Raw genomic sequence first — 106124 nt, forward strand, 5'->3', positions numbered from 1 at the left:
TGACTCGCGAGGTTCATCTTAATATAAAGCTAGGTATCGGGCTCAAGTTTCTTTTGAATTTTTTAACTTAATATTAGTTGCTCTTCTTTTGTTTGCTTAAGATGTGGGTTTCTCTGCTCCTCAATAAATATTTTGAGCTAGTTGATGAGCACCGCTATAACCTTGAGCCCTGGAGTTTCCCTCCGTAAATTTGTGTGTTTATAAGGTTTGATTACGGAAGGGGGGTGGACCCTCCCCCCTTCCGTAATTAAACAGGGGTCCGTTAGGAAACATGACCTAAAATTGTGTTTTCGGTACTTTAATTTTAAAACTTTTTCGGGGGTGCACCTCGACTCTCACTTCCTATAAAATACCATTACAGATCGACTAAAAGTTCGTTTATTCGACTTCAATTTCTTAAAATTCTTTGGGGGTGAGCACCCAAATCCTTCTCTCCATGAAATTACCGAAGATCATCTAAAATTGCGTTTTCAGAGCTACAATTTCGAAAAATTTCTGTGGGAGAACCCCCGGACCCCTCTAATTTCTACAAGCACAACTAAATTCCTGTTGTTAAGTTTCTTTCTCTGCATAAAATTCTGTTGAGCACGCATTTATAATGATTTTACATCATAGTCAGACTTTTCGTCAATTCCTGATTCTCAGACAGTTCTAGTTTATTGATCTCGCGGTGACCCTGCTCACAAAAGCCTAGTTTCATATTTTTCATTTTAAATTTGATTTTTTTCCCTACATATTTCATTTTATCTATTTTAAATTTTTTATTTTTTGCCTTTAATTTTTATAGGGAATTCGTGTTCTTAGAAGCAAAGAATGATTAGTTTCTTTATCACTTGAATTGGAGGGGGGCAGAGCCTGATTAAAGCAGGGGCATGTGGGGCATAGGCCCTTCCTCTTAGATTTCAGGGGGGGGGGGCTAAAATCCCCTTAATTTATCATGTTAATTAAAAATAAATAATGATTTCACTCAGAATCTAGAGTACAATGATATCATTGATAGTTTTGCAAATGCCAAAACAAGGAAAAAATCTATTTGTCGTTAAAAATTCGCCTTAAAAGTGTGATCTCTTTGCAAATTAGAAAACCACTCCAAATTCAGTCTGTATTTACTATTAAAAGTTATATGATAGATCATTTTGGTATTTACAGTTTACTGCAAAGTTTAACCACATTTATATGTTTATCGTATATTACTATATCTCTTCTACTTTTTAAATGTATATATTACATTGTGATATGAGGTACCACTAAATTTAGTACGGTTGTGTAAAAACGCAAGTATCGAAATATTTTATTGCTTCAACATATAAAAAAAAACTGAAATGGGAGGGGGGCACAATATGAATTTCCTGAAATAGAAATGCGCCCCATGTCCAATGTCAGGATGATCAGGCTCTGGGGGGGGGGGGAATCTTGCAAAGTGAAATTTGGCTATGCCCCCCTGTCGGGCAAGTTTGCCACCCTGTCGGGGATTTCCTAGCGCCACCACTGTCAATGACAATCAAGCAGCTCAGAAGCTTGCATCAAATCCAATCATAGGTTCAAGATCAAAGCACATTTCTGTCAAAGAACATTTCATCCGAGATATTGTTGCCAAAAATGAAATTCAGATAGCTTATAAAAAATCTGAAGACATGCTGGCAGATCTATTAACTAAAGCTCTTAATGGTCATAGAATTAAAATATTGTGCCAAGGACTTGGACTTATAAGCTTATGTTCGTGAGGGGGAGTGTTGTTTATTGCACTTAACATAAGCCTTGACTAAATTTAGTTTTATTGTTTTTGTGCCACAGCGGCAACAATACTTGAATATATTGGTAGAATAGCTTATTACAAAATTATGAATGTATCTTGTAGTCTTGTCTATTAAATGTTACTTTATGTTGTTAGTCATCCTCTGTAATGCATCAAGTTTACAATTTGCAGCTTTGGCTTAACCAGAAAATAATTTTAGAGGGGGTACGCTTAAAAATTTTCTTCATGCAATGCTGAGACAAGATATTTTGCTTACTGGCCCAAGTAACACTGAAACGTTACGTCATCGTTACATCACGTTGCAATTAGTTGAAACATCGTTACCGTTTCCCACGCAACGTGATATGCTTTATCGATTCGTTACAAAAAGTGTAATTTTGAAACGTTACATCACGTTGCAAATTTCTTAAATTTGTAACGTTGACAAACTGTTGCAAAAGAAACGTTACTTATCGTTACTTTTCGTTGCACCTTCCCAAGTAACACTGAAACGTTACGTCATCGTTACATCACGTTGATTAGTTGAAACATCGTTACCGTTTCCCACACAACGTGATATCACGTTGCTTAATCGATTCGTTACAAAAAGCGTAATTTTGAAACGTTACATCACGTCGCAAATTTCTTAAATTTGTAACGTTGACAATCAGTTGCAAAAGAAACGTTACTCATCGTTACTTTTCGTTGCACCTTGCCTTGTCTTCGGCAACCTCCGAATCCTAGTGCTCATTTTCAGTAAACAACTTCTGGCTTGCTATGCCGCCATTGTTTACAGCTTCGCAATCGCGATCTCTCATCACTTTTAGCGGTAAATACTTTGTGTTATTGTTAGTGTATTATTGTTGATATACTTATTTAATTTAAAAAAAAGTGTTATTACATATTTTTATGATGTTAATGAACTGCCGTTGGTCGGAGTTTGAGTATTTTCCCCACCGTACTTTTATTTATAATATTGTTTGAAAGAATAATGTTAGATGTTTTTATTTGAGTATTTATTCATTGATTTCTTAAAAAGATGCTGAAGCTTGGGGATATGTTCCATTAATATGTTTTTTTGGGGGGTGGGAGTTAAGCTACGGGTAGAGTCCCTAAAAGTTCCAGAAATTCTCAGAACACCATCTCATTCCCTTAACCGGTAACTCTATTCGAACACGAACATCATATGAAAAAAAAAGAGACAACTGTGACTGTAACAAAAATTCTTAATGGGACGAAATTCGACTGCTTTTTGAAATGATAAGATAATAATTAATATGAACTCTCTCGATGAATTTATGATTTTTTTCAAAATACCTTTCTGAATTAACAATAGTAAACATGTCTCGGTTTCACAGTCTGTTTCATTCTGTGAAATGTGCTGTTATTGGTATGGTTCATACCAAAGCCCTACCAGGTAAACATCGGCTGATATATGAGTTGGATTCTGTTAATTGATTTTAATGTAAATATGTACAGGAGATGGATGAACTTTAGGGGTAGAAAGTATTGGCGCCCCTATAGGAACACTGAAATTTTACCAGAATGTGTCAGCACTTGTTTCTTTAGTGTTCATTTAAAATACAGCGATTTTAAAAGCATGAAATTTCAGAACCAAAACAATAATGTTACTTTTGTGAATGTAAGCTAAAATGTGAAATTGAGGCAATGAGCAGCAAAGGGATGTGAGTGGACTTTATAAAAAGCTAAGTAAAATGCATTTAAAGTTCAGATTCTTGGTAGGCTTTCACTTAAAATGTTTTCTCACGCCTACCGAATGCAGCACCTACTAGAATTACTAGTACCATCTTTTGCCCCAAAACAGAGGCGAACTTCTTTTACCATGTATACTGGTTATCTCCATTTTTTAAAAAAAATTGGCCACTTATATCCCTTTGCTTCTCACTGCCTCAATTATTAAACCCAATTTCAGGTTATGAACCTATCAGTAAATTAGTAAACTAATGTAGTTTATTTTATTCATGAAAGGTATCAATGCTTTTATTATGGAATTGCAAAAAAATTTGTTCCTTAACACTCATATTTATTGCATTCACTTTTGCAGTTTTAGTGAATAAATTTTTCATTTTGTTTGTAATTGTTCTCAAAATTTATTTCAGGAACTCCCAATTCAGTGCATTCTGTTCAGGAAATTGTAGACTTAGCTTGTAAAGAAGCTAAAATATATAAAGAATCTGGCGTGGTAATAAAAACTCTTTTCTCATGTTCTTATGCAAAAAAGTGTTTTGTTTTTGTATGTTAAACACTAAATTCTTAAGTGACCTGTTTGATTTTTGATGTTCTGCTAAAAGCAATCTAACTTTCTCATACAGTTAGACACTGATTTAATAAATTCATCGGAACCGAAACTTTAACCCTTTAAATCAGGGCTATTCCTAATATTGGGCTGAGAAAAAAATGCACTTACCGTATTTAAAAGCACTAATAAGCAACTGTACAAAAGTATCCTTGATTAGAAAGTGTACACTTTTTATTCAGTATTCCGCAACTTATTACACACTAGTTAATTTGAAAGTATGTACTGTGTAGTAGACATTTGATAATTTCCTTGATACTTGACTTGGAATAGTTCTCTTTCCACTTTATGGAGAGAAGAAAATACTGCGTCATTTACAGCCTGCTGCATGAGCATGAGCAGTCTTGCATTATATAGACGAACGTGCTAACAGAGTTTGCAGAAAATTCTTGGCTCTGCAGAATTTTTTTTTTCAAACTGCTAACGTTTTTTCTTTTTTAAAAGGGAATTAAAAAAAAAAATCCCAGTTTATTTCTGTTAAAGTCTTTCTCCAAAAGCCTTTTAAAGCACATGTGTGAAAAAAATAATGGTTTTGGCAGTTTTCTTCAGTTGGTGAAAAATAAGCACAAACTATATGTGATTGTAAAAAAAAATATATCTCTTTCACATTTGAATACAAATTTAATTCTTTATTCAAGTGTGAGTTAGGCAGAATAATTATTTGCAGAAAATTTTCTAGTTAGGATTTGTGTTTGCAAAAAGCTTTTCATTTTATCTAAGTCTAGCATGAGATATTTTTTTTACAGTTTCCAGGCCATGTAAGGCATTTGAAAAAGGGAATTTTAATGTGAGTTTCATTATTGCCTTCTGCATCAGAATCGCTATTCATTGCTTGCCCCCTCGGCCATTAAAAATGTCCAATTCCAAGAAAAGTCTTTTTCTGCATACAAAAGGACATAGTAACTGGGAGCCAAGTCGGGGCTGTAGGGGGTGATTTCAGAGCTCCCACTTGAATCTTTGTAGTAATTCCTGAGTTTGCAAGCTGTATGGGGCCAGTCATTGTCATGCAGAAGAATGATGCCTTTCATCGGTAATCCAGGCTGTTTGCGTCAGATGGCTTCGCACAATTTCGTTAAGGTGGCACAATAGCGATCGGCGTTAATGGTATGGCCATACTCCAAATATTCAATTAGGAACCAGTCGTATCCCAGAAAACGGTTGCTATCACTTTATCGGCAGAAAGTGTAACCTTAAACTTCTTCCTTGTCGGTGATCCAGCGTGTTTTCACTTCATCGTGGCTGTTTTGGGTGTGGGGGTGAAATGATGAAATGATGATTCAGAAAATGAAGAAGATGATTCAGAAAAGGGAATCGGAGCAACGGCTAGCAGGATGACATTGCTGGGAACCCGAAAAAGTTTTTTGCTTGCGCTAATTCTGGGAATGCTTGAAACTCAAATAGGGCCATTGGTTGAAGAGTATGGAAATTTAATCCAAAATGATAGATATATTGCAAATGTTCTAAATAAATTTTTCCCCAGTGTGTTTAACGATAACTGTATCTCAACAGTTGACGCTAACAAGATACAAGCTATTATACAGCTTGAGGATTTTGTATTTTCGAGGTAGGAGGTTCTATTTCATTTGAAAAAGATTAAAGCAACTAAAGCCCCTGGACCAGATAATATTTCTCCAAAAATTTTAATTGAATGTGTAGAGGAATTAATGGATGTTATTTTAAATATTTTCAATGCTTCTTATAACTCGGGGACAGTGCCAGGGGACTGGAAGCTGGCTAACGTAATGCCACTCTTCAAGAAGGGGTCTAATGGTAATGCGGGGAATTATATACCTGTAAGTTTGACTTCAGTGATTTGTAAGGTTTTCGAAGCTTTGATCAAAATTAAGATCATGAATTTCTTAGAGACTAATAGTCTGTCGACTAGTTTGCAGTATGGTTTCAGGAAAAGTAAATCCTGTGCTACTAATTTATTGCATTTCTACGACAAGGTTACCTCAGCTTTAGATAACAAAAAATGTGTGGATGTTGTTTATATTGATTTTGAAAAAGCTTTTGACAAGGTACTGCATGTTGCTCTTCTCAGCAAACTAGCTAACATAAGAATAGGAGGAAAAACTTTACTTTGGGCTAGAAATTGACTCAGTGGTAGGAAGCAAAGAGTAGTTGTGAGAGGAATTCTAAATGGAGTGATGTTTTAAGCAGGGTTCCTCAGGGATCAGTTTTCGGGCCTCTTTTGTTTATTATCTTTATGAGTGACATCAATGATATTTCTGGAAGCATGAATAGTTTTGCTGATGATGTAAAAGTTATGGGGATTGTCAAAAATGAAGAACAAGTAGAACAGCTTCAAGAGCATTTAGACCATATTACTAAGTGGATGGATAAATGGGGTATGGCAGTAAATGTAGGGAAATGTCAAGTGCTACACTTAGGTCATGGAAATAAGCATATGAGTTATCGTTTACAGGGTTCAGTCATTAGTCAGGCAGAAAAGGTTATGGATCTGAGTATCTTAATAAATCAGAACTTCAAGTTTAGTGAACAGTGCAGCATTGCGAGTAACAAAGCCAACAAAATGCTTGGGTTTGTCAATAGATCTATTTCAAACAAGTCTAAGAAGGTTCTTCTGTCTTTTTATAGGAGTTTAGTAAGACCTCATTTGGAGTATGCTGTTCAGTTTTGGTTGCCTTATCTGAAGAAAGATATTTCTGTATTGGAAAGGGTTCAAAGAAGGGTAACTAGACTAGTAAGGGGACTTTCAGATTTAGATTATGATACCAGACTTAATAGGCTTAATATGTATAGCCTGGAGCAAAGGAGAGTCGGAGGGGACATAATTCAGTTATTTAAATTTATCAAAATGGAAGATGTTAATAGGATTAAATTTTTGCACGGAAAGCAGGACGAGGGGTCATTGTTTTAAGCTATTTAAATCTCAGGCTAACTTGGAAATCAGGAAAAAGTACTACTTTAGTAGGGTCGCGTGGGCACTTGGAACAGCTTACCGGAAGAGGTAGTAATGAGCAAGGTGGTGGATAGCTTTAAGAGGGCCATTGATCTTCATTGGGGACTAATTAATTCACTAGGACTAGCCTAGCTGGGCCCAGAACCTGTTGCTGGTCGTCACATTTGTATTTGTATAATGCACACCTAATGAACTTGACACTTTTTTAATCTGCGAATTATGTGCAGGAAAATATGGTATAAAAAAGGAGAAATGTATTCTGTATCTGCACATGTATCTGAATTTTATTCATTTGTATATAGGCTATCTTTATTATTATTGTTTTGGCATGTTAGATTACATCTCTACAAATTATTTGCGTAAATTTTTAGGCGGGATTAATTGTTGAAAACATGTTTGATGTGCCTTATGTTTCCGGTGATCAAGTTGGACCAGAAATTACTGCTGTGATGACTCGCATATGTACAGAAGTAAAAAAGACTGTTGGAAGTTTGCCTTGTGGTGTTCAAATACTGTCAGGAAATAATCTCGCTGCCACTGCAGTTGCACTTGCAGCAGGTTTTTGTCTTAATGTCATATCTAATGCATTCATCATATGTTGCAGTGTGATATCTTTATCATGGTTCTTTTCACCTTTTGTTTTTAATCATATGTGTTTTTTCCCCCTTTAGATTATCATCACAAAATGCTTATTGGAAGCTTGTGTGATCTATGAATGGCATTTTTAAATTGCATTAGTGCTGCAAATCCAGTTTTTTTATGATCCTTTCAACTTCATTGAAAATGTTTAATTGAACTGAGATCTAAGATTGAGTACATAAAATAATGTTCATATCGCTTAAAACTAGCTCTCAAAGGTTTGAACACTAGTTTTAGCAATTATTTTATTAAACATAAACTAACTTCAGGGCCAGCACTAGTAGTTCTGCTGCACTAGCTGATGTTCATAAGTTTGCCATCCCACCCCTTAGTGACAATAATAATAAAGATAACATAATCTGCAAAACTAGAGTTTAAAAGAAAAATAAAGCTTTGACACAAATAAGATTTGGTTTGTTTCCCTATATACATGAAATTTAAAAGAAAAAATCTAACACTTTTAAAACCTTTGGTGGAACGTATAAAATCTAAATGAGCAGCAACTGTCTTTAGGACCATAGTTTGCTAATCCTCTAGAATTTGAGGTTGAGATCACAAAACATAATGGCACTTGGCTTGACATTGAGGCTTAAAACACAATTTTAAGCTATCTTTGGAGACATCAAAGAAAAGGGTGGGAGATTTGACCGCTTTCCCTCCTAAAAATGCATTTTAAGGCTATCGTAAAAATGTATTTTTAGGAAGGAAAGGAGGGAGTTGTTTCATACAAAAAATTATTTGAAATTTAAATTTAAAAATGTTATTATTATAGGCTATATTTGGCCACTTCGGGGGAGTTCGAGTGGGTAAGCAACTTTTCCTCTGAAGGTTTTCAGAAGTAAAATCCTAAAAAAAATTCTGGCTATGGCCATGGCGAAAAACATTGTGCAATAGTCAATTTTGTCAGCAATCAAAATATTTTCAAGTATAGTAATAGAACTCGGATGTAGGTTTTGTCACATATTAAACTGGGAAAATGAAATCAATTCATAAAAAATTTACAAAGTGTCAAGACAGTCAAATTTGTCTTGCAAAACTATGCAAATTATGTAAAGGCTGTGTATTGTCTTAGATTATTATTATTATTATTAATTTTGAAGAGTATATACTGGGGCGCAGAAGCTCTGTGCAGTTTTAGCTTGTATATTTTTATTTTTTGGCAATGTCAAATTTTCCACCCCTAAACTCTACTGACCCAGGTGGTGGCACAGATTGCCTACCTCACAAACCAGACCTGCTATCTTTATCAAAAATGAGCCAAACCAACACAGTGAAATTAGTGAATCATGACAAGTATGAATCCAGGGTTTTCATTTGAAGGGGGTGAACCAGTGAGCTCTATATACTATTCTGGAGTGAAGCTACAATAGTGGAAACTTGAGCTCGCTTGGCGGGCGAACGGGGTAGAGCGGAAGACTAGATTTGTAAGATTATCGCTGTTTCGCTGGCATTACGATTTTTGCTGATGCACTGAAGGGCGTGTTAACGAGGATGCGATCGCTGATCTCATTGGATGCAACCAGTTATGTAATAGCTGCGCTTTTTGGGAAGACTGGCAGTTTTGCTTTTCTCTTAAAAGAAAATAATTGATGCAAATGAAACTTAAATGAAGTATTGTTGTGTTGTGTACCGTATCCTGTTGTAAAACCATAAAGGGTGGACTTGACACTTATATTTTACGTGAAATATATTACAGTAGTTAGTAGTACAGGAACTTATATTAAATTAAAAAATTAAAATAATCGCGACCTCGATTGCCTTAGCTCATTTTCAGATGAATCTCGCGGGAAAAAGCGCGCATTAAATTCAAATTTTTTTTTATAAGAAATGAAAAAACAAGCAAAAAAGAAAGATAATCACAACTACTGAGTTTTGCTAGTCGTAAAAGCAGAATCATGAGAGAAAATTGAAAATCCCTTACTAAAACCAATTACAAGTGTTTTGTTTGTTAACTCAAAAGAATTGACAGTAGATAAGAATTTTAAATGATTAAGCTTTCTACTATTGTGTGCCAATAATGAAATCGTTACCAATTGCGTAAATAAAGGTTTAGAATTGTTCTTGAAACTTACTTGAGAAAGGTTTTTTATAACTTCAGTTCAATATGAATCTAAAGTCCCAAACGAATGCTTTCATAAGCAGGAAAAATGTGTTCTTTCGATTGCTATCAACGGGTCAGTCCAAACACATAAAATAAAATACTTTTTTTTTTGAGCAATCACGAATTGCGTACTATTCTCACTTTCCCAAGTTTGATGTTGCTCTGATTTTTCAGATTTCCATGACAATGGTTGTTTTTAGTACTTATTTAGGTGGGAAAATTTCTTCTTCATAGTTACAAACCATGTGCGGTTTGATTTTATTTATATTTTTTTCAGGGCTGTTTTTTTTAGCAATAACGAATTATATACTATCCTCGCTTCACCAAAAAGGATGTTACTCTCCTTTAACAAACTACCATGACGATGGTTGTTTTTAGTATTTATTTAGAGAGCGAAATTTTCGTCATCATAGTTGCAAATCGTCGGCGGATTGGTTTTATTATTATAATTATTATTTTTTTTTCAGGGCCTAACTCAAGCAGACTTAACATTTAAAAAAGAAGGTTTTTTGGGTAAAAATTGCGTTTTTTCAGGCGAAAACACCTGTATGGATGAATTTAAACAATAAAGCTATCTAAATTCAAAATTTCCCGATTACTCATTCCCATCAGTTAACACTGATAAGAAATAAAAATACATAACGTAATACACTGTAAATAATCTTTATGATAAATGTACTGGTGAATATCGGCCATAAAATCACAATCTTAATTACTGCATCCATATCACTATTTTATTTTACATGGATATGCCTCGTATTATCTATTCTGGAAAATCATGAGTCATAATAGGACGGGTGCAGATTTCTTTACCATTTCCATTCCATCTGTAGAAACATACAACTTCAACGAGTAGGGTCCAATCGCAATTCGTGTTTGCGGAAAAGTCAATATGTCAAAATTTAAATGATTTTTTTTCTCTAAATAACACAGGACAGCACGGAAAAGGAAACGTAACTAAACTTTCAAGTGTTGCTACCCCCAAAAGTAGGATCAAGGGAAAATTTTAAATCTTTTTCAAAGCTTTTCTTGCTGAAATAAGAAGTATTTTGTTTATTTAACAGAAACTGGCAACCGATAAAATTTTTAAATCAGTGATCTTTCCCTCGTCACTAATCGCATGCTTGAATAAAAGCTTAGGATTAAAATGGATGATAAGGCTTATGGATGAAAAGACATCCGACAAAAGCTTTTGTCGGATGTCTTTTTATCCACAAGCTCATTTTTTTTGCATTGATGAAGGCTTTCTTTGTAACGCTGAAACACGTGCCTGCAGTAATCTGCAATTTGTGCTTTCTGACGTTGTTACTTCTTACTTTACCTTTCAGCACAAAGACATTCATTTATCTTATGTCATGGTTTTGAAAAACTGTTAGATTGATCAATGTGGTATATTTTCGTGCTATAATAAGTCACCTTTTACTATGTTTTAAAAAAATGGTTTCAAAGGTACTTTTAGATAATGTTTTGACTCACATAAATGATATTGGCACGTTTTCTTTCTAAAAAAAATGTAAGAAAATTTTAACACAACGATTATCAGGCCGAGGGGACATTTTGGAGGGGACAAACGATTGATTGCGTATGAAAGTTCAATTTTGCTTTCCAAAGATGTAACAGGAATGTTATTAAAGTGCACATTTGAAAAGAAAGAAAAAAAATTGTACACCCCTGTTTTGGAGCTACAAGACTCGCGGTGACCAGTGCATCAAGATGTGAGGTTATGTAGCAATTTAATACAAGATAGATATATACACATACATACATGGGCGTATCTATAGAGTAGGCAAGGGAGAGCAGCTGCACCCTTCCAAAATAGAAAATATTTAAAATTAAGCCAAAAAATTAAAGGCTGAAACTTTAAAAAAATTGGAATTAACTTATCAATGATTTCGGCTCTAGTAACAGTGTCATTGATTTTGAAAATGTATATTTTTTCTTTGGAACAGTAAACTACTCCAATAAACATTGCAAAACATTATTGGTGACAATATAAATAATTATAAAATCAGGAATACAAAATAAATATAAAAACATGAATTCCAGCAAGCTGTAAATAACTGTTGAAAAAAATAGTTAATTTAATCCACTAGTGTCAACAATACATATATTCAGGGGTCAAAAAATACTAGTTGCCAGATCGTTTTAAATTTTAGAATTGGTCTAATCTAAACAGTAAAGTTATTTAAAATGTAATGTAATTAAATAACCTTGACAATGAGCGCATAAACATCCTATTTTTGGGTCATTCTCACAGAAATGCCCTCTTTATGTTTACGAATGTTTTATGATTTACACATATTTTTAGAAGTTTAAATGCTTTTCAGGCTACAGTTTAACAAGATAATAAAAGTAAAAATAATTTCACACAAATATTTTTTGCTTACTATAATAAGCTTGCGTCTCCAGTGAGCTGCTTCATTCCATCACAATAGTAAATTAGCCCTCTGAATAGCATTAAAATAATAAAATGTTGAGGTGGTGAATTCAAGCGGTAACGGAAGAATGGTTTTTGGAAAAAAAAATCGATGTATTTCTGTCTGTGAGCTTATCAAACTACATATTTTTTTCAAAAACTGATGCGTAGACATTTTTATACATCATAGTAAGTTGCTTAAAATGCCAAAGCCAAGAATTTTTCGTTTGTTGCTTTTTTTTTAAATCAAATTTAAAAAACAGTAACAGAAGGACATTTTTGCGACATGATTTTCACTCTATCATGTTCTCCCCAAAAGTTCAGCTAAATTATAAAATGGAAAATTCTATAAAAATTAGAGAACATACGGGAGTGTTCAATCATTTAATTTCACCTCTAGTTTTAAAAAATAATTATTTTAAGAATATAAACTATGCGTTTGTTAAGGGAAACGGAAGGACAGTAACAGAAGAACAAGGAGTCCAAAGCAATTAAACTTGGTCAATTTCAACTTAAAAACATTTATTCAGCTGATACAGCAGTCTGAAACAATGATATTTAATGCCTAAGCCTGAGCCATCTGTCACAATTCTGAATTCTTTAAATACTCAATAATTTTATCAGAATCCATAGAACATTTATATTCTTTCTCAGGAAACACAAAGATCATTCCCATACTATTATCCATTCTCAAACAAGCTATTTGTATTACTTTATCTTCTATATGAAGTACCTGTCAAAAATATTGCTCTTTGTTAATTTCTTTCCTTTCCATCCAGCTAACAAAACTTGTCCAAACATTAATGAATCATTTGGCATATTCTTTTATGATTTGGTGTTTTTGATTCAGCTGTATCTTCATCAGAGCCCATTCATTCTAATATTGGACATGGGGAACATTTCTGTTTCAGCCCCCCTTCCCCCCCGCGGAGGGGCCCAAAATGTTTGAAGACACTGGCACACAAAATTAATTCTGTGGCCCCCCTCCCAATATATTCCCCCTTATGCTATTAAAGAAGCAATAAAATGTTTCAATACTTGCGTATTAACACAGTTGTGCTAAATTTGGAGGTACCTCATATCACAATATAGTATAAAGGTACGTTTAAAAAGTAGAAGAGATAATACATTATAATTATATAAGATGTGGTTAAAATTTGCCCTTAACCGTAAACCGTAAACATAAAAATTATCTATGATATAACTATTAATAGTAAATACAGAATAAACTGGGAGTGGGTTTCAGGATTTGCAAAAGATATCAAATTTTTAAGGGGATATTTTATTAACAAATAAGAGGTTTTCTTTTTCCTTGTCTTAGCATTTGCAAAAATATCAATGATATCATTGTGCTCTAGTTTCTGAGTGAAATTATCATTTATTTTTAATTACTATGATAAATTAGGGGGATTTTGGGCCCCCTGAAATCAAAGAGGAGGGGTCTGTGCCTCTGTGGTAATCAGGATCTGATCTTCATTTTTAACATTATTTATAACTATCCTCAGTCTGTTGACTTTGAAGTGAAATCTCCTTCGATTTCTTGAAGTACTTACTATATTCAATAACATAACTTGTTACAGGGTTCAAATAGTGCGTTTTTTGTGATGAGAATGGATATTACTCCATCTTTTTGAAAGTTGATCTTTGAATTTACTGATCCTTTCATAGTACGTTTAACAGTTAAATCAATGCTCTCAGCAGTCCTCTCTTGTGACTTGTGGCAACAAATCTGAATGCAATTTCAATATTGTATCGTTAAAATATAAATTTCAAGTTTGCAAGCAAATGTTTCTGCTGGAATTGGCTCGTCATATCACAAACATGTCATACCAAAATGATTTTCACATGCTTAGGAATTTTTAAGTGTAGTTTTCATGATTTTCATTTCATGCAATAGAAGAAATAAAATCACGAAACATTAAAAAATTTTAATAAAAGTTTATTCCTTAAATAAAAGCACTTATAATTTTTGCACAAATATCACTTATATAGGTTTTTAATGTGCTTACTTACTTTAAAAAATAGTTTGTTTTCTACTAACATTCTTAAATATTACCCTGCATCAGCTTATAGATAAATGCCCTTCCGTTACCGTATTTTTTTGTCCTTCTGTTACCATTAAAAACCATATAAATTAAATATTTATTAAAATTTTAACTATGCCTCCTTGACAAGGGACAAAATTCTGCTTTGCATAAAAAAACATTAGCTTCTATATCCCATAGGCTCTTCGTGAACTAATTGAGATGTAGTATTTCGGTAACGGAAGGACATCAAATTGTCACTCAAGTTATGGACCTATATCATGGTTGAAATAAAGAAATTTGAATAAAATTACCAAAAAGTTTAACTAGACTTCAAAAGATAAAAGTTACCCTAAATATTATATGCTGATAATAAGTTTATTTAAATTACAGTATGTAACAAAGCAGAGATTTTTTGCTGCGTAAAAACCTAAACAGAAAACTTGATTTTGCACTTGATTTTCTGAAAGTCATCAAACTATTTGGGGAAAACAGGTTAAGATTCAAGATTTTCAATTATTTCTGAAGAGAATGGTATATGGCAAATGGCAGATTATTAATTTTTAAAACTCAAGTGTCATGTTTCCTTTTTCTTGGAATTCACATTTAGTATAGTTAACAGCGGAAAAAAGTCGAGATCCGAGCTTACCAAATCAGGTAACGTTTTTTCAACATTTGTCATTCCCCACGCTGTTTTCATAAGAAAAGTTTAATAAAACAATGCATGAAAAGTGAATAATCATTGTTACTTCCTTGTTTAAGATTATTTGTGTGCTTAAAGTCAGAAATTTATTACACCTGGGTCCTGGCTATTGAAATCAAATTGCAGCAAGTCCCTCATTGTCATACCTTCATTAATGTATACAATGAGGGAATGATTCTGAAATATTAATTCTGAAACATCACTCTGAATTTCAAATACATTTCTTTTATCACGTATTTTCTAATTCTAAGCGAATTCTTTTCATGTTTTGTTTCGTTTTCATAATTATTTTACGATTGCCACAACTTTGCTGATTTGCAGTAACTATTTTTTTGTGGAAAAATGCGCCCCTGAATCCAAATATGACCACTGTCCCCCCTCCCCTCACTTAAAACTTTTTCGAAGTAGCATCCCCCCCCCCTAATTAGTTTCCAGTATTTAGACAGTTGAATATTTATTATTTTTATTTGGAGGGGAAGAGAACATTCATCTGAGGTGCAGGAGAGATAAAACGTTCAAAAGCATGAACATTTGTGGCAAGGACCCCCTCTTTACCCCTCCCCCATGGGGGAGTACCCCCCTTCCCCTATTCCGTACTCACTCATGGGGGGTACTACAGCAAAATTTGATAAACTATGAGGGCGATGCATTACCCCAGAAATATAACTATACATTAATTATAATACAGGAAGGTTCCTTACTGAGGATCTCACTACTGATATTTATTTTTTACTTCTTAGTTCATACAGCTAAAAAAGTGCATTTTTTATTTCATTTTATATTTTTCATTTTATGTTTGCATACACATTTTCATTAACTTATTCCTTCAACTTTATATAATAAAATAAAGGATTGGGATATAGGCTCAAAAATGTGCCTTTAATTTTAACCATTTTCGTACTTTTCCCACGGAAATGGGCGGAAAAAATTCGTCAACGCAAGGAGGAAGAGGACAGTTTTATTACGGTTTTAGGGGAAAAGAGGACCTTTTAAGTGTTTGCCTCATTTGTCTTCTTTGTACTACTATCTTCAAGCGGGGGAGGGGGGGTTTCATTCGAAGAACACACACCCTCAGCAAAGTGATGCTTTTGATAAAAAGCAGAAGAAAAACAAGCATTGGTCACCGCAGAAAAATACTTTCTCACGATTGATTCAAAGCGTCCACTTTCTCAACATATCTATATCCAGACCATTCCAAGGATCCATTCTCTATTGACGTTAAACTCATGCTTAGTTTCATACAGATCATTCTCTTTCAGCTCGTTTTATTGCTGTTATTTTTCGTATGTCACTAGTAATTTTTTCTTAAGTTTTCAGTAAGGAAAAAAAAAAGTATGTATGCATAACTTGTACTTTAATGTCCGTATAATACACACACCGACTCTTGAATTTACATCATGCCTTGCTGTTGCGCTGTTAATTGCTCTTACAAACATGTGAACAAGAAAAGTGGAAAAACTGTTCACAGGTATGTTAAATCTATTTTTCAAAAAATTAGAGCAATTGCATGCATATAAGCATTGTAACTTGATTCTGCATAATTTATTGTTATTTGCTCACTTTTAATGTTGTCATAATGTCAATGTTTTGAACGTTTCGCCCAAAAAATACAAATTTTATAATGGGATTATTTGTACGTTTAAATTTAATGTGTCATGCATATCCATAAACGATGTTTCGAGTTTTAGCATGTTATATAGTATTCATCTCATTTCTTTATAGTAACTATTTGATTATTATGGCTCAGGTACCATCAACAAACCATTTTTTATTTATAATATTAATTATTAGCTATTACCTCTTTCAGATAATTTATCAGAAGTAAACAAATGCAATGAAAATACTTTTAAATTAGAGAGAGGACGAAGTGGCCAAGCCGAATCTTAATTCTGGCCGAATCATTAAGTGCGATTACGCTTTTTTTGCCTATAATAATTTGTGTTGTTACTATTCATTTTTCAATTATAATTACATAAAATATTTTCCTTTAAGCTATGCACAATTGCACCATGTAAGCATTGTGGAAAATTAAATTTAATTGAAAAGTTTGTGTGTAATTAACATTTGAACCAGAAACTGTCAAATAATTAACTGTATATTCTTTTTAACTTAAAAGCTTTGCTATAGTTTAAATACCTATTAAATGGCCGTTTAAACTTCAAAATGAAAATTTAAAAGTAACTGAAATCGCTCTGTTTCCTACTTACAGTGGCTCCCAAACACGTTGAAATTTTTTAGTAAAACCAAAATAACACGAAACTGAATTCGAATATGAAGTCTAATATTTTTTCACATCATTCTCATGTCATTCTAAATAAAACCCTGCAGTTTTTTTAAAAATATTGACGGATCTTCTTTTTGAAATGAATCAAAAAAACGAAGAGACAGAGAAATAACACGCCACAAAAGTCATCGTACACTAAGATATTTTCGAATAAATTCATGATTAAAATTATCATATGTCATTTTTTTATTATTTTTGCATTGTGTTGACCCTCAAAAATCATTTAGCTGATATTTTTTTATTATTTTTTTCCATAATATTGTGCTTATTACTTTGAAATGGCTGGTGTTCGTAAAAAAACAGAAACATCATTTAAAATTTGAATATTTACCTCATAGTAGCAGTAAATTGGTTTGAAATGTCTCTAAGTTAGTAAATTTAATTCTATTCTATAGTAAAGTGCTTCATAAAATGCTTTAAAGAAAATAATTGGAACGAAAACAAGGTAAGGAAAAGTCAACCGGCTAAGTTGACCAAGCGTGATCGGAGATTTACAGTTAAAAAAATTTGTGAAAAATATACATTTGAGTGCTGTAAAAGTTTCTGCAGAGTTAAATGAAAATTTTTACATTTAATTTTCACCTAAAATTGTTCGCCAAGTTCTCTGATTAGCTGGATCAAAAGGGACCTCTTTCTGCAGAAATTTTCTTGATCGTGCTAAAAACAGAAAACTTACACTATTCGTCGCAAAATCAATGATAAATAAACTCAAAACGTTTTGGAGTTACGTCTTACTTACAGATAAAAATGAATTTAGCATTTTTGGTTATATTGTTGTATAATTATAAATAGAAGAAAAAATTAGGAACTTAATCTTAAGAACTTAGTTGGACTAGTTAATCAGGACGGTGAAGGTGTTCTTGGGTGAGGGTGCATATCAGCATCAGGACTTTGTAGTTTGGAATTTTTTGATGAAGTAAAGAATCATGCTATTTAAATATTTAAAAAGCAAATTTTAAACTCTTAACCAAAAATTTATCCTTTATCAAAATTCATCTTTCTTAACCCTGCATGATATTCTACTAAATAATAACTTAGTAAAAAGTTAGATTATTCAATAATATATACACATTTTTTTAAAGTGAACGAAACGACGAAGACTTACGAAGACTTTTGTGAGATAAAATTTCCGGCACTTTTTGGTTTTTGATTTAAAAAAAATTTAAGTTTTAATATGTTTTTAAAAATTTTGATGTAGTTTTCTTGAAAATGGATCATAGATCTTATAATTAAATACCTATTCCGAAATATTAATTTTTAACCAAGGGATAAGGCCCTATTTCATTGAAAGTCGTAGGTGTACGAACTTTTGGGAGCCACTGTATGTATGTTGAATAAATTTCTAGGAGTATCGTTATCGTTAAAATTAATACCTGCTAAGGTATTTAGCAAGCAGTGTGATACAGTTATTTAGCATTTGACATAAAATGATTTGTGGTTGACCTTTCTGAATGAGTTTATTTTCTTGTCGTTTCATAGGTTTCCTTTCAGTAGATCAGATATATATTGGCAAAATGGATCAACAATGTCAGAAGAGAAGCATGGTATCCCTCTTAAAGTAGTGTTATCTGCAGTGATCATTTCGAAAGAAGCCGCTATGAAGATGGCTCAACGTTATCTGGTTTAAAGAAAGATGCTGTTCCGACATTGTTCAACTTTCCACCTCATTTAAACAAGGTAATTTTTACGAACTCTAATGGCCTACTCCAATGGCGTATATATGTTTTTATTTAGCAGGGGGCCAATATAACCAGGCTTAGCCGAACCCCCCCCCCCCTCTTCTCCATCCCACTTTTTTGTTTTGTAGTTTGAAATTTGGGAGGGGGAAGCAACAGTGCCAGACCTTCAATTTTTCCGAGATGGAGCAAAGAGTCTCCCCGTTAACATCCCTTCAAGATTTTTTATTTAGTTGTTTATTTATTCTTTTTTAAACTCAGAGAAAGAGATAACTTATAAAAGCTAAGATAAGTTTAAGACTTAGAATTTTTTATGTGCAACTCAATATTTTTAAGTAAATTTGATAATAAAAATTACAAATCTTAAAACACCAATTTTAAAATATCTCTGGTTACGTCAGAGGAAGGACGGAGGTAGGGGTGGTATTATATTGGAACTAGGGATGTGTCGATTAATCGGAAGTGATGATAAATCTGCCATAATTGACTATTTAGCTGATCATTTTATTATTGGCCAAATTTTGCACATTAATCGGTGGAGAAATTATTTTCAAAAACAATTTTTGTGTTAAGCATATATTCAACAAAAAACTTTGATGAATGCTAACATAAATAAATATAATTTTCTGCAAACATTACTAGAACATATAATATGATAGTGTACAGAAAACAAGAAAGTGCATAAAACTGAAATTTTAAAGAATAATACTCACAGCTAATATTAACATGACACTATTTTGAATTAAATTCTAGGACTCTTTTTCTTTTCACATCACCCGCTTTGCAGATTCTTTTGGCTTTTATGTTATTTCTCTTTATCTTTTGAAGGATACAAATGTAACAAATAAACAAATGTGTTTATGATCTCATTGCAACTCCCCCGCCCCTCCTCCTTAATAACCCTCTCTCTCTCTCTAACGAAAAAGAAAAGTTTCCTAACGCTTTTGTTTTATTCATTAAAACAAGGGTCCTCAAATGGTGAATCATGGACCCCCCTCCCCACGGGAGGGTCGCGAGATGTGGAAAAAAACGTTTAAAAAAATTAATTTATTGGTGTGATTCAAAAAAAACGTACACATAAAGCTTTTAATACACATACTAAGTTGGTTTTTGTGTTCTATTAGTTACTGGGATACATGAGCTTGTTTTGGAACTATCCAATTTTTTAATATCTGGAATAAGCTTTGTAACATAACAAACAATGTCATTTTCCATAAGATTTTTTTAATGCTGTTGTTGACAGTCATCTTTGTTTCTTTTTCGTAATGCGTGCAACGATAGAACTTAAAGAAGCGTAAGGTCAAGAGCTGTCATAAAACTACTGCAACATTACAAAATCAGTTAGGTCTACTTCTGTCTCTTATTATAAAATAATTCAAGAAACGAAAAATTATATTTATTTTCCTAGTTACTTGTGTTTTTAAGGATAAAGCTTAACCATTTGTGTAGCTTTTAGTTATTGTTTTAGGGTTTAGACCGAGTGAAAACACATTTTTCGTTATTTGTAATTTTTGTCTTTTTTTCCCTCAGTTATTTTGTTCCTTCTAACTATGCATATGTTTATTGATTATTTACAACTTACTCTTTGAGTTTTTTTATTTTTGATTCAACAAATTATCAATTGCTATTTTATTATAATTTCATTTTTTTTTTTTAAATTATCTACACACTTTTTATTTTATTTTTTTAACTTTTAGTTGAAGTAATGTTGATCTTTTGTTTTTTTTTTCTGTTTTGAATTACACATGTATACAATATTGGAACATTTTTCATGTGCCGTTACTTTTCTCCTTCAGCGCAGCGCTTTTAGATAACTTTTTAATTTTTACCACCAAGATGTTAAATGGTCCCTTAAAATAGAGGTGCCTCTTGTTCGGAGATATCTGGAATAATGCAAGCAGAGTAATTAATAATTTCGTAGTAAACTATACTAATAAGCTTTCAGGTGAATTATTGAAAGTGTTTCGTATATATACCAAATAAAATTCAAAATTATTCAAACTGGAAAAAATTAATGGTGAAAAGGTGAAACTGTAGCAAAAATTTTGTAGTATCAAAGTTTTGTAACTGATTGTCATTAATTACAATTTTGAATTAATGTGTTACATGGATTTGTTTGATATCCTGTAATTTACAATACGGAAAACAGTGATCACATTTCAAGTTTTCTATACAAAGTTTGTCATGGGCGGCACACTATCTGTTGAGGCTTAACCCATTCGAAAAAAAAATTGACTGTGAGGGGGAAAGCATGAATGTAGGCAATCAACGAGAATTCAAGAATATTTATTTCTTTGTTTGCCTGTCAATGTCAAGGCAAACTTTTACCAGTTAATTTTTGGACAAAAAGGGGAGGGAACCTTTAATTCCTATTAAATTCGATATTTCTAAGGACATTTATACGTTTTTTTTTCTTTTTTTTAATTGTAATTTTTCTTTGTTACTATCCCTTAAATTGAGTGTCCCACTAATCACAGGCTGATGCACAAATGTCCCCATTCAAAGGGACTTTGACCAGAAAATGTGTCCTTTAAATAGAGGTGTCCCCTATTCAGAGATGTCCCTTAAAGGAGGTACTACTGTAGTTTGAAGGTTTTCTGCAAGTATGTCAAGGGCTTTTTAACTTCAAATTCTTCATATTTGTCCGTATGGTCGCAGTCGCTTTAATTTTTTTTCTTTTTCTCTCGACTTTCACTACAATATCCTCGGAAGAATATCTCGGAAATGATAACACTCTCTTTAACAATTATATATAATTTTTAAATACTCCTCTACTTCACGAATTCAAAAAAAAAAAGTGCCGCTTCATCACTTGTTTTCATGATTTATGTCATATCTCTAACTTTCGGTTTAATTCAAAATGCCAATTTTGAAAAAATAGAATAACCAAAAATAGAATAATCTTTCTGAGGAGGAAATCAACAGACATTTTATGAATTACAAAAAAAATGCTCGCTTTAAACGGGGTTTGCTCGTTAAAAGCGAGTTTTGTTCCCATAGACTTAGCGTACCAACCAAATCTTTTTGATTTTCTTACTAAATTCGAGTTTTCGTTAAAACAGGGCTAGCTATAAGCAAGTTCGACTGTATTATAAAAGCATACTTAAGATCATTTTAATCTTAATTATATATTGTGAATTAAGTTGAACAATAGTAAGTTTTGTTCGAATAAGTTAATTTAAAGCTAAGACATGCACTAATGTTGCTTTAATAATCGCTAGGCGCTTTTTTTTTTTTTTTTTTTTTCAACACTGTAAAAAAATTCTGAAACGTTCCTGAGTATTTCCGCATAACATTTCGGGATTTCAATGGTTTTTATCCACTTCCTGGAAATATCAAGTATCCTTGTCAAAAAGTTTCCTGAATTTCTACAAGTTGTCTGAATGCAGACTTCTCTCTGTTGTAAAAAATATTTTTAGCTCCCAGTTTAAAGATTAACTGAGAGTATTTATAAGGTGTATCGACTTCCGTTCGACTACGGCTCGTCCATGCTGATTAAATTCCCAATGGGAGCAAATAAGTATGGACTACGTAGCTTTGGGAGAATTGCATTCAAGCGAGATACTTAATACTTGCAATTCTGGCTTAGCTTTGACCATTTTTGCAATACTGCTTTTACAACTGTCTTGATTAATCAGAAAGGTACCAAGCTGTTATATTCTCCCTGCTTAAGATTCCTCTGAAGTTCCGGAGACACGACTGGCTTTAAATGGGAAGATTTCTGGATTTTTCAGGAAGGTTACTGAGTTTTTAGCGGAAAACGTTCCTCGTTTTTGCAAGATATGTTACTGGCCGAAATTGGGCACTTCAGCTGCTTATTATTTTCCAGGAACGTTTCCGAATCGTTTTTACAGTGAAAATTAATGACATACATACACAACTGAACAAATTAAAAAACTCAAAAATATGCTTAATTCAAATAACCTTTAATAAATTTTTGTCTTTACAAGCTTCTCTTGTAATAATACTTTCATTATTTAATTCTGTTGTTTTCTTTCAGAGACCAACTCAAAGGCAAACGAGAACATCAAATGCCACTGATGCAAGCCCAGACAAAAAAACTAAGACTTGTTGAACAGGAGTTGGCAGAAGTGAAGGCAGAAAATGAAATGATGAAGAAATGCTTGAAAGCCAACCAGCAGCAAGTGCAAAGATTAAAAAAGAAAATTCATTCCCTGAATGAAATAGTAGATTGCATGAAGAAGGACCAGATGATTACTGGAAATGCAGCACTTGTGCTGAAGAAAAGTTTTACGGGGGTGCAATTGAACTTTATGCAGAGAGTCTTAAAAAACAACAATGGCAAAATAACAAGGGAGACATATCCACCAGCATTGCGCTCCTTTGCCATGACTCTGCAATTTTACTCAACTCGAGCATATGACTATGTGAGGTCAATATTTAACTACGCACTGCCTCATCCCGCCGTTTTGCGACAGTGGTATGCTTCTGTTGACAGAGAACCTGGTTTTTCAGAAGAAGCATTCCGTATACTTAAGACATCGTTGGAGGCTTCAGAGCAAAAAATTGTTTGCTCTTCAATGTTGGATGAGATGTCTATAAGGCACCACATTCAATATGATGGAGTAAAAATGCGGGGTTATGTAGACATGGGCTCTAACATTGAAGATGATGGCGCCCTTCCAGCTTCAAATGCACTCATCTTCATGGCGGTTTGCTTGAAAAGCAACTGGAAGCTACCTGTGGGGTATTTTTTAATTCATGGATTAACTGGGGACGAAAGAGGCAACTTAGTGAATGAATGTTTACGGCGCCTCCACGATGCAAACATCGAAACTCCATCGATTACTTTTGATGGGCCAAGTTACCATTTCACTATGGCTGCCTGTCTTGGGGCTAATTTAGAAATCCCTGACCCGCAGCCTTTTTTCCCTCATCCCTCCGATGAAAGAAAGAAGGTGTTTGTAGTGCTAGATGTTTGTCATATGCTCAAATTATTGAGGAATAACTGGGCAACACTAAAAGTGTTCAAAGATAAAGATGGGAATGAGATCGATTGGCGCTTTATCCAGAAACTGAATGATGTGCAAGAAAAGGAAGGACTAAGGGCTGGAAATCGCCTGGAAACTTATCATATAAACTGGTATGCTCAAAAAATGAAGGTCAATTTGGTTGCCCAGACATTAAGCGCAAGTGTAGCAGATTCAATTGAGTTTTGTGACAAGGACTTGCAGCTGCCACAATTTCGGGGTTCCGAAGTAACTGTGAAGTTTATTCGTATAGTGGATAGACTTTTTGACTTATTAAACTCGAGAAATCCCCTTGCAAAAGGTTACAAAGCGCCTTTGCGGCAACAGAATGAGAAGTTTTGGAAGCCTTTCCTGGAAGAAGCTTGTGCCTACCTAGCCAGTTTAACTGATCCAGGTGGAATTTTGCTGTACAAGACTCCAAAGAAAATGCCCATAATTGGATTTTACATCAGTTCATTGAGCATCATGCTGATGTTTGATGAGCTGGTGAATAAAAATCTAATTAAGTACCTATTAACGTATAAACTTAGTCAGGATTACTTAGAACTTTTTATCAGTGCGATCCGGTGTAGAGGTGGTTGGAATAACAACCCAACTGTTTTGCAGTTCATCTCTGCCTACAAAAGATTGTTAATGCATCATGAAATCACCACCAAGAATGGCAATGTTGATGCATTGCTCATTATGCCAATCCTTACTTCAACGAAAAAATTGCCAAGGGCTCATGCAGAAAATTACGTCTATGATGACATATTAGCTAAAAAATATGACATTGAGCGACGACAATCATCTGCAGTTGATCACGACTACTGCGACACATCCAATATTATTCAGTAAGTTACATAGTCAGACCGAACCATTGTTTCGGTCACTCGTCTGGTCAGTGCTAATTCTGTGTTTGCTACCAGTTTGTTTGGGACTCTTGGCTTCCTTAAGAGGTTTTCCACCTCCAGCTCAGTTAGTCCTATGCCGGGCTGATGAGTGCTAATAAGCATGAAACTGCAGTCCTCGGCTGGAATTGACTGAGCTGGCGGTGTATTTCATGTACATCCAATATTGTTCCACTAAGTAAGTATGCTGAAAACGTTATAGCATACGCAGCTGGCTATGTGGTGATAATGACTCTTAAACTGCTTCACTGCGATGAATGTTCATCCGCTCTGCAACAAAGTTCTCCAGAAGAGGGACCTTTGGACTTGTTAAAAAGAAAAAAACAGAGGAGGGCTTATTATTCCCTCTAAAGATGTCATTTTGGTATGTCTGCATACAGAAAAATGTTTAAAAAGAGCTATTAATTCGAACAATGGGAGCATGCCACAAGTGAAAAATTTTAAGGAGAGACTCGCTGTCATTGTGATGAAACAGATGTTCAATGAACCTAAGGAATTATTTTCGTGCTTGCAAAACCACACGTTCGACATCTTATGATAATCATCTTTTCAAACTTGTTAAATTAATTTCTATCTGTTATTTAAAAGTTCGATTTCTCCACTTTAGCAAATGCATTAATGAACTTTTAAGTAAAGAGAAGGTAAGACAAAGATTCAACAAATTAGTTTTATTTAAACATCAATAGATGATCCTGTTTAAGACAAACATTTTCATTTGTTGGGTTAAATAGTAAGTTTAAACTCGGATTTTAATTCATTCCTTTTGGATTTTTTTTATTTTAATTTGATCATATCGACTATTGTAAATTATCGGCAATTTAATAGCATAGTTACAAAAAAAAATACAGAAAATCTTTCGTTGTAATACAATGTTTTGTGTTTTATCGCCAGTCAATGTGCTATCGTTTTACGTTATCTTCAGGAATGAAATGTTTTCCATTTCAACATGCATTTTAATGAAGTAGTTGAAATTTAATTTTTTTTCCATGAGGTATTTAGTCAAAAAATATATAAAATATATCGGGATTTTTCCACTGTCATAAAATTATGGCTCGATGAGTGAAAATCGGATTTTAAACAATTGGTTAAAAGTCAAATTGTTAAAACAATGTGAATGGTTGGTATGTCACTTAAACTTTGCGTGTGTGTTCTGTGGGTCACAGGTTTTTCACCCTTGTATTTACCTAGAATTTTGTTAATCAAGTAAATAAATATTATATGTAAATATCAGGTGATGATTGTGTATTATGAATATTGCTTTTCTTATGGTCTCTTTATTCAGGCAAAAGTTGTATTAAAGGGCTTTTGTCATTACTTAAAATGTATAAAAATTAAATTCACTCCATTAATTTTTAGAAAAAACGAAATTCAGATTAAAATTAATTATATAAATTTGTGAGATTTTTATTTTTTAATTTTATGACTTAAAAATATGCAAAATGACCATTTGTAATATATTTTCAACATCTCACGACGTTTATTTAAGTGTGTGTGTGAGGGAAACACATAATTGATCCTCTTTTTTTGCCAAATAACACACACTTCAAACTTACCAAATAAGTGTGAATCCATTTCTTTGAAGCTTAGGTTCAATTTAATCTAAGAAATAATGACTATTTATTAAACCGTGTAATCTTTACTTCAGAAAAATCTTTTTATGTATGGGTGAGATAGGTTGAAACAGGATATTTATTAAAATTTGCTTCAAAACTATTCAAAAGTAATTATTTTAATGTATACATTTAATGTACATACAGTATTTGTTTAAAATATTTCGCTCAATCAAATGTCATTTTGTAATTTAGTTTGTGTATTTCTCACCTGTAAAACGTTCTATAATTGCACATAATCTTAAGGATTTTTGTTTTTCAATGTACTCATTACACATTTTTATATGCTGAATGAAATTTAATGATACTTTTTTTGTTAAGTGTTTAATTATAAAATATAGAAAAGATTGCATGACTTTTCAAGTATCACAAAATCATGATTAAATTAGAAAAATTAAATTTCAAGTTGTTGAGAGTAAATCTTGTATTATTTCTTCAAGCAACTCGAAATTGTACGTCAATATCAAATCAAGTATTATATATTTTTAATATTAAGTTTGTATAAATATGAAGTATGTCTTATAATTGTGTCACTGTTTGGGACTGAGATCGAACGATTTAGAAGATTTTAGATTGGGGAATCGTTTGAGCTATAATAGCCATAATACCATTCATACATCTATATTTTATTAGTGCAAGGCTTTCAAAACTCTTTTGTTATTGATTGCATCAAATGGCTAGTTGTAACTCAATTGAATTTATATGTATAATTTCTCTACTTTTAATACAGAAGTACCATTCAGCAGTAAGGCAATTATTTGTAGTATCTCACTCTTCCTGTCTCACTGTTCTCTCATTGTAATATATAAACTCAATTAACGCCATTTTCAGACCCCCCCCCCCCCCAAAAAAAACGTTAGATAAAAGGCTAAAGCATCAGTCTGTAAAGTTAATGTAACAGTTTTAGAAACAATGCAGATATTTTAGTTCGATGGGGTCAAATTATGATGACATAGTCATTTCCCTTGCATCAGGTTTGAAAGCAACCTTTTATTTAAATATTGTTCACAGACAGTAGCGTAACTAGGGGTTGGCAGGAGTGGCTCGCGCCAGGGGCGCAGCAGCCAGAGGGGCGGCATGTCGGCTGATTAAACAAAAAAATTTTAAGAGTTTTTTTTTTTTTTTTTTAATCATATAAATTGAAAAATGCTTTAAAAAATTGTAAAAAAAATTCTCAAGAAAAAGAGCTAGAGGGAGTTCATATATATTTACACACATACATAACATCTACTGAGAAGGAACATTGAGCATCGTTGAAAACAATTCTAAAAAAGAAAATAAGAAAAAAAAAATTTTTTTTTGGAGGACACAATGAGTTGCAATGTGGGCGACTGGGGTGGGGTGGGGGCGCAATTTCTTTAGTTCGCCAGGGGCGCTAGACCCCATAGTTACGCTACTGTTCACAGAATGTCGAATTGACTTTTCAAAACTTTTACCAGGCTGGAATTAGCTAAACATAAAAGAAGTTTTTGTTGTCTCACTTTGCCTAATTTTCTCTTATACTTTCTACGTCTCATGTTCTTTTTTTCCCCCCTTTTTGCAGGGCAAATGTATAGCTGCTTTTTTTTTTCTTCCCTTCACTCCTAAATTTAGCATTTCTCACTCCAAAATAATTTTTTGTTACTCCAATGCGGATATTTTACTACTCAAACATTATTTTCTGCCCTACAAAATACATTTCTTTGCTTTAAAATCATATCTTCTTTGTTTCATTTTCCGCATTTTTTAAGAATTCAAAAACTTATCTTTCTACATATTTTTGCTCATGCAATCAAAGTTAACAAAAAGTGTATATTTGACTTACTATAGAAAAATTGTATCATTTCATTATTATCATTTGTATTGTTTTGTGTATACAAGAAATTGTTTCATGAATTTTATATTTCGATTTTTGAATTCGTTGATTTATTACACTTGTTTTATTTATGGTACGAACAGGAACTGAAATACATAATTTTTTTTTACAAATGTATTGAGTTGAAATTTTATTCTTTCTTTCATCTTCATTTTTAGGAACAATTGGAAGTAATTGTACTATTATATATAGCATACAAGAGCATGGACTTGATTGAAATAATGAGTTTCAATTCAGTCACAAACCTATTTTAGAAATATAAAAAAATATTTCACAAACAAAAATCCCTCATACGTGCAAGGGCGGATACAGAAATAATTTTTGGGAGGGGCACCAAGAGGTAAAAAAAGCCCCCCCCCCCATACAATTAAAAAATAAAATAAACAATATCATGGGTTTTTTAATAATGTTTTCAAAAAGCCCTTAAGCCAATAAATCTTCTTTAAAGAGCAGAAATATTGTACAGTGAATTATTTCTAACCTGGACACTTATGGAATGGAACAAAAATGTTCTGATTGGGGGGGGGGGGTGCACTATAAAGGGGGATTGGATAAAACATTGTCGCCGCAAAACAACAGCAGGATATCTTACTATATGGATTCGCCATCAAAATGTGTTCAGAACATCGGGGGTGTTCACATTACGGAGTGTTCAAAGAGAAAGTCAATATTAATTTCTTCCAATGTGGTCGCAAAATCTTTTTTTTTTTTTTTTTTTTGAAATTTTATACCAATAAACTGTTTAACCTTATATAATTTCACCATAATTGTATAAAAATACACAGTATTACTTAGAAACATTTTCATAATGATTAAACCAAGAGGTTATTAATACATAATTTGTACTTTTTTCTATCAAAGAAGAATGAATGAATAAACGATTTAAAATAATTAATAATAAAGTTGGGAATTTAGACATTTTTTTTTCCAACTATTTCTTTACATTGCAAAAGAAATAGTTCTCAAAAAGATGAAAATATAATGCGATATGTTGCAAATCTGTAAAAAAAACTGGGAACCATGTAAAAGGAAAATTGATAAGTTTTTCTTCAATAAATTCTTTTCTAACGATCAAAAAAAAAAAAAAAACTGTGATTCAAAAATTAGTATGTACCTCATAATTATAGCTAAAAGCCAAATTAAGAGGTTTTTTTTTTTTTTTTTAAATGTTTTTGAAAAGGTTTTTTTTTTTTTTTTAAATAAATATTATGAAGACAACACAATACTTACAAAATATCTGCTGAATATTTGAGAAAGAAAACCTAAAACTTCCTTGTAGAAAGAGATAAAGAGAGAACATACAAAAACAATATTGTGAATGTGAAAACACTTGTTTTCGTTTTACTTTAATTTTCGCTAGCTCATCATTATCGCGAAGATTTAAGCCACGCGAAATATTTAAACTTTCTGTTCTATTCACATACTATTCACTAAATTTTTTATCTCGCAAAGTCACCGATACGTTCATTTTCGCAAAAATTACGACTCGTGTAACTGTTTTTACAGAAGGTAAATGGTTAATAAATTGAAATAAATCTGCATTTGTTTAAAAAGTACTGTGTTAAATAATCCTATGTTCTCGATGAAAAATACTAAAATTTTTAGTTATATAATTAAAATTTTAATTAACAAATTATCTGTTAATTCTTACTCTTATTAAGCGAAACAAACAAAAAACAAAGGGAAAGAAAAACATATCTCTGAGCGATGGAAGTTCCCTCTCCTTCTACGTCATCTCACATCACCCCGAGTCTTGGCAATAATGGTTGCCGAAAAGTAGCCAAATTTTTATTCTTATACTAAATAAAAGTAAAGAATTGTTTTGTTTAATGATGTATATATTCAGCAGACCGACAACATGATGTGGTTAAAAACCGGTCATTTGATAACAAAAAGCAAATGGGTTATTTTTAAATACACTACTGGCCATTAAAATTGCTACACCAGGAAGAAATGCAGATAACAAAATGATATTTATTGGACACATATATTATGTTGGAAATAACAAATGATTAAATTTTCAAGAAATTTGGGTGAGTAGATTCTGAGAACTTAGTACCTAGAACTACCACCTCTGGCAGCAATAACAGCGCTTATACGAAAGGGCATTGAGTCATAAAGAGATTGGAGGACATGTACGGGGACAGACATCCATGCAGCTTCAACACGATGCCACAGTTCATCGACCGTAAAGGCTGGGGTTTGCTTACGAGCCAGTTATTCAGCAACCATTGACCAGACGCTTTCTATTGGTAAGAAATCTGGGTAACGTGCTGGCCAGGGCATCAGTTGAACATTTTCTGTATCAAGGAAAGTCTGCACAATACCAGCCACATGCGGTCGTGCATTATCCTGCTGAAACGCAGAGTTTCACAGGGCTCGAATAAAGGGTAGTTCCACGGGTAGTAACACATCAGAAATGTAACGCCAACTGTCCATAGTGCCGTCTATGCAAACAAGAGGTGACTGAGATGTGTATCCAATGGCACCCCATACCATCACGCCAGGCGATGGGTCAGTATGACGATGGTGAATGCACGCTGCCAGTGTGCGTTCTCCACGATGCCGCCAAACACGAATGCGACAATCATGATGTTGTAAGCAGAACCTGAATTCATCAGAAAAACGACGTCTCACCATTGGTACACCCAGGTTCGTCGCTGATCACACCATTGAAGGCGCTCCTGTCTGTGATACAGCGTCAATGGTAGCCGCAGCCATGGTCTCCGAGCTGAGAGTCTATGCTGCTGTAAACGTCACCGAACTGTTCGTGCAGACACTTGTTGTCTTACAAATGACCCCATTTCTTGACTCAGAGTTCACGATGTGGTTGTACGATCCATTAAAGCCATGCGGATAACATGCCTATCCTCTTGGCTGCTAGTGATTACTGGCCGTTGAGCACCAGCACAGCGATCTGTATTACCATCCTGAATCCCTCGAATCCATGTTCTGCTAACTGTCATTGGATTTCGACCGACGCGAGCAGCAATACTGCGATAGGATAAACAGCAATCCCGTTGGGCTACAATGCGACCTCTATCAAAGGCAGAAACGTGCTGGTACGCATTTGTACTTCTTACACGAGGCATCAAAATAATTTTCCACCACGCAGCAGCGTTAAAATTGAATTTGCACGTGATAAATTGGCCGTATAATATCTTCATTTAAACACATTGTAGGTGTCGCTGCGGGCGCCTGCGTTGTCTGAATGCTCTGAAAAACTAATCATTTGCATATCACATCATCTTCTTCCTGTCGTTTAAATTTCATGTTCTTATCATGTCGCTTTCTTGGTGTAGCATTTTTAATGGCCAGTAGTGTATTTTTTAAAGCTTGCGAGCATCCTCGTAGACTCCAATGCTAAGACCATCTCCTAAGCCTAACCAGGGGAACATTGGCGAGATTCAAAGGTTACACTCTACCCCAATCCGATTCGACCCCATCCGCACTCCAGGGTTACTATACAGCTCACTGGGGTGAACCTATCAGGATTGAGAGGTTTAGAAGACCATCATCTGAAGTAAACTTTGAAGAGCTTTATGTACAAAATCAATTTATAACTCCCCCCTGAAATCATAAATTAAATAAATTTATTGCATTACTATCAATTTCATGCTTGTAACATAATTGGTCTTTATAGTTACTATTGCAAAGATGAAGACAAACTACATCATAATCATACAATCTGCTAATATAATTTTTTAAATGCATTATTTATCTATGAGTTTTCTTTTCACAGCACCCAGCAGTAGCCTTAACTAAATAGTCTTATCTTTAAAATTATTATGTCATTTATCAACAACCTATTAAAATAATTTTGGGAACTTAAAAACCTGTCAATAGACAATCGAAATTAGCAATAAAAGTTTAAAAAGATTAAAGTACGTACTTTTTTATGTGAACTTCTTGAAACAAATTTTCATCTTCCTTTTAAGTATTAGTAATGAGCTATAACATAAATACTTTGGAATAAAATATTTGCTCAGATTTATTTTTTACGTCTAAAGTATCTTTCCCTCATTTTATACATTTCTGTGTTATAAAATTTTTTATGATAAATTTTGATCAAAAGGCCAAAGTATAAAATGCATTCTCCTAAATCACAAAATTGTTTCCAGCAGCTTGTGATAAGTTTGGCTACACATTTGGGAGCTCATACTTTTATATGGTGTTGCCCGAATTCTATTTTCTCTATTCACTTGATTTAACTGAAAACATAATCTGTTGAATCACATAATTTGTTTTCAGTTACAAGTTTTAACTATTTTATTGTTATGGAAGTTTTCTATTATTTTTTAATGTGCAGTTTTAATGGTTTTTAACTAAAAAAAGGCAGCTGGTTGCTTTGTCAATGTATGGACCTTTTAATACAGTATTTAAACTTATACTGCAAAAAATTGGTAAATTATTGCAAATAATGTACAACTTTTCTTCTTCTTTTGGTGGTGTTTTTATCTATTAATTAAAGTAAAATTGAATAATTTCAGCAGGAGAGCTTTCAAATGATGCCCAAGAATTAAGCTGTACATTGGTTTTTATTTTGTTCTGAATTTTTTAATATTTTTAAATATTAACTTTTCATAGGATTGCAGTTTGTGCGTGTTGAAGGATTTGTTTTTGCTCATGTAGCTGATGAAGGTTTCATGCAAGCATGTGCTGGACCTCTTTTACGTTATGCCAAAAATGTTAATGCAAGAGAGATTTTGTTCTTCACTGATATAAAAAAGAAACATTGGCAAGTGTATTTTTTACTTTTAGAAGAAAAAACCTACAATATAACTGCAATATATTATTTTGGCATTTTTTTGTACACATGTATATTTAATATTTAATTAAGTTCAAATTATTAAAGAAGTAATTTTCCAAGTCAGATTTGCTTAATAGAAAAATAATTTTCTTCATGCACCCCTAGGATTGTGTGATGAAATACTCAAGTATACAGAACTAGCACAATACTTCAACTCTCTCGAGAAAAGAAAAAAAAAATGATAGAGTTTTTCAGTTATCAAAGTTTGAAAAAAACGGCACAAGTAATTCTCACATTTTATATGTATATACAGTGGTCAATGCTTTATATGATCACAGGTAATGTTATCAGCTGTTTAATGTAATCAGATTCGTTAAGTCCCAGACAAAATACAAAAAAGGAAGAAACCTTCTCTCTTTTTTGTTTAAAAATATTTTCTGAAACCAAGTGATAAAAAGTATCCCCCTCTCCCGCCCATATGATCAAGGAATTTATCAACATCATGAAGGCATATTACAGAAAGGAAATGCGTTCAGGAATCCTAGAAAATATAGAGGACTCTCAAAATCTTATGTAAATGCCTTAGTCAACAATATTCAGAAGACATTCATTTGTTAACAATGTCATAGAACAGTGTGTCAGAAAAAAATCTAGGAATTACTTTACTCATGGAGGATTTGCAAAACCAGGTAACAACAGTAATGTAGTTGTGCTGACAGGAGTGGAAGAAATTTCACTGAGAAACAAATTTTAACGAATTTTCTGTTCCTCAATGTACTTTGGGTGTTTCTTATAGATTTCAATGTGCTGAAAAAGAATGTGTTTGCAAAACTTTTCTATCACCCTCCAATTTTAAGAAATGTCATTTATAAGTTTTGTATTATATATGCTATCTTATATAAGCTAAAAGTTTACTATATTTTACTTTTAGATACATTTGATCCATAGACATACACACGATAGAACATGTAACGAGAGTAGAAATCGAAATCACTTTGATAAGTTTTATATATGAGATGTTGTGCTGATGCGCTAGGCGTTCTGTATCGTTTCAGTTTCGTGCTAGGTAGTTGAGGTTGTCTTTCGGCGAATGGACATGCTCTGCCATTGGTTCCCATAACTTATTCTTGCATATTGAAAGAATCCTTCAAAAATATGAAGATATTGGTTGATGAAATTACTATCATCAACCAGCCATCATAATTGGAGCATATGGGAAGTTTTTTTTAAGTAATTACCATTCTCATTGGTATGCAACTTGATTATACAATACACTGATATTTTCTGTGTGAATAAAACAGCAGGACTGCATGAACATTATTCAAAAAAGGTATTCCAGAGTGCAAACAATATATTGCAGTTGAAAAAAAGTATATGCAAACATGTTCCTCTAATCAATTAAAAAATATTCCCCCACCTTTTCACATAAAGTTGGGATTGATGAAGAATTTCGTTAAATCAATGGATAAAAAGGGTGCTGATTTCAATATTTGTAGGAACAGTTCCCATCACTCACTTATGCAAAAATTAAGGAGGGTATTTTCACTGAACCACAGATAAGAAAGCTTGTGAAGGACCAAAATTTTGAAGCTAGTTTAAGTGATTTAGGAAAAACAGCATGAATTGATTTTAAAAATGTTGTGACACAGTTCTTAGGAAATAATGAAAGCCCTAATTATGAAAAAGTAATTTAAGATATGTTAAAAAGTTTAAAAAAAATTAGGATGTTCAATGTCACTGAATTGTTTTCCCCTGAAAGTATGGGAGCTGTGAGCGACGATCATGGGAAGCACTTCCGCTGAAATATTTCTGCAATTTAAGTGGCATATCAGGGACAGTCTGCACCTAATATGCTCAGGATTACTGTTGGAATCTTATTAGAATATTATATCTTATTTAAATTTGTGTTAGTACCAATAATAAAGCATACGCAGTTAAGGCATTTAAAGCTACATAAAGTATGAAATTAGGAAGTTTTTTTACAAGTATCATTATTTTTTCGTCAAAAATCTCTTCCATTCTTCTACAACTTTTTGAACAATACATATTTTTTGTGTTTTATATAAGTTTTAAGCTTTGTAATTGTTTATAAAATGGTAAATGACAAAAATATTGTACATGTGTTGAGAAAATGTCATTAAATTGAGATTTTAAAGATTTTGAATTTTTCAAAAATCTGTGGGTGATGGAATATTTTATTGTCACATACTTTTTCAGCACTCCTTAAAATATAAAAGTCACCACTTACTTAATGAGGAACAGAAATCTTGCTGACCAGTGTTTTCAGTCCTCCACTCATTATGAATGCTGACATTTTCTAATTTTTTTCCGGGAAGAGCCTTCCTTACCCATAGCTGCCAACTTCTATAATTTAGCTGTACATTGTAAAATTTTCGGACATTTTGTACAATTGTACAGTTATATGGCAGATGCGTACGATTTTGTGCAATTTGTAAGAAAACTGCGCACTACTCAGATAACAGCATGGAGAACATTTTAATCTGCAAGAACTTACAGAAAAACTATTGTTTTGAACAAGTTTTTGATAGACAACTTTTGAAAGCTGCTAAATTAGCAACTTTTCGAAGTTTAAGTTCAAAGAAACAAAAGTTTATTTATTTACTTATTTTTAAATTTATTTATTTATTTTTTGCTTATAAAGATACAGATCAAGTAAAGGTCAGGTTTTGCAAAATACTATAATTCTTGAAATTTAAAAATTTTCCTTTATAATGGTAAGAAAAAGTGCAGAAATATAGCCATCGCATACACTGTAAGATTTTTTAAGTTGGCATGTTGACAGCTATGCTTACCCTTACATTATCAAAGACCGTACGAACTTCTTCATTTTCATTATTATTACTAGTGTTACCCACATGGCTTTGCCCGTAGTAGAAAATTAAAAGGTCATTTGGTTTGCCTGTATATTCACAAATAATGGATGATGAATTTCCCAACATGCTATGTTTATTTGCTTGCCCATGTTATGATAATTTTCTTGTCTAAGTTATGGTAATAATTAACTTGTCCACGTTATGGGAATTTACTGGTCCATGTTATGGTGGTTCTCTCGGTGCAGAGGAATTAAATCCACCAATGGTGGTAAAAATAAAATCATAGAAAAAGAACAAAATCGAATTTTTAAAAATCGCTTTGAGGTGCTCACCCCCATGCTATGAACTAATTTTGTGCCAAATTTGAAATGAAAAATGAAATGTGCCGAATGAAAATAGGCCAAACGATCTAGATGCTATGTGGGTAACAGACATTTAGGCAGAGATCCAGTCTTTCAGCTTTATTATTAACTAGAAAGTCGCCCATCAAGGTATAATGGGTGAAAATTGCTCCTACTCTTCTACATTTGAACGAAGCAATTGTTTGTTTGGTGATATTTTGATATTTGAAATTTTAACCCTAACTTCAGTGGATTAACCCTAAACTCCAGTGGATAGCGTTAATTTTCAACGACTTTTTTGATTCTTTATTCCCCTAAAATGAGTCTTACCAATAAAACAGTTAAGTGACCGGATTGAGTTCAGCCTTGTCATAATAAAGCATTTCCCTGCATGTTAAACCAAAACATATTATCAAACTATCATGCCGTGGCGCGAGTTTCATTGTTGAAACACACAGGTTACTCGATCATCGGCTATTATTTATATGAGAATAAAGAAAAATTATTAATTAGACTTTATTTATAAAAAAACATTACGAGGACAACCCTGGCAATTCCTTTTCTTTCTCCAAATGTTGACAAAACTCTACTGAAACGGCATTTTAAAAACTACAATTCCCAAACATTTACGCGAGAGAACATTAGAAGTCGCTCCCCCCCTCCCTTAGTCACTCAAGATAGCCTAAAATAGTCTTCAACTTCCAAAAATTATTTTTCCCCGCACTTATAAACCCTACTCGCCGCCTCTGCTAAAAATAAAGAACTTTTGCACATTTTGAAGAGAAAAAGGGAATTTTGTCCATTACTCATGATTTCCTCATCCTATCTGTTACTGGGTATCATCAGATTTTTTGCTGTCTATTACTGGGGGGTCAGACCTTTTCTCAAAATTGAGCAATTAAAAATATAATTAACTACAATCGGACCTCCATGCATTGAAGTAACAAATTGCCAGAAAAAATTTGATATATAGAAACCGTAAGACTTCGAAAACCATAAGACTATCTTCAGTAATGTTACAAGAAAGAGGGATCTGCCTTGGAATTTTTTCAAAATTGTAGTCTTGAAAAAGCAATTGTAGCACATCTTTTAATGCCATAGTGATAGGGACTAGAACTTTGTTGAGGAAGTTTTTCGAAGTTCCAAATATTCGATTTTTGATGATCTTAGATGGGTTTTTTGGGCTCTCCCCTGGAAGGTTTTTTCAATTGAATCTTAAAAAAAAGAAAAGCAATTATAGGACACCATTGAGGACATTAAGCACGGTTTCAGTATATCTCTCCAGAATTTTCTAGAAATGAAGATCCAAAAAAAATAAAAGAAGCCTTAATTTAAGATAATCTTCAAGGAAGGGCGCAGAGGTTTGGGAATTCGTAAAAGGGTTAAGTATCTGAAGTCAATCGCCCCCTCCTTGAATATTTTCTGGATCCGTCCTTGTCCCCTTTAGATATTGCAATTTTGTTGGGCAAATCTAAGTAGAACGATCGAGGTTCTTCTGTATTGAATTTATATAGTTTAGGCTCCTTTTAGAAAGAAGGGATTTCTGTGACTATTTTTTCCATCTAGCTGAATCTACTAAATGTATTTTCATCACTAACTTGCCCAAAAAAGGAAGGTTTTGTCTTTTTTTTTTAAATTCTCTAACCAACCCTGGGCAATGACAAACATCACTATATGTGCTCAAGATTTTATTCAAAAGATCATGAATTAGCTCATGAACACAAGAAAAATTCAAGTCAAATTGCAATTATAATTGAATATCTTTTCCATATTTTTCCTATACTCCTTTATTGTTGTCATTTTTATTTATTTATTTATTCATTTATTTTGAAGTTCACATGCCATTACATCAGATGTGGATATTTGTCACACTGCAAAGGCTGCTGAATTCTTTCAAAGTGATGGTATAATTTTGACTGGACAAGAAACTGGTGAATCTCCACATGCTAATGACTTAACAGGTAAGCTATTTCTCTGTAGTTTAGAAATTTTTTTTTTTCATTTCGGGTATACCAACCAATGATGCATGAACAGCTTATAATAAAAAAAGAGGTTTAAAAAGTTTTTTTTCCCTCAAGATGAATTTCCAGTAGTAATTTCCTTTGAGACCTTTACCAAATAGAAAACTACTATAGCATGTTGTGTTTGTCCATTGGTTGGGTGTGTTCATTCACTGGGTTGTTGCACTTTTTTTGGTTCACCCTGCTCCCCCCCCCCCCCCCCCCCCCACCCCTGAAAAAAACCCCTGAAGTTTCATCCTAAGAGTTCTTTCAGTTTTTTGTTAATACAGTAGAAGACCGTAAAACGCACAGTTTGGGACCAGAGCTTTTGCATTATGCAGGTTTTGTCATTATATAGATCATTTCACAAATTTTGAAACTAATATTCAAAACATATCTATATTAGCACTCCAGAATCAATTTTATATGCCATGAGTTTTAAAGCACTAATTATGCAATTAATCATTCACAAATAAATGTTTCACAATCAAAAGAAAGTGAATTATGCTGCACTTCTGCTAGCTTCATGATTTGCATTATAGTTGCATTTTCAAGAACCATCTGGTATTTTCTTTTTACTGTGAATACTAATTTTCATTTAAAAGCTTTAAATTAAGATGAAAAGATGAAAAACTGTTGAAAAATTTAATTTGCCTAACAATTTTATGTTTGCAAGGCAAAACAAGGAGTTTTTAAACTTCAAAACCTATTGTTTACTTCTGAAAAGTTGTGCAGTTTATAAAGAATTGCATTAAATAAATCGGCTTTATAAAGGTATTCTACTGTATAGCAGAACCTTATTAATCAGGACTAAGAGGGGATCCAGGTTATCCAAATTAAAAAATTACGGGTTAAACAAAATAATATTACATGCTTAGCGAGTATGCTTTTCATAGGCCATATCAGGTTATCTTTCCTTTTCGGAGTGACTGGAATGATGTTTCTTTATTTCATTATGAAGGTTGCACCCTCTGGTACACTGATGGTTCTAAAATGAATGATAGCACTGAGGTTGGGGCTTTTTGCTCCGGAGATGGTATTGATTACTCTTGTCCTTTAGGCAAGTTCGCTTCTGTCTTTTAGGCTGAAATTTATGCTATTCTGGTGCGTTGCGGTATTTGTTTGAATCGTGGCAAAAGAGACAGATGTGTTCATGTCACAAAACTGAACAAGGTTACTCTTTGTTGGGTACCTGGACATTCTGGGGTGAAGACAAGGGTAGGAGTTGTCCTAAAAATCCTAAAATTTCAAATTTTGTCCTAAAATTCTTAAAATTTTGAGTTTTGTCCTAAAAGTCCTAAAATTTTCATTATTTTATTCCCTACTTGAGCAGAAAAATAAAATTCAACCTAAAAATGAAACTTTTCATGGTGATATGCCTATATATTAGGATAAAATAAACTTCATAGACCCCAAGAAATTTGCTCTAAAAAAGAAAGAGAAAAACCTATGCTGCTGCTGCTTTTTTTCTGGAGAAAAGGGGGGGGGATGCAGTTAATCAAAACATGCAGTTAATATAAAGCTGTTTGTTTTATACATACTTTGTAACTCTTGCAGTAGCTCTTCTTCTGAAAAAAAGACATAAAAATAAAATAATAAAGAAAATAAAAACATATTTGCAGCAAATATTGCAGAAAAAGAGTTAGGAAAAAGGAATAAGATCTGTTATTTTTGATTTTTTCCACCTTTGAAACAAAATAAAAAATATGTAAACCAGGGGGATGGGAGTATTCCCTCCTTCTCTCAAATTGCAGTTCTGTGGTAGAGGGGGGGGGGGGGTATTATAGCTTATTGAAATAAAACAAATACAATGAGATGAGTTAGAACCCAAATATAAATGCTTGGGTTCAAAATATATATTCAGAGCAAAATTTAAATTTGTTGTCCCCAGGTGGGAAATAAAATTAATTTTTATAGTGTTTATACTGTGTTATGGTTTGAGAATTAGCTTGTTCTTCCAGTACAAAGAATCAGTTTGCTTTGTGCTTCTGTTCAGTGAAGTTGAATTTTTTCTTGCACATATAGTTTTTTAATTTAGTCACTAACCTTTTGCCTTAAAAATGTAAATAGTAATTTTGTTTTATTAAAATGCCACAGAGAACGAAATTTTCTTCCTTGTAATTTGAAAAAGACAAATGGATGCAAGATGGCACATGGTGCCCTGCAGAAAATTATGAATTTAATGCATTTTGTTCTGCTTGTACATTATCTTTCTAATATTGATAATCAAGAATTTTCACAAGTATTGTCTCATGCTTTTGTGGCAAGAAATAAAAGTTTGACAAGCTGTAGTTTGAATTCCATGTTCTTCGTCTTCTACTGAAAACAAATTGGTTATGATGAAGCAATCCAACGCATTTGTGCCAAATTCATTCCAAGATAAAATTTTGCAAGCAGAGGTTTTCTTAATTTTAGTTGCCGTAAAAAACATTTATTAATTTGCATCTTAAATGATTTATCTTTATTTTACAGGGATATTTTTGATGAATTTGAGATAGCAAAAAGTATCAAATTATTTGATAAACGTTAAGTACATTATAAATTTTGCACTTACACCCTACTTTAAATTCCTCCTTATTAAAGATATTTTTTAATAATTCTTTGTATTTCACTTTGATGAAACTACAACACTAGTAAAGAACCAATTGGACATACATTTATAATACTGATACATATTTCTACTTCACTTTATGATGAAACTAGTGGTACCCCGCACAGCTTTACCCGTAATAGAAAAATTAAAAGGTCTTTTGGTTTGCCTGTGTATTTACAAATAATGTATGGTGAATTTTCTCGCCGATTGGCTTGTACCCATGTTACAGTTCCACGTTATGATAATTTCGTACCTCGCCAATTGACTTGTGCCCATGTTACGGTTCCACGTTATGACAATTTTGTAATTTACTCGTCCATCTTATGATAATTTTGTTCTTAAAGTTTTTAATAGAAAAAGAACCACATCGAATTTTCGAAAAATTGCTTTAAGGTGCACATCCCCATGCCACAAACTAACTTTGTGCCAAATTTCATGAAAATCGGCCGAACGGTCTAGGCGCTATGCGTGTCACAGAGATCCAGACAGAGAGATTTTCAGCTTTATTATTAGTAAAGATGATCATAAAATTGATTCTGTAGAGTTGTAGGGGCCTAACACTCATATGTAACCTTTTGCTAAAAAAAATACTACCGAAGTATTTTTAAATTTCTGCGTCGTCTGCTCCAGTTCAACGATTGTTTAGCATTGCTATAATTTTTTTCACTTCTCAAAGAATGACAAAGAAATCTTTAAAGTATTAATTACACTTCAAATGCCTTTAATTTTTTTTTTTAATTTTCAACTGTTTAGTTCTATATCTTTTATTTACACTTTCTGCATATTTAATTACATTGTAGTTTTTCTACATAAAGAACTGTATGAGTTTCTTAATTTTTTAATAGCAGCATATTAAATTAACTGATGTTATACTAAATAGTTGAGAATACAATGCTGAGATATACCACACAATTTTCAGAAATTATAAGCTCTAAAATGTTGAGCAGTTTAGCAGTAGGTTATCGCCCTTAAACCAGGGCTAAGGCCACTGATATGGCAAAATATTAATGAACAGCTGAGTCAAAAACAATATGCACTGTGTTATACATTTGAATAAGAGTGTGTCTATACCTGTATACAATGTACAGTCATTGTAGAATTGTGTAATACATACCGTTTAAATTATCTAGATGTTTTCTATCTTTCATATGTTGCTCCTTTCCTGCAACAGTGCAATAATTAAAAATAAATAAGCTTTAGGTTAATACTGCACAGTAGTTGCAATTATCTCTTTAATATTAAATCAAAAATCATAACTTTCAACTATCACGTTGTTGATGCAAATGAGTGATATATAAACTTTATATTATGAGTCTATAATCATAATCAGCATATTATACTCGTAATAGATTACATTTTCTATGTAATCAAATCGTTACTGTAATCGTAATTATGTTTTGACAGAGGATTGTAATTGTAATCCCCCTTTTTTTGTGATCGTAATTATAATCGTAATCGATTACATTCCCTCATGATTGACTCCAAACATGATAGGGCAAAGGAACTCTTAGGTCTGAACCGAAATAGTGTTAGGAGGGCTGTTGGCCTCCTCACCAGCGCCATAAAATTTACCCCTTCAATGCCAAAAAAAAAAAAAAAATAATAATAATAATAATTTAGAGTGTGTACCAGTGCTTGGATATGCAAAACATTATTCGGAATTTTCGTAGAAATTCAATTTAATTTTGGAGGCGGCAAATTGCATGGTTAGTAAGTCTTGAAATATTAATATGTGTTTCAGAGCCATAAAATTGACTACTTCAATGTTAAAAAAGATAATAAAGTGTGTAGCTGTGCTTAGATACGCAAAACCAGGTGTGGAGTTAAACTAGAAACTCACTGCAATTTTAAGCACTTTACTTTTTTTTTTAATTTTATTAATATATTATTATTTTATATTATTATTATTCCATGCGGGGAGGGCGACACCTGTCAATATCGCCTAGGGCAGCAGAACTACTAGAGCCGGCCTTGCGCTTTCATGAGGAAACTGTTGCACACATCTTGTGCAATTACGAAGTCTTCTTCTGAACAGGTGTGAACACCTTGGCCACCATTTACTTGAACTTTGGGAGATTTATGATATTCCCGTTAAATGTGTGTGGATTGTTACTTTGGCTACTGGTCTGTTTTAGGACTTCTGTTTGGGGTTTAGAACAATTGACCTCTGGTCGCAGTGCTTGGCTCTGCTGAGCCCCCCTCTCCATTACATTTCAAACAAAATAACAAATTGAGCCAAAGGAGGATCAAGGCCTCCTCCTTGAGCCGAGATGCAGTAACTCTCTTTTGGCATATGGAATTTGAAAACTGTAATTTCAGACATAATTTTTAATAATGTTACAAAAAAAAAGGCTCTTCCTCGGAATTTTTTCAGAACTGTAGTTTTGAAAACGTAATTTTGGCACATCTCTTAACACTTTAGTGACAGTGATCGGAACTTTGCACAGGTAGCTTTTTGAAGTTCCAAAAATTCAATTTGTGACTATCTTAGATGACATAAGATAGGTTTTGGGGGCTCTCCCCTACAATTTTTTTTACATTGAAGTCCAAAAAGAGCAATTATAGGACACCTTTGATGATTTTTTTTAGAAATGGAAGTTCCAAACTAAAAAACCCTCTTAATTTGAGATGACCTTCCATGATGTTAGGGAGACGGAAGTTTTTGAAATTTATAAAATGGTAAGTATCTGAAATCAGTTGCCCCCTCTTTGAATATTTTCTGGATCCGTCCTTGAGGAGGATTCACATCTTTCTCTAAAGTAAATAAACTACTGTATACAGAAAAAATTGTGTTTGGAATTTAAGAGAATAAAATATAAAACTGCATGAGAGAAAATTAAGTATACTATGCATACATTATTTACAGACCTACAAAAATACATTATTGCGCTAACTCACCTTTTATTTATACATTATGTACATCTAAATGGCTGTCCAGATTAAGCGAAGTCTGTTTTAATAGGGTCCTAATAAATGTGGGTTTACTGTGGTTTATACATGTCAATATATATATTTTAAATGCCATGGACCAAGTACTAGTTTTCGATCGTATTATAGGTTTCTGAAAATGAAATTGGGCTGAAGTTTTCATTCTATAGCTGAAAGCATCATATTTTCAAAGAATAAAACTTAAAATATATTTCTGTAACTATTCAAAAACTTTAGTCACAACAGTGTTCAATTATAGGTAACTCAAGTCGAGCATTTTAAAAGTAATTGGTAAGCATTTTTCAAAAATTATTAAATTTATAATAAATAGCAACCAAATCATATTTAGATTTTTAATAAAGCAATACCAAAAGCTCTTTAAGATTTCAATCCCTATTAAAAGTTTTTAAAGTTCAGAGTATTGCAAGAGTTTCCTCATAGTTTCTGAAAATTTAACTTGAATCCACTATCACTCCTGCATAAACTGTAGTGAGCTGAAGGAGCTTGGGTCCAAACCTTCTGGTAAATTTTAGTTGCAGGCTATGAAGTAGAGATGAGACGGGCTCAGCCCGAGCCCGAGCCCGGGCCCGAAGCGGGCTCGGGCTCTAGAATCGAAAATAGGCTCGGGCTCAAGCACAGATATTCAATAGCCTATCTCCATACAAATTCAAAGGAAATAAACATTTTCCCACTGTGAGAAAATGAAAGGAACATTTAAATCAGTTCAATCAATGTCAAATTCCCCCCCCCCCACAAAAAATAATTAATTAACGTTTATTTATAGTGTTCTTTTTTTGCGATTACTATTGCAATATGTCATACAGTAATGCATTTAAAGTGGAGCATTTTAAGGAAATTTAGAAACTTCTGTTAATGAAAAACATTTGACGTTACATTTTTCATTAACAGAGAGATCATGTCAGACTGTAGAAGGCTCAGTTTTTGATACAATAAAGTTTCCTTCGGGCTCGGGCGGGCTCGGATTTCAGTCCGAGACAATATCGTTTGGGCTCGGGCGGGCTCGGTTACAAATTTTCGGGCTCGAGCGGGCCCGGGCTCTCAAAAATGAGCCCGAACTCATCTCTACTATGACGGCAAATTGTAGGTCTAGTCATTTTCCATTAAAAGTTAAAATAGTTATGAAGTTTTAATAGGCTCATTTAATTGCTGTTCATACTGCACATAAAACAATGATTATTATTACTAATAGATGCTTCATTTTGAATCCCTCCTCCCCTTCAAACAACTCCAATTTCTCTAGCATAATGAATGCCCTTTAAAACCTTATTTATAAAATTGTATTGAATTATTTTTACATATGTAATTTATACATATTTTTCTATTCTAGTTGTTAAAAACTGCACTAGTTTACCAGTCATTATTGGATCTGGAATGACTATTGAAAATGTAAAAGACTATATTACTGCAGATGGAATCATTGTTGGGTCACATTTTAAGCATAATAATCACTGGACTGGACTCATTGACAAAGACAAAATTTGTAAGTTTATGGAATCAGTTCATCAGTTGAAATAGATTTTTTATCTGCAAGTGATTATTTTGTATTTTTGTTATAAAGAAAACCAATTTCATTATGTAATTTCTCTTGGTTTTTTGAGGAACAGAATATTAAATATTTTTATGCGATATTTTTTTTCTCTTTGATTCAGTCAAGAAGTACCATATGTCATAAGCAGAGACCGAATATTTTATTTTTGTAAATTTGCCTTTCGAAAGAAATCAGCGTTGCAAATCGCGAATTTTGAAATGCCATGCCTAAGTTTCAATTACCCCATACTTTCAATTACTATACACAGTTCTTTAGATATTAGAATTTCTCTCTTTTTATACACCTCTTGAAATTTCTCTTAGTAGGAGTGTACTATCAATTTAAATATATAAATTTCAACACATATGAACACATTTTTAATATTTTATTGAATACTAAGAATGTACAATTCATGTATGGGATACATTGAGAGCTTTCTTTGAAAGCTCTTTATACGCAATATTTGTAGGATGCTTACTGATTTGGAAAATCAAGCATCTTTTGTTGCTTTTAAATCTTATAATAGGATAAAAAGTATGGAATGCTCCTTACGATGTGTCCTATGATTGTTCATGATTTCTACACTATTTTCTTGTAAAAGGCACTTTATCAGTACTTAAAACAAGATAAATTGTTGGAATATTTTCTCATCCACATCTATCCAAAGAATAAAATATCATACATTCATTCACACTTAACAACTCACAAATGCATTCATTACATACCAGTTTAAATAACACTCACATTTCTAACAAACTTAAATTACATAGCTATTTTGTGCTGAGATAAAATACATCAAATAAATAACTTCTACATCACACTCCACATTTACTCACATCTACAATCAACAATATATAACCGGATGAAGTTACACACATATAAATACCAAAGTTTTTTTTATACGCTATTTAAAATGACAATATACAATAAATAGTTATTACAAAAAATTGCATTATCATGAGAACGCCTAAAAATAATGTTCTGAATTTTTATCACATTTGTATAAAAACAAAAGTTGTTAATAACATAAAAACAGTGCATTGCATTAATAATTAGTGCTTTTTAATTTCTGATTTTGTTAAATAAATTATGAGATACATGCATAGTGTTTCAAAGAATTACCAAGCAGAACAAGCATCTTTTTATGAAAGTTTGTGTGCTTAAAAAATAAATGGTACAGATAAAATATACTCTTTAGTTACATGAACATTAAAATGGAAAAGGTGCTTGCTTGAAAATATGATTCTATTTCACGATAAATGTGAAAGATAGGTTTTCCTTCAACCTAATTTAAAAATTATGATAAGCACAATCAGGGTTTGCCGATATCTATACCATGATATATATCCAATATTTATTCTGAAAAAATCATGATATTTTTCATATTTTGATATTTAATTTTTCAACTATGGTATTTTCAATATAAAAGTAACATTAATCATAGTAATTGTTGATTCATTATTAAAAATAACCAAAAATTTATGTACTATATTGTTATGATGTATTAATACATCATTAACATAGCAAAGTAATATAATATTAAACTTTTATTTTATATTTATTAAATTATTAGTAATGTCACAATTTTAATTCAATTTTAATTTTATTAAAAGTGCCTAGTTAAACATAAAACGCTGGCCAGAAAATGTCTTGTGACTGTATACCAACTAATGCATATTTTTATTTCTGAATCATTAACTGTATAAGTAGCTAAAGAAGAAAAATTATTAAAATAGCTAATGCTGTACTAACTCTATTAAAATTAATAAAAATGATAAATGAAATATTAGATATAAATAACAAAAGAAACCTTAATTTTAAGTATACATATCATATTAAGAATATAAAAGAAAATAAAGAGTGATTAAAGGATGCATTTACTATTTTGAAGACTTATGTTTGTGCTGATTGTAAATATTGGATATATTGTTGCTTCAGAGCAACAATAAGACATCTTAGTGTTACTTCTGGGATTAGATATCTTACCTAGGGCGCCCATATTCAAAATTTTAAAGGGGGGGGGCTCATATTTTCCCCATAGAAACTGATTTCAGTACAGATTAGAGTTATTAAAATTTGACATTTTTAATAACTTATTCATTAATTGCTGAAGAAAAAATGTTTTTAAATTTTTGCAGAGAAAAAAGTGCTAAAAGCAAGGAAGTTATAATTTCAAAGGAGGGGAGGGGGCTTAAGCCCCCCTTGCCCCCCCCATATGGGCGCCTTTGTATCTTACTGTTGCTCTGAGGCGACAATATATCAAAATGTGATAGTTTTGAACACTGAGCATAAACACATATGATTGAAATTCAAAATAATAATAATAAACAATACAATTGATAAAATGATGATTTTTTAAAAATGTGTGTGTGGGAAGGAGAGGAATGTAAGTTTTAAAATGAAATTATCTTGTTCTTTACTCAAGGCAATGTTGATGTTTGTACTGCCATTGTTATTTAAGACTTCATAAAATGTAATGAAGTAATTAAACTTTCAATGCAATTTGTAAAAAGAATTCAACTGTAATTATCAACAGAAACATGGACTTTTCAGTATATTTAAATAGAAAGTTTATGAAGAGGTTTTAACTACTGTTTAAGTGAAATTTAGCATTATGAACAGGCCAGCCGTTTCATGGCGTTATGAGACTCGGTTAATTTTTATTTGTGTTCAAAAGGAGTCTGAGAGACATGTATGTCAGTCAACAACATCCTTCTTGGACTATGACCTACAAGTGCTGAAAGCAGTTATATCATAAACAAAAGACATGGAAGCCCCAGCTCTTGTACTTAAATTTTTTAATTTGTTTCTGAAAACATTATTCGGCCCTCCAGTATGTTTTCACAAATAATTTTCTTGAACAAAGAATATTAATTTTGATTTTTTGAATAACAACGTTTGGTGGCCGCAAAATTTTAAAAATAACATTTTTTAATAATGTAATACACTTAAGCTTATGCTCATTTGATAACAAGAAGTATATTTTTTACTTTATATAGCTATTTATTCACATCTAAAATGTGCAGTGTCGTGTTATTGCTGCAACTAAGCTTTTGGGGAATATTTTCAAATATTCTGCTTGATGAAAAAGTCATCCAAAAGATTATTACTGACAACTTTACATTTCTAATTTACACATAGATTACAATATTCATAATGTTTGACAACTGAACAAATTAAAAGTGTATTTTACACAACATACTCGTATAAATTGACTAAGCTTCACATTGGAGTTTAAATGCAGAATTTTGCATTGATAAAACTGTAAATGCAGTTAAATCTTGCTTAAATTGAAAAATCAAACATTTGTACTATGATTAAAATTTAAAAATTGCAACAAATGTGGAAATTAAAATATACTGAAAAATTAAACAACTGATAAATGCAAAACATACATCAACATAAATATAATAGTGGACCCATTACTTTAATTAGACAAAACAGAATACTAGAATTAAGATCACAGATTTTAAATAAAATTCAAGACATGCTTAAAACAAAATAAATATCTGTACAAATAATTAAAATTATGGCTGTGACATAGCTGTAATGATTGTAAAAGCTACATGATTGTTACATAAAAATTGTACAAACATTACCAGCAGCTTACATACATATAAATATACATCATAATATTGCTTTCTGGTCAAAAACAACAATTACCTACATAAAACCACTTAAAATACATTAACAAAGGAAACTTATATTGTAAACAATTATCAGAAACTATGCCTCCCTTTTTCAGCAAAAGGTTTGGCAATGCTTTTCTTCTTTTGATTGTGATGTTTCCTGGACTGATAGCGATGAACTCTATTTTGACGATTGATGTATGATGGACAGAGTTTGTACTGCTCACTCACCCATTTAGCTTGTTGGGCTGGTTTTATATTTTCATTCTGATTGATGAGATCTGAAATGTCCAAAGCATAGTATTAAACAATGGGGCCATTTCCAAAATTTTAAAAGTATTTTTTTCTGAAAGAGCACGTTTAAAAATATAGAATCTGACCATTTTTTAAAGTTTGATGTTTTTATTAATTATTTTAATCGGTGCACTTTCATTGTTTACGTTTCTGCCGATGACATCACAAATGATGAAATGCCATTTACTGTTGCCATTCACAGAGCACAATATTTAATTCACTTCTTTACTCACATGTGTTGGCAACGATATGTTTGATAGCAAGCGTAAAGCAATATATTTAATTCGCTTCTTGATTATTATAACGTGGAAACATGGTAAACAGATGCACCAAAGTACATCATTTGTGATGTCATAAAAACCACGCCTTATTTTCAAAATTGAACATTTTAAAAAAATAATTAAAAATTAAGTGTTGGGAAAATGAAAGTGTTTCTTGTTCCATGTTTTTTTTTTTGCTTATTCTATGAATTTCAGTGACTAAAAGTAGCACTTTTGACTGAAGGAGAAAACCACATTATATGCTTCATACTAACAAATTGAACAAATGCATTTATCATTTATTCAAAATATAATGAATAAAATATTTCACATGTAATAAATCATTTGCTTTAACTGAAGAGTTTCATTGAAATGCAGAAAAAAAACCTCAGCATAATATATTGTGACTCGTGCAAGGCCATATCCAGAAATTTTTTTCGGGAAGGGCCCGAATTCACATATTGCCCTAACACACATACATTATTTCATATAGACACAGACATAGGAATAAAAATATTTAACATAGAAGATATTTTTTGTCTTGATTTTTAATGATTCCACTGTTGAACTTTATTTTAATTTCTTAATATTTTGTTATTCACTTTATGGTGTTAAGGATAACAGGGGAGTGTCCCTTTAAGTCGTACGTAGAACATGCATAATTTCAGGGGGTTCAGGGTCTCTCCCCCGGTAGTTTTTTTTGAAAAATAGGTATAAAAATCCATATTTTGAGGCCTTATATGGGGTAACTGGGACTAAAAAAATATGAAGAAAAATAGACAAACAAAGTCTTTTAAAAGTTATGCATTCTTTTTAAAATCAAACCAATCAAAATATAAATTGCTTGCTCAACAAATCGTTGGCAGTAATCGACATAAAGGTAAAATGAGAGAGGAGAAAAGAGAAGCACATCGTCATTTGCTTATATCGGCTTTCAGTGTAGTTTGTTTTTGATCACTCCCCCCTCCCCTTTTTTATCAAATGCCCCACAGTATAAAAAGTGTACAAAATGGTTGAAAAGAAATGGTGTAGACATTCAAAAAATAAGAACAAAAGAGTAACATTCTGGCCATTTGGACAATTCATACTTTATTTTCTTGATAATAGACAAAATTAAAGAACCTCTCAAGGAATTCAAAAACTTAAATAATTTTCAAAGACTTTAGAACAGTTAATTATTTAAAGCACTTTTCAGAGGTTGATTGCACAGTCTTACAAAATGATTATAACTTTGTAAGACACACCCGTTTTAAGTTAAAAATAAATGCAACACAATAATTCTCAAAACAAACTTTTTTTCAATCACAAGTAGTTCAGAAAATGAAATAGAGTAGAGTAAGTGGATTTTTTTTTCTCACGCTTAAAATATTAACAGTATGCAGTAGAAGTAAGATAAAAACAAGCAATAACAAAAGAACTTCCAAAATACTGAATTCGGTATTAAATAAATTGCAAGACATGGAACATATCAGTCACAAAAACTGATGTTGAAAAATATGCTACAAAAACGTGAGACTCATGAATTTTGCATTTTTTTACTCAGGATGTATCAAGGAGCTGAATTTGGCACATCTTGGTAACCAGATACTAGTCTAATCGGAAATCAGGGGCCCAGCCCTTGGTGAGCCCCCAGCTCGAAATCGGTGCAGTGTAAGTTTTATAAGAGTTTTAGGGAGAAAAGGGCGGGGGTGTGCACATGGCGGAGAAGGGACACCTGTTGGCCCGAGCCTGAAGAGGGCCCAACAGGGTTCAGGTTTACGCGCTATAGCGGGTTTTTTACGCAAATTCGTGGGAAAGGAAATCAACTTCCGCGAAAAATCGGATTCCAGGGACTCAGACAACCCAAAAATTAAGAACCAGAAAAAAATAAAGAAAATGCTAAAGATCTATTTAGTAAATGCTTTTAAGCTTTAATGACCAGGAGAATTAACAGAAAGGGATTAAAATGACCCTATCTCTTTATCAGCTATTCAAACACACACCTATTGTTGACTAGTCAATGGAATTTTAGTGATAAGACTGGAGCTTACAGTGACCTCCTGGGCAGAGCTCAGAGAGCAAAATATTGCAAGTTCACAAATAGTCCATTGTACTGTATTCTAAGAATAAGCTCTCCCTCAACTTTTATCTTGAGGAAATTCTTGAAAACAGCAATAAAGACTAAAAGTAAGAGTGGTTTCAATTAGTGATGTGGATCGGGTAAATACCCAGTGGGTAGGTAAATATTTTTTGGGTATTTACCCGGGTATTTACCCAAGGCCAGGGTAAATACCCAAAAACTGGGTATTTTACAAAAAAAAAATTGCAAAAAGTGAGTTGGAATTTTTTTTTAAAAATCTAAATATGAAATAATTGGTAAAACTGATACATACATATGTATTATACAGTTCATAACATTTTTTATTGGAAGACTTGATGAAATTACGAAAGAAACATATCATGAACCAAAGAATCTTTCTTTTCAATGTCATAATTGGACAAGTATAAGCAATTCAATGATAGACTTCAGGATTTCAAAATCACAATCTAGGTTAGTCATATCCAAAATGAAAAAAAAAAAAAAAAAGGTAAGCATGAGGGATGCTTGGAAGAATTTACTGAGAAGTTATTAAGACTATGATGTTATTCATTTATTTATATTATTGCTCTTTAAGTGATAACATGGCAAATATAGAAACAGTTTTCACATTAATAAGCAAAAATCAAAATCAAACTATTGTTTTCTGTTGCCTTGCTCATTTGCATTTGCTCCCCGGTACTTCATGATGAAAATTTATTCGAACTATTTTTAATACACCCAATTAGTGATGTAGGGTGGGAAGACAAATATTTTTTTGGGTATTTCCCCTCAGGGTAAATCCCCTAGTAATTGCGCATTTTGCAAAAAAAAAAAAAAAAGTGGTATCAAAAGGTGATAATTTTCTTTTTAAAACAGTAAAACTCTCTTTTTAAACTTAAAACTGTTTTTACAACTGTAAAATGAAAGATTAAAAATATAAAAATTTATATATTATAATTTTTTTTAATTAAAGGTGTAATGAAATCTTATCAAAAAAAACTCAGAATTTAGAATGAACTATTCTAAAACTTAAATAGGATGGCAGGATAATGTAATTTTTTAAGGGGTAAAGCAAAGGGATTTAAGTTTACATAGATGGCGCTAGCGCAATTTATCATCTTTGATTTTTCATAATATCATGCTACTAGTTAGTTTTGGCTTTGATTTGTGATAAGTTTGTCCAAAGCCTCCTAAATACTAAATGCCTATCACATTTGCTTTAAAAGTGATAATCCGCCGGTACACAAACAACGCTACCTGACAGCAATACATGGATGGTGTTGGTATGACGAAGGATCCAAACAATTCAAATCAAATCGTTAATTGGTTAATTTTAAAATTTAGATTTAGAAGTTAACGAATTGTTTTCTCCGCTTTTAATTTTTAATGCTTTCGACCTTCGATAGTTGGCAACAGCCGAAATTATGCTTACTGGGATCATTTTGCTCTGTGTTAGAAGGGAGAACGCGATAGGTTTTAGTATTTAGGAGGCGTTAGTTTGTCACTCACTTTGTATTTGTACGGGTAAAACTTTAAATTTTGCTTTGAAAAGTGAAAAACCAAAAAAGAAAGATGGAGACATTGATTAAGCATATCCAATGCATTTAATGTGAATATCATATTAGATTGCTAAGTTGTTTCACACAATAATTCTTTAAATATGTGATCAAAATACAAATTTTTGGGCAAAATTTTGTTTTGTATGGTTGGTTATATATATACATAGTGGAATACAGACAGAAAAGTATTTTAGTTGAATATAAATTTTTGAAATAAATACCCGGGTATATACCCTGGGTATTTACCCCTAAAAATAAATACCCAGGTATTTTACATCAATAGTTTCAATGCAATCTTCAGGATTAATACAAGACAACTGTACAGTAAAAATATAGCTATTTTGCATTCATGTAACCAGAATTACTTTTGAAAATCATTATGACGCATCCCCAATAAAAGGAGGGGAGAAAAAAAAATGCGAACATTTTCCCGATCTTGCTAAACACAAAGCTCTGAACTTTACAATTTTCTTGTTAAATTGCTTATGAATACTTGAATTTTATACAAAAGCACTTCAAACTTGTTCTTTTTCTAGTTATTCATCTCTTTCTGATGGGATTTTTTATTTGAACTTGCAAAAGTCGGGTATTAATCGATCGCGCAATTTTAAAAATAGAACAAAAGCCAATATACTGATTTAAAATTGCAAATGAGCAATTTTCACACTCATATGAGAAAATATTTCTTTTTTGTGATCGCAATTTTTCCACTGGGTTCATTCGCTTGCAATTTTGTTTTCATTATTATTTAACTGTCAGTGATAATTGGGAGGAGGGGGGGGGGGGGCTGTTCACTTTTTTCACTAAAAAAATTTTTCCAGAAAAACAAAGGTTAAGGGAGTATTTTTTGTTTGATCAATTGGAATCACTTGTTTTTTATTTTATGGTAAAATCCCTTTTTTAAATAAATTTTGAGTTAATCTCATTGTAACTGACCAAATAGTTTCTTGCAAGTGTATGATTTGAAAATAATTTTACAATGATAACCACAAAAAATTAAGGCAAAATTAAGTAATTTATTTTATTTCATACCTTTTCCCCCCCAAGTATAATTTTTTTTATATTATTCATTTATATGCTAAGATTTTCTGTTTAAAATTTAAGATACTCATTTTTTCCACCAAAGAACCCAAATCTATTTCATTAATGGGTCCCTGGAACCCAGGTTACGGATAGTTGAGTGCTAACACTGGCCCAATATTCTTAAAACTAGGGGTGAAAACAGATTTAAGCAATATGGAGAGGGGCCCGAAAATTTCTGTGCACGCCCCTGGAGGAAGGTAAGTTTACCAAACTGACAAGGGGCCTGCCTTGGCCCTGAATTGAATTGGGAAAGAGAGCAGGAAGTCCTAATTGAGGGCCTAAATTTCAAGTATGCTTTACAGCTAATGAGAAATAGAATTGCTTTTTCTGTATTTCTTCAAATTTTCACTCATTTAATAGTTACAAAATTTTGTACTTTATTATTTAAAACTTTGATATTTTCCTTTTCTGACATTAGAAATTAAAAAAAAAACTTTCTTCCATTTTATGGTACAACACATTTTGGGTTTTGGAGGGGAAGGGGAGGCCTGTTGCCCCTCCCCCTCTGGATACCACCCTGCAATCCTGCTAAGCATGTAGCAATGGAATGAAGTTACAATCTGATTGAGTTTTAGCATCTTAAGTGCAAGTTTTCTCTGCATTATTTCAATTAAAAAAAAAAAAAAAAAATCATGCTTGTAACTTTTGAAAGGAAAACAGGAATATAAATTAACTAGTACCTAGTATTTATATTTTGCTGATCTGATGAATGTTTTTGTGGTTCAATACCTGCAGACCACAGTTTTTTTCAAGTCCTAATTTTGAATATTCTGAAAACACTTTTCCGTAAGTATTTGAGAGAAATGATAAAACAAACATTGCATATTTTACAAAAACTAAAAGCTTATAAAATATCAGTGTAATAATAAATGTGGATCATGTAAATAAACAATTATGAAAAACAATAGCAAAACAAAAAGCCTTTTCTTCAAGCTAGCAAGTTATATTGTTCACATTTGCAAACATTGATGTAATTTGCTGTACAGCCAATTTCTGTTGCTTTGCTGTATGCATAATGTGCAATAATAAAAGGCTGAGATCTGTTGCTATATTTAAAAACAGAGTGATGGTTTTACATTATTTCAAATTGAAATTATACGAGAAGCAAAAATTATGCTTGTTAAAAGGATTGCTAAGAAATAATACTACTTTATTAAGTGTAATATTGACTATTAGATACATATAACTCCAAATAATTTCTAAAATGCCAATAAATCGAGACTAAAAATTCAAAAGGAGGTAAAATTAAGTTGTAGAGAACAAAATTGGTTTAAAAATTGATATTTTTCTAAAAAATAGTGTAAGATGATACTATGCATAAACATGAGTAGATGCATAGATATAACTATTGCAAATTAAGTGAATTTGAAGAAATGCTATTTTACGGAAGAAACACAGGAACATGAAACAGGAAAAACAAATTTTGTTACATGGTTGGCATTTAAAGCATGGTTGGCATTTTTTAAAACAGCTTCAAATTTAATTCAAATTATGCTTTAAAATTGCATGTATGCAAAAAGGACAAAAACATTTTATTTTTAGCAAATATTTACTTCATCTAAAATTCTAATCAATTCACAGGCAACATGCTTTTAAATAAACAAATCCTTAGCGTACCTTTGAGATCAAGTGATTTAGTGCTTATTGCAGTATCTTTAGAAGTTGTTTTGGCAGAGAGATTCATCAAGACATCCCTCCCAACTTCATTTGTGCGTGGTTCAGCTTTGATTTCAGTTTCTGATTGACTAGTTACTTCATTGCTATTATCACTCTTCTCGTCATCATCATATGAGAACTCTGGAATTTGGCTGTAAACACTCATACTCGGGTGTTCTATTAGCAAATCTTCCAAAGGAGAAATTTCTATTATGCTATGACAGTTCAAGGTGAAACAAGGTGGGGGTGCAACAAACCAACCTTCCTCAATTTTTGTCGGGCTCAATTGTGGGGAGCTCTGTGAACTGCTCGTATTGCTGATATCCAGCAATGGTAGAGGACTCAGTCTTGATTCACAGTTGAGTTTTGGACTACTAGTTTCAATTAAGTCCTTACCAACTTCTTTCCCTATAAAAGGAGCACATTTTTAGATAAATTATGTAAACAGATGTTATGAAAAAAACTTTTTTTATAATAAAAGTATTTCCTTTTTATTTTTAGTTAATGCTTATGCCATAGCACATATAACAAATGACATTCTTATAAGATTTGATGGAGCATTAACGTAACATTATAGAAAGCTTATGGTCATTTTTCCTTTCTTTTAATTAATTTATTTGAGGCAAAAATGTACTAATTTATGTAAAGTAACAGGTTTAAAGGGGAAAAAAATCATTCCTTTGGAATATTTTTTGCATTACAATTTTATTTTTGACTTCAAACCATTCATACATGACTTGTTTTTAAAAATCAAATTTGTTTTAGCAACCTAATTTGTGAACACTTACTCAGTTTCTTACACAGGAGAAATTTCACCTGTGTACAGTTCTGACAAATTGCTTAAAGAAACAATTAGATGCAATGAAAAAGACAAGCACAATTTTGAAGTGTTTTTACTACCAACTGTACTGTAGCTGGAGGGGCGTCTTACTCGGAAATGTTTGGTTTATAATTGATAAATTAATACAAATTTAATGTAAACTGGGGAAAAACCAACTTCTCTTATAAAAAAAATCCATGCTTACTTTTTGAATTAAAAGTTCACATAAAGTATCTAAACCGACCTCTTTTGCCCCCCCCCTAAGAAAACCTCACAAACTATCACGTATCTATACTAATATTATAAAGAGAGAGGGCGGATTTTTGTGTGTTTTTATATGTTCGAGGTAATTTCCGGAACTACAGCACTTATTTGAAAAATTCCTTCTATATGAGAGGTGCTTTCTTACTGAGTGACATAGGCTATAATTCTAAAAAATCCGATCAATAGTTCTTTTTTTATTCCAATTTAGGCCCAAATTTCACATAAATTCCTGAAATGGTAGTGAAAAATTACTTTTACATATTAATATTATATATTGTTGAAAAGGGTAGAATTTTCCGCGTTCTAAACAATTTGTTTCAATGCTCTAACTTAATTATGGCGGGAGTAATTTGCGTTTTTAGCTCGAACTTTTTTAGACTTAGCTGAAATTTAGGCACTACTTTCTTCATTAAATTTATCAATAAAAAGTGAAGGGATTGTGCCACAGTTTTCTTTTTGACACTGTTGGAAAAAGCGACATTTTTTACTCCAGATCTCTCTTGACCTAGGGTCGAAAAACTTAGCTTCTATCTTCAAAGGAAAAAAAGTTAAAAGAGTTTTTAAATCAAATTTGAAAAATGTCATTTTGATTCAGGTTATCAACCATTTTATTTTCGCGTTTCCATGGTTATGCTTTTTGAATCCATTGTTTCTTTCCTTATTTTGCATTTATTTTCTTAAACTTATTTTATTTCATGTTTCCATGGTTACCCTTTGAGAATCCATCTTTTACATTTTAATTTCTTAAAAGTATTTTAATATCTGTGTCGTCATTGCTTGGAAGGGTAATTTTGCTTGGAGTTTTTTTTTTTTTTTTAAATTTAAGCCTGATTGTTGAATATACATCACTTGACACAACTTATATTCTCAAGGTGGGCAATGCAGTTCTCATAATATAAGATTTGAAAGCTAATGTTAATGTGATTTTTTACTTTTTTGTTTGTTTGGCGAAACATTTATTATTTTGCCAAAGAAAAAACATCCACGTCACTCGCAAAAGGGCTGGGTTCCGGTTGTGTGGTCGCTTGGCGCATTAGGCGTGGAGCAGTTCAGTCTAGGATTATTGTTTCAAAGCAACCGTAAATGTAATTCATTGTTTTGGCGATTTGTTTTGAAAGAAAAGAGACTTTTGATTTGTTTTTATCCGAGTGAAATGCACGACTTTTTCTTCTTTTTTTCTGATGATGATTTTTGAATGTTCCACTGGATGGTGTTGTTTTTTCGTTAGAGGGGTGGATTCTGATAGCTTGGTTGCTGGGCAAGTTTGGCGATAAACAATAGAGTTGCAGAACTATTTTTACAATTGAAAGATATTATTTGATGTCTTTTTTTTTGTTTTTGTTTATTTGGCGAAATATTTTAAATTTCAGTAAAAGCCGCTTCATTCGCTAAATAGTTTTAAAGCAACTGTAAATCTAATTTAATGATTTGGCGAAAAGTTTAAATTCCAAAGAAACTTTAATAAATTTTTTTTCAAAAGGTGTATATGCATTTTATGCAAAGAAAAAATGATCATTTCACACCAGAGGGGAAGGGGGTGTCAATTTTTTTTATTCAACGGACTTCCATTAAATTTTTAGCACAGGCACTGCTGTGCGGGTACTGATAGTGCGTAATAAAAAGGTGCGTTCCCCAAGTTTTTTTTTTCAGTCACATCATTGACTAACATTGACCACGTTCAATAATTCAAAATCCATAAAATAAGAGAAATTATTAACAGAAATGATGAATATGAACTTGCTCTTTGTGTGACCTTTGTGAATAGTAAAAAAGTGTTCAACTCTTTTTTTTTTTTTTTTTTTAAGAAACAAAGGTTATTACAGATTAAAAAAGATACTGCATTGAGAAAAGTTACTTAGGAATTATTTTACAAATACAAGAAAAGTTTGGAGTTTGTTAAGGGATAAATTAGGAATTATAAGGCAAATCAGGAAAATTTTCAGGGATTCTTATTTAAATTTTTGCTGTTCATGATTGGTGTAAAAGTGTTAGTTTCTTTAGCAATACTAGTTATATCCTATCAGAGTTTGATTTAAAAAAAAAAAATCTGATTTTTTGATTTAAATCAGACTATTAGTTTTTTAATTTTCAAAAATTTGTAGGTATTAATTTTACATTTACAAGGTTGCCAACCTTGGAGAAACTATTTGAGGAGCATCTGTGGTGATTTTGAGGAGCAATTTAAAATTTGCTGAGCAATTCGGTATTTTGTATAAAAATCAATAAAAATAACTGAAACCACTTATCTAAAATTGTTTTACAGCTTTAATAATCATTTTAAGCATTGGTATAAAAATAATTATTTTTAAATTGATAAAACAGCTTTTAACACTTTCAATCTTTGAGTATAAACATCTTCAATTTCCCATATTTCATGATAAAATATGCTTGAATTTAAGCTAAAATTTAAGCTTGAAAACGTTCGGACGGGAAATGCAAAGCAAAAGAACTTTTTTGAGGAGCTGCAAAGTTTTGCTATTTTTGAGGAGCTCCTCCACAAAATCCCGGAGCAGTTGGCAACCCTGCATATATAAACATACAATAGATGAAAATAGCAACTTTTTAGCTATTTTCATTTCATGGGAGTAGCTATTTTTTAAAAATAGGTATAAGTAGAACAGCTTAATACACTTAATACAAATGCATGATTCAAATTAAGTTTAACATTTACTCCCCCCCCCCTCCCCCAGCTACAACCAAATTCTTCAAATATAATTCTCGGAAACAGTGGTACTATTATTTCCCAGAACTATAACTTTCATACTTTTTAGAAGAAAATTTTCTTAAAATTTAGCAGTTTTCTATGTGTATCAGCGTAGAGCCAACAAAAGTTCTAAAATGGATACAAGTGTTCAAATTGGATGAAGAAGGCTAAAGACCTTGAAAATAAAACAATCTGAACTAATGAATCCATTCAGCTTTCTCTTAAAATTAGAATAGGTTCTTAAATATTCAATAAATATTTAAGAGTTATAAATATGTTAGAATGTTTACATACGATGTAATTTTGTTTTATGCTTTGTTTAAAGATAAGGTTTCTATCATCATCATCATGTATGTTTTTAGTGTTAAAATAATATGTTGAACAATTACTCATACTTTTCTTAACTTTATTAGTCATGGTGTATAAGAAAAACTGCTAATTTCATTTGTTCTGAACTAAAAGCAATATTGCAAGAGTCTGAAAATCTGTTACCCACACAGAAAGAGGGATCTATATAGTTTTGCCAGCTGAAGTTAAGATTGTATCATACAGTATACTTAAATTTAGAGCAACACATTCTAAATATACAAAACTCATTAAAAAGTTAAATCAACTGATTTTAACCAATGATTTTATTAAAAAAATCACTTAATTCAAATCATTGATTTACACCAATTATTTATTTATTTTTTTTAAATCACTTGATTTAAATTGTGATTCAAATCAAGCTGATTTAAATCAATGAACCCTGTTTCCTATTAGATAGTTTTGTTTGTTAAATATAAGTTTTACTAGCTATTGTTTTTGTTTTGTTTCAGTTTTTAATTTCACATGATCAACGGTGTTTATTTTTCAATGGCTAAATAATAACCATGTCACAATAATAAATGTTCGACTTGCATTTAAAATACAAATAAGACTCTTTTACCCCCCAGGATGAAATCTCCTGCTGACTGGGATCAAGTCTCCTTGTACAAAGAAGACTTGATTCTTTTACCACTTTTTGGCTTTTTTTTAAAAAATATTTTATTTATATTACATACATTTTACATTACATACATTTATTACATACATTTTAAAAATGGAATAGCATTTTAACAGGGAAAAGACTGTTCTAAATATGTAACACATGATGCTCTAATGAATCAAATAAATTTTTTAAGCTCCAACCCCAGTATCACTTAAATGTTATTAATGCCATATGTAAAACTAAATAAGTATCACAATTATCATTTTTGGGTAACAGAGCATTAAGATATCACTTTATATTGCGAACCTTATGATTAGCGTAAGAGTAAATTGGGTAGGTAGTATCAAAAAGCAAAAAGTCCAGACTACAGGAATAGGCTAAGTTTAAAATTTTCTTAAAGCATTTTGCATCAATCATCAATAGATTGTACAGTTTCGTTAAGACACATAATAGAGCATAATAATGGCAAAAAATTATTTCAATACGTTGTTCGCACAAAAAGTTACGACAATTTGAAGATCGATAAAATATTACATTTTCTGTACTTCTGTTTAATGTAACTGAAAGCACATTGAACTTGCCATAAAAAATTATATTTTTTAAAAGTGCTTATACTTCCTTTCAGATGACACTACTTTTACCGTGGCAACTGAAAGGTGCAAGCTGTTTTTAGACCTCAAAAATGCTAAAAAACTTCAAAAGTGTCACTTTTTGTGACCTACATTGACTTTGGTGTCAACAAGTTGCCGCAAATGTGTTGTTTATTATATTAAGTTAGACCCTTCTATATTTCATACCATTTGAAAAAAACTTGAAGGTAAACTGTTTTTGGAAGAGAGTTGTGGCACACAACAATTTCTAGGTCTCAAAAAATCTGCTTGATTTTTAATACCACAAACAAGCATTTTGGGACCCGTAGAAGTTGAACAACTCAACTTATAACTTACCCAGAAAATCATGATAATCTTATAGAATAATATAATAAGAGGAGGGAGGTTTAATCCAGAAATCTTTACCATAAAATAAAATCGGAAAAAACGCAAACCAGAACACTGAGAACCTACCAACAGTCGAGAAAAGTATCAGTTGCTTGCGAGGAAAGAAAAGTAGAATCCCACAGAATATTTTACAGGGGGAAGTATTAAAACTACTAGAAGAGAGAAAACAAGAAAAAACAAAAAGGGAGAAGCATCAATGCCTCCATGAGAAATTAGGTCAAGGGTATTGTCCATTTTCCACAAGAAGGCACTTGACTCCGCCTCATCACGTGGTATCCAATGATTCTATTGTACTGTCTTCGGCAGAAGGCATATTCGCATCATAGCATTTTGTCCTAAAAGCAGCAGTTTTTAAAATGTAAGAATAATGAAAGTAGAAATAGACAAGTGAAGCAAGTGATGTAAAGGACACTAAGACTTTTTTTTTGTACAAGGTTATCTAGTTGCCTCATTTACAAGCACAGTGATTTGTTTACCAATCGCCACGGCATAAAATTATAAAATTGAACTCTGCGTTCAAGAAGGCAGGGCAGAGTGCTGTCTCGTGGAAAACGGACAATAACTACGGAGGCCGTGGACTGATGAAAGGAAAGAAGAGCAGAGCATGAGAACGATTCGAAGGTGCAAATATGGGGCATTATCACATGCATATGTTTCAAAAAGATCTTTTTTTTTCTTCAAAGGACAGTACTTAAAATTTTATACAACAAACAGCAGGAGAACTTTTTTATTCTTTTATATTTTTGCCTTCTCATTTTCCATGGGGCATGTCAATGACGTAATAAACTGACAAAATAGACACTTCAGTGGATGAAAGTTTTGAAATTGTCATTTGGGAGAATGATTTGTTGATAATGAAGTCAGCAATAATATATAACCAATACATAGCCATATTTAATTAATAAATCTAAAAATGATTTTTGCACATGAAAAAAGGATTTAGAAATTGAAAAAAGCAGTTGGTATTTAAGAATTTTACATCATTTAAATAAATGAAATATATTTTTTTTTTCAAACAAAGAGACCATACCTGTGATATCAACGAACACCCAGCCTTCAGTTTCATCTATTTCATTTGTTCTAACTTTTTCACTTTGATTGTATTGGCCAAAATATGATTTAAAACTTCCCCACATTTTGATCTGAAAAAGAAATTATCATAAAACAAGTCTTTTTTCTTTTTTTTTTCAGAAAGATCAGCAAATTGATATTTAAATATGATAGTAAAATGAGCTCTTTTAATCTGCATAAAAATGCATATGCAACCAGAGGCAGCAAGCCCTTAGCCTTGGGCAGCAACTTCTAGAGGGCAGCAAATTCACCTATTGTTCTTTGTTTTGGGGGAACTTCATACGAAAACTTGGAGGAAGATGAGTAAGGGGTAGCAGTTCTAAGCTTTTGCGCTGGCTTAGAAAATTGAAAGATTCAGCACTGTCCATAATATACTTCCAGTTCGGATATTAATGTAGTACTATGAACTTGAATTCTCTGTTTTGTATGCTCTTTTCTTCACAAATGACACAAGTTTTAGAAAACAGTTTGTGTTATTTAAGGCCTTTTACAGCTCTTCAATCCACCGAATGTTTTTATTTCATTAAACATTTAAACGAAATTGATAGATAACAATTGAAGAGGTAAATTGTAACCAAATTTTTCAGAACTTTGATTAAAAATTTTTTTTACATGACTTAACTTTTGACAACCTAAACTAAAAATCTTTGTGCAGAAACAAACTTTTGGTTACATTATTAAGTAACATTTTGTCACGTTGCTTAATTTTTAATGGAATTTGAATGCTTACTATTGTTTTTTCAATGAGCAATGTTTTGCAAAACAAAAGTTGACATCAATACTAACCAAGCAGAGTTTCCACTACAGTTGCATTTTTCACATAATAAGAAAGTACTATATTATATAAAATATGAAAATGAAGCAAGCATGGGCACCCATATAGTGGGGCAAGTGGGGGAGGGGGGGGGCTCAAGCCCCCCCCCCCTTAGAAATTAGAATTTTCTTGTTTTTAGTACTTTTCTTTTTGGAAAAATGTCAAAATTTAAAAACTCTAAGTGGTACTGAAATCGGTTTTTATGGGGAAAATATCCTGCTGAAAATCCATTTATAAAGCATGGAGGGCGCCACAAAATCTGCTCTTGTTTTTTTCCTTCCTTTTTTAAAATATAGTTTGGCTATATAATTGGATTTAAACCTTACTGATTACTGAAATGATGTCGAAATTCGGGACGGATGGCCCAAGTAGACTTCCTCTTCCAATTCCAAGTTTTATTTTTATTAAATAATAGGAGAAAAGTTCATACATTTTAAATTTTTAGTTTTTATTTTCGTTAAAGAAATCAATCCACTGAGTAAAAATCATTTCTCAATACATCCTTAATGTTCAACTCTGAAAAGTGAGGGTGCGGTTGTCTTTTAAGGGGGGGGGGGGGGTCGGCCTGCACTAAGTCTGATCGGCGCCGTTGTGCAAATGTCTTTTGAGCGCCTTTATGCAGTAATGTTCGAGCAAAATATAGTTAACACCTGGGAGGAGGTTTTGTAGAAAAATGTAATATGGAAAAAAATTTGTTTGGCTTTTAATTTATCAAAAGGAAAACAATCTGTAATTTAAAAAAATTTTGGAACACAGTGTACGTTTTTACTTTATATCTCGAAGTTATTTCGAGTAAGGACGGATGTAAGGAAGGGGGCAATCAAAATTGACTTTTGAAATCTGACTTTTTCTCTTGCATTGAGCTGCTGTTAAAAAAAAGATGGTGAGTTTCAGTTAATCAAAACATTTTACCCCAACAATTAGAAAAAAAAAAAATTTTGATTGAAATAAGGGACTTTGTATTGGGGTCATTACACAAAAAACGTAGGTTTTTAAAGTTGGAATTTATGAAAAAAAACCTTCAATTTTTTTAAAAGTTACATTTTTAACCGATTATTTTATAACTTTCTTTTGTAGCTAAAGTTTTGGACCTGAATGGAGGGTAACGGATTGCAAATATATGTTTTAAATGTCATTTTAAAATTTTTCATTTAAATAAACTTGCATATTGTATGAGGAGCACTATTTGAACTGATTAAAATTTGTTCTCTTACTCTCTTTATCTCTCTTAAAATGAATTTAAAAAAAAAGTTATATTCTCCATTTCTGATTGTATATCCTCCATTACATCTATACTGTAACTGAGGATTCATATACGATGGATACAAATACTTATGTTTTGCTATGCACAGTGTGTTGATTTAGGGTTAATGCAACATGTTATTTAGAATTTACTAAAAAAAAGTGATTCAATTTTAACTATAAAATTTTCTTTTTTTTTTGTACACAAACAATTATTTCCTTTTTAAATCAAGAATGGAGGATACACAAAGTTAAGGACCTAGTTGACTTCAAAGAGAATAATGCTGAAATTCTTTCACACTAAGTTATTTAGCTTCACTATGAAGACCCAAAGATGAAAAGGGCTGACTTGTGATTCTAAAACTCTGTAATGAGCTGCCGGTACTGCCGTCTATAGGAAATTCTAATACTTAATTAAATTCTTAACCGAGGATACAAGAAAGACAGTGATTCAAAAGGTTATGAATGCTATATATTTTTTTATTTTATCCTAACATAATTCTTTTAAACTATTAAAAAAAACATCAAATGATTCAAATTTCACTATTAAATCGGTTATATTTTTTTTTGTATTGAGTAAATAAATGAAAAAGTGCATGGGAGAAAATATGTTGGGACATGTAACGGAGACATACAAGTATCACTCCCTTCAGTTAAAAAACATTAAAAAAAAAATTACAACAATATAAATTTGTAAATTGATCATTTTCAAAATTTGTTATACTTTTCTAAATATCATAAAAAGGTGTTTAAAAATAAATATTTTTGAAACTAACTACCCTGGACCTGAAAAAGCATGTTTTTTGTAGAATGATCCATTTGATCAATATTTAGTTTGTTTCTGAAGTAAGTGTTTCAAAATGTAGAAAACTGAAAAACCCACTTTACCACGATAATGGGTTTTTTCAAGTATGCCTGCCCGAAAAAACGATCAGGTTTTTTCAGGCTGAGCCTGGTTTGACGATTGCCTTTGATATGCTAATGCGTTTTTGGAAAAAGAAAATATTTTAAACATCAAAGTTAACGCTACTCTAAATATCTCTCTAATCTCTAATTGATAAATAATTATTAAAAGTTTTATGCCAGTCAAAACATGACAACAGAGTACTGAATAGATTTCTAAACTGAAGTAGAGGATATATTTCCCCTTAAAATCTGAAACTGAAATCATTTCCAGAAAAATCACGAGATCTAAAATACAGAACCGTTTCAAAATGCATTGAATTTACTATCTAAAATGAAAACAGTCTCTCTAAAGCTTTTTTTTTTAAAATTTAATGCACAAATAATTAAATAAAAGGAGTGAGAGGAAAATCTAGTAATAATGGTCAAGTTGTTACTTTTCAGAACTGAAAAGTCAACCTAAATTATTGTCTACTAGTCTACAATATGTAAATATTATGGACATCGTAATAATACGCAAATAAAAGTGCTTATCTTTTTTTTAAATGTATGATAACACGAAGCAGTGGAATTACCACGAGTTAAAAATCGCAAAAAGACTATAATTGCAGAAATTATAATATATGGATAGTTCACAGCAAGAACCAAAATGGGGAATAGCAAATCTAATTAAAGTCACTTGTTTTCAGTGTAGAAGATTGCACTTTTGAATAGCATGTTTAGACACAAGTCAATAATTTTTTCTCTTAGATTCTCAACGAGATCATTCGATATGTTTCAGTGAGCAGTATAATTTCATGGCTACCATTAGATATAATGAAGAATTCATTTTTAATTTTTTAGTAAGAGTTTTTTTCCTTTCATTTGGAACATTTTTGATTAGTAGAGCTCGGCTCCTTTTTGACTCTAGCGCCGCCGTGCGTCGCATGACTTTGCACATAAGGACGCCCCGGCCCTAGGGATATCATTATATTATACTCTTGAGGTGGGGTGGGGGGCTGGACATCCCTGAATAAACTTCAACACATTCAGTCATTAAAAATGAAATTAAGTATGCTTATAATATAGCATTAATGTAGATTTATATGTCTGGGGATGAACCACTCCCATTGTGTATCACTTTTTGATACTGTGATCACCAAGAAACCAAGCCAAACCTTACACGTGAGATTTTTGGAACTGAAGGATCTATTCATCTTTTTTCTTTTAAATTCTGGTTTTATTTGAAATATTTTCCATTTCGGAAGGGGGCAGCCGCTTTCTGGATAGGCCTATGTACTTACTAATTGACCAAACATTGAGTGAAATATTAAACATGTTTCTACACAAATTTATAGCGGTTTTATTAGCATCTTATTTTTTTCACAAAATCTTCATAGTAGCTCATTGGCCTGTGATCGATCACTGGTCCTCCGAACTTAATTTTTTTCATAGTGGTCCGAAGCAATTTTCACAGGTTTTGGAACACTAAGGATATTTTGAATTCGTTTCTGTGCATTTGATGAATGTAACTATATTGTATTTTGCTAATATTACTTTATTATATACTTTATTAGTTTTTGAAAACATGCTTCAAACAAGAATTTTGATTCTTTCTTCATATTAACCTCAATGCAAAGCTCTTGACAATCTGGCAAAATTAGGTTGATTTAAAGCTTAGGTTTTACATTCATAAACCTCGAGTTTTTGCAGATGACCCTCTTCTTTCTTCCTATTGAATCAATACTTGACTTATTTTGACACAAAAGAATGTAAGTAATTCGGAATTAGTAAATAAAGATTTCAGCTCAAAATTTTATTGAAGGTTTCAAATTGGAAAAACATACCCAATCGATGTGCAAATGTCTTACCTTATTATGTATCAGTACTAAAGAACGTCAAATTAATACATTTCAAATATCGGACAATTTTTTTCAAATAAAAAAACACAAGCAGGCGGATCGATTAAACTTCGTTCATTGAATGTTGAAATAAACGAAACTGCGACACACTAAGACGCAATTTCTACGTTTTATATCAAAATTTGTTCCCAAACAAGACATTTGTTGACAAGTGACGTCAAATCCTCAGATATGACATCATTTATTTTAAAATATAAAACCAATCAAAACAAAAGGTTTCAGCTTATTATTAATATTTAAACAACAAAAAGAATATGAAAACAAATGCAACATAAAGTAATTAAAATTTAGTGGCTGTTTTTTTTAATTTGCAACATAGCACTAATCACTTGTCAAAGTACAGGAAACATGGAATGACACATTTCTAATCAATAGATTGAAGTTGGAAAAAAGCATACCTTTTGGTTTTTTGAAAAGAAGTAGTTACTTTTATAATAATTGAAAGTGAGAAAGATTTGGGGGATTAATTAACTAAATTTAGAAAATTTAGCTGGGTGACGACTGAGTTTGTTGCTTTGTTTATGTATTATCTGGCTTTTATTGGCTACAAATGATCGAAGAAGGATAACCAATAGGAAAGCGCCATAGTCGAAAGAGCTTGATCATGTGATGTAGCACGTGTTCTGCTTCGTTCTGCGGCTTTGTATACATTGCGGCTTGTTGGGGGGGAAAGAATCTATTCTAGAAGCCAAATGAAAAAGGAGATTTAATTTTATGTTCTAATCTTCACGTAACTAAATGTTGTAGTAGCTGTCGTCAGTAAATCGTAAGTTCTAACCTTCCTCCCATATGAGAAATGTGTTTTCTTTTTAACATCAGTTTATTTTGAAAAATATAAAAATGTTAGCACTACAATTTGAAGTTAGGAATTTTAACTGCTGTTGTTTTCATTTGCGTAGAAGATTTCACACATTCTTGAATACCATCATTTGTATGTTTCATACTGTTAATGCTGTGTAATATTTTTTGCATTCTTGAAAGTCTTAGGTATTCCAAATCGCTACTTAAAAAACTGTCGAACCATTGTTAAATTATAAATATCTCATTTTGAACAAATGCCGGGATTTAGAGACTCGACGAAATCAGTTATCAGTTTCCACCTCTCTTTTTGGTTATTAATATTATTACTGAAATGCTATCACGTAAGTCATCAGATCTACACTCGTTTTCAGTATAGCAGGATAATTAACGATTTTTCTTCTTCTATTTTTTATACCGTGGTTGCATGCATTACAACGAGCAGCTTAAAAAGTGAAAATTTTTTATAGCATGTCTTAAAATTAGGAACAAATATTCTTGAATAAATCTTTAATGATCCTATTAAACTGGTTAATTCATGGTGATGCTTTCTTTTGATTTTAATAAGAACATATATATATAACAGCTGCAAAAGACATTTTCAGACCAGAGTGATGTGCATGGGTGCCCATAAGAAAGGGCAAGTGGGGGCTCGAGCTCCCCCCCTCCCCGCGACCTTCGTACTTCCTTGCTTTTATTAATATGTTTTTCCTCACAACATTATAAAAACATTCGGCCATTACTAAAAAAGTTATTCAAACTAGTTTTAATCTCTCTAATCTGCACTGAAATTGCTTTCAGAATTTTACAATGTTTCTCAGTATCCACTTTCTTCAAAAAAAAAGAAAAGAAACATTTAAGGCCAGATTTGTGGGTCAACTGGCACAGCATTTGCCCGTAAATGGTCAAAATGTGTGTAGTAACCTCAATAAATTAAAATCTTTAACGAACGCAGTGAATAGTAATTTGGCCGAATACCGAATAGTAATTTGGCCGAATACCGAATATTCGGCTATTTTTCCACCGAATAGTTAATTGTTTTTGTCTAAAAACAAAGCACAGGTTGCATTTAAAGCACATTTCTGTGCATTAAACAGCTTAAAACACTAGATCACATTATAAAAAAATGTTTCAGAGCAAATTAATTATTTTTTTGAATGCATTAGCATTAACTTTAAAATATTCGGCCGAATAATTACTAAGAGAAGGGGGGGAAACATTTTTTGGAACACTTTCTAAAGTTAAGAGCTTTATTTCTTAGCTTTTGAAACAGCAATGTCTTTCTACTAGAAACATCATTTCACTATGCTTTGCAAATAAATAAGGGGGGGGGGGGGGGGCTAAAAAAACCTGAATTGTTATAAAGTTTTCCGCTATCTGATGCTGATTTCTTAATCATTAATATATTGTTTTGACTTCTAATTAAAACTATTTATGTCATTGATTAATCCTATTCACCTTATCTAAAACTTTAATTTTCTTTTAAACTAGCAATCTAAAAAACATAAGAATCCATTCAAATAAGCTTATTTTTTTACCTCCTGTTATAAATAATCATTACAACGTAAGTATGGCTTAAAGAATAAAGCTTTTATTTACTGAAAACCAAGCTAGATAAATTAACTAGGCTTTCTTCAAACATAAAATGACAAAAGAACAAAAGCTATTGTTGCCAATTAATTTAGCTAAAATCAGTATTGCCAAATAGCATAAACAAGTATTATATTACATTCACCCCCTCCTAATTAATTTTTAGTCTATAACAAGATTGTAGCTCTCAGCCTGTTACATAGTCAGCCAGATAGGATGGTTGGCGCCTTTCTCTAGTAGAGCGAAAGACAACTTCATCATTCATTGATTCTGCGTTACTATTGCGTGGGGTTCCTTTATGATATTCTGGAGAGCTGAGCGATGATGAAGATTTTTCCAGTATAGTGTGTTGGGTCGTAGTGTGTTCTGGTTGATCATCAGTTGGTTTGATATTCTGACGGGGTGGGGAAAGATGATTCGACTCATCGTCGCAAGTAGAGTCCTCATCCCTTCTTGGAGCTAAGTGTCTTAAAGAAACAGTGGTTTCGCGTCCGTCAGGATATGCATTTTCGGCTGTTGCATTTTTGTTACCAGGTCGATAGATGATGTCATATTTAAAACACCTTAGTTCCAGTCTCCAACGCATAATCTTTTCATTTTTTTTCTTACTATTATGATGCTGATCAAAAATAAAAGCAACTGATTTCTGATCAGTAACAATTTCGAAGTGTCTACCGATCAGGTAATGCCACCATGTTCTTAAAGACTCTACAATAGCATATGCCTCCTTTTCAATGATGGCATGCTTTCTTTCAGATGGGCTGTGGGTTCTGGATAAGAATGCAATAGGACGATTTGCTTGGCTAAGTGTAGCCAAGATTGCGATTTCAGAGGCATCTGTTTCAACTGAACGGAATTTTATCCTCGATTGCAGCTAGTGAGGCATTGGTTATATCAGATTTTAGAGAGTTGAAAGCTGTCACAGCTTCCTTGGATAAAGGAAAAGGTCCCTTACTCAAGAGAGGGTGTTTTTTTTCTGAGAAGCTGGTGATCCAGCGAGAGTTATGTGCAAACATCCCTAGAGCTTGCTGTAAAGAGGCCGTGTCTCTGGGCACAGGCATATCCATTAAGGGATTAAGGGAGCCAATCTATCACGATCAGGTTTAATCTCCTTATTGCAAATGGTATAATCCAGTAACTTAATACATTTCACTGAGTATTGGGACTTTTCTTCATTTAGAGTTAAGTTGTACTTATTTACTGCAGCTAAAAATCTCTGTAGGTTGTTATCATGTTCAGTTTGAGTTTTACCACAGACCGTTACATCATCTAGATAGGGGTAAACACCCTCTAGTTTTTCATTTGCGATAATCATATCAATTGTCCTCTGAAAACTGGCTACACCATTAGTGACCCCAAAAGGGACACGCAAGAATTGATAGAGTTTCCCACTCGCTTCGAAGGCAGTATATTGCTTCTCAGAGTCCTTGATTGGTACCTGATGGCCTGTAGGCGCTCCTCAGATCTATTGTGCTGAAGATTTCATATTTAGAGATTTCAGAAATTAATTCTTCAACACTTGGAAGAGGGTAAGCGTCCAGAAGGGTAAACTTATTTATTGTTTGTGAGTAGTCTATTACCATGTGATTCTTATGAGTGTCTCCTTTGACAACAAATGCTTGAGCTCGCCAAGGGGAGTTACTGGGTTCTAATACGCCTTCGCTCATGAGCTTAATTATTTCAGAAGCAATGAACTGCTTGTCTTCATTGGTTTGCCTCCTGGGCTTAGTTGTGATAGGTTTACAGTCGGGTGTAAGGTTTGAAAACAACGAAACAGGCAGGACTAAGGCTACGGCCAGGGAGCATATACGTAAAGGAGGTCTGTCTCCTCTAAAGTCAATCTCTACCGACGAATGATCACTTAATACGTTGTGACCTATTAAAAATGCTACACACAAGTTTTGCATAACTAATGCCTCCACATTGTTGTATTTATCACCTTACATTTTGACTGAAACAGTACAACAGCCAGAAACTTCCGTGGTCAACGACGAATTCGCCATGGTTATCTTTCCATAGTGAGGGTTCACCATAGGCGGATTTATGGGGGGGCAGAGGGGGGCAATGCCCCCCCCCAGTTTTGGGAGGACTTTATGGAGTTACAACACATCTTCCAAAAATTAAAAAAAAAAATTATTATTATTTTCTTTTTTGCATAGTTCAGAAGGGCATGGTGGATTTATAGGGGGGAGGGGGCAATGCCTCTCAGTTTTGGGAGGACTTTATATAGTAACAACACATCTTCCAAAATCTTAAAACAAAAAAATCATGACTTTTTCTTTTTTGAATAGTACAATGAAACTGAAGAGAAAAGCGAATGTCCTTTTCCGGTGTGAGATAAGAAAAGGGGGGAAAAAACGAACATTAAATACAAATAGTACAGCTGTCACTGGGGTGCTGAAAATGTGTCTAAATTCACTATTTTGGACTGAAAAACCTTTTGTGCAATTATATGAATGAAAATATAGGCTAAACGAGTTATACATTAAGCTGCAACACTTATAATAATTGACGATTATTTCAACAAATTAGAGCCTAAAGCAAAGGGGGGACCCCCCCCCATTAGCGTTAACAGAACGATTTACTCGTTATGATTTGTGTCCACATTTCAAGTATATTTATGCATAATATTTATGTTCTTAGTAGATTAATTAGCCTTTTGAGAAATTCTAAAAAACAAAAAAACATAGTTTTTTCCTTCTCTCTCTCTCTTTTTAAGAGAGAGAGAGAGAGAAAATACTACCGCAAACTGAATAAATTTCAGTTATCTGAGTGTTCTGATTAAATGAATCTTTTCACTTAGAGGGAGAGTACAATTTTACTTACTTTATAAATACTGTTTAAAAAGTAAGGTAAGTCATAATCATCTAAATCTAAGTGAATCAGTCCTTGTCATTATTTAAATCTAAATAATTGAGTCAGCAAAAGTTTTGCAAAAATTTGCTGAAATTTTATAAAAGTCTATAAAAACCTAACAAAGATTGCTAAAATCGTAAAAATCCTTTAATTGTAAAAACTGACGAATTATCGTAAAAATTACAAAAAAATCAAGCAAAAAGTTGCATAAGAGTGAATTACAAACAGGGTCGAATTTGCCTATAAAATAAACAAGCTATAGCTTAGGGCCCCTGTTTTGAAGTGGGTCCCTAACTCCCAAAAAAAATTCATGATTCGTTCCTTAAAAAATGGAAATTGCTTAAAAAAACTAATTTGATTTTTAAGTGCTTGAAAACCTTGAATATTTGGAAACGTGTGGCTACAAACCTTAAATTTTAAAATTTCTAACAAATGGTAGAGGGGGAGGAATGCCGAAATATGTCAAATTCATCTCCTTGCCACATCCTGTATTAAAAATGTAAAAATCACGGTTCTCACGCATGTAATATATTTTCAGTAAATTACCGCCCATTAGCCAGGGCTGAAGCAGAAATACGTGAAAAAATACGTTTTCCATCTCCAGCTCAGTCACTTTCCTATGCCGGGCTGATGAGTGCTAATAAGCACAAAACTGCAGGCCTCGGCTGGAAATGACAGAGCTGGCGGTGTATTTCACGTATTTCATGTAATATATTATTTGAAATAAATTTTTGTGACTCACATGTTTCATATGATGCTATTTATTCAATCCCGAATGCAGTATTTTGGAAATTCTTTTGTATTGATTGCTTTTATCTTACTTCTTCTGCAAATTGTATATTTGTTTAGCATGGAAAAAAATGCACACAACTTCTATTTCTTTTCGTTTTCTGCCCCACTTGCAACTGAAGAAAAGTTGTTGTCATGAGAAATCTATGGTTTCTTTTTTCTTTTGAAATTAAAATAGCTATTTCTCACAAAGTTGGAACATGACTGTAAAAATTTACAATCAAGTACTAAAATATCAGAGACTGGAAGTACAAATGAAGTGCGTTAAGTAATTTTATTTATTCTAGAGTCCTTGAAAATAATTAGATAAGTCTTTGAAAATCCTAAGCAAAGTGGGCTCCAATTACTTCTACTGCATATTGTTAATCTGTTTAGCCAGAGGAAAAAAAATACACTATTTCTATTCCTTTTCTGCACTACTTATAATTAGAAAAAGGTTGTTGTAATGAGAAATCTATAGTTTATTTTTTCTTTCAAACTTAAAATGGCTGTTTCTTACAAAGTTTGAACAATACTGTACAACTGTATAATCTAGTTATCAATTTCTATGTCTATCCAATTAACCTTTATAAGGCTTCAAAATGCAGAATTTTATATCCATTTTACAAAATTTCCTCCGAGGGAGAATTGGAGATATTTTATTTCCCACTTAAAAGGAAGCCCTGAGTTACTCTCTTGATACCAACTCCCTCTCTTAAGATCAATTTAAAAAGGACAGCATGAAAACACGCATTAATGAAAACGACACACAGAAAAGTAAAGCATGGACTTATGTACCACAGGAATCAGACAAAAACATGGGAGTGGGGGGGGGGGTAGTAAAAATGTTGCTAAAAATTTTTTAAAAATGCTGCCCCCCCCCCCTTAGGAATTTAGTCCTAAATCCGCCTATGGGGTTCACTTCTGTGCGGCATCTCTGAACATGCAACGCATTGATAAAACTTAAAGAGCTCCCAGTGTCTATGAGTGCATTTAGCTTCACTCCATTAATTTCCACTTGAGTGACCGATTTTTGAAGGCAATGGGGAAAGACAGAAGCAGAAACAAGGAGGTAGGACGAAGCACTGGATTATTGTGATTTGCCTTGTTGAAATGGGGACTTACATAATCTCTGGAAATGTCCTTTTTTTCCACAATTTCGACATATCGAATCCTTTGCTGGGCAAGCACTCAGAGGGTGGTGTTCATTTCCACAGGAATAACACCTCTTTGAGCGATTTGGGGTAACTGCTACAAGCTGAGGAGCATCATCATCTTTTGAGCTCTCCGTGGTTGCCCCAGTTGTACAAGGATTTTGTCATGGGCGGATTTATGGGGGGGCAGAGGGGGGCAATGCCCCCCCCCCCCCCAGTTTTGGGAGGACTTCATGTAGTAACAACACATCTTCCAAAAATTAAAAAAAAAAAAAAATAGTTTTTCTTTTTTGAATAATTTAGAAGGGCATGGGTGAATTTATAGGGAGGCACAGGGGGCAATGCCCCCCAGTTTTGGAAGACTTTATATAGTAATAACACATCTTCCAAAAATCTTGAAACAAAAAAAATCATGACTTTCTTTTTTGAATAGTTCAATGAAAATGAAGAGAAAAGCGAATGTCCTTTTCTGATGGGAGAAAAGATAAGGGGCAAAAAAACCCCGAACATTAAATACAAATGGTACAGCTGTCACTGGGGTGCTGAAAATGTGTCTAAATTCACTATTTTGGACTGAAAACCATTTGGGCAAGTATATGAATGAAAATATAGGCTAAACGAGCTATACATTAAGCTGCATCACTTATAATAATCGACGATTATTTTAACAAATTAGAACCTAAAGCAAAGGGGAAAAAACTCCCCCCCCCTGTTCGTGGTAACAGAACGATCTACTCGTTATAATTTTTGTCCACATTTAAAGTATATTTTATTTATGTTCTTAGTAGATTAATTGGCCTTTTGAGGAATTCTGAAAAACATAGTTTTTTTCCTTCTCTCTCTCTTTTTTTAAGAGAGAGAGAGAGAGAAAATAAATACTATCGCAAACTGATAAATTTCAGTTATCTGAGTTATTCTGATGAAATGAATCTTTTTACTTAGAGGGAGAGTACAATTTTACTTACTTTATAAATACTGCTTAAAAAGTAAGCTAAGTCATAATCATCTAAGTCTAAGTGAGTCAGTCCTTGTCATTAGTGAAATCTAAATAATAGAGTCATCAAAAGTTTTGGGAAAATTTGCTGAAATTTAATAAAAGTCTATAAAAACCTAACAAAGATTGGTAAAATCGCAAAAATCCATTAACCGTAAAAACTGACGAATTTTCGTAAAAATTACAAAAAAAATCAAACAAAAATTTGCAGGTAACAGTGAATTGCAAACGAGGCTAAATTTGCCTATAAGATAAACAAGCTATTGCTTAGGGCCCCTGCGTTCAAGTGGGTCCCTAACTCTCACAAATATTTATGATTCATTCCTTAAAAGATGGAAATTGCTTGAAAAAACTAATTTCATTTTTAAGTGCTTGAAAATCTTGAATATTTGAAAAACGTGTGGATACAAACCTTAAATTTTAAAATTTCTAACAAATGGTAGGGGGGTGGAATGCCAAAATAAGTCAAATTCAGCTCCTTGCCACATCCTGTATTATAAATGTAAAAATCATGATCATTGGTAGCATTATTTGAAATAAATTTTTTTGACTCACATATTTCATATCATGCTGTTTATTCAATCCCAAATGCAGTATTTTGGAAATTCTTTTGTATTGATTGATTTTATCTTACTTCTTCTGCATGTTGTCTATCTGTTTAGCACGGAAAAAATACGCACTACTTCCTTCTATTTCTATTCGTTTTCTGCCCTACTTGCAACTGAAGAACAGTTGTTGTCATGAGAAATCTATGGTTTCTTTTTTCTTTTAAATTTAAAATAGCTATTTCTCACAAAGTTAGAACAGGACTAAAAATTTACAATCAAATACTAAAATATCAGAGACTGGAAAGTACAAATGAAGTGCGTTAAATAATTTTATTTATTCTAGAGTTCTTGAAAATAATTAGATAAGTCTTTGAAAATCCTAAGCAAAGTGGGCTCCAATTTCTACTGCATATTTTTAATCTGTTTAGGCAGGGGAAAAAATGATACACTACCTCTATTCCTTTTCGTTTTCTGCACTACTTATAATTAAAAAAAAAGTTGTTATGAGAAATCTATAGTTTTTTTTTTCTTTCAAACTTAAAATAGCTGTTTCTTACAAAGTTTGAACAATGCAACTGTACAATCTAGTTATCAATTTCTATGTCTATCCAATTCACCTTTATAAGGCTTCAAAATGCAGAATTTTATATTCATTTTACAAAATTTTCTCTGGGGAAGAAACCCTCGGCCCCCTAAAATTGAAGATATTCTATTATCCACTTAAAAGGGAGCCCTGCGTCACTCTCTTGATACCAGCTGCCTCTCTTACTGTCAATTCAAAAAGGACAGCATGAAAACACACATTAATGAAAACGACACACAAAAAAGTAAAGCATGGACTTAGGCATCACAAGAAACAGACAAAAGCATGGGAGTGGGGAAAATAAAAATGTTGCTAAAAAAAAAATCCTGCCCCCCCCAGGAACTCAGTCCTAAATCCGCCTATGGATTTTGTAAGAGGTAAGGAGCTGAATGATGCTCAGCCAGCTCCAGGGCTCTGGCTTGATCAAACACATTCTACCGAGTGACAATGAAGTTCTCCAGCAGTCTTTCGCGAATGCCTGAGTTCTTGAGGCCACGAATGAAGGCATCTCTGACATACTCGTTTCTGTTCTGCTCTGCAATGACAGCTTTGAAACTACAGTCCTTGCTAAGTGCTTGAGTGCTTGAAGGTATTCCTGTACTGACTCACCACTCTGCTGAGCTCTTGATGCCAGGCAGTGTCTCGCAAAAATTTCATTGTGCTTTGTTATGTACAAAGCATCTAAGACTGCTATGGCATCTGTATACTTTGTGCAATCATAGTATACATAATATACACATAAACTGTTGCAGAAACATAATTGCATGATAGGGAAAGCTTGTTACCGTCTTGGATGTCCTTAATTTGCGAAGTGAAGTTAGAAAAGGTTTTGCACCAGTGCTTCCACTTTGCCTCTGCGCCAATGCTTGTAGGGTCCACTTCAAACCTTTCCGGTTTTAGTAATTGCTCCATTTAGTTGCTTGCTCAAATGTTATCAGTAAATAAAATTGTTATAAATAATCATTAAAATGTAAGTATGGCTTAAAGGATAAAGCTTTTATTTACTGAAAACCAAACTAGATAAATTTACTAAGCTTTCTTCCAAACATAAAATGACAAAGGAACAAAAGCTATTGTTGCCAATTAATTTAGCTAAAATCAGTATTGCCAAATAGCGTAAACAAGTATTATATTACCCCTCCCTTTCATAAGAATTTCTTTTTTCAACATTCTTCTTTTACTTTCAAAATCTGTTCTTTTGATACCCTATTAACACTTGTTCTGTATCCTTTCCCCCTTAACCCCTTTCAACTAATGGACTGATTCTAACTGATAAGAGTTATATATAGCAAGAAGCAGTAGCTCTGTGCAGGTTTTGGTTTAATCTGGTGTCACATTTTTTTTTTTTTTTAAACTTTACAATACCTGTTCTTTTAACACTCTCAACAGTTGTTCTGTCACTATCCTAACCCCTTTCAAAAGAGTGGACTAGTTCTAACTGATAAGAGTCAGTAATATTAGTTGCTCTATGCAAGTATTTTATTCTGTTCTGAGTTCAAAGAAAGCAAAATGGATTTTTTTGTAAGTATAGTTTGGAGTATTTTTGAACCCATTCCAAATGATAGCACAAAAGCAAGATGTAAATTGTGCAAAAATATTCTGTCAAGAGTAGGAGTTGGAAAAAAAGCAACTACAAGCTCACTGATTAACCATTTGGCTAAAAAACATCCAGAAGAATATCATGAAAAAAGAAAAAACAAAACTTGTGATGCAGTTACAAAAGTAAATACACCAATGACACCCAGTAGGTACAAGTCAAGGTGTAAAAAGGAAGCAAGAAACTTTAGATTCACTTTTTGAGAAGAAAAAAATTTGGGGTCATTAACGACAACCGATCAGTAGAACTGCATACTTCACTTGCGAAAATGATAGCATGCGACAATCAACCATTTAGTTTTGTCGAAGATGAAGGCTTTATTAATTAAATGAAAAAAGCTCAGCCACAGTATAAAATTCCCAGCCGGGAATATTTTAAAGAGAAAGTTATTCCTTCTCTTTATGAAGATTGTAAAACAAAAGTCACAACATTAATATCAGATGCAGACTTTGTGTCACTTGCATAGGATATTTGGACTAGTTCTGTCATGTTCTATGAGCTTTGCTGTCCACTGGATATCAAAGGATTTCATTTATCATCACGCTGCAATGGAAGCTAAGCATTTTCCCGGAAGCCATACTGGTGAAGCCATCTGTGATATGTTCGAAACAGTGGTTGACGACTGGAATCTGAATGACAAAATCCACGTGCGCGATGAAGGATCAAATAACATGAAAGCAGTACGTATTTCAAATTTGAAAAGTGAATCCTGCTTTCTGCACTCCTTGCATTTGACTGTATGGGATAGTTTAACATCACAAAGATCAATAACAAGGGCAGATCCAGAAACTTCTCAAGGGGGGGGGGGGGTGATAGATTTTTATTATTTACCCCATATATATATATATATATATATATATATATATATATATAAACAAATACAAATGTGATAAAAATTGATTGAGTTGTTTTAATTCATTGATAATATTGGAACAAACTGAATCTGATTCAGAAAAAAAATGTCTTTCGAACAACATCGAATGCTAGGGGATATGGGAAATCTTTCATCCCATAATAGGCAATTAATGTGAAATTTCTGCCTTAAAAATTAATTACAAAAAATCTAATTCAAACTTTAAAACTTAAAACCCCAGGTGCAAGCAATGGGGGGAGTGGACTCGAAGTAAAATTTCAAGGTTGTAGGTGCTATGGGGTCTCCTGGACGCAAGCTCGCCATAGATTTCCTTTCATTTTTTCTTTGACCTTACTTTTTTTTAATACATAGAGAAAATATAAAACTGACCCCAGCTAAAGTGGCCCTAGTTAATTTATTCAATTTTGTTTTTTCTAATTTAATAAATTTTTGATAAATATTATCATCCCACGGAACTTAGGTTTTGTGTTTTCAAAGACTACAACAAGATTTTTGAAGGCTTAAAACACAAACCGTCAATTACACTTCACAATATTTTTGAGCCATCTTTTCGATTTTTAATGCATGTGTTTATGAGGCGTTAAAAATATCTATGCATGCACACTCACATACAGACCAAAACTTGTCGAATCAGAAAAAGAAAATACAAAAAACATAAACATACCTTGTCTGACAACATCTGGTAGCTCACCAGTTTCATGGGTTCTACCTTCCTCTTCTTGAAAAATCCTAATAAATTGATTTGTTTTCTTTTGGACTTATAGTTAACTTTTGGAAGTTAGATGTAACCAGTATTCAAGAGAGACAATGACTGAACATTTCCCCCTGTTTCCTACAGACAGAATGACTGGCGTCATCAAAAAATCGGCGGCTCTGAATGTCTGATTGCGAAGGTTATGTTTCCACCTTTCCCCTTTATGATTTGCATTTTAGCCCGTTAGACTTTTTCTTTCGCGGTGAAGATCCTGAGGTTTCTGTTTCATCATATTTTCAAGCCAAAATTCAATCCCAACAAAGAAGAAAAAAATGTTATAAATTCTTATTCCTATAAAGGCAAGAAATAATGTTCTTTTGCCTCTGAAGAATATTTTGTTTTGCGAATATTCTTTAGTTTTTTTTTTTTTTTTGGTTAATTTTGGTAGGTGCCCGGTTGTTTATCTCTTGGCTCAAGGGGGGGGGGGGCGATCGCCCCCCCCCCCGCCTTGTATCTGCCCTTGATCAATAAGCAATTTAATTGCTCAAGGAAAAAAAAGGTTGTTTCACATTTCAGTCATTCTCCTCTGGCATGGTCAAGATTGAGAAGCATTTAAGCAAACGGGTTGAAAGTTCCTGAGAAAAAACTAATACAAAGCGTGCCTACTAGATGAAACAGCACATATTACATGCTGGAAAGGGTATTAGACCAAAAAGACGCAGTTTCTCTATATGCTTCTAAATTTGGGGATATAAACAACTTAAAAGTTCAAGTCGGTGGACAATTTTGGAAAAGGTGCTCCATCTTCTGAAACCATTTGAATAAATAACAAAGCAAATTTCACAATCAAAATCATTCATTTCTGAAGTCATCCCAATACTTACAACATTAAAATTATATTTGGGTAAATCAAATGGCTTTTCTGGAGTTGGTACAATGAATGATACTACCATTCCAAATTTGAATTTTTTCCTCATAGTGGAGGTAAATTGGTTTGAAATGTCTCTTAATTAGTTAATTTATTCCATTCTATAGTAAAGTGCTTGATAAAATGCTTTAAAGAAAAGAATCAGACCGAAAACAAGGAAAGAAAAGGTCAACCAGCAAAGTTGACAAAGCATGATCGGAGATTTACAGTTAAAAATTTATGAAAAATACATATTTGAATGCTGTAACAGTTTCTGCAGAATTTAATGAAAAAACAGAAAGCTTACGCTTTTTTCACAAAAAAAAAAAAAAGAGAAATAAGCTCCAAAGCGTTTTGGAATAACGTCTTACTTACAGATGAAAATAAATTTAACATTTTTGGTTAAATTGTTGTATAATTGTCAATAGAAGAAAAAATTAGGAACTTAATCTTAAGAACCTAGTTGGACCAGTCAATCTAGACGGTGAAGGTGTTCTTGTGTAAAGGTGCATATCCGCATCAGGACTTGGTAGTTTGGAATTTTTTGATGAAATAATGAATCATGCTGTTCATTTAAATATTTTAAAAACCAATTTTAAACTCTCAGCCAAAAGTTTGGTTATCGGAATCAACTTTTTTTAAATCAAGATAACGAAAAGAAGCACACGGTTTTCAACGTTTGCATCTAGTGCCTCAAAAATTGTCCTAAGTTTAGAAAATACCCCTTCAACCTCCAGATTTGAACTTAATGTAACATATTTAGAGATATCTGGAGGCTAGATTACGAAAATACGGCTTTGAAACGAAAATAGAGCTAGAAACAGTTAAGATTCGAAGTGTGGTTGAACACTTACTCAGAAATTACGCAAAAAAAAGGAAGAAAAACAATGAAATCTATTCCCAGATGTTTAAAAGGTGTTGTTGATACTGCATGATATTCTACTAAATAATTACTTAATAAAAAGTTAGATTATTCAATAATATATAGACATTTTTTAAAGTGTACAAAGACTTTTGTGATATTAAATTTCCGGCACTTTTTGGTTTTTGATTTTTAAAAAATTAAGTTTAAATACTTTTTTAAAAAATGTCATGTAGTTTTGTTGAAAACTGATCATAGATCTTATAATTAAATACCTATACCGAAATAATAATTCCAACCAATGGATAGGCTCCTATTTCATTGAAAGTCGTAGGTGTACGAACACTTTTGGGATCCACTGTATATATATATCTTTATCTTTACTAATAATACAGCTGAATGTCCCTCTGTCTGTCAGGGTCTCTGTGACGCGCATAGCACCTAGACCATTCGGCCGATTTTCATGAAACTTGGCATGAAGTTAGTTTGTACCATGGGGGTGTGCACCTCGAAGCAATTTTTCGAAAATTCGATGTGGTTCTTTTTCCAATCCAATTTTAAGAACAAAAATATCATAAGATTGACGAGTAAATTACGAAATTATCATAACGTGGAACTGTAACATGGGCACAAGCCAATTGGCGAGAAATTTCACCATTCATTATTTGTAAATATACAGGCGAACCAAAAGACCTTTTAATTTTCTATTAAGAGCAAAGCCGTGCGGGTACCACTAGTATATATATATATGACACTTCAGTCTACTATGTTTTAACTAATTTAAATAATTTTCTGAAAGCGTTTTTATTTCAAAATGGCACGCTAACCCATAATAAAATATATTTGGTGTGTTTAGTGATGTAAAATACCCAGGGGTATTTATTTCAACAATTTATATTCAACTAAAATACTTTTCTGTATGTATTCCACTATGTATATATAAGGTCTATTCCAAAAGTAATGCAATTATTTTTTTTAAGTAATTTATTGACTAGATTTGCACAAAACACTTAAAATTCTTCAAAGTAATGTCCTTGGGCTTCCGCACATTTCTTCTATCTTCTCTGCCATGACTGGTAAGTGCCGCCTGAAAGGCATTTTTGGGGGCCTCCCCTAAAGGTCTTCGTCACAGCTGATTGGATCTCTTCTAGGGATGAAAAATGGGTTCATTTTAGTCCTGCCTTAATCCGAGGGAACAAAAAAAAGTCTTCCGGGGCAACGTAAGGACTATAGGGGGCCGGGACAGCGTTTTCACCGGGTGTTTAGCCAAGAACTCGCGGATTCGCAGCACATTATGGCAAGGTGCTTCGGCAAGAACTTGCCTCACACTTTTCTCATCGCTAAACGCAGTAGACGACATGTTCAGCTCATTTGCAACCATCTTGATGGTCAATCAAGGGTAAAAGTCCAGCAATTGAGGTACACGAGTCAAATTGTTGTCGGTTTTGCTAGTTGATGGCTGCCCAGAGCATTGTTCATCTTGAACCTCTTCTCGGCCCTCTTTAGAGGTCTTTAACCACCTCAAAACTTGTGAATAGGACAGAGAAGAGTCCCCGTAAGCCTCACAAATCATTTTGTTAGTCTCCTCGAGAGATTTTGTTGGTTAAGCAATATAGGTGAAAACTGGGAAATTTGGTTAGTAGCCAGTGGCCGGTAGACTCAATTTTATTAGTGGCCACTTTTTTCCAGTTAATAGCCACATTTTAAAATGGCAACTATAACGAAAAAAAACTATCATCACAAAACATTCAACATTTTTCTCTCTAAATCTATAACCTGCCAACTATTCATGAGCATATCCCAGAAGATATATGCAAAATGCATTTAATTTGTAACCAGGCGGAAACAGACATTAAAATCTTGCACATGTTTCTTTTTGTATGAAATTTTAAGAAAGAATGAATTTTTTTGAACATTCACGCATTATAAACTTGATTTAAATGAATCTATGGTTTCCAAAACATATAAAATTTAATTATTCATACTTATAGTACTAGAGTATTATTAACTAGTAATTGTTGAATAAGATTGATGACTGAAAATGTTCATCAGCATTACAATTTCATCATCCACTCTCCCCCCCCCCCCATTTGCAAAATTTTAGTGTATTTCAAATAAAAATTAAATTAAAACATTGTCGACGTCAATTATTAGCATGTGCTTAAAGGAAAAGTTAAAAAGAGGAAATGCAAAATTTGCTAGAATAAAAATAATATTCAAAATTTAATTGAATTAGAATTTCAGCTTTGAGTTTAATGATGAGGTACAATGTGATTATTATAATCAACTCAACATAAAAAAAATCTAAGTAATTGTTCCACCAAAACCTAAATAATAAATAGCTATTTTTAATTAATTTGTGTCACAAATAAGATTAAGACTAAGTTTCATACTCTATACATAATATTTTATATTTTATAAAAAGCATATCTATCTATATATATGTTTGTTTTTTTGACTAAAAGAACACAGTTTGTATTGATAATTTTTAGTTGACAAAAATGAAAATTAAAAAGGAGAATACGTAATAATGCTAAAAACAGGAAACTGGATGTTAATTGTTTATTTTTAGCACATTATATACAATATTATTACATAATGATAAATTTCAATTACTTATATTGAAAATGCTTTAAACAAAAACATTTTTAAATTTGATTTGTATTAAATTGATTTTACTAATGTTTTAAAAAATTACAAAATATGAAAAGTACTTGTTAATTTCTTTTAAAAGCATGATTTAGGATACAGGACAATTTAATTTTTAAAAGAAATGATTAGGTGTACTTATTTTGTAAAGTTGGGCCGTCTGCTTCTGACGGTGTCTGACCACCATAATTTCACAGCATTGGTAGGATCAAAATTATCAAGCGATACTTTTGACCTTTTGATTTGAAGTCTGTATTCAAGGGTTTTTTGACCCATCGATAATGCTCTGTCCTCTAAAGTATGGCTTACACTGCTCCAAACTCGTTCTACTTCTGCATTACTGGCAGGAATGGTCAAAATAATTTCTAAGATTTCTGATAGATAGTGCAAATTTTTAAATGCTTCTGTTTTCAACTTGACTAATAATTCACATAACGTAATTTCTGGTCTGAAATGTTCCGACATGATGTTCCTCAACTCTCTCCACTCTAGCAATGCTCTGTCAATAGGAATATTAAATAAATTTGAAAAATCACGTACTTCAATTTCTCCAAAGTCACTGGAAATTTTTGCTGGAAAATAAACTGTGTTTAAGATTCGTGCAGTTCCGAACAATTACCGATTCTTCATTAGTTTCAGAGAAACGTCTTTCGATAGATGAGGATGCTTTTAGGCACAGTTCTTTAAAGCTGTCCTCGGTCTGATGAAGCCTTTTCCCCTTTTGTCTTTTCAATTCAATGTTTTTGAACATCATTTCCGTGTCGTCAACACTAGTTAAAAATGTGAGTAAGTTCTTTTGTGTACTTGCCTTTAACTCTCCAAAGGAACCAAAGTCAACTAGACTTATTTTAAGTGTTTTGATACACTCTGTTGCATCAAAAATATTTATGTCTGCTTTTTCTAAGTATTTAGAGGTTTGAGCAAATACAGAGATGAAATCTGAAAAGCTATGAAAGAACTCTACAACTTCATATGTTGTGAGTTCACATAGCAATCCCTTTGCAGTGGCTTTAACATTACTTGTATACTTGCTGAGAGTATGTTGAGAGGTAATGTCAATTAAATGCTGAACAACAGCAGCATAATTTCTTAAAACTGCTGATGTGCAGCTTGCCAAAGAATCACTCCACCTTGTTTCGCACACTGCTTTAAAACTCAAAAGATTTAAGTTCAAGGCTTTACCAGCACGGAATAGCTCCCTAGTTAACTTGGGACTTGTTCGGTAAAAACTACTAATAGTCTTTAGAAGAGTCATAGCTTTGTTGGCAGCTACATTGCCTTTAACAGCGTCCTTTAAACACAAGTCCAATACATGGTTAAAACAATGAATATGTACAGGAGAATCCATTAATTTCACCAAACCATTGTGCTTCCCAACATTTACAGAGGCTCCATCCACTGTTAAGCAGACGAGTTTTTTTTCCCACTCCAGTATGCCAGCCTCCTGAAGACGTTTCGAAATTATGTTACACAAGCCGATAGCATCTCCATTTTCTACTTCACACAAACCTACAAAAGAATTCGTAATTTTTGCATCACTATCGACATGGCGAACAATAATGGCTTCATATTCGGTACTTTTCTTCGTGCTGCTGCCATCTGTCATAACCGCTAGATATTTTGCTTGGTTCAATGCTTTGATAACATTATTCTGTAAAGATTTAGCAACATATTGCAAAAGCACGGTAAAAGATATTCTATTGTGGTATGTGGTACCCAAATCCACACCATTTAACTTTTACATTGCACATTCAGAAGAAAATTCAACTGCAGGCCTATCTTTCATAGCAAAATAAAAAACAATTCTCATCAAGCAGGTCATCTTTTTTAGGGTATGTTCATCTATCTGAATTAATTGTTGGTAAATAGAAGGTTCTGTGGATGATTTTTCAATTACATTATTAGCTTTTTCTAAACACTTAGCATGAGCAGCACTGGAGAAATGACTGTTTACAGTCTCTTTCTTTGGACGAGGTGGTTTGAATGGCAAACAGTTCTTAACAAAATTTGTACAGAATTTAGGACCAATTGTAGGGGCCCATTGGGTACACACTTTGCACCCCATAGCCCACGGATCTGATGAATCTATCACTAAATTACGTAGTCTATCTTTAGTTGCTTCCTCATCATCTTTCACTACTTTCCATTCCTCTCGGAAATATCTTTTCCTTTCTGATGATACAGTGCCCTTGGGCTTGGAGGTGGTAGGGTGATGATAAATGCTATCAATCTGGTGTACTATTGGCTCAGAATCCAGACTAGAGTCAGTATAACCACATAAGTCAACTGAGCGGACATTATTAGCAATAGAGACAACTACTGGCTTAGAATGCAGACTAGAGTCAGTATAATTATAAAAGTCAGCTGAGCAGGCATCATTATCAATAGAGACAACTACGGGCTCAGAATCCAGACTAGGGTCAGTTTTACTATAAAAGTCAGCTGAGCGGGCATCATCATTAGCAGCAGAGGAGAGACTCTGAGAATCTAGACTACCACAAGCATCAGTGGAAAGGGCATCATTAGCATCAGATTCTGATACAGCTGGTGGCTTATTAGAAGCAGCAGTTGTCACAAGACTCCTACATTAGGACAAAAAAAAACCCTATGGTTAATAAAAAAAAGGTTTAATAATCTGTATTATGTGTGAAAATATTTTTGGGAAAAAAAAAAGACTTCAAAGCTTCAGCTGAAAATTTCTCTAAAAAGTAAACAATTAGTTCTGTTACCATTCGGGGGGACGAGAGGAGGAGTTCTTTAATGTATAAATGCTGTGTTTATATTTTGAATGCAATTTTTCTTTTTGAAAAATATTGTTGAAAGATGGTTAAACATCATTTTATTTATGGTTTATGTGCAGACTTTAAAAATTATGTGTAGAAGTAGTATGGATGATATTAGAATAAAATTATTTTTTACTTTTTAAAGCAATTTTCAACTGAAGTTTTGAAGTTGTTCTTTTTTCTTTTCAGTGGAAATATACTACTGATTATGAAACCTCACCCTATTTTATCATGCAAATGCTTCATAAAATAAATAAATAAATAAAAAAAAGTCTAAAATTATAAATCATTTGCACTAAAAGCTAATCTGTGTCAATCTGTGAGATTTATTAAAGTGCAAATTTAATCAAAACCATTCAAATACGAACAGCTTCCCAACATTATTTCAAAGATTGCTAAAAAATCAAGTTTATATTATCTTACAGCAGGGGTGCCCACAGGGGGGGGGGGGGATTATGGCGCACGTTGTGCCATCAACAATTTTGGGGGGAATTTTTTTTTTAAATTATTTTTTTTTATTTTTTATAAAAATTATTTGTTTAATGCTATAATTTTATTTATTTATTTATTATTATTTATTTTTTTTCTGTGTATTTCATTCGCGTAGCACAGAACTATTCTAATAAATAATACAATAATAATTAAAAATAAATAAATAAATAAATAATATTTTTAAAAAAATAAAACTAAATAAATAAGCAAAATATATTTAAAAAATAAATAAATAAATAAAAATATAAAAAAAGTAAATAAAAATATTTAAAAATAAACAAATAAAATAAAAAAGTGGGCTGAAAATAAAAAGGACAAGAGGGTTTAGAAATTTTTTGGAGGGGAATTTGCGCCATTGAGCTTGGGGGGGGGGGATGAGCACCCCTGTCTTACAGGAAAACATATGTGGTGTACTAAACCCAAAAACCAGAAAAAAATGAAAGGTTTTCAAATTTCCTACTGCATTTGATATGAAATTTGAAATGCAAAATTTACGTTTCACTTGCATTTCACCATGAAAACTGGTTTACAGTTGCATTTGTGCTTCAGACTCAAATTTTATCATTCCATAAATTTAGAATTTCCCGTCTCAAAAATTTTAATTTAGGCCTAGGGTAGGCTCTGATCTTTCAAACATCAAGGGATTAAAAATTATTACATTTCATAAATTAAATGTTTAAGAAATTTTGTTTAAATTTTAACTATGCATTGTTTTAAAGAAAAAATAAATTAAAATTTGCTAAATTTATCTGCAAAAAAATTAATATTTACTTCTTCATCGGCAAACATTTATTTATTTTTATGCAACTATATCACCTATGAATTTGAAACATCTTACTTACCTGCGAAATTTTGCATCAAAAAAAAAAAAACTTTTCGAAATTATTCCCAAATACAATCAATTTATGAAAAAAAAACCTCAATTGTATTTTTTTTTATTTTAAATGATTAAATTTATTATAAAACGGTTTTTACTATTAATATAGTATTTACAGCTTTTTCAGTTTCATCGATGTCACGTGAAATGCGAAATATTTTCGTTTTGCTATATTTGAGCAGCAAGCTTTAGCATGCACACCATCCACTTTCCGCTTACAATTTATCTTTTTATTTTCCAATTAGTGAGCAGTACAAAGCATATTGATTAAAAATACCAAGTTATTTTCAGTATAAATACAATTTATTTATTGTATCGCTCGGCAAATCGTATGATAATGCATCGTATGAAAAGCGACATCCGCAGATCGATCGTACGTCGATGCAACTCATCTCCGATTTTTTATATTTTAATTTTCATTGAGCACACCAAAAAGAATACTTTTACTGAGATTGATTTTAAAAAATCAAATAAAAATTAAAAAAAAAATTGGTGTGCAAAAAAATCGATATCCGGAAAAACGTGCTTACTAGCGCACGATGTTTTGCAAGAGTAAACATTCTTTTCTGTGCCGCCATTTTAAAATGCAGTTGCTTTTAAAATTTGTGCCAAACTCAAAAATAAGCATGTTTGGCAGATAAATAAATCATACGAACAGAATGGAAATCAAAACTACATAATTCACTTATTTATAGCGTATGAGAATCGTCCTTTTCTGCGATCGAAATTTTCAATTTTCGTAAAGCGCCATCGCTTATCGAAAAAACGATTTTCGTTTTTTTTCCTCAAACAAATTGTTCCTTGCTGCTTTTTATTTCGGAACAAAAATAATATTTTGCATTTCTTTTTGAAACATTTTTTTTTAAGAAACGATCTCAGTAATGTAAAATAACTCTACTCTGCAAAACATAAAATGCGTACCAAGTCTAAATTCCAACAAACAAGAAATAAATAAATAAATCTAACGCAAAAAAATTGATCACTTACCTTTTCACAAAAAATGATGTAATTTTAGGCGACTCATCTTCAATTTTGCGCTTTCCACCGCGTGATCGCTGAGCAGCCATCGCAAGGCAGGGGGCACGTGTCAGAGTTCAAAGCATAGGCGGATTTAGGACTGAGTTCCTGGGGGGGCAGGATTTTTTTTTTTTTTTTTTTGGAGCAACATTTTAAATTGCCCTCCCCCTCCCATGTTTTTGTCTGTTTTCTGTGATGCGTAAGGCCATTCTTTACTTTTTTTATGTGTCGCTCTTATTACTGTGTGTAATCATGCTGTCCTTTTTAAATTGACCTTAAAAGAGAGGGGGCTGGTATTAAGAGAGTGACGCAGTGCTCCCTTTTAAGTGGGATATAGAATATCTCCAGTTTCAGGGGGGCCCGGGGGTTACTCCCCCGGAGGAAATTATCTAAAATGGATATAAAATTCTGCATTTTGAAGTTTTATAAGGGTTTATTGGAAATAATAGGCAAATAATTTTTTTTTAAGTTTTACGCTTTAAAAGTGCTTTGTGATGCAAGTTAATACTTTAAAAGAAATGGTGCACAGATTTAGAGAATAGGTATCAAGAGAGTAACATACTACCCATTTGAACAATTCTTAATTATACACTTGATAAGAAAAAAAATGAAGCACACTTTGCTTAAGAGTTTCAAAGACATGTCTAATTATTTTCAAGGTTTGGTTGGTTAGATTGGGTTTTTGGCTCAAAAGCCCTTGTAGGCTATAGTGTGCCAATTCTTTTCAGGGATTTTAGAACCTATCAATAATTTGCACTTTCCAGTCTGAAATTGAGTAGCAGATTATACAGTTGTACAGTATTGTTCAAACTTTGTAAGAAACGGTTATTTTAAGTTCAAAAGAAAAAATAAACTTTAATTTCCTATTCAAAAAAGGAAAAATCATGATTTTTTTTGTTATAAGATTTTGGAAGATAAGTTGTTACTATATAAACTCCTCCCAAAACTGGGGGGCATTGTCCCCTTTGCCGACCCCCCCCCCCCATAAATCCACCCATGCTCTTCTAAACTATTCAAAAACGAAAAAAAAAATTTTTTTAAAGTTTTTGGAAGCTGTGTTGTTACTACACAAAGTCCTCCCAAAACTGGGGGAGCATTGCCCCCCTCTGACCCCCCATAAATCCGCCCATGGTTCAAAGTGCAGAGTGCTAATGAGTAATGACGGTTCACACTTGCAGCTAAATTTCTCCCTGTTGCGGTGGGGAAAAGAAGTGGGGAAACGAAATGCTTCTTTGGAGAAGCAAGGAAGCTTTGAACAGGGGGGAAAAGTGATTATACATTGGAAATCCTAGTAGAGATTGACTCGGCAGGGATGGCGACCGATAACAATATTTTTAATCGCCACTTTTACAACTTTAATCGCCACGTGGCGAGTGGCGACGGCTAATTTTCACCTATATTAAGCAACAAAACCTAATCGCGTACCATTTCTCTCATGACACGGTCGATGAGCAGAGGTTAACATTAACTTACGTCCGGCTACTTCCACAGCTTGGAGAACGTTGAGACTGGTTTTCAGGAAAACCTTAGGGACCCCTCACCTAAACCAAGTAGTTCTATTATACTCGGTACAATAAAAGTGGCCTGGAAAAAACCATTTCATTACTTTTGGAATACACATTGCATACTTGCCAACTCTACTGTTTTTAACAGGAGACTCCTGATTTTTGCTTCCACCTCCTGATTTTCCGTTTTTTATTTTTTTCTCCCCTTTTTGCAGTTTTTTACATCAATAATTGAAGTTTTAATTTCTTCTCAATAGACGCCCTTTTCTTGCCTACCAATGTCAGGGAATAATAATTTTTCCAATTAGGAACCCATTTAATCAAAATTGAAAGCTTTCCATATTGCATGTTCAACGAAGCACATGCTTTGCAGAAAATTTCAGCAGATTTCAATCTTTTTGCATCTTGAAAATATGTCAATTATTTTGAAAGTTTGAAGTTATTTTAACATGTACTACCCTATACCTAGTACTTATTTTATATTTTATTCTCTCTACATATTGATTTTTTTATTTTTTTTTTTTGGATTTTAGTAATTAATTTTTTTGGCTACTTTTTTGGAAGAGACTGGGGAATGTAAAAAACGTTAAGCAAATTCACTCCTTGTTATTTGTTTTTTCCTTTGCAGTATGTTTTTCTTGCTGCTACCAATTAATTTACATCTACAAAAAATCCCCATTTCACTTTAAATTCATGTTATTTAAAAGCATAATTTAATAGTTCTGTTGTGAAGATATGTTGCTAGTGAATCACCTATATACCTCTAGTGTATTCTCCTGTTTTTATTTTCTTCGGAGGTTGGCAAGTATACATTGTAAAATCAACCATATACAAAACAATAAATTTTTGCCCAAAAATTGTATTTTGATCACATATTTAAAGAATTATTATGTGAAACAACTTAGCAATCTAATATGACATTCACATAAAATGTGTTGGATATGCCTAATCAATGTTGATAGTCAAATTTCAGATATAAAAAGCTATTCTACAAAAAAGTAAAAAGCTTAACTAGTTACAAAAAAAAAAAAAAACATTGAAAAGGAAGATGTTTTGGTTCACAATATGTTTCTTTCATAATTTCATCAAGTCTTTCATTAAAAGATATTATAAACTGTGTAATACATATGTATGTATCAGTTTTACCAGTTTTTTCATATTTAGATTTTTTTTTTAAATTTCCCATTCATATTTTGCATTTTTTTGTAAAATACCCAGTTTTGGGTATTTACCCAGGCCTTGGGTAAATACCCTGGTAAATGCCCAAAAAATAGTTACCTACCCACTGGGTACATCACCAGGTGTGTTATATGAAGTATTATCAGGGGGGTATAACCATGTGGGGTATATAAAAATAATGTAAGCTACAGTTGAAAATAGAAACTCTCATAGATAAAATTTTCATTTTTTGCATTTACTCTTATTTCACTAAATATCTTTCCTCGTCTTTTCATTATTGATCAGTAATTTAAAATAAAATATGTATTGGAAATACACACTAAAATGTTTTGGGAGGAAAACTCTTAAAATATTTTAAGTTCATTACATAATGTTATTTTGCTTTGTATTCTTCAAATGTGGATACTATTTTACCATCGATAATATTATATATACATTTTCAGTGTAACATGGGTTGTGTTTTACAATTTATTGATGATCTTGAAAGCAACTGAAACTACAGATGTTTGGAAGAAGAGTTGAACTCCCTGGTAAGTTTTTATCGACTACTTATCATGAATTTATTTCATCTTGATTCATTGTGTTATTTTTAATTTTAATGGTTGGTTATAACTTAGTATTTCTTAACATAATGCAAGGGTGTTCACCTTGGGGGGGGGGGGGGGCTCATGGCGCACACTGAGCCCTTGAAGGTCTCCCTTTTTATGGAACGGGTTTTATTTGGGGGGGGGGGGGTTACCCTTGCCCTTAGAGAGGGGTGCCCCTGCATAATGGGGTGTCCCTTTTCAGGTAATTTTATTGATTAATTTTCAATATAAGTACTAGATGAAAACTTAAAAGTATTCTTTTTGAAAATTTTAGCAAGTTAGTAAAATTATCAATCTCATGACATGAGGATTATTTCCACTATAGTGCCTAGAAAGAATAGTGTGCCGACCGGCGCTTTTTCCCTGCGATTCTTGAAGATAAATTTTAGGAAAACCGCTAGAGGGCAGTGCGGTTAGGGAGGACGCTAGATTTCGTGGTGTTTACATTAGTTTCGCAATTATCTTTTTCACCATATTTCGTGAATATTTCATAAAACAGCGTTTAAGGCTTTTAATGGAGGCATCAAAGTTGAACATTTGAAGAAATAAAGCTTCATCTTGTTTCGTACCAGGGTGCAAAAGTGGGTACAGAACATGCAAGGAAAAAGTTTCGCTTTTTAAAGCTCCAGCAGATGAAGAAAAACTAAAGAAGTGGAACTCTTTAATTCCCAGGTAAGATAAAGTTTTAAATAAATATTGCTCAGTTTATGTTCTGCATTTCAAAAAACATTTTATTGAAATGCATTTTAAGCATACTATAAATGGTGCGGAAGTTTTTGTGCCTCGGGAAAAACCTTTTTTAAAAGATGAGGCAATTCCGACAATTTCCCCAAATCTGCCAATGTACTTAACTAAAAAATTACCAAAGAAAAGGTCCATCAGGAAATATGCAGTTAAGAAAAATAATCTCCCTGTTTGAAAAAAAATAAAACTTGATCTTTCTCCGCAGATGAAACTGAAATAACCATGTACAAATCTATTATAAATGAAATTATTCATATCAATTTGCTTAACAAATATTGGGTTTGTATGAAATTCAAAAAATCTCCAAATGTTGTAGTTTTTGTATGTAATGAAAATAATGTGGAAAATAATATCGATGATAAAAAGATCATTATTGAAGTAGGAGACAATTTACAAATCAATGTTAGGGGTAGGGAGATTCAGAAGCTGTGCTTCCTTTTAAAAGAACATTTTAAAGCTATCATAAGCAATGCTAGACAAAGGAGAGGGATGAGGAGGTTCTCCATTTGTTTTTAGTTTTTAGGGATACATTTCTTTCGCTATTTTACATATGAGATAACAGGTAAAAATAAATAAATACTTTTTTTTGACAGTGATAACAGTGATTTGACAGATTCAAAAACTACTTCTATTTCGATAATTATCGACAACAAAACTGTTTGCTGACAGGTTCTAAAGCATATTATAAAAATAAGCAAATTAGCAGTTTGTCGTTGATAAGTATTACCGAAAATTCAACAAATAATCAAGCCAGCTGTTTGCCAATTGCAGTTATTTGCAAAATGGTATGCAGTTTATAGGTATGTGATTGAAGTAAGTGGTCCTATTAATTTTTTTAATGTAAGGAAAGTCCTTGAAAATTAAAGAAAAAATAGGTCAGTCGGTACGTTTTCAAGCAACCTTGGCTCAGATTGGGAAGCCCTGCTAATTTTAATTAGCTTCAAGAATTTAGAAGCAGTTTTATTTCAAATAAAAGACATGCAGTTATTAAATGCTTATAGTCTACTATTTTCATTGAAGATGAATTAGGATTAGGGAATTTTGTATGGCTTCGAAAAATAAATGAACACCCGTGTAACAAATAGAACTTATTAGAGAATTTGTCTTTTGCTCTGAAAAAAGTTCAATCCGAAAAACAGGGCTTTTAAACTGCAAAATTAGCATGCAATTGCTGATTTAAAATGAGTCTGATTGAGGAGCATAGCGCCATCTGGATTTTCCTCACATTTCACCTCACCTTTTATCTTTCGATCGGCACAATACTCTTTCTAGGCACTATATTTCTACTGCAGTGAAGAATCATATTCGAACCGAGAAGTGTTGTACATTGACTTACCATGAAAGCATTCTTTTGTACATTTACCCAGGGTTCAATATCGGTCAATATTTATAAAAAAAAAATTCTCAAAAATTGTTACCCTGTATTAATTCTTGTTGCTTACTGAAAATCTTATGCTGATGCATTTAACACTAATGACATAGCTGTTTATGAAAAGTTTTTAACTCATGAAGTTTTTGCCGATTCCTATCAAGCTTTTAAATGCAGTTCTTATGATCCAGATATAAAAAGAGGAGTTACTTCGTGAAAATATGATTAAAAGGAATCAATCCATTTAAATAATGAAAGTAAAAAGTTTCGGCCATTTTTTAAAATCTCCTTTTTGAGCATGTTCCCATTTAGAAACATTGCCACCTTACATGAAGTTTTTCACTTGGACATTCAATGGATTACGTTTTACGCTCTTGTCTATAATTTTGTATTTTTTCAAAAATAATTGATACTATTGGTCACATTCAAATGGATTTCAAATGGTAAATAGTTTAATGAATAAAAACTAAAGAATATTTATTTATTTAGTTTCAGGTGGGGTAAAATGGGTCAATTTTTGCCTATTTTCAACATTTTAGGTTATATAGCAAAAAAAAAGGCTCATTTTTTCTGATTTCTTAAAATTGAAATGTGACATTATATATTGAATTAGAATTTTATTTTCAGTTGATTCTTGTTGTGTTTTAGATTATAAAAGTTATAAATTGCTCTCTTTCACGCATGCACAGTAAAAAATTAAATTACTTTAAATGTCCATATTTTATCAAATTTTCAACATTTTAGTTTCAAATTTTATTATTATACCTACTTCTCTTGTATGCTGTCAAGTTTTCTGGAAGTTTGGTTAGCTTTGATGGGAAAACTTGCCTTATTATGAGCCTAAAACCTTCAAATAAAATTAGTAGTTTTGTAAGAAATGCTTATATCTTAGTGAATATCAGTGATATTTTCTCGAAAGTATGCAAGATAATTGTGCATAGTAAGTTAACTAATTTCTAAAATTTACAGCTTATTTTCAGCTATTTAGGAAGAATGATAATCAAAAAACATTTTTGTTTTCCTCAATTTGTTACTTATCCCCAATAGGCAAGGGTGGTGTAACTTTTATTGGAAAATGACAGCTGGAGCATACCTTTTATGTGAAAAAAGTTACAAAGCAGTTGGTCTGTTATTTCTCCAAAAAGCAGTAAAAATGAATTTTTGAAAGTGTACCAATACTTTTGGTCATATAGTGTAGGTGCAAGTTATATTTGTAAGAAAGAAAGCAATGTTTTCACTTTCTTTTTAACGGAGCAAATTCAGGACGCTTTTTCTAATTGAAAGTCTTTCAAACGTGTTTCCAATGTGGGAACAAATCCAATGTAGGAATTTGCAGTGTGGTGGCTGCATGATCTGCAGCATTTCATGTGCAGTTCAAAGTATAACTCCAAACTTGGAGGTGAAAAATTTTTTTTTCAAATATAAGAGCATTCTTAAAACGTTATTTCACATGTTTAAAACATTTTTTCCCCAAAACTTATGGCGGACCCCTGTTTTGGGGTGTGCGGTCTGTGATCTGCGGACCACAATTTGGGAAGCCGTGCTGTATGGGATTCGTCAGCAATAAATGCAATTACTCTAACCATTTTCGGTAAAACCTTTCAAAATAATTACTCGAACGATGAAAGACGGAAAGATAAATTGTTTCCTTCAAATTAAAGCTGAGATTGAGTTTTAAATGATGCTTAGAAACTTTTGAAAAACGTGTTTGCGGCGGAACTTAACGCTTTGTGCTACAGTTTTTGTCTGCTAAGAGCCATCTTGCTGCCATCTTGGGCAGAAGTCCTGAGAAACAAATTCTAGCTATTTAACACTAAGTGTTAAAGTCTTCGTCTGCTATGAAAAGCGAGTCTCCTTGTTTTTAGTAAAATCTCCAAAACAATTACGCAAACCATGAAATACTAAAAATAGTAAAGTGTTTTCTCCAATTTGAGGCCCAGATTCTGTTTTCATCGATGTTTAGGAATTAAAATCTTTTACCTCAAAAATTATATGTTTTTAGCATCCAAAGATTTTCCTTGCCCTTCTTCCAGCTGACTGCAGACTGTTTTAGCACAGGCATCGGTACGGGGTGGCGTGGTTGCTCGGAGAGTTAGGCGATAAACAATATTAGAGGTGCAGAGTTATTTTACACTACTATTTGGTGTCTTTTTTGTTTATTAAGTTAAACATTTTAAACTGCAGAAGAAACCGTTTCACTCGCGAAAGATTTTTAAAGCAACTGTAAATATCTAATTTAATGCTTTAGCGAATAGTTTTAAATTCCAAAAAAACTTTTAATATGTTTTTTTGAAAAGGTGTGTACTCAATTTAATCCAGAAAAAACATCACATGGGGGGGGGGGGCTTGATTATTTTTTTTTCGGATGTACTCCCTTTGAATTCTTAGCACGGGCATCCCCGTGTGGGTACTGCTTATTAATAAAAAAGGAAAAATACTTTTTCTTTAAACAACCAAGTATATTTTTGTTATCTTTGGTTTTTATCTTCATATGCGAAACATTATTATAAATACATTTTTTTATGTTCCCCTTTGGGAGCGTTGGCATTTAAAAGGTTAATTCAGGAAAGAAGTGCTATTCCTGTGAAATCCATTGGCTTGAATGAAGGCTTTCGTTGTTTGCCACTTGGTTTGCGTTCCGTTATTGCTTTATGAGTTGACTAATTAGGTGTGTGCACAAAAGCTGACTGTTTGCTATGCAGTTCTGTGAAACAACACAGCTTTCAACCAAAAGATGAATTAAAGATCTCTGATGTTATAAAATTATAGTTGATCATGAAAACTATAAAATCCCAAAGACTTTTTAACAAGTTGCAAAATCTTACTAATTGAGATTCTCCAAAAACATTTAATATGTTTTCTTAAAATGATAGAAATAACCGAACTTGAGTCTCAAAGACTTTTTTCGGTTAATTTTACATGGCAAGAAAGCAATTAAAACAATGTTAATGAATAACTAAATTACTAAATAAATAAGATGAGTTGAGTTACGGTAGCATATAATAAAACACCTGAAAGCTTTCTAAGTTATTGAAAGATTTTCATGATGCAAAAGGATTGAAATATCAAACAAGACCAGGGGTGGACGTGTTTCAATGTTGGCATGTATCCAAAACATTCTTTTATACCTGAAATTGCAGTGCATGAAGATCGATTGGGAATAATAAAGAAATGGGAAACCCAACATGCTAGAAAAACTAGAATCTTTTCAGATTTATTAGAAATATAAGATCCCCATGAAACCTGAAAAACTAAAACAAGGAGTAAAACTTTAATAAAAACAAACAAACATAAGAAAGCTTGAATTCTGGCAAAAGACTGAAAAATCTCATCCCTGTAGGGTGCTTCAGGGCATAAAGCAGGTGCATGCAGTCAAAGATGATTTTCTGCAAAAACTGGTAGAATTTCTGCAAATATCTCAATTTTGCAGAAAATCTGCATATTTTTAAGTTTGAAGTAAATCCAAAGTTCTGCAAATGACGTATCAAATTTGACATTTTGTGCGAGCTTTCCGCATGAATTAGCGTAATTTGCGAGAATTTTAGATTTTCTTCTAATTTTAAGTAATCTGCAGAAATTGTGCACAACTTCTGCAAAATTGAATCTTGAGTTGGAAGATATTTGTAGAAAATCTGCAAAAACTGTGTCTTAAGTTTTCCTCTCACATTTGAAGGGCTTTTTTTGGGGGAGAAGATTTTGGGGATTTGAAGGTGTTCTGCAGCTCAGGCATCTGTTCTGCAAGGTACGTCGTAAATTCAGGAGTGTTTTGCTTTGGGGCATTGAAGTTTTACATTTTTAAAAAGTTATTGCACTTGTTATAAAGTTGCTGCTGAAAGCTAATTTAATAAGTAATTTATAGATTTACTTTTTTCTTTCCCAATGGCATTGAAGTTTTACATTTTTAAAAAGTTATTGCACTTGTTATAAAGTTGCTGCTGAAAGCTAATTTAATAAGTAATTTATAGATTTACTTTTTTCTTTCCCAATGTAGGTTCTTTTATAACAGTTTTGAATAGGGCGATGCCGGTGAACACTTCTGAAATTATTGATCTGCTATGTACTGTAGCAGAAGAAGAAAGATTGAAAGTTACCTTGAGTGAATCTCTAAAAGGTGGACTCCTGACTGGTGGAGCGGCAGTAGTAGGTGGATTAGCTCTTGGTCCTATAGGATTAGCAATTGGTAATGCAGTTTTTTATTTAATACTCTTCTGGGGCAGCTTGAAATCAAATCTTTGGGAAAGGGAGTTCTTAAAAGGGGGCGGTATAAACTGTTTTTTCCCGAAAAAAAAAATTTAAAGCACAGATTATCCATATATCGAATATGATGGTAGGGGCCTAATTTTTTGCAACTGTCTTGTTTTTGAGATTATTGGTCATGCAAATATAGCATATATGTTATATTTCAATGGGACAAAACTCAATTCATTATTTTTTAAAAGTAAATGTTTGGAATAATACTTCTTTTCATTGCTTATGAAATTAATCAGAAATGTTTATGCCCTTTTAGGCGCCTTATTGCTGGTTGATTTGGTGCTTTTTGTTAACACTTTTAGAAAAGTTTTGTACAAAAAACTCTATATTCTTCAGCAGGACGTCCCATAAAATGGTAGTCTGTATCTGCCCCTAATAAATAAAATGTTTCCAATTTTTTCTGGAAAACAAGTTCATTCCTTGTTCTAGTCTCAGTTTAACGAATGAAACTCCGAGTTTTACTGAATGATAAATTTTAAGCATGCACACTAGGGTGGAACGAAAAAAACAAAGTTTTTATTTTCGAATCGTAATAGTGCGGAAAAGTTGCGATTGGTGAAGACTTACAAAACAAAACAAAGATTTTTAAAATCGGATAATATCTTCCGATCCCGCAACGAGCCTGAATATTTGAAAAAATGGAAAATTTCGTGTTTTCTTAGTGAGTTTTCAAAAATTTTGTTTTATGTTTCTTTTTAAAGCTCTAAGATGGAAAAGTTACGATTGGTGAAACCTTCAGAAATTTAAAAAAAAAATTGAAATCGAATAATACCTTCTGATCCAGAACCAAGCCTAAAAAATCGAAAAAGTTGAGAATTTCAGGATTTTTTAACATTTTTGGATCAATGTACTTTTTCAGGCTACAGAACGGAGAAGTTACGTTTAGTGAAGACTTCAAAGTGAAAAAAAAAATATCTTTTTGAAATAAAACAATATCTTCCGATTGCGCAACGAACCTACATGTTTGAAAAAATGTAAACTTTAAGCCCTTTTTTCAGCCTTTTTTTTCTTTTAGTGTAACGATCCTCATAAGTTCGGTATGAAATACTAATGGAAGAACGTTTGTTTATAAAACAAATGTGATATTTCAGTACTTGAGCCTGCCTGTAAATTGTCCACATGGCCCTTTAATCCCGCGATACTTATATTTGTTTATGCCGCTTAGTACAGTGTATGCATCTAATACGCCCCATTAGCGAAATAAAGAACCGCAAAAATTTCACAGACGATGCCATTCATGGTTACTGAACAATTCAAATCTGTCGATACTTACCTGACAATCTAAAATAAGTTGTTTGCCCTGTCATTGAAAGAAACTCTTTCTTTGCGCATCCCGAAAACTTATTAATGGCAATGGTGTTTAATGAAAGGGGACACATAAGAGAACTAGCATTTAAAAACGTCTTAAAAGCCAGAGAATCTGTTTCTAAAGGCAAAAGCATTAGAAACTTTGTCATTCCATCTCTAAATTTCGAAGCAGAAGGTTACACAGAGATTATTAATTGGAACACGACAAAGCTATCTTCTCCACCTTTTCTTCGAAAAGTTCCTAACAAAGACATTGAAAATTTTATTGTAACAGGCACTATACCCGACTGGGATATAAAACTATTCCTCTGCCATACGCAAGCTGTCGAAAGATGTGTGAAGCTAATGACGGAAGCTTCACTCAAAGTGTGTGGATTTAAATCAAAAGATGGCTACATAAGAGCAACATTGAAATCCAGATCAATTATGCCCGAATTTTCCAAAAAATCTGATTATAAATTAGCTTCAACAACTAACACTTAAAACAATAAGACTTGTATACTGGATTGTAAATTTGGTAAATATATTATAACTTTCTATTATTTGAAAATGTTTCATTGTTGTAAAGAATGGTAGTTTTGCTTGTTTCGAATATACCTTAAAAGTCAAGAAATAAATTAATGTTTATGTGTAATATAGGGTTTTTTTAAAGGCTTTTCCCTGTAACACCGGGGAAAGAAACAACAAGAACAATTTTATTTTTAATCACTAAGAAAAAATGAAATTCTCAATATTTTTACTTTTCATGCTCGTTCCTGGATCAGAAGGTATTATTTGATTTCAATATGTTTTTTTAAATTTCTGAAGGCTTCACCATCGTAACTTTTCCGTCTTAGAGTATTAAAAAGAAACGTTGGAGCAACATTTTAAAAAAATCTCTAAGAACACATGAAATTTTCCATTTTTTTTTCAAATTTTTAGGCTCGTTGCGGGATCGGAAGATATTTAAAAATTTTTGTTTTGTTTTGTAAGTCTTCACCAATCGTAACTTTTCTGCACTATTACAATTCGAAAATAAAAACTTTGTTTTTTTCGTTCCACCCTAGTAAACAACTTGTTTTAGATTCTCAGGTAAATATCGACAGGTTTGAATTGTTCTGTAAACATGAATGGCACCGTCTGTGAAATTTTTGCGGTTCTTTATTTCGCTAATGGGGCGTATTAGATGCATACACTGTACTAAGCGGCATAAACAAATATGAGTATCGCGGGATTAAAGGGCCATGTGGACAATTTACAGGCAGGCTCTAGTACTAAAATATCACATTTGTTTTATAAACAAACGTTCTTCTGTTAGTATTTTATACCGAACTTATGAAGATCGTTAAACTAAAAGAAAAAAAAAAGCTGAAAAAAGGGCTTAAAGTTTACATTTTTTCAAACGTGTAGGTTCGTTGCGCGATCGGAAGATATTGTTTTATTTCAAAAAGATTTTTTTTTTCACTTTGAAGTCTTCACTAAACGTAACTTCTCCGTTCTGTAGCCTGAAAAAGTACATTGATCCAAAAATGTTAAAAATTCGGAAAAATCCTGAAATTCTCAACTTTTTCGATTTTTTAGGCTTGGTTCTGGATCTGAAGGTATTATTCGATTTCAATTTTTTTTATTTCTGAAAGTAACTGAGGAAACATGATAAGAGAAATTTTCCCACAGGCATCGCCGGATCTTTCGCAACTTTTCCGCGATTCGAAAATAAAAACTTCGTTTTTTTCGTTCCACCCTAATGCACACATACCTGAATCTAATTATAGGAGATGTTAGGCATCAGCAATATTTTCTGTACAAGAATTTTATGTGAAAAAATGCAATTTATTGCATGTTTACTTGTTTTGTTTTTAAATAGGTGGTACTTTGGGTGGATGTGCAGCTGCTGTACTTGCCCGCAACAAATTTTTACCTGCTGCTCATGTTATTGCTACATTGCAGCCTGAAAAACGAGACAGGCTTGTGCAAAAAGTTAAGATTATTATGGATGGAATTGATGTGACAGATGTTGCTTATTTTGCTGCAATGATATCTGGTAATGCTGCATTGAGGAACAAAGTAGTATTTGCCTTAATTGATTACCTAAGGACTGAAATGTGTATGGCCATTGTTGATCATTGACGAGGAACTGATAACTTTTGTCTGTATTTTAGAACAAAGTGTGATCCAAAGATTTTTCACAATGAAAGCAGATAATAAGTAATTTGACTTACAGGAAGCAAGCATTCTTACTTTAGCATTCAGTTTTCCTCTCTTCCCTGAAATAATGCTTGCTTCTGATGCATTTGCTGGTCTATTTCTTGTCTGCTGACAGGGACTACTGACAAATAATTGAAAACATCTATGCAATATACTTGACGGATTTTTCCCCCCAACTCCCCTGCAATTTTTGATAAAAGAAAGAAAATGAAATGTACAATATATGTTTATGAGTGGATATGTGCTATTTTTTTAAAATATATATTATGATATTAAGAGTTATTTGTTGTGAATGAGATTTTTGTTAATTGTTCGTTTTGGCGATTACAAGTTTTAATTGTTGCTTTTACATTGAATGAAATCATTAAGCTCTAGATTCTGCGAAAAGCTTTACCTACTTTAATTTATGGCTATAAATTGAAAAAAAAAAAAATGCACAATAGTGCACCAGTATTCATTTCTTAAGTATTTAGTTGGAATAAAACTAAAACACAAACTTGAAAAAAAAAATTTGATTTTTTTTTTTTGGTTGTTTCTTTCTTTCTTTTTTGCAAATTTTGCCCCATGTGTAAGTTGCCCTCCAGCTTTAAACCATTTTTACAGTAAATTTCTCCAATTATACGTGAGCTCATACAGTATTTATAAAAAAAAAATGATTATCTTTTTTAGAAATTTCGGAAAAAATGTAATTTCTCATGAAGGGGCAAAATACTGGATAAAATGGTTCTGCCCTATTCTGACTATCCAAAAAAGAATACAAGCTTGAGTTTTTTGTAAGTTATATCACAAGGTATTTTAACTATACCGTAAAATCCTGAAAGTAACCCCCCTATCGATTATAGCCCCCCCCTTTTTTTGTGGAAAGTGAAATTATTTTAAAATCCTGAATATCCCCCCCCCCTTTTTCACCTGAAAAAAAATCTGATCATCTTCATTTTCCACTCCCTCTAAAAAAAAGGATAACATTTTCTGCTTTACTTGAAAAGCAATTACAGAGGTTTAGTTCTCCCCCCCCCTTCGCCCCCATGTGCAGGTTTTCTTTTCTAAAAAAAAAAGAAAGAAAGAAAACAGAATGATTTGAACAAAAAAGAAAAAAATGGTCTCCACGGTTTATTCCTTCCAAAATGTTTAGACTCCTTTTGATGCAAGGGCGCCTGTTTTTTTTTTTTTTTTTGTTGACAGTATTACAGCAGAAATTTATTTGACTGTACTGCTTTTTATTTATTTTAGAAGGAGCGTTTTTGTTCTGACTTGTGAAAATGAACAATCTTCAACACGACGCCATTTTGAAAACGTGGCGCCATTTTGGAAATGCGTTGCTTAAAAAGTAGCGCGAAACTTAAAAATAACCTTTTTTAAAGGCAGAATAAAATAATTGAACGAGTTAATGATCATCAGAAATGTATATTTCACAAAATCAAATAAGAGATTTGTCTCTGTTTGCGTTCGCGAACTTTGCAAAGCTCAGTTTTCGAAATTACGATCTTCGTAACGAATTGGCGGCCGTGATTGCGATTTTTGCTTTTATTCTGAAACAAGAACGTTAAGATTTTGCTTCTTTTACTGTAACCTTATTACATTCAGTACATGATGAATTTTCAAGCGATAAATTATAGGGATTTCGCCAACTAAGGTACAAAATCCTTTCTTTTGAAAAAGATGGCGCCCACATGCAATTTTTTACTACTTGAAAATTAGGACAGGTTTTTATTAATTAATTTCTCACTCTTCATTAATATTAACTCTTATTTACTTATTTCTTTTCTGACTCTAAAATTAATTCTACTAAAAACAATTATTTTGGCTCATTTTTCAAAAAAATCTCGATTATAATCCCCCCTTCTGAAATTAACAAGTTTTGTTTTGAAAATAGGGGGGGTTACTTTCGGGATTTTACGGTATTATAGTGCAAATATTTGATTAGGGTATTTTACATCATTTATTTGTGAGATTGTATTTGTCTTTTCTTTCTTCATTTCAATTCAAACTTTATCATGTCATGTTTTGGGTATGTTATGTTTTTAAGTTTAAAAATTGTCATTTTCTTGGGAAAAGTGAATATGAAATGTGTGCACATGCTGCAATACTGTGTTCATTACTCATGCTTAAGTTGTCAATCAAAAACCGATAGCCTCCATTGATTTTTTTTTTAGAAATCAAGTCTTGTTCAGAAAATACCCATAATATGATTTGCAAAATAATTATAATAAATGTTTAGGTTATAGTTTTTCTACTTATTTTATAATTATTTATTTACATGTAGCAAAATTGAAGGAATTTTATTTGTTTTCCTTTTCTTCCGCCCCCCCTCCCAACTTTTACATTTTCCTGCATTATCTACAAATATATTACTATTTCTCAAACGAATATCTAAAGCACTAGCATTTAAAAAAACATTAAAACAAATATTTAAAAAAATACACTTGTCGATTGATGACATGATATCATTCTCAAAATGATAACGCCCTTGGAGAATAGATTATCTTCAAAGAAAGTAAAAATGCAGCTGATTTAATGTTATAACCTGGGGAAGTTTTTAACATGACAAACTTAGATCTTTTTAGTTTCCCAATGTAAATAATAAACAAACCTGGATGAAAAAAAACTGTCTATAAATGATGTCATGCTTAGGGAGGGGGGGGGGTGATATTGCAACAATTTGTGAGAAGGGGAGGAGGGAAGGAGCAAGAAGGGGTAGCAAGCAGTGTGATATCATACTTTTTTATATATTTTTAAAGAATTTCTTAGTAAAATGTATCCTCTCAAGTGACAAGGGTTTTTTTTTTTTGGGGGGGGGGGTGTTTTCAAAAAATCTGGAGCAGAAGAAAGTAGTTGATAAACTTTTAAATCAGTATGTAAATGTTTTTTTCCCCCCTGTATGAACTTTTGAACAGAAATTTCAAAAGGTCATAAAATGTAGTGAAGGTGACAACAATTAGTCACAAAAATTATTTTTAAATAAAATGTTTAGTAAAATTAGATTAGTTTTGTTAGTCAAGCATTTCTCAATCAAATGAGCACTGCTTTCAACTCTTTCTCTCTGGTGATTTTTTTAGTTTTAATATGTGTGTGAATTAATATGAATATTTTGTTCTCATCCCTATCACAATAATTTTTATATATTTTGATTCAAATGGAGGCACGACAGCTTGAGTTCAAAACGATTTCTAATTGTATTAAATTCATTTACTTTCTTGGCAAAAATAATTTTATTTCAAAATTTTAATCGTCAATTATTCTTTAAAAATTGGTCTATCATAAGTAATTGGATAAGTGACTGATTACTTGTTACTGACAATTAATCAATGCATCTCTGATTAGGATAAAGGGTCCTTTTTTAGAATTTAGTCTCTTCCCTTCTTTGTAACCAGTGATTAATTTGCATGGGAGCTCACAGGAGCTCAGCTCCTGCACCTCTTTTTAATTTTATATATAAATGTGTAATAACATATTGAATCGTTTTTAGACTATTCATACACTAAAATAACCCTTAAAGACAACAGGGATTCTGCACTTCTTTTGTTAAGAAATTAAGCACTGCTAGAGACTAATTAAAAATCTGTTG

At 32.4% G+C, this 106124-nt stretch overlaps 3 protein-coding genes across 4 annotated transcripts; 2 read left to right on the forward strand and 1 right to left on the reverse strand.

Annotated features, from left to right (window-relative positions):
* Positions 1 to 2947: 2947 nt before the first annotated feature.
* Positions 2948 to 45247, forward strand: LOC129221636 (uncharacterized protein F13E9.13, mitochondrial-like). Its single transcript, XM_054856161.1, has 6 exons — positions 2948 to 3152; positions 3856 to 3938; positions 7350 to 7536; positions 32755 to 32905; positions 37926 to 38053; positions 44962 to 45247. Exons 1-6 carry the CDS (start codon positions 3077 to 3079, stop codon positions 45147 to 45149), a joined length of 813 nt encoding a protein of 270 aa, XP_054712136.1. The 5' UTR covers positions 2948 to 3076; the 3' UTR covers positions 45150 to 45247.
* A 285-nt stretch (positions 45248 to 45532) lies between these two features.
* On the reverse strand, positions 45533 to 67910 carry LOC129221637 (tumor protein p53-inducible nuclear protein 1-like). Of its 2 annotated transcripts, none has more exons than XM_054856162.1 (4): positions 67788 to 67910; positions 62489 to 62600; positions 55664 to 56110; positions 45533 to 49072 (listed from the first exon to the last, which is right to left on the reverse strand). In XM_054856162.1, the coding sequence occupies exons 2-4, from the start codon at positions 62592 to 62594 to the stop codon at positions 48882 to 48884; spliced, it is 744 nt and encodes a 247-aa protein (XP_054712137.1). In that variant the 5' UTR covers positions 62595 to 62600; positions 67788 to 67910; the 3' UTR covers positions 45533 to 48881. The 2 variants fall into 2 exon arrangements, with proteins under 2 accessions (XP_054712137.1, XP_054712138.1); XM_054856163.1 differs by lacking the exon at positions 67788 to 67910 and adding an exon at positions 67339 to 67475.
* A 124-nt stretch (positions 67911 to 68034) lies between these two features.
* Positions 68035 to 103114, forward strand: LOC129220547 (protein C19orf12 homolog). The gene is made up of 4 exons (XM_054854978.1): positions 68035 to 68155; positions 92560 to 92646; positions 98808 to 98996; positions 102219 to 103114. Exons 2-4 carry the CDS (start codon positions 92619 to 92621, stop codon positions 102479 to 102481), a joined length of 480 nt encoding a protein of 159 aa, XP_054710953.1. The 5' UTR covers positions 68035 to 68155; positions 92560 to 92618; the 3' UTR covers positions 102482 to 103114.
* The last annotated feature ends 3010 nt before the right edge of the window (positions 103115 to 106124 follow it).

This window comes from Uloborus diversus, chromosome 4 (assembly GCF_026930045.1).
Source record: "Uloborus diversus isolate 005 chromosome 4, Udiv.v.3.1, whole genome shotgun sequence".
Lineage (NCBI taxonomy): Eukaryota > Metazoa > Arthropoda > Arachnida > Araneae > Uloboridae > Uloborus > Uloborus diversus.

What these genes read in the sequence shown, in the direction of transcription:
- LOC129221636 (XM_054856161.1), top strand. Translation starts at nt 3,077, where the DNA reads ATGTCTCGGTTTCACAGTCTGTTTCATTCTGTGAAATGTGCTGTTATT. An exon ending in TGCAGTTGCACTTGCAGCAG is followed by an intron (nt 7,537 to 32,754) that starts GTTTTTGTCTTA and finishes AACTTTTCATAG; the next exon opens with GATTGCAGTTTGTGCGTGTT. An exon ending in ACATGCTAATGACTTAACAG is followed by an intron (nt 38,054 to 44,961) that starts GTAAGCTATTTC and finishes TTTCTATTCTAG; the next exon opens with TTGTTAAAAACTGCACTAGT.
- LOC129221637 (XM_054856162.1), bottom strand. Translation starts at nt 62,594, where the DNA reads ATGTGGGGAAGTTTTAAATCATATTTTGGCCAATACAATCAAAGTGAA. An exon ending in GGTGTTCGTTGATATCACAG is followed by an intron (nt 56,111 to 62,488) that starts GTATGGTCTCTT and finishes CTCCTTTTATAG; the next exon opens with GGAAAGAAGTTGGTAAGGAC. An exon ending in TAAATCACTTGATCTCAAAG is followed by an intron (nt 49,073 to 55,663) that starts GTACGCTAAGGA and finishes TGGACATTTCAG; the next exon opens with ATCTCATCAATCAGAATGAA.
- LOC129220547 (XM_054854978.1), top strand. Translation starts at nt 92,619, where the DNA reads ATGTTTGGAAGAAGAGTTGAACTCCCTG. An exon ending in AAGAAGAGTTGAACTCCCTG is followed by an intron (nt 92,647 to 98,807) that starts GTAAGTTTTTAT and finishes TTCCCAATGTAG; the next exon opens with GTTCTTTTATAACAGTTTTG. An exon ending in TCCTATAGGATTAGCAATTG is followed by an intron (nt 98,997 to 102,218) that starts GTAATGCAGTTT and finishes GTTTTTAAATAG; the next exon opens with GTGGTACTTTGGGTGGATGT.